This window comes from Oryctolagus cuniculus, chromosome 3 (assembly GCF_051225735.1).
Source record: "Oryctolagus cuniculus isolate XC-2025 breed Fujian yellow rabbit chromosome 3, ASM5122573v1, whole genome shotgun sequence".
Lineage (NCBI taxonomy): Eukaryota > Metazoa > Chordata > Mammalia > Lagomorpha > Leporidae > Oryctolagus > Oryctolagus cuniculus.
This window is the reverse complement of record NC_142869.1, coordinates 67,246,598-67,390,776: the sequence shown is the minus strand read 5'-3', so window position 1 is coordinate 67,390,776 and position 144,179 is coordinate 67,246,598. Positions and strand designations below refer to the sequence as shown.

General features: G+C 47.5%; 1 long non-coding RNA gene across 1 annotated transcript; it reads right to left on the bottom strand.

The window, feature by feature from the left end:
• Positions 1–53,375: 53,375 nt before the first annotated feature.
• Positions 53,376–122,586, bottom strand: LOC149127370 (uncharacterized). The gene is made up of 6 exons (XR_016230792.1): positions 122,479–122,586; positions 95,586–95,661; positions 94,313–94,369; positions 84,240–84,784; positions 79,656–79,836; positions 53,376–54,197 (listed from the first exon to the last, which is right to left on the bottom strand). It is a non-coding gene; the product is annotated as an uncharacterized LOC149127370 (long non-coding RNA).
• Between the last annotated feature and the right edge of the window lie 21,593 nt (positions 122,587–144,179).

The window sequence follows — 144,179 nt, the reverse complement described above, 5'->3', positions numbered from 1 at the left end:
GCCAGGGCGATAGGAAGGCAGTGAAGGGTTTAGGCTGGGAGGTTGTTATCGCATTAACGGGGGGACAGCCATCCCGACAGCGGTGTGGGAGTGGACATGAGGGGGCTCAGACGGGAGGTAGAGGGTGCTGTTGACTTTTACAGATGACGACTGAATTGGAAACCATGTCCCATCCAGGGAAAGAGGCTTGGGGGGCTCTCGGATGCTCATTTAGAGAGGAGGCATGCCCCCAGCAGAGCCAGGGTTTCTCTCAAGCACGCTGGACCAGAGCCAGGTACCAGATTGTCCTGGGAAATCTGTCTCCAGCCTCACCTTGCCTGCAGAGGAGTCAAAGACAGGTCTTGACCCATTGGTTCCCCTGGTCACACACATAAATGTTTCACACCAGAACTTTACTTTCCCTTCTGCTCAAGATTATTCCTGACCTGAGAGAACTATTTTCCCTTAAATTTTCCATTTTAAAACTATAATATGTTTTAAAACTTCATTTATTTACTTATTTTAATTTTACTCAAAAGGTAGAGAGGCACAGAGAATGAGGGAGAAGTCTCCCACTCCCCAAATGGCCACAGCAGCCAGGGCTGGGCCAGGCTGAAGCCAGGAGCCAGGAACTCCACGCAGGTCTCTCCCATGGGTAGCAAGGACCCAAGTCCTTGAGCCACCACCTGCTGCTTCCCAGAGTGTATGTGAGCGGAGGCTGGATCAGAAGCAGAGCTGGGACTTGAACCAGGCACTCTGATACAGGATATGGGCACCCCAAGCAGGACCCTATCCACTGTACCAAAGGCTCTCCCCCGTCTATGAAGTTTTAGTGCGCTTCCACTAGCAACTCTGTGAAGGAGCTAGAGAAGTGTGTGCAAAGGGCCCAGCCATCAGATGCTGTGCTGCTGGTGTGGGGTGCATTAACGTCTCTGTGAGAAGGAACTGAGCCCCTCAGGGTCCACACGCAGCCTTGGTCTTGTGCACAGTCATAACTGGATGGCTTATTTCTCTTCACTCATTCAAAATCAGGCAGGACAGGACCTAAGCCGACTACTCAGAACCAGCAACGGTGATCCGGCAAGCTGGGCAGAAGGGAGGCGCGGCCCTGGACAGGCAGCTCTTTCTCGACTGTGGAGGATGCTGATCCAGCCATGTCAAGCTGCGTCCTGGCAGAGATCACAAACTCCTGGAGGCCACAGCGGGCTGGGGAGAGCTGTGCTCCTCCTGTAGGCGTGAGTTAAGTCCCTCAGAGTAGGAAGACAGCTAGATACAAGCAGAGCCCAGATGTTCCAGAAAGTTCCAAGGACTCTCCGTATCGAAAGCTACAGGCTTGGCATATGTCACAGAAAAAGCAGCCACATTGTCAGTCATAGCAACACGTTAATTAACCCTGGTCTTATTTTAATATCATTGCACTGCTTTGGGCATTACGAGCCACCTCCAAAATCGCCAGGACAGATGCAAAAGGACCTCCCCAAGAAAGAAAATAAGTGGCACCCAAGTCCAGGAAAACCCCGCCTTGTTCCTAGAACTCTCTCCCTAACTCCTGAATGTCCCTGCCCCCTCGGAGATTGGATCTCCTGGGGCTCCCCCAACCCCCACCAGCTGCTCCTTTCCTGAGAGTGTTCTTTCCCTTACAGTAAACTGTGTCTGCTCGCTGGGTTCAAACGACGCATCCTACAAGTCTTCCTGCAGCCGCATCTGGAACCTGGATGTGGTTCCAGCAGCAACACTTCCTGGGCCTTCTTTCCAAGCGGCCACGCGGCTCCTCCCGAGGACGGCGGGCTGGGGCTCCCCGTCTTCTTCCCTCGCAGAACCCACTCAGTGGTGTGAAAGGGACACGAGCAAGTGGTCATGGGGCTTCGAAGCTTTCGCTCGCCAGCTCTGCCCCTGCACCAGGCACGTCCTGGGGACTCCCGTGCTTGCACGAGGGCCTGATGAGCCGCCCTGACTGGGGCCCGTTCCTCATGACTTGGGAAGAATCGGCAGCTCTAGAAGGACCGGTTGGTGTTCAGCTTGCTCTGCCAGCACTTTCTGGAAGGACAGGGCTGTGTATCCAGGGGATCTTGAATGGCCCGGGTCCCATTTCCACAGAGCGCGCAACTCCTCTTTCTTCTCAAGCACACACCCTGCAAAGCTTGGGCAGAGCCCACTGGTGTGCAAGCCGCACCCCCCACTTTACAGGTGTCCTGATGGTTCTGGACCAACCAGCCCTTGTCACTACACCAGGGGAAGACAATGGTTCCTTGCCTGGCCTTGAGATTGGCCAGGTTGTCAATCCCTGTGCCTTTGCACTCTTTGTCCTGACAGCTGGAATGGGAGTCAGGTGCAACAAGCCAATTGCTCTCCCTGGGGGTCTCCCGGGACCCCTGGAACAGGAGCTCACACTTTTCACGGGCTTTGTGGCTGCCATTCTCAGGCTGCTCCAATGATTGGGACTCCTGGGGAGTCACCAGCCAATTAGATGGGTCCGAGATCCTCCAGCTCATCAAGTTTGTCCATTTCAAGGGAGAAAGAACTGGTGGCAAAATGACCACTGCACTCTGGGGAACTTAGTGCTTCAAGAGGTCTTGAGGGCCCAGTTCTCTAAGCCCTTTAGGTTACCTCAGATGTCACTGAGAAATCGCAGGTTCTGGCTCTTCTGCAAGGTCTGCTTTGGGGTGAGCCAGTCCTGGGGTCACGGCTAGGTGTGCAAGGAGCCTGATGACCATTGCCAAGTTTGCTTCCAAGGAGCCATCTGTTGAGAGGGACAAGAGCGATGCTGGGTGCTGATTTCTGCTTGCATAGGGACAGAACTTTTCTCTAGGATGGGCCCCATATGGGGTGAATTAGCACAGGCACAAGGTGCTCAGGAATTTGAATGGGCTTGAGGGACCCAAATGTGTGATGGTTTGGTGCAGACCTTCAAACAGCAGGACAGTCAAATCTTCAGGTGTGACCGTCAAATGGCCCAACCTCTGCAGACACACAGAGGCTTGGGGTCCAGCCCTTTGTTTTGGGTGCACAGAAGCTGATGTGGAAGACTAGCGAACCAGCCCATAGCCAGAGGGGTTGCTGGGGGAGGGGTTGCTGGGGGAGGGGCTGCTGCTGAAATGTCTCCTTTTTAAGCAGGTGGGTGACACCTCCTCCTTCCTACAGCTACATCTCATGGTCTTGAAGGCTTTCCAGGTGACAGCTCATGCAGCTGCGAATCTGAGCTCTCACTCTCACAAGTCATCTGTAGTCTGCAGCTCAGCCCAGAGAGTTCTGCCAATGGCGAACCCCGAGTGCACTGCACATCACCACGGGTCTCTGTTCCTGGAGCTGCCACTGGGGGCCTGTGAGATGCTCAGTCAGCTCTCTGCTCCTTGAGATCTTTCTTCTTTACGTCCCAGGGCACAGATCTGCTCCCCAGCGCATTCCCAGCCTGGGTCCCACCCTCTGGGGAGGAGCTCAGTCACCATCAGGAATATTGGCTATGCTTCCATCCCTTAGGCTCTGAGACCCGGGGACCTGGCCCTGTGCTTCGTAGGGCTGCCCGCCCCTTCCCACTCACAGGTTTCTGTATGCTGCTTCTGCATATTCCAGAAGTTCCAGGCTAAATCTCAAAGACCAATCTAAACAGGTAGGGAACTAGCCTGGGCCAGATACCCAGCCACTGGAACGGCGGGAGAGGAAGGACGTTTTACCAACATTTCGGTATTGTAACAACCAGTACAGGCACGCTGGTGCACTAACCTGCTGAATGGGAGGCTTAAATAAATGGGTCACGTCCGGCTGCTCTGGGCAAGTTTATCCCCGTTTTCTCTCCATTCCTATTATGAGATAGCAGGTGCTCAGGACCAGACTACTGCGAGCTGTACCCACCAGAAAGCTTACTAAAAGAACTAAATACATACAACAGCCGTAGAACTTTCTGAGAGGCTTAATCTGAGTAAAAACAGTTCTTAGAAACCATAGCAACAAGTGTGTGGCCAGGCAGTTAAGGTGTCAGTTAAGAGAGCAGCAGCGCACATCAGAGGACCCAGGTTTGATTCCTGGCTCTGGTTCCTGATTCCAGCTTCCTGCTAATGCAGATCCAGGGAGGCAGTGGTGATGGCTCAAGTCATTGGGCCCCTGCCACCCGCGTGGGAGAACTGGATGGGGTTCCTGGTTCCCGACTTCAACCCACCGAGGTCCCGGCCTTGCAGCATTTTGGCCGTGAACCAGCAGATGGCAGTTCTCTCTCTCTCTCTCTCTCTCTCTCTCTCTCTCTCTCTCTCTCTGAATATGTGTGTGTGTGTGTGTGTGTGTCTGCATATATGTATGTATGTATATCTGCCCCTCAAATAAATAAATTTTTAAATATCATAATGTAGTCACCGGATTCCTGAGTCCCCGGCGAGCACTGAGTAAATGTACATTTTTCATCCTAATTGTTTTCAGACCACTGACTAGAATTACAGCGTGAAAAGGCAGCTGTCATGTTCAGTATACATTTTTAATAGACATCCTTAAACATTTGGACAAAATATTATTTTTAAATGGCAATTCTTTAACTGGTAAATGTAATTATCTAACTTTAAAGGAAAAAAAAATCTGACAATCAAAATATTCTGTCATTGCTTTACCGAAGCACCTAAAATATCTTTTCAGCAAATGAAATGATTACTTTATGCTTTTAAAAATGCATTAGGGTAATTGCTCTGCGACAAATCACCTTCTCTGCTCTGAGCGTGACTGCCACCTCCCTCACGTGTCCATCAATTGTGCACATTGTCATGATATCCTGACGATCACCAGGGGTGAGTCCCCCTAACAGCATGTTTGTGAGAGTATTCAGTTGAGCAATCTGCAAAATAATTACATTTCAATGGAGATATTATACTGTGAAAAAAATCTATTATATGTCAAGTGCTAAATGAAGCAGTTATAGAACCGAGACACATTTATTGGTGCTTTTAATCAAAGCAAATAACTTTTGCTGGCTGATCGTTCCATTGTTTTCTTGCGATTTTAATTTGCTTCTTTAATAACAAAAATATACTTTTCAATTAGCAGCCATCACTTTGCTTCGGAATGAACGAAACACCAGACTTTTTTTTTTTTTTAATTCTTGGCTTACCATGGCCAGATGATAGACATCTGTTTTCCCAAAGTTCTAGCATAAAGAAATGAACAGACGCTGGTCTCCTTGCAAAGCCTGTCCAGAAAGAGACATTTTCCTGAAATCCAGAGAGACAATAAGGGACTTTTAAGCTCACGTCTTGGTGGCAAAAGAATTGAGGAACTTTGAGGAACTTTGAATTCCTATCCAGACCTCAGGGTAGGACTTCCCTTTCCAATCGTTGCCTGTTTTCCAGGCAGGAAACCTAGGCAATCACTGCATCGTGACGGGAGGAGCTCTACAAGGGCTCTCCATCACACCCTACTCTCAGGCTGCAGCGAGCGGGGCGGGCCCAGGAGGTGCTCTGTCTCCACTTCCCTGCAAACCTGGCACCACGGGTCAGAGCTCTGGCCGTGCCAAGCAAAGGCCACGGACTCTATTTCCCAGCTGTCATTCAGCCTCAGGCATCTGAAAGGAGCTAATGATCACAGCCCAAGCGCCACCACTCAGTAGAGATCTACAAAAGGAGAAGTTTTTCCAGAACAAAGAAAGCCGAAGGGATGCGAGGCTGTGAAGGAGAAAGAAGGCTGGGCATGCAGTGAGTTGTGTGTATGTGTTTGTGTGTGTGTGTGTGTGTGTGTGAGAGAGAGAGAGAGAGAGAGAGAGAGAGAGTAGGTACACTCTCCTTGAGCATGTGTGTGCATTAAGTCTGGGGAGAGGGGGACCCAAGGTGTAACTAGGGATCTGGTCTCACCATTCCAAGTGAGAATGGGGGGGGGGGGGAGTGAAGCCACGGTCTTTTGCTGGAGGAATCACTAAAGTAGATCAAGAATTTTCTTCTGGGGTGGGCATTTGGTGCCATGGTTAAGATGCTGCTTGGGATGCCCACATCCCATATCCTGGTGCCTCGCCAGATTCCAGCTCTCTGCTAATGTGCACTGTGGAAGGTGGCAGGTGATGGTTCAAGTGATTGGATCCCTGCTGCTCACGTGGGAGATCTGGATTGAGTTCCCAGCTCCAGGGCGTGTGGGGAGTGAATTGGCAGATGGGAACTCTCTTTCTCTCTTTCTCTCTCTTTCTCCTCTCCTCTCCTCTCCTCTCCTCTCCTCTCCTCTCCTCTCCTCTCCTCTCCTCTCTTCTCACTTCTCTCTCTCTCTCCCCCCCTTCCTCTCTCACCCCTCTCTTTTTAAGTAAAAAATTTAAATAAATAAATAACTTCTAAAAACATTATATGATATAATTGTATATTCCAGCCTGGGCAGCAAACAATCTTTTTACAACCATAACAGTGTGGACAGCAACTATTGAACTAAAATCCTGATGTAAGTACACGCTACGATTTGAGTGCGTCCCCTCCAAAACACATAGTGAAACATCGTTCACACTGGGGTGGCATTAAGGGCTGGGGCTTTTGGGAAGCGACTGGGTCTGGAGGGTAGGGGATTAGCATGCTATAAAGGAGAGGACAAGAAGCAGCACGGGCCCTTGTTCTGCCCATCCGCCCTATGAGGACACACCATATGTCCCGTTCTGCCTTTCTGTCCCTTCTCCCGGGTAAGAAAACCCAGATGGTGCTACCTGTGAGAAAAGGAGCCTCCCCAGACACCACCCTGCCTCTGTGTGTGTGTGTGTGTGTGTGTGCCTTAGAAACGGGAGGGGGAACAGGAGAAGAAACAGGTAGGAGAGTTGGAAGCGGCTGCCCCTGGGCGCAGGGAGGCAGAGGACGGCTGCTGCTCACCACAGGCCCTTTCTCCTGGTTGCTGGGTATTTATTTATTTACTCATTTATTTATGAGACAGAGACAGACAGGCAGGGATGGACAGAGAGAGACAGAGCTCCCCTCGCTGGTTCACTCCCCAGATGCCCATAACAGCCAGATCTGGGCCGAGGCTGTAGCAAGGAGCTAGGACCTCGATCCAGGTCTCCCACAAGGGCGGCATGGATTCGTTCACGTGAGCCCTCACCACTGCTTCCCAGGGTCTGCACCGGCAGGAAGCTGGATTCAGGAGCCAGCCCCAGCACTCCAAACTGGAACGTGGGTGTCGGAACCACTCTGGGTTAAACACCGGCTCAGTCCTACAAATAACAACGATGAATAATCTCAAAAATAAATAGCACTTAGACCCTACTGTAAGTCACATGTCATAGTGATGTGGATTGTGGGATAGAGAAAGTGCTAATACAGCTGGTGCCGCATGTTCTGAGGACTCTCCCACTCCCCAGCGATGTTAGGTATTTTTAGGAAGCCTTGATATCTTCGAAAGTGACCATCTCTGCTCTTGGTGTCAACAGCGACACCCAGAGACTTTCACTGAGTCTTTATCTTACTCCAGTGTCTTTCTCATTTCAGGAAAGTAACACCTGGGGCCAGCGTTGTGGCACAGGGGGTTAAGCCACAGCCTGCAACGCCGGCATCCCATATGATCACTGGCTTGGGTCCGACTGTTCCATTTCCAATCCAGCTCCCTGCTAAAGCATTTGGGAGAACAGAGGAAGATGGCCCAAGTGCTTGGGTCCCTGCACCCACATGGGAGACCTGAGTGGAGTTCCTGGCTCCTGGCTTCAGCCTGGCCCAGACCTGGCCATTGCAGGCATTTGGGGAGTGAACCAGCAGACAGAAGTGCTCTCTCTCTCTCTCTCTTTCTCTCTCTCTCTCACTCCCCTCTCTGTAACTCTGCCAACACACATTTACTGGGCTGTGCTCTGATGATCTTGAAAGTTATTCATCTTTGGACTCCAAGAACCATAACAGAACCACAAGATCTGAACCAGGAATGTCTATAAAATGATGAGGGAAAAATGAAGAATTTAGTGGGGCTGAATCAACTAAACTGGAGATCATGCAGGCCACCATCCTAGCACAAAGTTTCATGGAGAAATGAGTCTCAGGCCAGGGCTCAGTGACTGGATGGGTCTTAGGAAGTGGAGAGCCCAGCCCGCCATTTTCCCAGGATGCCTGAAGAGTCAGGGACAGGTCTGAGCTGACCCCTGGGCAAGGGAGCCGAGGGCAGACACAATGAGTTCTATGAAGACTTTGGCTTGACATGGCAAGAGATAGGGAGCTGTAGAGGGATCTCGATGGGAGGCGTGGTCTGTAAGTCTCAGAGTTTGGATCCAGTGGGGTGAGGTATGTGCCATTTGGAGGAGATCTCTGGAGAAGCAACACATCTGAGGACACTTAAAAGGAGAGGTAGCCCTGTATTCCGAGTGAGAGGGGAAATAACACACAGGGTCAAAAGCATGGGCCAGGGTCAAGTGCTTGGCACAGCAGATAAGACAAATCTCGCCCGTACCCCGTATCAGAGTTCCCGAGTTTGTGTCCGGGCTCTCGCTCCAGCTTCCAGCTCATGTGCACACTGAGCAGCAGCAGTGATGGCCAAGTCCTGGGTCCTCCCTACCAGGGGGGAAATTCAGACGGTTTTCCAGGTCTCTGGTTTCAGCCTGGCCCAGCCTCAGCTGTTCTGGGCATTTGAGGAGGGAACCAATGAAAGGAAGATAGGTCTATTTTTCTCTCTCTTTCCTCCATCTTTCTAAATAAATAAATTTAATAAAAAGAGCTTGGGCCAAGGGTTTCAGGAGACAGAAATTCCCTGCCCCCACCCCAACACTGGAATGATCTTGTGCACTGGTCAGTTCTTTCTCCTGAGAAATGGAACAATGTCACCTGCCTCCAGCTGGGGCTGTGAGGATTAAACGCATGGACCCACGGTCTGGCACTTACTACGGCTTCCACAGATGGATAACAGTGCAGCTGGCTATTTAAATTTTAGTGATCATTGCCAATAAGACTTGCTGCTCGGTCTACATTTGTAGAAGAGGAAGTGAACATAACAGGTGGAGCTGGGAAAAGCTCCCCAGGGAAGTGAGCCGCGGGTCCCAGTAACCGAGGCCCAAGGAAGCTGAGTCTGTGCTGACAGCAAAGCACCCGGAGATTAGAACAACACAGCTTGGATCTAGGCACACAGAGTTCAGAAATAAACTCGCTCTTCAGGAAACACAGGAGTAGGGGAATCACTCAGTTGTGCTTGTAGCCTGTTTTGCTGTCAAACACTACAGAAAAGAACCCTGTGGAAAGTCTAAGTTGTGTTCAGGGATGAAATTTGAAAAAAAAAAGTTAGCTTGAAGAGCCCTCTAGTTACAGAAGAAAATACAGAAAAAGACAAATTTCTGAAACTCAATCATTCAGCCCTGAAACTGACAGTGGAATGATTTCTGTTTTTCTGGATGTGTTTTCCCATCACCAGCCTCCTCTCCGTTTCTGACGGTTCTCAGCTGGCTGTGTTCGCGGACAGCAGCAGCGACACAGGTGAAAACAGACCACAGATAACACTCAGTGATTTGCTGCCCCCCGAGTGTCCTTCACCCCCGGGCCCCTCCCCTCCTCAAGGCCCTCCAGTGGGCCACCGCAGACCCCCAAGGCTCGTGGCGTCAGCAGGAGACTGGGGGTCACACAGATAATCTACTCAAGGGTAATGGAGTTGACTACAATTTAGCATTGATTAATTATGGTGTCCAATCTTAATTCAGTGCTATTCACTAACTAATTAGATAAGGTTTTTCCATGTTCTATTTTTGGCACAGAAAATTCGAAGCACAGGTACTTTGAAATTAGCAGTGCTGTTGAAATTTAACAACTCTTTATCCCCAACCCCACAATGAGAACTGTGTGAGGGTCAGGAGACCGAGGGTCTGCCTAGCTCTACCCATGGCAGGGATTTGGAGACGCCTGGTGATCAACTTGACCTCTCTGTGTTGTTTCCTTGTGGACCAAGTGGAGACTGAGAAGGTGGACGTCGCTGGTCACTTCAAGGGCTACTCACCATTCTGGTCCAGGGCACGGTTAGGACACACGTCTGCCCCTAGCCACATACTCCTAAGTTTCTGGCAGTGAGCGCAGTCACGGGTGATTTTGCAGCCTGGGGACATTTGGCAATGTCAGAAGCTTTTGTTGTCCTGATGGGGGTGAGGGGGGCAGTGGTCTGTGATACTGGCATCCAATAGGTAGAGGCCAGGAATGCTGCTAAACCTCAGGAGAGTCCCCCACAGAAGTATGTAATGGTGGCTGAGCTGGGGCCGGTGTTGTAATGCAGAGGGTTAAACTGCCACCCATAACACCGGCATCCCAGGGGAGCACCGGTTCAAGTCCCAGCTGCTCCAATTCCAATCCAGCTCCCTGTTAATGCTCCTAGGAAAGCAGTGGAAGATGGCCTGAGTACTTGGGCCCCTGCACCTATGTAGGAGATCCAGCTTTCGCTTGGCTCAGCCCTGGCCATTTTGCTATTGTGGCCAAGTGAACCAGCAGTTAGAAGATTCTCTCTCTCTCTCTCTGCCTCTCAAAATAAAATAAATAAGTATAAAAGAAATAAGTAATTTGTAAAAATGAAAGACTGCATGCTTGGGCTTAAGTCGATGGCAGGAATTCCTACTTCTTAAGTGACTAGAACATTCCTGGAATCTATCAAAGTTTGCGTCCAGGGGACGGCACTGTGGCGCAGTGGATTAACGCCCTGGCCTGAAGTACAGGCATCCCATATGGGTGCTGGTTCTAGTCCTGGCTGCTCCTCTTCAGATCCGGCTCTCTGCTATGGCCTGGGATGGCAGTAGAAGATGGCCCAAGTCCTTGGGCCCCTGCACCCACATGGAAGACCCAGAAGAGGCTCCTGGCTTTGGATCAGTGCAGCTCCGGCTTTTGCGGCCATCTGGGGAGTAAACTAGTGGATGGAAGACCTCTCTCTCTGTCTCTACCTCTCTCTGTAACTCTTTCAAATAAATAAAATAAATCTTTTTTTAAAAAGTTTGCTTCCAACGTAAACTCCCCCATTGAATAAATTTTCAAGAGCAGGAGAAAAATAAGTTTCACTTCAATTACATCTTACTGAACACACTTGTTCAACATACCAGTTATATACACAAACATTTTCATTCTTCTAGAAATATAATCTCCATTCCCTATGAGCTCTTTGCCTGAGAGAGCAGAGGAACACCTTGCTAAAAATTCTCTGTTTCAATGAGTTTCTAAAAATATCAAACATTCAGGGTTCACTTGTAATCAACTTCACTGAACTTTGTACTCTGAAAGGAATAGCCACCTGTCATTAGATACAAAGCTGTCCACAGTCATAAACTCAGCCAGGAGTCGTCCCGGCATCTATGGACCTGACCTCAAAGATCTCAAATTGCCCAAATGTGAGGCCAATAACATGGTTATGGTTTTTTGAGAAGATGCCAATTTCAGCAATTGACATTCATTAAACATTTCAACTATTTTGTTAGCCAAAGGATCCTGATCCTTTTTAAAACAATGGAACCCCAAATCTCCTATTTCTATGAACTCAAAGTAGTTTCTCCAAGTAGTCCCCAAAGACACAATAAAAGGATGTGACGCTGGAATAAATGTCATACACAGGTGGAAAAGTGAGTTTGTGTTTATTTCATTGCCATCCATGCATAAGCCTTCACCTAGAAATTTCTCTGGAGTTAAGTTTGCATCCCCCTCCTTTTTTTTTCTACTTCCCCTCGGGCGAGTATAGTAGAAGAGACCACCAGTGACTTTAGAGTATTTCCTGGGACCCTAAGACCCTCTGCCCAAGGTATGGCCCGCGAACCAGCAGCTCAGTGAGATCTGAGGGCTCATTGGAAAGGCTCTGCCCTGACCCAGTGAATCCAAACTGGCTGCTTTCACACTATTCCCAGAAGGTTCTCAAAGGATCTGCCCTGATACTGGATGACAAAGTAACCTCAGACAACTAAGTGAAAATAATCCAGTCAAGATCAATTCAGTTAGCCTCAATAAAGCAGTAATAAAATCCTTGGCAATGAAAATCACTTTTAAAACAAAGAGAGTGCCCAAAAGCTTGCAAAGTGCCACCTATAACTAGAAGTGGTTTATTCACTGGAAATACAGCTAGGAGTCCATGTGGAACTCCCAAAATTGTACTGGCCAACCATTGTACATGACTCACTTTTTCCAAACTCTTATATATCTTTTTAAATGCTCATTTATTTATTTGAGAGAGAGAAAGAGAGAGTTGCCATTCCCCAATGCCTGTTCATTCCACAGTGCCTGCAACAGCTGTGGGGCTGAGGCCTGGAGCCAGGAGCACAGCCCAGGTCTTCCATGCGGGTTGCAGGAATCTGACTACTTGAGCCGTCATCACTGTCTGGAACCAGGAATCTACTCCAGGCACTGTTATGTGGGATTAAGCCAGATGCCAGCTCCTGTATTTTTTCTGTTGGGTTGGAGGGATTTTGATTTTTTTTTCTTGTTTTGACATTAGCTATAAGTTCCTAAACCCATGGACAAGGTCAGGAAGCTAGAAATGTGTTGTCCCAAAGAATATTTTTCTTTTCATGCCGTTCTGATGGTTCTCAGTGTTTGCTCCACATTTTAGGACTATCCGGCAAACTCAAAAACTCTCGCCACCGCCCCCCACCCCCGTGCTGTGCTCCCCATCAATTAAATCAGAATCTTGAAGGTTGGGACCCAGGCATCATGAGAAATTTTTAAAAGTCTTCAGGTACTTATAACATGCAGCCTAGTTTGAGGACCAACAACATATAGGAATCAAAGTGAAGGAGCTGGGGGTCGGCGTCATGGCTCACTAGGTTAGTCCTCTGCCTGCAGGGCCAGCATCCTATATTGGCGCCAGATTCTAGTCCCGGTTGCTCCTCTTCCAGTCCAGCTCTCTGCTGTGGCCAGGGAGGGCAGTGGAGGATGGCCCAAGTGCTTGGGCCCCTGTACCCGCATGGGAGACCAGGAAGAGATTCCTGGTTCCTGGCTTCAGATCGGTGTAGCTCTGGCCATTGCGGCCATTTGGAGAGTGAACCAACAGAAGGAAGACCTCTCTGTCTCTCTCTCTCAGTCTGTAAACTCTACCTCTCAAATTAAAAAAAAAAAAAAGTGAAGGAGCTGTATGACAGCTATGGGGTGTATTTATCAAAAGAAATAACTAATACTCATCACTAGTGGATGAGGGTTTGGGGGTAGGGTGGAATAGGAGTCATTGTCTGGGCTAACCTTCTCCCCTCCTGCAGGTTCTACTCAGATTCTCACCATGTCCAGTCCTGACAGCAGTGGCCTGCTCACTTGCTCCTGCCTCTTGGCCGCTCCTTGCTCACCATTTGCCCTCTCTAGACTGCTCTCCTAACCCAGAAATAAAAGAAAAACAGACCATGCCCCTCCCCTACCTGAAACCCATCAAAGGCTCACCATCGTCTGCTTCACATGTTCAAGTCCCAAGCCTTGGCAACCTTGGCCGTCCATGGTTTATCTCACTTCCAGTTTCACCTCCTTCTCTCCTTGCCTCCGGGCCAGTGCCTTCCTCCCTCCCATGCCTTCCGGACTTTGCCCAGCCTTCTCCTCTTTTCTTGCACTGGCTACCTCCTTCCCTCTCCAGACCTCAGCTCAGGGATCACTCCTCCAGGAGGTCTTCACTTTCTCCCAGGTGAGAGACATGTAGCAAAAAGGAGTGGGCTTCCAAGAATCAACCATGTTGCTTCTATTACAAAGCAGATGCACACTGCTGGTGACAGTGGGCTCTAAAGCATGAGTTCTTGAGTAGAACATGGAGCAAAACCAGTTAAGGGGGAGAATTTTCTCTAGAAACAGTACAATTGTATGGCTTTGTAATACAATGGTTAAGTTTGGTGGCACTACTAGGAAAGCTGCTGCCTGCAATGCCAGCAACCCATATGATCTTTGACTTAAATCCCAGCTCCTCAATTTCCAGTCCACTCCCTGCTAATGCACCTGGGAAAGCAGCAGATGAAGGCCCAAGTGCTGGGGCTGTTGCTACCAATGTGGAAGACCCGGATGGAGCCCAGGCAGCTGGCCTAGCCCTGACTGTTGCAGCCATTTGGGAAGTGAACCAGTGGATAGAGGATCTCTCTCTCTCTCTCTCTCTCTCTCTATCACTAACTAACTAACTCAGTCTGCCTTTCAAAAATATATAAATATTTTTTAAAAAATCTTCCTCTTTAACTAAAGAATGAATCCCTACATTTTGAATGATAATTAGACTATCCACAGCTCCATATGTAACTACTACCTGATTATTTTCACAACCCTCAGACTTGGAGGAATTTTCAGGATCATGTTGGGCTGCCATTGGTGCTAATAGCCTAGGAGTCTCTGAGCGAGGTGATTCTCATGAGAACTTATGAAATAGAGAGCTGACACTGTGACAGAGGTTAAGCTGCTGTCTATAGTGCCAGCACCTATATGTGCACAAGTTCAAGTTCTGGCTGCCTGCTAATCCAGCTCCCTGCTAATGTGCCTAGGAAAAGCAGGGGAAGATGGCCCAAGTCCCTGGGGCCCTGCACCTATGGGGGAGAGCTGGAAGAAGTTCTGTTGTGGCCATTTGGGGAGTGAACCAGCATATAGAAAATATTGCCCTCTCTCTCCTCCTCCTTCTCTCTCTCTCTGCCTTTCAAATAAATGTATCTTAAAAAGAGAGAGTTGTCATAACAACCATATGCCACCTGAGATAATAGCAGTAAAATCATTGGCTGGATTATGAATGGTACCAGGGGCTCTTTCTAGTACTGTTTCTTTGCCTTCTTAGTGACAATATTTTTAGCCCCTCTTCCAGTTGGTTCAGTTGAAGGAAAGACAATAACTAATGTATATTTGCACATATTTATATGCCAAGCAATGTTCTCAGAGAATTTTTAATATATTTTCTTTTGTCATATTTATAATTATTCTCTGTGTCATGCAAATGAAGAACTGAACTTCAGTTCTGTTTATTCAGTTTGCAAGACCCCCAAGATACTAATGAGTTCCACAAAGCTACATCTTTATCTATAAAATAATAGTGATAATAATGTAGTAAAACAGAAAGAAAAAATAGGACTTTGTTAAATTCCATATTAGCTTTTCATCACTATAACAAAACACCAGAGGTAGCCTAACCTTATAAAAGGAAGACATTTATTTGCACTCACAGTTCTGGAGGTTCACAGTCTAAGATCAGGCAGGCCTCATTGGTTCAGCATCCGGTAACGGCCTTGCTGGCAGAGCCCCAAGATGGCATCATATGGCAAGAGACAGGGAGCATGTGTGACTCTCTATGTGAACTATCATAAAGCCACAGGATTTAATCATGAAGGAGCCACATATTGGCTCCAGAAGGTGTGCTTAGAATTCAGATCACAGCATTTCAATAAAATTCTTCCTTCAAGACCCTGTCAAGCACTGGTTTTAATATGCAGGTTTTTTGAAAGAAGACATATTTTCCTCTTAAATATACATTGAAACATGGAGGAAAACCTTATTTGAATCCAGTTTTAAAAGAAGAATTACCTGCAAAAATAAATGTGTATCTCAACTTGTAGTTTCAGTGCAGGCTGACTTGTCAATGCTGGCATGGCCTATTTGTGATGATGACTCTATTATGTGCATGGAACCCACTCAAGTCTCCTGGGCTTGGTTTTGTATCCTATTCATCATATTAAGAGTTTTGCACCTGAAAACTCCAGATACACTGAGGTTGTCTGATCTTATAGGATTAAAATGCGAAGCATACTCCAGAGCCAACCAGCAATAAACTTACGAAAAAACAACAATCTCTCAGCAATAGAAATCATGCCCAAGGTTTAAGAGGAAATCAGTTAAAGAGCTACTGGGACCTAATCTGAGGTCCTTATTTGTTCACTAAAGTTCACAATTGTTTGTTCACATCTTGGCTTTAAGGAAAAGAAATGAATATAATATAAAGTAAAAGAAAACGTTCTTGAATAACCCATGGTACCCAAGGAGACCTCAACACTCCATGTTGCATAAAAGAGGTTTTTTTCCAAGGTCAATGTGAGCTGTACTATATAGATTGTGTTTATATATAAGATACAATCACTTTTTTAACTGTCTGAAAATACTGGTAATCTGAAAACTATGACTTGCTTAAAATCATACACTCTGTGATGTCTTTTCAATAGTCCCTGTGATCTTCTAATATGGGGAAGTGGTTTTTACCAAGCTAACCACCAGCCTTGAAATACCTAATGATGCCCTGAGACTGGAGGGAATCATTCCAAATTGCTCTAAATTGAACTTCCCATGGTAAGAACAAAGGGTGACACTTAACTCAAGGCCAACAGCCATGAACCTTGGGGGGCCCAATTTTCCACTCAGGATTCCAGTCTTGGGAACTTCAGGATTTCAAAGTATAGCAACTCAATCTAGCATTCAGAGTGAACTTTCCCGTTCACCGAGAGAAAGTGCCTGTGTGGTGGTGCGGTGATTTCTCTTCTTTGCTAGAAGCTGGAGACTTCCAGGGTAGAGATGGAGCTGGCTGAGGAAATAGTCACATCACCGCCCCCTAGGTCGGCGTTTCCCCAGACGCACCCCGGAATTCAAAGTGTCCCCTTAAAGAGAAGTGACCTCACTCTCAGAATACATGTCAGCACTCTGCACCAGGCCCAGTACAGCCAATCAGGAACAACAGAGCAAATCAATTCCCAACTGGGAAGAATCATACTTTATTAGGATATTTTTTGGTTGGAAGAAGTAGAACTCCAGTTGAGCCAGTTTAACCAAAGAAAAAACGCATGATAGGAGTGTTGGGGTATTTCATGGAATTCAAAAGTAATGACACAGTCAAGCTTCAGAGAAGGGCAAGAAGCAGGAGATTTTAGAACTCTGTATAAAACCCTACAGTCTTCTTTCCATCTCAGCATCTGTTTCGTCCTTCCCCTTTTCCCGGTCTTCATGGTGGAATATGGCTGTCACCACTGCTTCCCTCACTGACATGTTCCTTATGCAAGACAGTGAGCAGACTGACCCAGGTGCCATTGCTCCTCATTCCACTTCCCCAGTGAAAGATTCCGATTGGCTTAGCCTGGATGAAGTGCCCAGGGATCAACCAATCAACCGGGATTAGGACATGGCTCCTCCCACAGAAATAACGAGATGGAGAAATGAAGAAGGGGTCGGGTAGATGGATTTAGCATATAAAGAACCAAGAGACTCAGCAAAATTTGAATTTCACATGAGCAATAATTTTTTAGTGTTAGTAAGTCCAATTCAGGTCACTAATACAGCTTGAGAAATTAGTAGATATTTTAAAGGAAAAAATGCCCATGATCAAAAAGGTTTGGCAAGCACAGGGCAAGATCTACCCATTCAATGAATATTAAAATTAACCCCTACTTTGAGTCAGGCATGAAGTTCAGCAATGATTTCTTAGAACTTTAAAAACACTGACAGGCACTGTGGCTCTCCAAGAGGAGCATTAGGGTAGACAGCATTTCCCACACTTATCTGACTGTGGCAAATTATCAAGTGCCTAATATTGCTCAGAATTCAATCTGAGAAATGGTAACATAAGGATATATACATATGCATACATGTAGATAATAGAGAGAATAGATAGATAGATAGATAGATAGATAGATAGATAGATAGGAAGGGAGAGTCAGAGGGAGGAAGAGGAAGGAAGGGAGAGGAGAGGAAAGAGAGGACAGGAGAGGCAGGATTGTTCCAGTAATTGACCAGCTCCCAATAGTTCTGGAGACAGCCCAACAGAAATGCATGTTCAAGGAGTTCTTAATGTGTAAATTTTTAAAAAGATTCATTTTATTTATTTGAAAGACATAGTAACAGCAATTGATCAAGGGAGAGACACAGAGGGAGAATGGAGCATGAGCTATGGAGCGGGAAGAGAGCTTGAGATGTGGTCTTATTACACACTGTTCCAGACCGCACCCTGCAACACAGTGCCCTTGAGGGGAACTGGTGGTCACTTCCCCAGAAACACAGAAACATCTCTGCTCAGGGAAGTCCCCTTTGCTCTGGCTCCAGACCAGCGGGGCATGCATTCATGCCCTGTGTTGGGGAAGTTGCATGAGGTCTGGGTCTTTGTTTACAGTCCCTCAAGAAAGGACATCAAGCACCGAGCGGGCTCCCTCTGCAGGACTCAGTAAAGCTGTGGCCGGTCCGCTGGGGCTGGGCTGTGTGCTTTCTCCCCAGGGCTCTCGGGTTGCTGCTCTCTTTGCCGCGGTCTTCCTTCCCACATACTGACGGCACAGGAGGTGAACAACCCACGGCATCAGCAACCCAGGAACCCCGAAGTCCGACGCCACGCGAATGCAGGCTCTCAAGGCCATCTGGTTCACACCGAGGTCTGATTCAGGATGGCCTGGTTGTAGGGTAGGCACTGGGAAGGCCCAGTAATGCTTTTGCAGAAAGGGGTCACTTCCTCTATCAGCCATGCTCAAGGTTTCTAACCCAGGCGCCATCTGGCTGATGTAAGCAGGGTCACAATGTTTTGGAAGATGTCTTGGTAGTGCACAGATTCTTCAAGAAAGCTGGAGAACCAAGTTCATGAAACAGGCAGGAACAGGGAAGCCAAGTTCCCTGGGACGCGGCTACAATAAAATCCTCCACTGTCGGGGACACTGATCCGCGAGGTGCGGGCGTCCCTGTGGCCCTGGCTGCGGAGTCACAGCCACGCCCGGGGCATCTGATAGGCTGAGCCGGGACACGCCCACAGCCTGCCTTCAAAGCAGACTGGGAAAAGGCGTCTGGGCCTCTCCTACCTCCCAGCTGGTTTCTACCGGAGGTGTCCACGGGGAGATACCCAGGGCACAGGTGATCCCCATGATCCCGGAGGGCTCACTCATGCGCCCGCCCGGACTACCACAGATGTCACCCTGGAGACTCCATCGAGCTACAGCTACTGGATGCAGGCAAAGCTCTCTCAGAAAGAGAGGCCAGAAGGCAGCGGAAGTGTTACACTACACGCAGGGCTGCGCATCTGTCCCAATGACTTGGGTGCTCCTCTCCTACAGACCTTTGATGCTTGGGCTCTGCGTTTATGACACTCTCACTCTTAATTATATATATATATATATAATGATATATAAAAATTATATATATATATATAATGATATATAAAAATTATATATATATATAATGATATATAAAAGACTCATTGATAAGAAAATGATGGATGACAAGACCAAAGGGCTATAAGGACCACCTGCTTTTTTCCAAAATCAAGGAAGGACAAAAGACATTTCTGACCCTAGAAAATCACCCAAGAGCAAGATCCATTGGAATTCGCCTCTCCTAACATGGGCAGGGGTCCCTGCTGCTCCCTAGGCTGGCCAAAGAGAGCAGTGGTGGCACAGACTCTGAGCCAGTCACAGCCTGCACTTGGTGAGGAGCACTGACCTTCACGGCTGGCGGGAATGAAACCGAGTTGTCTGCACTCTTCAATTGTAATATCGTACAGCGCGCGGATGGAACAGGTTCAACTTCAGAGTTAAACCTACAGGTTTGGAATACTGAAGCAGACCCGCACTGCCTGTTGCCAAATACCTTCTTCATTCCTACCAGTGATCAATGCCTTCCGGTTCTGCGTGCATAGCTCTACTTGACCCCTGCCCGACGTGTGAAATTTCCCGTGCAGTGTGTTGCCCGAGTGCAGCTCAAGGCTGTAAGGGGATAATCTCACTTCCCTTAATTGAGGGCACTTGTTTTCCCCGTGCCAATGTGGAGAGCAGTTGCAAATCTTGCTGAATCCACAGTTCCTCCTACAGCATGTGCTGGGAGGTACAGCCATTGACTTTTTCAACCTCTGCTTTCCAGGAGTAAGTCAGGTGCCCAATAATATAAGACAGCGTCCAAATGGGCCTCGGCCTACACTAATGTTCAACAAAGTCTCTGATCATATGAATTTTTCTATATGAACTGATTATCCACCACTGGATAAGCAAACAGTAGATAAAGGAAAATTTTTTCTTTATAGAAGTGTTCTAGCTTTAAAGAAATAACTTAAATGCTAAGTGATAGCATCAGAAAATTATCACTTTGCAACTTTGACTCAATAAATGAATTGAAGCAATGATCATGGGTGACTGTTGTCACACATCTGTTTATCTTCGTGGAAGAAACTACCACCCTCTACTAAGTAGTCTTGATAATAATAATAATAATAATTAAACATGAATCTGATCAAGTTTGCTCCAGTTATCAATTTAGAGGAAATACACAGTTCAGAGGAACATGCTAAATGACACCTTAAACATGCAGTCAGTAAATCTAGACTTTGGGAAACCCTGCAGGATACACAATTGTGTTTCTTCAATAGTAATTATAAACAAGTTGCAGCAGCAAAGAAATGGAGGGGGAGCTACAGATCAGACTTTCTTTTGTCCATTCACCATGAAAATAGGAAAAGATGAACCAAGAGCTAGCCCAGTGGATTGCCCAGGTGCCAGACATATCCAACTCCACCCCATGTGTAGCCATAGCTGTGTGATCCTCTGTTAATGATCTAGGCCAACTGCCCCTGGCAGGTATTGACTCCATTTCTTCTTCTTCATTTTTTAATGCTCAAAGGCCATGTCTTTTTTCTTTTCTTTTTTTTTTTTACAGGCAGAGTTAGACAGTGAGAGAGAGAGAGAGAGAGAGAGAGAGAAAGGTTTTCCTTCCATTGGTTCACTCCCCTAATGGCCGCCATGGCCAGCACGGTGCCAATCCGAAGCCAGGAGCCAGGTGCTTCCTCCTGGTCTCCCATGCGGGTGCAGGGCCCAAACACTTGGGCCACCCTCCACTGCCTTCCCGGGCCACAGCAGAGAGCTAGACTGGAAGAGGAGCAGCCGGGACTAGAACCCAGCACACATATGGGATGCTGGTGCCACAGGCAGAGGATCAACCAAGTGAGCCACAGCACCAGCCCCATGCCTTTTTTTTTTTTTTTTAAGATTTTGGGTTTTTTTGTTATTTGAAAAGCAGAGTTATAGAGAGGCAGAGGCAGAGAGAGAGGGAGGGAGAGAGAGGTCTTCCATCCACTGATTCACTCCCCAAATCGCCGCAATGGTTAGAGCTGGGCCGAACCAAAGCCAGAAGTCAGTAGTTTCTTCTGGGTCTCCCATGTGGGTGCAGGGGCCCAAGGACTTGGGCCACTGGGCCATCTTCCACTGCTTTCCCAGGCCATAGCAGAGAGCTGGATCGGAAGTGGAGCAGCTAGGACTCAAACCGGTGCCCACATGGGATGCCAGCACTGCAGGCAGCAGCTTTACCCTCTATGCCACAGCACCAGCCCCTCCATTTCTTCTTGTCACAAGGAATTAGATATGCTCAGGTAACAGTGTATTTACTCACATAATTCAATGGCTCTTTCAGCACCCAATGGAGAAAGTGTTCCCCCTTTGGGATCCTGAAAAAGCAAACCAGCAGAGTCTAGAGTTGCAAGTACTGGAAACACAGTTTCTCTTGATGAGTACCTGGGAGTGGAAGTGAGCCCACTCCTATTTCCTCCCCTCAGTTTCCAAATCTACATCTTCCTGCTCTTGGGACAAGTCACCATATCAAATATACTGCAAAGTATCAAATGGAGCTGGCACTTCAGCTATGCCTTTGAAAACTCTATTGGACCAGCAGTTTCTGAGCCATATAGTACTTCATAGAATCAGTAGAACTCACAGTCACAGCGCCATTCCCACCTCTCCTTTTAATAGAATGGGACTCAGTAAGCCCTCCGATGGTGCTGCTGGTTGAGGCCCTACAGACAGGAAAGACACTCCACCTGAGTCAGCTGTCTATCCCCACCACAACCAATTACAGTGCTGTCACGATGGAAGGAATCTAAGGTAACCAGCTTTCCACCAAGGGACTGGTTGGACTCTCCCAGAGGCGGTGCCATGTCGGGAAGCAGCATGGTTGTCCATTGCTGGTAGCTTGAGTATGTATGTTGCAGAAGCCAGATCAGTGCTGGTGAGCAGAAACATAGGCTGTCAGGCCTTTGTAGAGCCTGCACCGCTGCCTCCGTAGTCACTGCATTCATATGCTCACCAAGCCAGGCACTGGCATGGCTGATGACAGATGCTGGCTGACATCAACAGGGTGAGTCATTCCATCTGCTCGCTTGCTTGCTTGGCGCCACTCCTGTGAGATATTTTCTGGTAGGTTTAAACTTAGAATTCAATAATGATCCCATTTTGACTATTCCCACACATTCAGTCACTTGCCACACTAGTCTCCTTTATCCCTGATTTTTACCCTCTGGCCCATGGTCAGCCAATCCATCCATTCAACACTGGCCAGAATCTATAGGCATTCTTTGAGTCACTTCTCTTTCCCAACAGTAAACAACTTGGTACATCTCTTAGGTCTTTGCCCACAGAAAGAATTTAAGAGTTTCTTCATTTATTTGAGAGGCAGAGTTATAGACAGAGAGAAAGGTCTTCCAATGGCTGGTTCACTCCCCAAACGGCCGCAATGGCCGGAGCTGTGCCAATACGAAGCCAGGAGCCAGGAGCTTCTTCCTCTCTCATACACAGGTGCAGGGGCCCAAAGACTTGGGCCGACTTCTGCTTTCCCAGGCCATAGCACAGAGCTGGATCAGAAGAGGAGCAGCTGGGACACAAACCAGCACCCACATGGGATGCCGGCAGTGTAGGCAGAGGCTTAGCCTACTACGCCACAGTGCCAGCTCTCCAGAGGGGATTTTTTTTTAAAGATTTATTTTATCTTTATTTGAAAGTCAGAGTTACAGAGAGAGAAGGAGAGACACAGAGAGAGAGAGAGAGATCTTCCATCTACTGGGTCACTCTCCAGATGGCTACAATGGTCAGGGCTGGGCCAGGCCAAAGCCAGGAACCAGGAGCTTCTTCCAGGTCTCCCACATGGGTGTAGGGTCCGAAGGACTTGGGCCATCTTCTATTGCTTTTCCATTGAGATGATTTCACCATTTCAGTGTCTTCCAAGGCCACTCCTGACTAGGGTTACAACACAGCTGCCTTCCGTTTTTGGCTGGTGCTTATCACATACAGATCCAGCTGTGAATCCAACTCGAGCTTTATCTGCTTCCGTAAGCTGATCTATAGGAATCCTCATATTGCCACGGGTGTGAGCAAGGGGGAGGCATTGGTACCATGGTGGCTGTCAACACAGAACCGCCTGTTGATGCAGTTTACTTGAGCCCCAGGTTCAGCTTGTGTTTGAGTCCAAATATTCCACTTCCCTTTTATTTTTAAAAATGGTGGGACTGACACTGTGGTGCAGTGCAGTAAAGCCCTGGCCTGAAGCAGCAGCATCCCATATGGGCACCGGTTCTGGTCCTGGTTGCTCCACTTCCAATCCAGCTCTCTGCTATAGCCTGGGAAAGCAGAAGATGGCCCAAGTCCTTGGGCCCCTGCACATGTGTGGGAGACCCGGAAGAAGTTCCTGGCTCCTGGCTTTGGATCAGCGCAGCTCCGGCCATTGTGGAAATCTGGATAGTGAACCAGTGGATGGAAGACCTCTCTCTCTCTGTCTCTACCTCTCTCTGTAGCTATTTTTCAAATAAATAAAATAAATCTTAAAAAAAATAATAAAAATGGCTATTAGAGCGGCCCAGACTTATGCCTTAGTAAATTGGATGGAAACTGGTACATGAGACAGGTCATGATCACTGGGCATGCACACTCTGTCTCCATAAGGGCCCAACAGAACAGCAGAGTTCTTTTGAATAGGCTATAGTTCTCTGATGGAGCTAGGATTCTAGGGGTTAGCGTGGCATTTACTTCATCAGGGCTTTGCCAGAAAAGTCCACATAGCATCTTTTCTTCCCACCGTCACTGCTGGATCATGTGTGTCAAGCACTGGAGCTGCCTACACAACAGCATGAATCAGCAACTGAATGCTGGTCTGCTGTGCGGCCCACTTGGTAGTCCATAGTATCACCAGGCATGTGGGTTAGGAGTTGGGTATGTTACTTCTAGGACCTGAAGGGTCTTCCAGGTGTTTCACTTCTTTTCTTGCAGACAGTAATTTGCTCTTTAATTGTGGTGGTGTATTAGTTCACTTTCTGCTGCTATAACAAAGCATCTGAGGCCACTACATATAAAGAAAAGAGGTTATGTAGCACACAATTTAGCAGATATAAAAGCATGGTGCTTGCATCTACTCAGCTCTGGTCAGGGCACCCCGGCTGCATTACAACATGGCAGATGGTGACACAGTGAGGGTACATGTGAGAGGGAAGGGTCACCAGCAAGACAAAACACCAGAGACCTGAAGGGAACAGTCTTGCTCTCTTCCTAAGAACTCACTGTCACAGAAACTAACTTAAGACACAAAGCCAGCATTAATTTTCTCGGAGGGCACAGAATCCCCAGTGAGCTAGTCAGTTTCCAGTAGTCCCCACCTCTTAAAAGTTCCTCCACCTCCTAATACAGCCGCAGTGGGAACTAGGATTCCAGTGGGGCACACTCCCAGACCATATCCAAAGCAAAGCAGATGGGGTGCCCCGCCAGGCTCCTGACACTGGGCTCCCAAAAGTTCTGCTCATAGGACAATCCCCTGAATCACTACAAGGCTGAGTTCCCACCCCCTGGAGTGTGTCTGAATTCCCAAGGCCTGCGGTTATCATTATTAGATCCAACTAGCATGATAGAATCAATCAATGGCCCAATGGCGTTTCTGGGGTCTAGATCATAACAGAGGGTGGGAGAGTGAACACAGACCTGGAGCAAAGCTGTAAATGTATCCTGTTTCTCTTCCCTGTGAATGCAAACCATTTCTGATCATCTTTTTTGATAGAAATTGAAAAGTCTGCATTTTCCAAGTCACTGGCCACATGCCATCTAGCAGAGGCCACGTTAATCTACTGCAGCGAAGATGGCACACGTGATACAGTGGCTCCAACTGGGACACTTCCTGGTTGTGTTTGCATCAGTTTACTGCCATTTTTCATTATTCTGATTTTTATAAAGGCTAGACTAGAGAATTAAACACATGGCAGGGGCCACCACACATATATGCTTTTGATCTTTAAGGGTGGCACTAATTTTCAACATGCCTCTAAGAAGGCATTATTTGTGTTTTTAAAAATTAATTTATTTTATTTTATTTGAAAGAAAGAGAGAAAGGCAGAAATATCCTATTCACTGGTTCATGCTCCAAATTCCTGCTGCAGCCAGAGCTGGTTAGGCCAAAGTCATGAGCTAGGAGCTCAGTGTGGGTCTCCCATATGAGTGGCACAGACCCGGATACTTGACCCATCACCTGCAACCTCCCAAAATGCATGTTATCAGGAAGCAGGAATTGGAAGCAGAGTTGGGACTTGAACCCAAGCACTCCAATATGGAATACAGGCATCCCCATGCAGCATCTTGACCATTAAGCCAAATCCCTACCCCTATTGTGTGGGGTTTTTTTTGTTTGTTTTGTTTTGTTTTGTTTTGTTTTTTTGACAGGCAGAGTGGACAGTGAGAGACAGAGACAGAGAGAAAGGTCTTCCTTTGCCGTTGGTTCACCCTCCAATGGCCGCTGCGGCCTGTGTGCTGCAGCCAGCGCACTGTGCTGATCCGAAGGCAGGAGCCAGGTGCTTCTCCTGGCCTCCCATGGGGTGCAGGACCCAAGCACTTGGGCCATCCTCCACTGCACTCCCTGGTCACAGCAGAGAGCTGGCCTGGAAGAGGGGCAACCAGGACAGAATCCGGCGCCCCAACCGGGACTAGAACCCGGTGTGCCAGCGCTGCAAGGCGGAGGATTAGCCTAGTGAGCCGCGGCGCTGGCCTTGTGTGGTTTTTTGTTTGTTTGTTTGTTTTTTAACAGGCAGAGTGGACAGTGAGAGACAGAGACAGAGAGAAAGGTCTTCCTTTGCCGTTGGTTCACCCTCCAATGGCCGCCGCGGCCGGCGCACTGTGGCCGGCGCACCGCGCTGATCCGATGGCAGGAGCCAGGTGCTTCTCCTGGTCTCCCATGGGGTGCAGGGCCCAAGCACCTGGGCCATCCTCCACTGCACTCCTGGGCCACAGCAGAGAGCTGTCCTGGAAGAGGGGCAACTGGGACAGAATCTGGCACCCCGACCGGGACTAGAACCTGGTGTGCCGGCGCCGCTAGGCGGAGGATTAGCCTAGTGAGCCGCGGCGCCGGCCTTTGTGTGGGGTTTTTTAAGATTTATTTATTTATAATGCAGAATTACAGAGAGAGAGAGAGAGAGAGAGAGAGAGAGAGAGAGAGGGAGAGAGGATGAATGAGATATTCTGTCCACTGGTTCAGTCCTCAAACAGCCAGGGCTGGGTCAGGCCAAAGCTAGGTGCCAGGAGCTTCATCCAGGTCTCCTGCATGAGTGCAGAGGACCCAAGGACACGGATCATCTTCTACTGCTTTCCCAGGCACATCAAAAGGGAGATGGATTAGAAGTGGAGCATCCAGGACACACATCCAGGACATAGCAGGCTGGCCTTGGGCAGGACTCTTTGGAGCTTGGTTACACTTTGGGCCTGGACCACATCTTCCATCCTGCAGTTCTATGAGTCGAGACTTCTCAGCGGGTATAAACTAGGCGGTCTGTTCCTGCATCGTCACTCACTGAGATGCAACCCTAGGAGGAGTGAGGACCTGGCCCCTATTATAGCTCATGAAATTTAGGCCAGCGCCATGGCTCACTTGGTTAATCCTCTGCCTGCGGCGCCAGCATCTCATATGGGCGCCAGGTTCTAGTCCCGGCTGCTCCTCTTCCAGTCCAGCTCTCTGCTGTGGCCCAGGAAAGCTGTGGAGGATGGCCCAAGTGCTTGGGCTCTTGCACCCACATGGGAGACCAGGAGGAAACACCTGGCTCCTGGCTTCAGATCGGCGCTGTGCCGGCCATAGCGGCTATTTGGGGAATGATCCAACGGAAGGAAGACCTTTCTCTGTCTCTCTCTTGCTGTCTATAACTCTACCTGTCAAATAAATTTAAAAAAAAAAAAAAGTAATTTAGTATATTGGGGCCGGCGCTGTGGCACAGTGGATTCACGCCCTGGCCTAAGGCTCTGGCATCCCATATGGATGCCAGTTCGAGACCTGGCTGCTCCACTTTCAATCCAGCTCTCTGCTATGGCCTGGGAAAGCAGTAGAGGGTGGCCCAAGTCCTTGGGCCCCTGCACCCACATGGGAGACCCGGCAGAAGCTCCTGGCTCCTGGCTTTGGATCAGCACAGCTCTGGCCGTTGTGGCCAATTGGGGAACTAACAATCGGATGGAAGACCTCTCTCTCTCTCTCTCTGCCTCTCCTCTCTCTGTGTAACTCTGACTTTCAAATAAATAAGTAAATATTAAAAAAAAGACACTTAGTATATTCTAGTTTCTAGTGTGTGATTGTTTGTGTCCCCTTCCCCAACCCCAATTCATACACTGAAACCCTAACCCCAGTGTGAAGGTCCTGGAAGGTAGGGGCCTCTGGGAGGTGCTTAGGCCATAAGGCTGCCACCTTGAAAAATAAGATTAAGTGCCCTTATAAGAGAGATGCCCCCTTCCCATGTGAAGACACAGCTGGAAGATGGCTGGCTGGCTGTGACTGTCCCAGACACCACACCTATCAGTGCCTTCATCAGAGACTTCCCTGCCTGGAAAATAAAGAGAAATAAGTGTCTGCTTTAAGGCCCTCGGTACTGGTATTTTTGGTCCGGCAGCTCTAAGGGGACAAGAGCATCAACACTGCCAGCGAAGGCAATTTTCCCACCACCCCCACCCCAGCAGCCAAAGGCACTCACTGACAGGGGGCCTGGGCGGGGAGCAGGGAGCATCCACTCCGCAACACACCCCTGTCCTCGACCCTGTTTGCTCGCCCCCAGTCGTACGTATGCAGTGAAGAGATACTCGTAGGCTTATTATGTTTTTCCCAACAGTTAATTATAATCTGAAACACACAGAAAAGTTGGAAGAATTTTGCAGCGCCTACCCACAGAGCCACCACCTGGAGTCCAAGACTGCTGGGGTGCTTGTTTTATCTCTATGTCCACCCATCACTCAAATCCATCTCATTTTAAAATGAATTTTAAAGTAAGCTACACTTCGGTACTCTTCACTCTTACACACTTCAGTATGTGTATCATTAACTAGAGTTAACATTTTTATTTTTTAAGATAAAACTTAAATCCAGTACAACTCATAAATCTTAACTTTACACTTATTTTTTCCCAAATGACATGCATCTGTGGAACCCAACCTATATCAAGAGTTAGAGGGCCAGCACAGCGGCTCACTAGGCTAATCCTCCGCCTGCGGCGCCGGCACCCCAGATTCTAGTTCCTGTCAGGGTGCCGGATTCTGTCCCGGTTACCCCTCTTCCAGTCCAGCTCTCTGCTGTGGCCCAGGAGTGCAGTGGAGGATGGCCCAAGTCCTTGGGCCCTGCACCCGCATGGGAGACCAGGAGGAAGCACCTGGCTCCTGGCTTCAGATCAGCGCAGCGCACGCTGGTCACAGCGCGCCGTCCCCAGTGGCCATTTGGGGGTGAACCAATGGAAAAGGAAAACCTTTCTCTCTGTCTCTCTCTCTCTCTCACTGTCTAATTCTGCCTGTCAAAAAAAGAGAGAGAGAGAGAGAGAGAGCTAGAACCTCACCATCACCAAGAAAGCCTCCTTATGCCCCTTCCCAGTTTGCTCCTACCCCACCCATCCACCCAGGAACAACCCTTGTTTTTATTTTTTATTACCATAGATTGGTTTTGCCTGTTGTAGGCTGCAATCAAATAAAATTATACAATGTATAGTCTTTCAGGCAAAGTTTCTTGCACTCAAAATAACGTTTTGCAGATTTATGAAATTTGTGGCATGCATCAGTTTGTGTTGCAGTCACTGTCACTGAGCTGTATTGGGTAGAGTTTTTTGAAGCCACCATTTTGATATCTTCCAGTTCTCTCCACGAGGTATCAACCTTTCTTGATTGCACTAGTTCTTAAATGATTATATTGCAAATAACATTTTTCCCAAGAATAATGGAAAATTTTGTTTATAAAATTATATAGAGAGAATTGTATATGTTTATAACATCCTATACATAATTTCAGGTATTTATTTGCATGATGTTTACTGGGAAATCAAAACTATAAACTCTTCTGTTTATAATAGACACTTAATGATAGCATTTAAATAAATGCTTAATGGTAAATGCAGACAAAGCCAAATAGTGATTTCTTCTTCATTGGAAAGCTAGGTGCTGGTCACTGATACTCAAGGTCTCTGATCCCTTTCCCACTCACTTTTTTTTTTAATTTATATAAAGAGAACAGATTTCATGTATTTCATATACATAATTTCAATCACATGATGATACTTCCCATCCCCTTCTTCCTCTTTCCTTTCTTTTAATTTTAATTTTGCAATAGCACACTTTCAGTTTACTCTATAATTACAGGATTAATCCTCCACTAAATAAAGAATTCAACAAACAGAAAGCAGAAAGATCACTGTCCCTCAGGAGTATAGACAAGGGCTATAAACAATAATCAAATCTCAAGGTGTCAATTTCACTCATATACATTACCTTGTTTTCATACTCTATGTATTAGCTACCATAAATCAGAGAAAATATACAATATTTGTCTTTATGTATCTGGTTTATTTAACCAAGCATAATTATCTCCAGTTACATCCAGCTTATTGTGAAAGACAAGATTTCATTCTTTGCTATGGCTGAGTAATATTCAGTAATATATATATACCACAGTTTCTTTATCCAGCCATAATTTGATGGACATCTGGGTTGATTCCATATCTTAGCTATTATGAGTTGAGCTGCTATAAACATGGGACCACAGATAACTCTTTCATATGCTTATTTCATTTCATTTGGGTAAATTCCCAGGAGTGGTGTGGCTGGGCCATATGGTAAATCTATTTGCAAATTTCGGAGGTATCTCCATACCATCTTCCATAATGGTTGTACAAGTTTATATTCGTGCCAACAGTATATTAGGGTACTACCTTTTCCCCTACATCCTCACCAACATTGTTTTTTGGATGACAGCCATTCTAACTGGGGTGAGGTGAACCCTTATTGTGGTTTTGATTTGCATTTCCCTGATGGCTAGTGATCCTCAGGATCTTTTCATGTGTCTGTTGGCCACCTGTACTTCTCCTTTGATAAAGGCCTGTTCATGTTACTTGCCCATTTCTTAATGAGATTATTTTGTTGTTGTTGAGTTTCTTGAGCTCCTTTTATACTTTGGGTATTAATCCTTTGTCAGATGTATCAAATTTGCAAATATTTTCTCCCATTCTGTAGGCTGCTTCTTCATTTTGTTGAGTGTTTCCTTTGGTGTACTTAAGTTTCTTAGCTTGATGAATCCCATTTGTCTTTGCTTTTATTGCCTGTGCTTCTGGGGTTTTATCTAAGAAGTCTTTGCCTAGGCCAATGTCTTGTGGTGTTTACCCTATGTTTTCCTCCTGTAATTTGATGGTATCAGGTCTTGGATTTAGATCCTTGATCCATTGTGAGTTAACTTTTGTATGAGGTATAAGGTAGGGGTCATGTTTCATATTTTTGCATGCAGAGTTCCAATTTTCAGCAACACCATTTGTTGAAGAGACTGTCTTTTCTCAGAGAGTGATTTCAGCTTGTGTGCCAAAGACTAGTTGGTTATAGATGCTTGACTTAATTTCTGGTTCTAATCTGTTCCATCGGTCCACATGTCTATTTTTGTGGGTGGCTCATCATTTATATCTGCAGTACTTTTCTTTAGTCATGTATACTCATTTACAAATACGTCTAAGAAGTCTCATCACACAAAAAAAATCACTGTTTCCAGCATTTACTTTTCATTACTATAAAATTAAACAAAATGTTTTAAAGGGAAGTAGCCAGGTGCACAATGAATGCACATAGACATTTGCTGCAATGGAAGAGCCATGATGCTGAGCACACTGAGTGTTCAGCCAGTAGGGGAGGACAGCTTAGTAATCTGGTGCTTGGGTTTGCTCTCTTGGAATCGCTTCTCATTCCAGGACCCCAAAGCTCTTCCATTTGAAAATCGTCCCGAAAGAGCTGCTCCAGCAGCAGTGACCATATCATCCTGGCTTGACAGCTCCAGGGCACTAATGGGGTGCTTTCACCATAACACAACCAACTCCAACAGATGAGAAAGCTTGCGCTCTGACACGGACTTTTGGGATGCTTGCAGGGACTGGCAAGGCGGCCACCCATCTGCCAGAAGCCTGGCCTCATGGGCTGATGGCAAAATGCTGCCCTTGAGAATGTACCCTCCACTTACCTGGAAAAATGCAGCCTCCTCTGAGTGGATGAGGAGCAAGGCCACTGGCAGGTGCAGCTCTTCTGAACACACCTGCAGTGTAGGTGTGTCCCAAAGAAACAAGGAGGTTGAAGATGGGTCTGCATCCCAGCCATTGCTGAGAATCAATTGGTTAAGTCCAAGTCCTTAGGACTGGCCTGCGCTGGCCGTCTTGCTTGCTCATCTAATTTCTCATGCCTCTCAAGGACACTGGTGAGCATGCCAAGCTCTTATGTAACCAAAGTTCCTTCTTACAAAATTCTAACTTTGTCATCTTCCCAGAGCATCTGGTTGCTTCTTACTCCCTCTAGCAAGAGGGAAAAGGCTGTCCCAGCTATTTCCCCATCTTTTCCACACCTTGTCCCAATTACTCCCCTTAAGGACTTCATAAATAATTGTCAATTCCCTTCTGTCTAAAATGAGAGTATTGGATTACAATGATCCCTAAAGTTCCTTTCTGTTCTAATGTTCTGTAATGCTATAATTTTTTGTCAATCTTTTGCTTTGGTAATCTCATTATCCAAAGCTATTACTTTCTTATTTCATGGAATCTTTTATGTTTAAGGTTATAGCATACTCCTATAATTCAAGCATAATATTTATATGAGGAGTCATTTGCAGGGACAATATGAAATGGATAAATATGTGATTAGAAGATTGTAGGGTAATGGAGTATAGTCTGATGATATTTTAATGCATTTTATAGCATTGCTACACAATACAATGTATATTTTATGAGTTCTTGACAGCATTTTAAAAACTATCTGACATTGCTTTTCAGATTGTTTAAGACATTCATTAACTCTCTCCTGCCTCCAAACGTTCCTTACTGCAAGGAACACCTGCCCGTAAATCAGACTAGTTTTAATCCTATTTTTATCCAAATGATCTGTTTCTCCAGTGTGTTAATAGGTGCTCTGTACCAAAAGATTTTATAATCAAATAAATGTTGGGAAATGCTGGGTCAAATCCAGTTGAATGGACTTTAACTACAGGGCTTCTCAGAGCCTTCAATGTGCTAACAGGTATTTTGAAGGGAAATTTTTTTTTCACCCAAGTACCTATCTAACATCTTGTGAAGCAAGTAGTCAATGAAATATAGCTGGGAAAGGTAGTCCTAGACTACTAACACTCTGAGTCCTAGTCAAGAATTTTATTAAAACTAATAGAGGAGGCCAGCGCCGTGGCTCACTTGATTAAGCCTATGCCTGCAGCGCCAGCATCCCATATGGGTTCCAGGTTCTAGTCCCGGCTGCTCCTCTTCCAGTCCAGCTCTCTGCTGTGGCCCAGGAAGGCAGTGAAGGATGGCCCAAGTGCTTGGGCCCCTGCACCCGCATGGGAGACCAGGAGGAAGCACCTGGCTCCTGGCTTCAGATCGCCACAGCACTGGCTGTAGTGACCATTAGGGGAGTGAACCAACAGAAGGAAGACCTTTCTCTCTGTCTCTCTCTCTCACTGTCTATAACTCTACCTGTTAAATAAACAACAACAACAATAAAAAAAACTAATAGAGGAAATTAAAAAGATATCTTTTCTCAAAAGAGTTATTGACTTATTTGAGAGGAAGCGTGAAAGAGAGAGGGGAAGAGACAGAGAGAGAAAGAGAGAGCTTCCGTCCGTTGATTCACTCCCCAGTGGATGAAATGCTACAGCTGAGCCAGGCTGAAGTCAGTAGCCTAGAGCTCCATCCAGGTCTCCCACTTGGGATGCAGTGGCCCAAGCAGTTGAGCCATCATCTGTTTCCTTTCTAGGCAAATTAGCAGTAAGCTGGAGCACAAACAGAACAGCCAGGATTTGATCCGGTTCTCTGATAGGGGTTGCCGTTGAACACAACTGGTGACAACCTGCTGTGCCACAATGCCTGCACCACAAGGAGATCTTTTGAGACTGATCTGTCTGCCGTCTTTTGCCTGATGTCTGAGTGGTTTGATTGTCATCCTGACCGTGTCTCTGGGTCTCTTTTCTTTAAACTATTATTAAGTCTGTCTGTGGAGAGAGGTAAGCATGTGAGGAAGATGGGGAGGAGGCAACTATGAGATAATACCTTCACACAGCTCCTTTGATGTTTAAACCAATGCTGAAAAGTAGGTTAGGATCAGAAGTAAATATTTCTTATTTAAGGAACGAGTTAGGTGGTAGAAGGCTTCCCTGATGGGTGGAAATGCTCATAAAGCGACTTTAAAGGCTACTAAGTGGATGCAGAACTGATAACTCTTGGTCTAGGACAGATCTGGGTGTTCTCCGCGTTTTTACGACAGACCACATTCCATCACGCCTTCCGTTCCTGCGCAGCTCCTTCCAGCATTTCCGCGTTGCGCACTGACAGTCTACCAGCCTGAGCAGAGCCCCCACCTGGCTCCGCACCCCTCACCCTTGTGCACCTCCACAGGCAGCTGAGTTTACTTGGCTAGAAGGTGGGATGGACATCCAGGCTACCAACATACACATGATTATTCTCGGAAATTAGTGTTCATTTTTTTCATTTATTCAGCAAACAAGAATAAAGAGGTGATTTGGAAACCTCCCTGCCCTCAGGAAGCTTCAAGTCTATCCAGAGGAGCTCAGCTTAGGGGGAGAGGGTACATGGAAAGAGAACAGTCAGTTTTACTGGGTGAGTGTCGCTAAGAGGGCTTCCTGGAGGAAGTGGTACCTGGGTTGAATCTTGCAGAATTTGCTTGGTAGAAAAGATGGGGTACAGCCTGAGAAATCTTCCAGAAATAGATGGCAGCCTGGCACTAATTAGGAGCAGCAAGTGGTTCCTGCGGCCAGAACGCGGAGCAGGGCAAAGCTGGTGATGCTCTTACTTGCCACGCGTGGCTCTTCTGAACCCGATCGGGGATTCTTTAAAGAAAAGGATTACATCAGGCCGGCGCCGCGGCTCACTAGGCTAATCCTCCACCTTGCAGTGCAGGCACACCAGGTTCTAGTCTCCGTCGGGGCGCCGGATTCTGCCCCGGTTGCCCCTCTTCCAGGACAGCTCTCTGCTGTGACCAGGGAGTGCAGTGGAGGATGGCCCAAGTACTTGGGCCCTGCACCCCATGGGAGACCAGGAGAAGCACCTGGCTCCTGCCATCGGATCAGCGCAGTGCGCCGGCCGCAGCACGCTGGCCGCGGCGGCCATTGGAGGGTGAACCAACGGCAAAGGAAGACCTTTCTCTCTGTCTCTCTCTCACTGTCTACTCTGCCTGTCAAAAAAAAAAAAAAAAAAAAAGAAAGAAAGAAAGAAAAAAGAAAAGGATTACATCTCACACATGGTCTTCTGAGGGTCGCAGGCCCCAGTGTGAGCCTAGATTTAATACGCAGGGGTGACTGTGACCCAAAGACTGGCTAGAGTGTCTCCCAGCCGCTGACACCCCACAGGAAGCTGCTGCGGGATCAGCATTTCTGCTTCGCCCAAAGCCCTCCAGGCTGCTGGAGGGCGTCACACAGCCCTTTATGGCACCCAGATCTGCCATCCCAGCCGGGGCTTCTACACGGGCACTCGGGAAGCTCTTTCCAGCAACACCAAAGATCACGGATGTCATAGTGTAGTCTCATCCCCAAGGCAAGTGTGGAGAGACGGGCCTTCCAGAGGTGTGGCTACCATGGGAGTAGGTTCATCACTGCAAGAGTGGGTTTGCTGTCAAAGCGACTTTGGCAGGGACCTGTGTTGTAGCACAGCTCGTTAAACCACCTACATCACCGACATCTCATATGAGTGCTGGTTCAAGTCCCAGCTGTTCCACTTCCTATCTAGCTCCCTGCTAACGCACCTGGGAAAGCAGCAGTGTATGGGTCCCTGTACCTACATGGGAGACCTGGATGGAGTTGCAGGCTCTGGGCTTCAGCCTGATGCAGTCTCCAGCAAATGGAAGATTCTCTCTCTCTCTCTCTCTCTCTCTCTCAAATTAGAAAAAGAAGTGACTTTGGGGGCCAGTGTTGTGGTGTGACAAGTAAAGCCTCTGACTGTGACGCTAGTGTCCCATAGAGGTGCCAGTGCATATCCAGGCTGCTCCACTTTTTTTTTTTTTTTTTTTTTTTTTTGACAAGCAGAGTTAGACAGTGAGAGAGAGAGACAGAGAGAAAGGTCTTCCTTCCGTTGGTTCACCCCCCAATGGTCACCACGGCCGGCGCACTGCATCGATCCGAAGCCAGGAGCCAGGTGCTTCTCCCATCCTCCACTGCACTCCCAGGCCACAGCAGAGAGCTGGCCTGGAAGAGGGGCAACCGGGACAGAACCCGGCGCCCCAACTGGGACCAGAACGCGGGTTACTGGCGCCACAGGAGGAGGATTAGCCAAGTGAGCCAGGGTGCCGGCCTGGCTGCTGCACTTCTGATCCAGCTCCCTACTAATGGCCTGGGAAATAGTAGTTTGGGCCCCTGCATCCACGTGGGAGACTCGGATGAAGCTCCTGGCTCCTGGCTTTGGCCCAGCCCAGCCCTGGCTATTGGTGTCACTTGGGGAATAAACCAGCAGATAAAAGATCTCAGTGTGTCTCTCCCTCTCTACAGAACTCTAACTTTCAGATAAATAATTTTTAAAAAATTTTTCAGTGACTTCGGCTCTCTCGATTTTTCCTTCCACCAAGGGATGACACAATAAGGACCTTGCCAACTCCTCCTGCATAATACTGGATTTCCCAGCTCCAGAACTGGGGAAAATGAATGTCTTTCTTTGTAAGTTACCCCGCTGGTGGTATTCTGTTGCAGAAACACAAAACTAAGACACTTATAGTCTGAAAAAGCATTTTCTGTACCTTTGTACAAACAACACTCACCATGGTCTCTGGTCAGTGTGTGTGTGTGTGTGTATGTGTGTGTGTACATGCATGCATGCATGCTTCCTCCACTGTCCCTTAGCAGGAAAAAAAAAACAAAACACCAGAATAATTCATTCCATCCCCCAGCGCTCTTCCGCCCTCTGACTCTCACTCTCTGGGCCACGTTGGCCTTTCTCTCCTGTTTCGTCTTTCCCTGATGGACCAGCAATGTTTCTGCCATTTCGTTAAATCCATAAAGCAGTCAGCCTGCATCCCCAAACCAGCTCTCGAGCGGGGCGGACACGGCTCATCAGCACACAGTGGACTTCCGAAGAGAAAGCCCACGCCCGCCGTGGTGGGTATTTCCCCCTTGTCGAGCTCGGGAGCATCAGTTAACTGTCAAGGCCCTGAACACAGCCCTTGGACTACCCATATCGGGGTGCCATTTGCTGACATCTGGGCAAGCTTTTCTACACATGGCTCACTCCTCTTGTCCTTGATTTCCATGGCATTCTTACACCTTGCACCCGCTTCCTGGGTCCCGTCTCCTCTGGGGGACAAAGAGTGTGACAGGAGTGTGTCCTCAGCTGACTCCAAACCCTGGGTCACCTCTCTCCCTCTCGTCCCCTCTCTCTCCCTCTGTCTCTCCCCTTCTCACCCTCTCCTATAAGTAACTTACTCAGACTTGAAAAGCACCACTGCTTTAACAGTTTCTCCTTTTTCAAAAAAAAAAATTTATTTATTTGAGAGGTAGAGTTACAGACAGTGAGAAGGAGAGACAGAAAGAAAAGTCTTCCATCCGCTGGTTCACTCTCCAAATGGTTGCAACGGCCAGAGCTGGGCCAGGGTCTCCCATGCGGGTGCAGGGGCCCAAGCACTTGGGCCATCTTTTACTGCTTTCCCAGGCCACAGCAGAGAGATGGATCAGAAGAGGAGCAGCCGGTACTAAAACTGGTGCCCATATGGGATGGCAGCACTGCAGGCAGAAGTTTAGCCTACTACTCCAAAGCTCCGACCCAACACTTTCTCCTACATTCATCTCACACAATGATATGGTTTTAAAGAAGGCCATCAACCGAATAATCCTCTAAAAATGAGAACATGATGGGTGTGCATTTGGTGTAGTGGCTGAGACGCTGCTTCGCTGCTCCTGTCCCACACCGGAGCAGCTGGGTTCAATTCCCAGCTCCAGCTCCCAATGCCAGCTTGCTATAGACTTTGGGAGGCAGTGGTGACGCGCAACTGCCTGGGCTCTGAGTTTCTGTTTCCCGGCCTTCTGGGTATGAACCTGTGGGTGGGGGCACTCCTGTGCTCTTTGTCTCCTGCTCTCTCCCTCAGCCTCACAAATGAATTATTTAAGACACTTTCAGAATTAGATCTTCATGGGAGCTTCCTATGGTTCTTTGGTTTAATTCTTTCTTTCTTTTGTATCTTCATTTTTCAAAAAAGTCTGTATTATACAAAAGGACTTCCATTTCCAAAGGAAAACCACATGAGCCCCTCTCCCAGAGGAGAAATTGAGGCTGGCAGACCCATCCCGAGTTAGAAGGACGAGGGCCTGGGGCCGGCGCTGTGGTGCAGTGGGTTAAAGCCTCACCTGCCATGCTGGCATCCCATATGGACACCAGTTCGAGTCCCGGCTGCTCCACTTCTGTTCCAGCTCCCTGCTAATGTGCCTGGGAAAGCAGCGGAAGATGGCCCAAGGGCTTGGGCCCCTGCTACCCATGTGGGAGACCTAGAAGAGGCTCCTGGCTCCTGGCTTCAGAATGGCTCAGCTGCAGCCATTGGTGCTATCTGGGGAATTAATCAACACATGGAAGCACTCTCTCTCTCTCTTTTTCTGTGTGTGCGTGTGCGTGCGTGCGCATGTGTGTGTGTGTGTCCTCTCTCTCTGTAACTCTGCCTTTCAAGTAAATTAATAATAATAATAGCAATAATAAAGGAAGGACAAGGGCTGACTCTGAAGAGAGCCACTAGCTTGTGGCTCACAGCCCAGCGGGATAAGGGTGAGAAAAGGAGCTCAGGCATGAACTGTGGGGAGAGGCTTCCACTTAAACTCCAGTGGGGTTCCAGGAGTGGCACTGGCCCCAGGCATTCCAACTGGGCTCTCAGAGCCCACCCTGGGCGTGGCGGGCTGTAGGCTGCCCTCCTGCCTGCACCCGCACCTTCCCTTTCCAGGCAGAATGTCAGGGGCAATTCCACTGGTCAGAGAGGCTGAAGTGTGTCCTCCCAGCACAGCCCCACACACCTGGTGAACAGAAGCACCAAGCCATCAGACAGCAGCTGGGGACGCGGGGCAAATAGCAGAGAGAATTCCCTGCTTTGGCCTTGAGCCTTCACAGATACGGATACGGGGGTCATGGGCAATGTCTTTTTCTTAGGTGTTTCACATTGTTTTCATAGTTAAGTCAAGCCGAAGTGAAATAAGAGATCTTTAATCTGATATTTTCCCCATCCTTGGAATCAGCTCAGTCCAGTATTCTTTATCATGCAAAGGTCTTACCCCTTTGCATTGTTGCTCTTAACATAAACTTGGAGGAGAGGAAAGATGAGGATCTAGAAGGATTTTGGTTTTAAATGCCAAAGCCTTTTTCTTTAAAGCCCAAACTCTAATTAACATTTAAAGGAGACTCCAGAACAATCCATCCAAAACCAAAGCCCGGGAGACCAATGCAGCAAGGGAGGTAGGAACAGGCAGAGGCAACCCAGGAACAATCCACGCGGTAATAAACAGCTCTTGCTCCTCGACCTGACACTCCTCGGTCCGACACTCCCGGCTGTGAGGTGGCCATTTTGTGAGACAGAAGCACGGTCTAGGCTCCCATCAAACAGTGCTTCCCTGCTTTCCCTGAATCCAGAAAGCCAGGAGGAGAGCTCAGAAATCCTGCCGAGGACTTCTGCAAATCTGACCTTGACACTGGCCCCTGAGATCTCAGATCCAACAACGCCCAATGTGTCTGCTCTGATGGACTGCAGCCCTCAGCTTCTGGAGCATCAGCAGAGAAAAGATTTTCTAATAGCAGGAGCAACTGCAACCTAGATTTCCAATCCACTCACAGGGCGGGAGCGTCATCACATGGAACACAAAGCCTTGGATTCCAGCCCCTGAGCCCGGATGCTTCCGAGGGCCCTGTGTGCGTCTAACCTAGAGATGACTGATTTCTAAATTGGATTCTGCCTCCTGCCTGTAGAGCTGAATGGCACACATATTTATCCAAGCCGAGGCCCTCGGAGGTGAGGAGGTGTTCCACCGAGACTCTCATAACTTTTCCCCAACTGCCATTCATTAGACGCGTTCCATCTCATGAACCATGAATCATTTCATTTTTAAGGACTCTTTTATTTCCTTTAAATTTATCTAAAACTTTATGAGATTCCCCCGCCACAGACCTGACAGACAGCCTGCATACATTTTCAAGCTTCCCAGTGGAGAAGCATAAAACATTTAAAATCTATATTTGATCTGACAACAGCAGCACCGTGTTTGAATTAGAAACAGATTAGACATAATTGAAGATAAAGAGGACGCAAGCACCACTCCCATTTTGGCGAAGTGGGCTTTAAATTATCAGATTCATCCAGAATACATTACTGGGAAACATTGAATTGTTATCTTTAGACAGCCTGTTCGAAGAGTTTACAATTTCTCAGTTCAGTGAAGCTTGCCACCAGCTTGTTATCAGAACAAAAACCGAAAAATCATTCGGTTCACAGCACAGGAGCGATCTCACCTCGAAAAGTACACATTTCCTCGTGACAACAGACACTTCGCGGGCAGCCCAGGCCCGCGTCACGCACCTGTCCGCGTCCTCCCAAGGACCCTGCCACAGCCATTGTTTACCGCGGGGGCTCCTTGCCAAGCCCCGCCTCCCTCCTGTAATTACTCTCCCGAACTGGTGTGTCAGTCACACGCATGTGAGCATGCGCGCGCGTACACACACACACACACACACACACCCTCTTGGCTTTGCCCGAGTCCACCTTTCTCATCAGTAGTGGAGCTGAACTCATTATGCAAGGCAAATGTACAAAATTTAATTAATAAAGTTAAAGAAATTAAGTTTGGGTACAGCAACATGGTGTGTTTGGGTGGAGAGGAGGGGCTGTGTGTTTATTTCTAAAACCAGACTTTGGAACAAAAATCAGATTTTAACACCACCGGAAAAAGTAATTCCATTAAGGAGTGAGCTACTAGGCATGAAACTGCCAAGGTTACTTTCTCCTCATTAAATTGATTTTTATTCATTGTCAATCTGAGATATATAAATACTCTGCCAGAACATTAAATCTCATGTTGTCTCCAGACAAAAATAATGAAAATATAAAAAAGGGAGACATTGAATTATTTTGGCAAAATTGGGGGTCCTGCTGGATTGTGGAACCCTCAGAATCCTTTCGGTCAGCTGTATTTTGTACTTTAGTTTTCAACCCAGACATTCTCAGTGCAAGACAGCAGTCATCTTTAGAAGCAACTAGAAGCTTTAATTCTTCCAAGGTTTAAAGAGGAGCTCAGACAGCTGGGAAGTCTGCTTTTCAGCCTGCGTTAGGCCCCGCACACAGTAGGCATCTGCAGTCAAATGCTCTACCACTGAGCTCTGCCCCCATAGTAGGCATCTCAGAAGCCACGGTGCCCTCCAGGGACGCCCTGCGTGTTCATCCGGCAGCTGCTGACTGCTCTTCAGGGTCCCTTAGCTCTTTCTCTACAGCTCATCCTTCTGTTTGCTGTGTAACTCTGCTCTCTGGGAGCATTTTTGTAATTGAAAAAACCCTGAAGTGCTTTGTGATTTCCATCTAATTCAAATTAAATAAGCATGGTTTAAGTCAAGGAAGATCTTCAAGACACAAGAATCAGCCCGTGTGTGTGTGTGTGTGTGTGTGCAGGAGACAAAGGTGTATACATGGGGTGTGTGGGTGTGCACATGCCTCTGTGTGTGTGTACATGGGGTGTCCATGTGTACACATGGCGTGTGAGGGTGTGTACATGTTTGTGTGTGTGTATTATGAGGAAGCACTTAGACTGAAAATCAGAAAGTATTTTTTAACCATGGAATTCCTAGAAGGCAGCCTTCTTGGCTAAGAAAGAACACAGCTTTTGGAGGTAGACTGATGTATATTTAAATACTAATGCTTGGTCTTTAACCAAGTGACCATAGACAGATTACTGGACCTGGTTTCCTCCTTACCTGAGTTAAATACCTCCCTCTGGGGCTGTCCTGTGGTTAAACTGAGGTTATATCCACTAAAAACTTTGGCACTATGCAAATTCTAAAACACTATAGAACCTTCTATTCTGCACATAGAATGTTAAAAACTCAAGGTGTGTTTCTCAGAGGCCTTTGAATAATAAAGGTATCAAATGGATAAAAAAACAAAAATAAAACATGAACATTTAAAAATGTTTATGTAGTACAAATGTTATAAGTATGTCAAAACATACCTATCATTTTTGTCTTTTTATTTTTCGATATTTCAAATAATATAAAAATTATATGTACAGTATAAAGTCAAACTCAGACATCAAATTCCCATCACAGGATCTTTGATGGCTCTGCCACCCTTGGGACTACATTTAAGTCAGGGTCATTTGTCTAAGACGTGTTTTACTTATCCCATTTGCCTGACTGATTATAAAAGTGGCGGATGTGGGGAATGGTGGGAGAAGAGTGCTCTAGGCAAACTCAAAGTCTTCCAAGATCTCCTGCTCTCCTTTTTCAGCAAATCTTCATTGCTACCCCACTGCCTCTAAGCAAAGATGCTTCTCCAAGCTGCAGAAGCCACACAAAATTATTTTCCTGGAAGAACCAAAATATCTTTGGTTCTCCCAGAAAACACACTCCTTTGTTGATTCTGGGAGTCTGTCCTTGGGCACAGAAGGTGGGGGAATGGGCTTGCAAAGTCTGGGGCTTGGTTCTTTAGACTTCCAGACATGCTGCATCCACGCCCACATCCCAATGAGCAAAAGGGGTTCCACCTCACAGCCTCCCATCGCCACCCGCACTAAGCACTCTTGACCTTCGTCCAGTATTTCCCCTGCCCTCCAAATCTGCATGCCCCAGGGAAACACAGCTTACCAGGAAGCGTAGCCAAGGCATGGCGACTGAAGCATTGAGCTCTCTTTCCACTGGGATGCTTGATGCTTTCACCTTCTCTGTACACAATAGCCCCCCTTCTTCAATATATTAAAGAGTAAAAGTCATGTCCAACTTTGGAGCAAGTTTGCAACAAAAAGAGGAAGATTACTCTGAAGGCAATATCAGATGGCATCAGCAAAAATCTCTTCCAAAGATGGCCCAAGTCCTTGGGCCCCTGCACCCATGTGGAAGACCGGGAACAGACTCCAGGCTCCTGGCTTCAGATCAGTCCAGCTCTGACTGTTGCAGCCATTTGAAGAGTGAACCAGCAATTGGAAGACCTCGCGCTTTCCCTCTCTCTCCACACCCCAAGCCCTGCCTCTCTGTAACTCTGCCTTTCTAATAAATAAATAAATGTTTAAAAAATATCTCTTCCGGGGCTGGCACAGTGGCATAGTGGATAAAGCTGCTGCCTGCAGTGCTGGCATCCCATATGGGCACAGGTTCTAGTCCCAGCTGCTCCACTTCTGATCCAGCTCTCTGCTACTGAGAAAGTAGTAGAAGATGGCCCAAGTCTTTGAGACCCTGCATCCACATGGGAGATCCGGAAGAAGCTCCTGGCTCCTGGCTTCAGATAGGCGCAGCTCCGGCCATTGCAGCCAACTGGGGAGTGAACCAGCAGATGGAAGACTTTTTTTCTCTGTCTCTGCCTCTCCTCTCTCTGTGTAACTCTGACTTTCAAATAAATAAATAAATCTTTAAAAAAAAAATCCTTTCCAACTGCCATGTACCCAGTCTCGATTGGCGTCAAAATAGCCTGATTACGAGGTGAGCTTGGGTCGTAGGCACTGATTAGGTGGCCAGAACTGGTACCTTAAACTTCTTTAGGTAGTAGTAACTTGCTGTCTACTACCAGTCACTTTTTGCGTCCCAGAGAAGGGAATGGAATTTATTTTAAGAAAGCCTCCCCCTTAGTCTAGAAACACCACTGTAGCCTTTTTAGTAATGTAAATGTAATGCCAAAGAATACCCTTTGTTCTCCAGAAATGCTTAAACAGCAGAGGCTCAATGAGCTATGATCATGCCAATTGGATTATTTTTTTTTAAAGATTTATTATTTATTTATTTGAGAGGTAGTTACAGACAGAGAGGAGAGACAGTCCTGGAGTTGGGCTGATCCAAAGCCAGGAGGCAAAAGCTTCATCTGGGTCTTCCACGTGGGTAGAGGGGCCCAAGGACTTGGGCCATCTTGTGCTGCTTTCCCAGGCTACAGCAGAGAGCTGGGTCAGAAGAGGAACAGCCAGATCATGAACCGGTGCCCAAGTGGGATATTGGCACTGCAGGCAGAGGCTTAACCTCCTGCACCACAGCGCGGGCCCCAGCCAATTGGGTTTCTCAGAGGCACCATTGTGGGGAATGAGAGCACCAGCACCTGGAAACTGGGAGATGCGTGTCTGTTTTCTCCTCGGTAGCTGGGACTACCAGCTGAGCTATCGGGAATGTGAAGTGTGAAGACGCTGGATTAGCCGTGGTGCCAGCCCAACCTGGACTGAATGGCAAGTGTGTTACCAGTCGCGGAGGGGAAGGGAGGGCGGTTGCCTGAACAAATCTGTGGGTTCTTTTCCTCAGCTTAGTATAAATATAAAAAGCTGGGAAGCAATTTGCAAAGAGGCAGAAACTTTTATTAGACAGCAAAGAAACTTTATTTGATTGGCAAGCAACAGAGAAAGCATCTGGTCCGGGAGGAGAGCAAGCGGAGTGCCCGAGCCTGACACTGGCTTTGAGGAAGTGTCCCGGGTTTTTAAGGCATTAGTATCTGGTCACTGGGTTATCCTATTGGGAGTGTCCATTGGACCAGGATTTCACATATGTCTGTTGATTGGCTTGGGGCTCATGGAGATAGCGGGCAGGGGTGGGGTGGGGTCTCCTGGAGACTGTCTGTCTCCTTAGGGGCTCAGACCCCCTCCTCTGCTAGCTCTGGGGAAAGATTGCCCCCACCCTGGAGGTGTGATGTAAAGCCACAAGGTCACACAAGATAGCCTGGATCTCCTGGAACCAGTCTGACTCTCCCCAGGGGCTTAGCCCCTCCCCTGCCAGCTCTGGGTGAAAGACTGCCCCCACCCTGGAGGTGGGATTTAAGGCTGCAAGGTCACGCCTGCAGCACAAGAAGCTGTTAGTCGGGGGGATGCCAGTGGGTCTGGAGACAGGCTTTCCAGCCACAGCTGACAACCTGCTCGGGAAGGACATTCTACCTATGTGTGAGGGGCCCGCAGACTCCCAGTCCCACTGGCCAGCCTCAGAGTGTCCCCAGCAGGTTGCTATCCAAAGCTGGACAAGCCAGATTCAGGGAGAGCATGATTAACCCTCACTTACGTCACTGAGTGTTCCCTCAGAAGAGGCTCACCCAGCTCCCGTCACCAGAAGCCGGGGGAGTAGGCATCTCCTGGAGGCGGCATGGCGGGTTCTGCCTCGGCCTTCAAGTTCACTGCACACTTGTTCTGAGTGCCTGGGGGTTCCTATATGGGGAGGGCTCCTGTTGCCCCTCCACTGGGACCTGGTAAAGATTTGGAAGACTTTGGCCTGTGAGCATTCGAAGCAGCCCCCTCCTGACATCAGCTGTGACCCACCGTGTTGTCTTCTATCCCCAAGCCCTCTGGGAAAACAGCAAGCCGCAGCCGCCAGGGTGCTCCGTGCAGAATTAGGGAGGGCGGAGGTCCCTCCCCAAGGCTGGACTCGGTGTGTGCTGCAGACGAGCAGACAAAAGGCAGGTGAGCCCACCAAAGTGGCTACTGCCAGGGGCCATTGGATTGAGCGTCAGGGTAACACAAAAAGCAGAAAGCTGAACTTGGGGACTTGTCCTCAGGGACACTGTGTGTGGGTACCGGGGCCCGGCACACAGTGACAACGGAAGGGACACTTTGAGAAGGGCTCACTTCTGGAAAGGAGGCCAGCAGCAGCCCATGTTGTAGAAGTCTGGTTATAAAATGAACCTCTATAATCCAAAAGCTGAAATTTATATTTATTAAATAAAGGCTTTCTAAAAAGAATGATGGATTATGTCATGTCATCACCACAAGAGTTTTAGCCCTAGACATGGATATGAGACAGCTTGGGTTCTTTTTTAAAATGTGCAGATATTGGGGCCAGTGCTGCGGCACAGTGGGTTAACGCCCTGGCCTGAAGCACAGGCATCCCATATGGGCGCCCGTTCGAGACCCAGCTGCTCCTCTTCCAATCCAGCTCTCTGTTATGGCCTGGAAAAGCAGTAGAAGATGGCCCAAGTCCTTGGGACCCTGCACCCATGTGGGAGACCCGGAAGAAGCTCCTGGCTCCTGGCTTCAGATTGGTACAGCTCTGGCCATTGCAGCCATCTGAGGAGCGAACCAGCAGATGGAAGACCTCTCTCTCTCTCTGCCTCTCTGTAACTCTGCCTTTCAAATAAATTTTTTAAAAAATAAATCTTTAAAAAAATGTAGATTTTTTTAATATATTTGAAAGGCAGAGTTACAGAGAGAGAGGAGGAAAGACAGAGAGAGAGAGAGAGAGAGAGAGAGAGATCTTCTATCTGCTGGTTCACTCCCAAAATGGCCATAACCACCAGGGCTGGGCCAGGCTGAAGCCAGGAGCCAGATACTTCATCCAGATCTCCCACGTGGGTGCAGGGACCCAAACACTTGGGCCATCCCCTGCTGCCTTCACAGGCCATAGCAGAGAACTAGATCACAAGTGGAGCAGCTAGAACACAAACCAGCACCCATATTGGATGCTGGCCTCACAGGCAGTGGCTTAACCAGCTGTGCCACGACGCTGGACCCTAGAAATTTTAGTGTATATATACACCCAGGAAACTGTGACACCTCCAGAGTTCCCCCCTGCCTCTTTGTTAGACTCTTAGCCAAGGAGCATCATCACGCTCTTCACTCTACTCCCTGCCTCAGAAAGTCGAATTGCCCAGAAATCTGTCTCTGAGCCTTATTTGACATCTTTCAATTGCATCTTCAAAGAAAACATTTCCATAGTAAACTCTATTTGTCCCAGGAAGTATTAGCCTCCTTGAAAGCTGGAAATTGAAAGGTGAGCAGTCACACCTCGAAAGGGCCCACGTTTTCATCTCTTGCTGTCTGCAAATTTCCCAGAAGCTAAACTTGGAAAGAACCACAGATTCCTGACAAGAGTATTGTAGCTTCTCCCCTCCCTCAGACATGAAGCCTCTACCTCCGTGTTTGGTTTTGGGAACCACCTTTTTTTTTTTTTTAAGACTTATTTTTATTTATTTGAAAGAAGGAGCTACAAAGAGAGGTAGAGCCAGAAAGAGAGATCTTCCATCCACTGGTTTACTCTCCAAATTACCAACAGCCAGAGCTGAGCTGAGCCAATAAGAAGCCAGGAGCTTCCTCGGGGTCTCCCACATGGGTGCAGGGGCCCAAGGACTTGGACCATCTTCTACCACTTTCCCAGGCCATAGCAGAGAGCTGGATTAGAAATGGAGCAGCTGGGAGCCGGCACCGTGGCTCAATAGGCTAATCCTCCACCTTGCGGCGCCGGCACACCGGGTTCTAGTCCCGGTCGGGGCGCCGGATTCTGTCCCGGTTGCCCCTCTTCCAGGCCAGCTCTCTGCTATGGCCCGGGAGTGCAGTGGAGGATGGCCCAGGTGCTTGGGCCCTGCACCCCATGGGAGACCAGGAAAAGCACCTGGATCCTGGCTCCTGCCATCGGATCAGCGCGGTGCGCCAGCTGCAGCGGCGGCCATTGGAGGGTGAACCAACGGCAAAGGAAGACCTTTCTCTCTATCTCTCTCTCACTATCCACTCTGCCTATAAAAAAAAAAAAAAAGAAATGGAGCAGCTGGGACTTAAACAGGCACCCATATGGGATGCCAGCACCGCAGGCCAGGGCTTTAATACGCTGGGCCACAGTGTGGGCCCCAGGGCCCACCATTTATAACTGGCCTCTAATGAAATGTTACTTAAGAATTGCTTGATAAAATATGGGTTCTTCAAATTATTTATTTACTTGAAAGGCAGAGAGAGAAAGACAAATAGCTATGAGCTCCATCCAGTTCACTTACAGCCGGGAACTGGGAATCAGGAATTTAGTGCAGGTCTCCCACATGGGTAGCAGGGACTCAAGCACCCGAGCCATCACCTGCTGCCTCCCAGGGCGTGCATGAGCAGGAAGCTGGAAAGAGGAGCTGGAGCTGAGTATCGAACCCAGGTCCTTCTATGTGAGACTGGGGCATCTTAACCACTAGGCTGCATGCGTTCTCTCCTTGATAGAATCTTAACGTTCCAGATAAAATAGTGTCAAGAGCGCCATTAATACGAAGATTCTTGCCTTCTATGGTCTCTCTGCACCAGCTGGATTCCTGGATCCCTGATTCTGCTGCTTACCAACTCTGACGTGACCTGGGTAAGACACTGAACTTGTCAAAACTCAGTCCCTCATCTACACAATGGGGTGGATGGTAACAGCAGGGTTTCCATGAGGATGAGCCCATGGGTGCTGGATCCCTGTGAGCTGCCAATATCGTGGGAGGACTGCTTTTTCTAATGCTGTGAGCTATAAGTGAGCATTTATCCCAAGGAAATCATCCCCAAAGAGAGAGAATAAAACACCCCACACCCAGGGAGGCCTCTGCACCCGACCTGGTGCACAGGGATTTCTGACAGGTGACCCGCAGGCCCCGCTTTTAGCAACACTGACCTTGTCCGCTCACGTGGTGCTACCCATCACTCCCAGCTGACAGATCTACATGCCCATCCTTGGATTCACTCATCGAAACAGACGGAAACTCTGACACTGGATTAACATGTAAACTGCCTTTTTCCCATGCATTTGATAGGGAGTTTCATGATAACATTACATGTCATAATGCAATGCCATAATTGCACAGAATGCAATGCCATGTTCCATTGAGTTATGCCTAATTATATTAAAGCAGTATTTAGGGCAATTATATCGCTTGTTGAATTGTAATTTCATTAAGGATAGAATCCTGGGATGGATTAAATTCAGAAACACTGAAGTTGTACAGTGGTCCCCCGTGTAAAGTATTAGAGACAGAGGGTTCATGTGAACTGCTGAGTCCCGTTTAGGGAGAAAACAGAACAGGGAAGTGCAGGCAGCTTGCCTCGCACACCCTCTTCCGTTTGGTTTCAGCCCCCGCCCAACTCCATTACCTACCTACTTCTCGTCAGCCAGGCGTCAGGCACTCGTTCTGCCCTGCCTGAGCCTGAATCGCCCACCTACTAGACCTGCTCAGCTTCCCTCAGCCGGGAAGCCATCGGCTGACACAATGCACCATCTCGGGCTGTCCGGGCCGCAAGCTGCTGGTGGTGGTGTCTAATTGATTCACAGTGAGAGTTGACATTTGTGGGTTCCGGCGCAGCCCGTCGTGCCGACGTGGGTGAGCCTGGAGACACTATTTCGTCAAGCGGGACGAGGCAGGCTCAGAAAGGGAAATACCGCCCGTTCCCACGGACACGCGTCCTGCAGAAGCAGAGAGCACAGTGCGCACGCGGGGACGCCGCTGCTCAGGGCCCCCGCGCGGACTCAGAGGCAGCTCCACACTGTGGGAGCCCCACACCCCCGGCAGGTGGGGGCCCCCTGCGACAGAGCCAGAGCTGCCGTGGAAGACAATTTCAGGTCAGTGGCTATCACAAAAGGCCACCTCCAGGGCTGCTTGCAAGCAGCAGACGCTCATCTCCCCCAGCTCTGCAGGCAGAGAAGCCTCCAGGCAAGGCACAGGCGGCTGGGGAGTCTGGTGAGTGGGCGGTGCCCTCCTGGTGCGTGGGTGCTGCCTTCTCCCCCAGGCCTCGGGTCATGGCAGGGGTGAGGAGTCTAGAAGGCTCTGTAAGGGACAAATCTCATTTGTGAGAGCTGCAGGAACCGCACCTAATCTCCTCCCAGAGTAGATGAATGCGGGGGAAACACAGACATTCAGGCCATAGCATCCCTAAGTTGCTATAGCGGTGTCTTCTCCCACCCTAGTCAGGCTTTCGTGGTGGAACTTTGCATGCTGGGTGTTCTTTGCTGCCACTTTTCTGTTGGACCTTAAAAATATATTTATGTATTGATTTAAGCGGCAGAGAAAGACAGAGATCTCTCGTCCATGGATTCACTCCCCAAATGCTCACAACAGCCAGGTATGGACAAGGCCAAAGCCCAGAGCTGGGAACTCCATCCAGGGCCCTCAGGTGGGTGGGAGAACCCAAGTACTGAGCCGTCACCTGCTTCCTCCTTGGGTGCACATTAGCAGGAAGCTGGAATTGGGAGTGGAGCTGGGACTGGAACCCAGGTACTCTGACATGGGCTGTGGGCCTCCAAAGTAGCAGCTTACCCCGCACCAAACCTCCACCGTTGGCCTTTTTAATCCCTTCCTTTTCCATATTTGGCTTTGCTAAAATTGCTGCTACTCAAGGGCCTGTGGTTTATGGTCTCCTTTTCTCCCAACCCCAAGTGTTCATTATAGCCCCAGTCCTGGGAGATCCCAGTTCATTTGCATGCTTTACCTCCTATAAAGCAATAATTGAGAATTATCAACTTTGGATTCTAATTCCACAGCTTCTGCTCCCAGGAATCTGAAGCAGGCAAGCTTAGCAAAGCAAAACAAAGTGAGGGAGGAAGAAAGAAACAAAAGCCAGGTTATGATTTCTGGATTCAAGAACTGAGTTTGAGTTCCTGAATAATCCACTATATTCTGGCAATTTGGCCTACTCTTCTTTATCTGCTATCTCCCTCCACCTTCCTTTGGGTACTTTTCTCCAGAATAAATATTTAATTCAATCTAACATACACAAACTGTTACCGGAGACAAAGTGAGAAAAACACAATGGTCATTGGGGGTGGGGTGGGGGGCTGGCGGGCAGCGCCCTGAGAATGTTTTGCTGTTACTTGTCTCAGAAGATAGTTCCGTGAATGCCCCGGGCCCTCCCTACAAATCTTAGCCAGTCTCCTTCTGCTTTGCCTGTCTCTCTGTGCTTCCTTCAAATGCTCTACACCTTGAAATATTCAAGGAATGGGTGCTCTTAGCTGCCATTTTTCTTGAGTGCCGATCCTAAAACATATTTTTAATTTACATATTCTGGGGCTGGCGCTATGGCACAGCAGGTTAATACCCTGGCCTGAGGTGCCAGCATCCCATGTGGGTGCTGGTTCGAGACCTGGCTGCTCCTCTTCTGATCCAGTTCTCTGCTATGGCCTGGGAAAGCAGTAGAAGATGGCCCAAGTGCTTGGGCCCCTGCACATGTGTGGGAGACCCAGAAGAAGCTCTTGGCTCCTGGCTTCAGATCGGCACAGCTCCGGCCATTGCAGCCAATTGGGGAGTGAACCAGCGGATGGAAGACCTCTCTCTCTCTCTGCCTGTCCTCTCTCTGTGTAACTCTGACTTTCAAGTAAATAAATAAATAAATTTGGGCCAGCGCTGTGGCTCAATAGGCTAATCCTCCGCCTTGCGGCACCGGCACACAGGGTTCTAGTCCCGGTCGGGGCGCCGGATTCTGTCCTGGTTGCCCCTCTTCCAGGCCAGCCCTCTGCTGTGGCCCGGGAAGGCAGTGGAGGATGGCCCAGGTGCTTGGGCCCTGCACCCCATGGGAGACCAGGAAAAGCACCTGGCTCCTGGCTCCTGCCATCGGATCAGCGTGGTGCGCCGGCCGCAGCGCGCTGGCCGCAGCGGCCATTGGAGGGTGAACCAACGGCAAAAGGAAGACCTTTCTCTCTCTCTATCTCTCTCTCACTGTCCACTCTGCCTGTCAAAATAAATAAATAAATAAATTTAAAAAAAAATTACATATTCTAGTTGATCTTAAGCAGAAGGAGAGGTTTTGCTGTTGTTTGTGACACCCCTATAGTGAGGAATTCACTCATGTATACTTGGCTTGCAAAGAACCAGGACAGGTCAAACGCAGCACGGTGAGACAGATCCCTGAGTGTGGGGCACTGTGTCCCCAGAGACCTTCCACGAGACAGGTGTTCAGCATCCTCAGACCTGTGCACGGCGGCGTGGGGACTGCAGGAGACACTTTCCCACGGGAAACTGCAGTCGGGCGCCGAGGGTTTCCTCCATCAGGCCAAGGGCCCCTTGCGGCACTGGTTCTTCCTCCCTGCGGGCTCCGGGAGCTTTGCTCCTCTGAGGGTGCCCCTTGCACGAGCGGCCCTGAGCGAGCTTTCTCCTTCTGCAGGAAGGGGAGCTGAGATGTCTGCAGTTCTGTGACTTACTTAAGCTGACCCCCTTCCGAAGGAGATAAGCAGAGAAAGGGACTGCGATGTGAGACCGAAGGGAAGCGTTATTATCAGAAATGAGTGCCTGCCAAGTGTGGCCATCAAGTTATTTTCATTACATGTTATTAAAATAAAAGTTTTTAAAATGAAAATTTCCAATAGTCTATGACTTTATCACATTGGTTTTGATAATTTAGCGAGTTAATATAACAATCCTATCATATAGGGAAACTAGTATAATACAAAAGCAAAAATGATAAGACAATTCTTTTCTAGCAAATATCCCCACGTTAATTTATAAAGGACAAAAATAGAATTTTTAATATTTCATTTGAGTCACTATGTAAACTTTATTTGTCCATCTTATTGAACATCTCTGTGCATTTTGTTTCCTATCTTCAATATTTAAAAAAATTGTAATTCAATAAGCACTTACTGATTACATCAAGACAGACTGCATAATTATTGCATTTAAACCCAAATACCCCAGTGAGGAAATAGATTCCGATTAAGTCACTGATGTAAGCGCTCAAAAATGGCTAAAAGGTCATGCATTTGGCACAGAGGTTAAAATGCCACTTAGGGGGCCGGCGCCGTGGCTCACTTGGTTAACCTTCCGCCTGTGGCGCTAGCATCCCATATGGGTGCCAGGTTCTAGTTCCGGCTGCTCCTCTTCCAGGCCAGCTCTCTGCTGTGGCCCGGGAGTGCGGTGGATGATGGCCCAGGTGCTTGGGCCCTGCACCCGCATGGGAAACCAGGAGAAGCACCTGGCTCCTGGCTTCGGATGGGCGCAGCGCGCCGGCCGTAGCAGCCATTTGGGGGGTGAACCAACGGAAGGAAGACCTTTCTCTCTGTCTCTCTCATTTTCTAACTCTGCCTGTCAAATAAAATAATAAATAAATAAAATGTCGCTTAGGACACCTGCGTCTCATACCAGAGTGTCTGCACCCGAAACCCAGGTCTCCTTCCAATCCCGTGCCGACCCAATGCAGACCCTGGGAGACTGCAGATGACAGCTCAGTACCTGGGTTCCCACTGCCCATGTGGAAGACCCGGACTGAGTGCCCAGCTTCTGGTCCTGACTGTTGCAGGCGTTTGGAGAGTGAGACAGTGGATGGAAGATCTCTGCCTGTATATCTGTTCTTTCTTTCAAATACAATGAAAATAGGTGAATAAAAATGTTAAGTGCACAAGCAAAAATTACAACTTCTATTTCCTCCTTCCAAGTTCACAGCTCTTTCTGCTGCATCACTGTTATCAATCTTTTTAAACACCTTGGAAATGGAACACACTTAGGAGACCATAAATCTCCTTTAATCTGTGACCTAGGCCCAACCAGGAAGTGTGATAGCAGCCATCTCTTAGAGACAATACCTCTTTCTTAAATCCATATATATCATTCATATCTATGTGTTAGTTGAGCAGAAGAAATAGCAGAGATTTGGGGACCATTCTCTAGTGCCGTCCCCCTGCCTACAGCGCCCCAATCAGTACTGAAGGAGCTGACTCCCCCCTTTGCTCCCTATGCGCCTCCTTTTCCGATTTTATCAACAAATTGCCCTAACTCAGTTACACTAACATGTAATGTAAGAAAATACCAGCAGTTAATTAGAGATGAGCCTGTGAAAACTTGGGGGAAGCTACATGTTTCAATTATATTAATGAAAACGCAAATGCAATCAAATCAAATGGATAAGCATTGTGTGAAGTTCTTACAAGAAAAGAATTGCATTTCACATGCATGAAAGCAACTCTCTTGTAACTTACAGAATGCAAGACTAAAAATAAGCACAAGGGAGAACCATTAAAATACTTATTATTTGAGTTAAATTAGAATTCTATGAGGATGGTTTCATCAAATGATTTGTGTTATTTTAATTTCCTTTCACAATCAGATTCAAATTGCTCTACCTACAGGTTACATGGCTAAGCAGAAGCTCCTTAAACATCAAACCCTGTTTTTCATAACATTCATCACTGATTTTTTTAAAAGATTTATTTATTTTATTTGAAAGGCAGGCACGGGGGGGGGCGGGGTCTTACATCAGCTGGTTCACTCCTCAAATGGCCACAATGGCCAGAGCTGGGCCAGGCCAAAGCCAGGAGCCAGGAATTTCATCCGGGTTTCCCACATGGGTTCAGGGGCCCAAGCACTTGGGCCATCCTCTGCTGCTTTCCCGTGAACATTAGCAGGGAGCTGGATCTGAAGTGCAGCAGCCAAGACTTGAACCAGTACCCATATAGGATGCCAGCACTGCAGGCGGCAGCTTAAGCCACAAGGCACAGCGCCGGTCTCTATCATTGATTTTATCTGTGTGTTTTTTTTTTTTTTTTTTAAGTTTTTTTATTTGAGAGGTAGAATTACAAAGAGAGAGAGGGAGAGAGAGAAAGGTCTCCCATCTACTATTTCACTCCCCAAATGGCCACAACAACCGGAGCTGAGCCAATTTGAAGCCAAGAGCCTGGAGCTTCTTCCAGGTCTCCCACGTGGGTGCAGAGGCCCAAGGACTTGGGTCATCTTTTACTGCTTTCCCAGGCCATAGCATAGAACTTGATCAGAAGTGGAGTAGCCAGGACTCAAACCCGTGCTCACGTGGGTTGCTGGCACTGCAGGTGGAAGCCCAGCCCACTGTGCCACAGTGCCGGCCCCTATCATTGATTTTTAGAAGACTTATTAGGAACTTGAAGCTAGTGAGTAAATAGTTTCTGGTTTTTAAGGGTATCAACTCCTTCACATAATATTTCATAGATGTTGATCTGAAAGGAACAAAGAAAAGAAAAGATCTCTTACAGGCAAGAGCTTTGTTCCTCAAAATATTTCATGATTTAACAGCTGTCCTTGGAATTGAAAAAGATGATGCTCAACTCAGCTAAAATTCAATACCTGTTCTCTAAAGTGTGCTAACTGCAGTGTGGAGTTCTACGCTCGTAGTCTGCATGCAGTTCCAGTGCTTCAGCGCCAAGAAATCACCCATGGAGAAGGAACTGCTTCATGAATTCAATTTTATCGTCCATCCTTAAGTAGCTGTATTTCTTCGAGTCGCTTTGATCCTTGCCAGCATTAATGGTGAGTGATCGCACCCTGCTCAGGGGTTCCTGGTGCGTGTGCCCCAGCACATCCATCTGAGCCATGTTCTTGCCTAATGGGAAAGTAAAATTGAAAGAAATAAGTGCGGTCAAGGATTTCATTTGAAACCAGACTGGTGGCTCCCAAAGTCCTACCTGTACCCCACGAAGTAAGTGCAAGAGTTAACGTCATACGGGAGTTCTCAAAATGTTGTGTTAGCTGTAAAAAGGATCACAGTAAGTACCCTAGGCTGTCTTGTGGAAATACAATAAGATGAGTTCCCAAAACCCATGTTGCCTTTCTTAAGATCAGAAAAATAGGCCATTAAGTCTCAGGAAGAGAGAAAAGTGGCTTTTTTCACCATGAGCATTCGTGACCCACCAGGAGGAGACACCCACAGAGATGGATAGACGTAGTGAAGGGTTCGCTCCGACAGCGTCAGGAGTGCAAGGTAAGCAAGTGAAGCCCACGCCACGGCTGCCAACGACCACCCTGACATCTGCGCTATCGCAGCACAGAAGCCCCTCTCGGCCTGCAGGCAGCCAGGACAGGTCTCGTGAGGAAGAGGAAGCCCAGTGAGAGGTGACTGCCCGCTGGGGCCCGGGGGCCTCTGCGTCCTGCGGCTGTGGCAGAACCCCCAGGACCGGGTAACTTACAAAGAACAGAGGCCACTTTCTTACAGTTCTGCAGGTATGGCCCAAGCACCTGACGACAGCCTTCTGGCCGCATCCTAACAAGAAGGAGAACATCACACCGGAGAGGAAGCCTGCGTGCAAGACACAGAACTTCAGACTCAGCCTTGCATCGAGTCCTCACCACCCCACTCCTGGGAACCTGCACATAACAGGGCTGAGAGAGAGACTGAGGAAGAGCAGGGGTCACAGATGAAGACAGAGGCTCGGGGCGCAGGAATTCTGCATCAGGAATATAGAATATCAGGTGGCATTTCTTCTTCCAGAACACGCAGGAAGACCATCAGCCACCCTTCTGCCCTGCTGCCTGCACTTTGACAACAGTTTGACTAAGTTGATGGCTTTCTGGTATTAACTGGGAACATCTCCAAGATTCGAGTTGATTACTCCCTTCAGTCCGCAAGACAGGAAAACAAAGCCAGACAGGAGTGAGTTACTGCTTAAATATAAGCTTCTTGGCAAGTCTTGGATGGAAGAGGGAAAAGGCAATTGCCAGAACACGCCTCAGGGAGAGCTGTCTTTGTTGAAAGAAAACTGGTACCTGACAGGTGTCTTTTCCAAGACTTCCAACTACTCGCTTTACACAAGAGGCATAGTGAAGTCATGATGAGCTGTTCTGTCTTGCCAGTGCCATGGTCACTGACGGCCCAGCTCCCACAAGTTTGCACAGTCATTGCATTGCCCATCAGGATGAGGAGGACCCCAGACAAAGGAGGGGTTTAGAATTGGTCTTGAAGTTTCCATCAGATGCTTTTTCTAACTGGTACTGATAGGAACCCTTGAGCAGCCTGGACAGCTGATGTAAAATCAAGTAGTGGCAGTAACAACTCCCATTGCTCAAAATGAGGCTCGAGTACCTTTGGCTTGTCCTGGGACTCACTTGAATGTGATCACTTGGTTAAAAAAAAAAAAAAGCACAGAAGAAGGTTTCTTTTTCGCCTCAGCTAATTGGTCACTTCATTTGTAAGGGAGCGCTGGTCCTCACTCTGCCAGTAGAAGGCTCTGCCTAGGCCAACAGGATAACCTTAGCTCTTCCCAGTGCAGTTAGATGCCACTAGTGTTAAGGCAAGTTCTTTGAACATGAGTTCCACACCCTTTCCTTGCCATGCCACGTAAGTCTTTTAAACACTAAACGGATCCAATCTTGAACAAGAAATGAAAATAGAAGGAAAGGAATCCAGCTGGTGTATTTAACAAAAACCAGTAGTAACCATCCCAGAAATATCTCAAATAATATCTCTACTGCTGTCGCTTGAACCTTCATGGAAAATTTCTGTGCTACCTTCACTGAAGAAAAACCAACATTTAATGGTTAGCGAGGAGGAAAAGTTTGAAAAAGTCGCTGCCTAAGTGTTCAGGGAAGATGAGGTATGATGGGCAGATATGGGAATGACCAATGCAAATTTAGCAAGCCAGATAATAACTGGGCAAGTCTGACTTCCCCATAATGCTGCTGTTGCTCAAGTATGAGGTGAGCCTGGATTGGCTGACCTGGGAATGACCTCCCTGGGCTGTGTAAACAGGGTCAAACAAGTGATGTCACTGGCCCCAAGTGAATGATTAGAAGTGGTTATCTAGCCTACACTTACGTTTAAACAACTCCTTTGGAAAATCTCCAACTTTGCCTTTCTCTCTCACAGAGCAGGAAGTTCCTCAAGCTAAGTTCCGTCTGTAGCGTAAGGGCAAGAATTGAAGGGAACGCCGCCTGCTCCAGTTAGAAATAAGTTCTCGGCTGACGGGGGACTCAGACCATGCATTCTTTACCGTCAGGGCAAGCAGACCACCTAACATGATCCATCGCAAGAGAAATCGGGTGTTGCTCAACCCAAGTGCTTCTAGCCAAAGGAGCTCCACACTGCTCCATACTGCCCTTGGGTTTCTGGGCCTGTTCATCCACTCTCAACCAAGTCCGGGTTTATGGGAGATTTTCCCACGACACATCAAAACCTGCCAACCAGACCACGTTGTGTGAGATTGTGTGAGAGTCAAGTGCACAGAGTTGGTAGTAAATTACTCAGAATGGAGCCGAACCCTGCTGCTGTCTTGTTATTGCAACTCGGGGAAGGGTCCTGTCCTTTGTGTCTTGCTTCGGTGTGTGCAAAATGAAGATCCTAAGGTTGGGAGGATTATGAGAAAATAAGAAGCCAATGCTTACCATAGTGTCCATGCACGGTAAGGGCTCAAGAACTACTCCTGCCGGCGTGATTACTTCACTCCCAGTGAGTGTTCCTTACTTTGGTTGTCAAAATGGGTGAGAATGGGAGGCCCTGATCACCAGATGCCCTTTCACAACCTAATCCCACTCCACGACTTCATTCTGGCCCGGATACAAAACCAGAAGTGTTTTGTGTGGACAATAAACACGAAAGATTCTTTTCTCAGTCACAATTTTTATCTATTGAAGTAGAAAATAAATCCTCACAAAAATACATTTTTAAAGCAGATTAATATCTAGTCACAACAACAATACATGAGCTCCTCAGGAAAGAGAAGAACAAAACCAAGGCCAAAAAAAAGTGAGGATGCGGGCTGGGGTAGGAGAGAGGATGCGCTCTGAGGTCCTGCTCATTACAATGATATGCACGTGGTCCACCAAAGTGATGTGTACAACGTCCAGTGAGGTAGACTGTTAAATCCTGCTGGCAGGCAGGCAGGCAAAACAGGTCTTAATTTATCAGCATTCTTTGATCAGAACTTGACCTGGACATAGGTTCAAAGTGGTTGTTCAAGCTGGTTCAGCTCCCTAAGCATTTTGTTCTCACTTACATCTGTCAGAGGAGATGGTGCATATTTAGGCCGTGAAGATTTCTCTTTCCGGATGTAAGCAGGTCAAAACTTCACAAATGTTCAACATCTCTAGGTTGCTCTGTCTAGGGAACAGCCGAGAGCTGCACCCGCTCCTCGCCTGATTTTAACCCTTCACACCAGGAAGGCGCTGTCTCGTTATAAATCAGGAGAGACTTCCACCCACCACCCCCACACTGTCTGAGAAATATCTTTCATTCTTTTTTTTTTTTTGGACAGGCAGAGTGCACAGTGAGAGAGAGAGAAAAAGGTCTTCTTTTTTCCATTGGTTCATTGGCTGCCACGGCTGGCGTGCTGCGCTGATCCAATGGCAGGAGCCAGGTGCTTCTCCTGGTCTCCCATCGGGTGCAGGGCCCAAGCACCTGGGCCATCCTCCACTGCACTCCCTGGCCACAGCAGAGAGCTGGCCTGGAAGAGGGGCAACTGGGACAGAATCCGGTGCCCCGACTGGGACTAGAACCCGGTATGCCGGCGCCGCAAGGCAGAGGATTAGCCTAGTGAACCGTGGCGCCGGCCTTGTCTGAGAAATATCTATCGTCCCCTTCAGCTTTTGAGCTGCTCTGGGAAGTGTGAAGGAGGGGAGCCCAGGGAGGCGAAATTCAGCTGCCAATCTCTGTAGCAGAAAAGATTTATCCTTGGAAAATGCAGACTATCACTGTTTCTTTAAGATTTATTTTTTATTTATATTTTAAAGACAGAGTTACAAAGAGAGGGAGAGACAGAGAGAGAGGTCTTCCATCCTCTGGTTCACTCCCCAGATGGCTGCAACGGCCAGAGCTGCGCCAATCCAAAGCCAGGAGCTTCTTCCAGGTCTCCCACACATGTGCAGGGGCCCAAGGACTTGGGCCATCTTCTACTGCTTTCCCAGGCCACAGCAGAGAGCTGGATTGGAAGAGGAGCAGCCGGGACTAGAACCAGCACCCATATGGGATGCCGGCGCTTCAAGCCAGGGCTTCAATCCACTGAGCCACAGCGCCAGTCCCAGACTATCACTGTTGAGACCACCTCTTCATAGCTTTCCACTCTGCAGCAATGGTTGTCAGGGAGACGGAAGCAGGTGTTTGTCATGCAGAGGCCATCTTGTGGGTCTGCTGGCCCGGGGCACGGGCAAACTTGCTCTAAGTTATTGGTTTCCACGTCCCGTTTGCCCAAGCTCCCTCATCACCAGTGTGCAATCGGACACACAAAAGACCAGGTCTTGCCCATGGATGACAGACTGACAAAGTAGGCCAGAGGAGCCTCACAAACTCTCAAAGAAATGCAGACTTCTAGCCATGGAAGAGGGACTGTTGGCATGAAATCCTGTAAATTGTTCTACAGTCTTAAGCCTGCTTGATTACCTATAGCACTCATTATCTGTATCACTCAGTTTGGCACTTGATTGTACACTGTCCCATATTGTTCCTAAGTGTTCCTCCACCCGGATAAGAGGTGGAGTTTCTTGAAGATGTCAGTTTCCATAATTGTAGTTGTCCCCTTTGAGCTGCTGTCTAGTAATTTTCCTCCTATCATGATATGGGTTTCCAATCCATCTAGATGAGGGGAAATAAAAGTTATCAGCCATTGGTTGAACTCTGTATTTAACACACAATTATCTTAGGTGTTTAAATTTTAACTGAAAAGTGATCCCTGTTAGGAATTTGGAAAACATTATGCTGAGTGAAAAAAGCCAATCCCAAAGGGACAAATACCATATGTTCTCCCTGATAGGTGACAACTAACTGAGCACCAAAAAGGAAACCTGTTAAAGTGAAATGAACACTATGAGAAACGGTGACTTGATCAGCCCTTGCTCTGACTGTTGATGAACAACTTAATATGTTATCCCTCTTAGTATTTTTTTTGTTTGTTCTACTTAATACTTTTGGTTGAATACTGTAATCAATACACAATTATTCTTAAGTGCTGAAACTTAACTGAAAAGTGATTGCTGTTAAATATAAGAGTGGGAAAAAGAGAGGGAAGAGATGTGCAATTCGGGACATGCTCAAGCTGACTTACCTCAAACGGTAGAGTTAGAAACATACCAGGGGATTCCAATTCAATCCCAACAAGGTGGCATGTACCCAATGCCATCTCACTAGTCCCAGTGATCAATTTCTGTTCACAATTGATCATAATGATAGGACTAAGAACCAAAGGGATCACATAAACAAGAATAGTGTCTGCAAATACTAGCTGATAGAATCAAAAAGGGAGAGAACGATCCAACATGGGAAGTGAGATACACAGCAGACCCATAGAATGGCAGATGTCCTAAACAGCACTCTGGCCTCAGAATCAGCCCTTAAGGCATGTGGATCCGGCTGAAAAGCCCATGAGACTATTTCAGGCATGGAAAGCCAAGACACTCTGGGGGAAAAAAAAAAAAAAAAAAAACTAAATGAAAGATCTCCACGAGTGAGATCCCAGTGGAAAGAACGGGTCATCTAAGAAGGAGGTACCTTTCTCTGAAGGGAGGAGAGAACTTCCACTTTGACCATGGCCTTGTCTAAATATGATCAGAGTTGATGAACTCAGGGGGCTTCCATAGCCTTGGCAGCTCATGACAAGAGCCTAGGGTGATTACTGATGCCATAAACAAGAGTGTCAATTTGTTAAGTCAACAACAGGAGTCACTGTGCACTTACTCCTCATGTAGGATCTTTGTCCTTAGTGTGCTGTACATTGAGATTTAATGCTATAACTAGTACTCAAACAGTATTTTTCACTTTATGTTTCTGTGTGGGAGCAAACTGTTGAAATCTTTACTTATTGTATGCTAAACTCATCTTCTGTATATAAAGAGAATCAAAAATGAATCTTGATGTGAATGGAAGGGGAGAGGGAGTGGGAAAGGGGAGGGTTGCAGGTGGGAGGGACGTTATGGGGGGGAAGCCATTGTAATCCATAAGCTGTACTTTGGAAATTTATATTCATTAAATAAAAGTTAAAAATAAAAAAAATAAAGTTATCAGCCACCCTCCCCCCAAAAACACGCTTAATATCAATATCAGAAGTACCTACACACAAGATGCACACGTTAACAATGTGATGTGTGGAAGAAAATGTCACAAGTAAGGAATTTGATAAGCATTTGTTTTGTCGGCCACCGAAACACCCTCATCAGTTACAAACACATACATGAAGTCCTTTCACTTGATCTTTTCCATGGGAGGAAGAAGTTTGTAAACCAACAACGATGACGACCTACTAAGACAGATGCAGCTCACCTCGGGATAACTTAGAGGGAGACTCGTAGAACCCACACCCATGGCCCCTGGAACTGGTGGCTTGAAATGCAACCCGCAGAAGCAGCAGGGCCTTCCGGTTCTGGAAGGAATCTATCATTGCCCCTCATTACAACAAATAGCTCTTTTCATGTATTTTGAAAAACCAGAGAGGTTTTTGTGGCTTTTACCTTATTTATTTTTTAAAAGATTTATTTACTTATCTGAAAGGCACAGTGACAGAGAGAGAGAGAGGGAGACAGAGACAGGTCTTCCATCTGCTGGTTCACTCCCCAGATGGCCACAGGACCAGGTCTGAGCCAGGCAGAAGCCTGGAGCCAGGAACTCCATCAGGGTCCCTCACGTGGGCACAGGGGCCATCTTCCACTGCAGGGAGCTGGATGGGAAGTGGAGCAGCCGGGACTCCCACCGGCACTCTGAAATGCGAAGGGAGGTTACAGGTGGTGGCTTAACCCGCTGTACCACATCGGCCCCTGTTTCTCTGTTGACCTGGGCACCTGGTAAAGGGTAGAATCCATGGCCTTGGGAATTCCTTTGTCAACAAGGGGGAGAAGGGAGCTTTCCTGGGCACGGCCTGTGTGCCCCAACCCACGGCAATGTGGGCCGGCCACGGGGATCCCTGGGCCTCTCTGGCTCACTTTGGGTTCTCACTGACAATCTTTTGTGAAGTTCAATGGACTCTTTGTAAAAGGACAAATTATTTCTTCACAAAGCTTGTGTATAACAACTAGAAAAACAAGTACAATGGCGCCTGGACACCTGGCCCTCCTCACTGTTCTCCGCGTCACACGCACGCCTAGCGGAGGAGCAAAGCCTTCAGACACGCCAGGCACAGCACAGAGTTTATTCTAGGGCCTGGGGCTCTGGGTGCGTTCCCAGGCCATGCGCAGGCCTGCGGCCCCATTTTCCCTCCGTATATGCAACGACAAGGCAAGGCCGCCTCTCTGGAAGAGAATGAAGTCTGTCAAGATGGCAACCGCAGAACCTAAGCCAGGCCGGACCTTGCATTAGCAGGAAGCTGGAATCCGGAGGTGCAGGTGGCATTGAACCAAGTACTCTGATGTGGAATGCAGGCATCTATAACCATAAGGCCGAATGCCCACCCCAAATTTCTGTTCTGTATATATTACCCAGTCTATAGTATTTTGTTATAGAAACACAAATGGGTAAAGACAGCTAGGGATTTTTTTGTTGCTATTAGTTTTTTTTTTTTTTTAAATATTAGGTAAGTGTGACGTAGCAAGTTAAGCCACCATCTGGGCCACCAACACCCTATATTGGCATGCCACTTCAAGTCCCAGCTGCTCTGCTTCCAATGCAGCTCCCTGCTAATGCATCCTGGGAAGGCAATGGATGGTGGCCCAAGTTGGATCCCTGTCATCCATATGGAGACACAGATGGAGTTCCAGGCTCCAGGCCTCAGCCTGGCCCAGCCCTGGCTGTCAAGAAAATGTGAGGAGTGCATCAGTGGATGGAAGATCTTTCTCTCTCTCTCTCTCTCTGATTCTCCCTCTCTATCACTCTGTTCTTCAAATAAGCAAATCAATCTTTTTAAAAACCCCGCAATTCAAAACATGGACTAGAAAACATGAAATGTTATGAATGGCATTAGAATAGCAATAATTTCCAGTACATATTTAAATATGCATTTATATGAATATAGTATATAAAATATACATATATATCACTTTTGATTTTATATAAATATATTATTAAATATACTTCTGGATATACATATGTTATACATTGGATATAATTATATATTTATACATATAGGTCATCTTGATCCTGGCACTACAATTTTGCATGTAGAAGTAACCAGGAAAGCAGTCTTTTTTTTTTTTTTAAGATTGATTTATTTATTTGAAAGCCAGAGTTACACAGAGAGGGGAGAGGCAAAGAGAGAGAAAAAAGTCTTCCATTCCCTGGTTCACTCTCCAGTTGGCTACAATGGCTGGAGCTGCGCCTATCCAAAGCCAGGAGCCAGGAGCTTCTTCCGGGTCTCCCACACATGTGCAGGGGCCCAAGGACTCGGGCCATCCTCTACTGCTTTCCCAGGCCGTAGCAGAGAGCTGGATCGGAAGAGGAGCAGCTGGGACTTGAATAGGCGCCCATATGGGATGCCGGCACTGCAGGCTGCGGCTTAACCTGCTATGCCAAGCATTGACCCCAAGAACAGTTTTGAGACACCTGCTGATGAGGGCAACTTGGAAGAAACAAGGGAATTAAAAAGAGAAAACCACTCTGCATAAGAGACAAACCGGGGCTGTCAGGAAGAAGGTGCAGGGCTGGGCAGTACGGGCAAGCAGCCAAAGGTTCCTTAGAAATAGGAATCTCCAGGAATCAAAGGTTTAAAGATTTGTTGCATTTCTTTCATGTAAATTTTCTCCAAATTCCTAAATCTGTAAAAATACCCACTCTATACTCAATACTTGTGGGAGTGGGGTTTTTTTTGTTTTTGTTTGTTTTTTTCAGTTTTTTTTTTGTTTGTTTGTTTTTTTTGTTTTTTTTTTTTTTTTTTTTTACAGGCAGAGTTAGACAGAGAGACAGAGAGAAAGGTCCTCCTTCCATTGGTTAACCCCCCCAAAATGGCCACTACGGCTGGTGCGCTGCAGCCAGTGTGCTGCACCCATCCGAAGCCAGGAGCCAGGTGCTTCTCCTGGTCTCCCATGGGGTGCAGGGCCCAAGCACTTGGGCCATCCTCCACTGCACTTCCAGGCCACAGCAGAGAGCTGGACTGGAAGAGGGGCAACCGGGACAGAACTGGCGCCCCAACCGGGACTAGAACCTGGGGTGCCAGCACCGCAGGCGGAGGATTAGCCTAGTGAGCTGCGGTGCTGGCCGTGGGAGTGAGTTTTAGTAGAAATCTAAGAGGCTACAGGGTCACTTCAGGGTGCACCAGGGGCCTGCAGGGACACAGGCATCCGGGAACAAGTTCACCCAGATGCTGCAGATGCAGGGGCCTGGGAGGCAGGGGAGGAGGGAAGGGAACCACACCCCAGGAGGCCTGGGAGGGGTCAGGCAGAGGTGGGTCCTCCCCCAGGATGGCGTCCAATCCAATCTCCTTTTCACTGCTGGGGACGGGAAACGCCCACCGACAACTGGATTACAACGGGATTGGGTACTTTGCGGAAAGACTGCCATCCATGGTCCTTTTGATTGCTATTTAGGGGAGCTTTTTACAGGCCAGACATGGAGCTAAGGAGGATGATTTGAACAGAGTAACTCCCGGCTGCTCAGAGCCCAAGCTTTCCACACACAAACAGAGCTGGGCTGAGAGGAGCCGAGCATTGGTTTGCAAACCCACTTCAGCAAGCCTCTGATCAGACAAAACCCCACACACCGCACACGGAGCTGCTCTGGCCGGAGCCCTGGGTCCGCACACGTGAAGCATCCCCGACCAAATCGCGGGGTGTGCTCTTCCAAAACCCAGAACACCCGGGCGACGGGGACAAAGCAGGAGGCACATTCTCTATACCGCTTCGATTTGCACTCATAACAGACAGGATGAATCTTCCAAAGTGCTGCTTTGCCCAATCTGGAGAGCAAACAGCAGGTGAGGGGTGTGTGAGTGGAGAACCCGCACGGGGACATTTCTGGGTGATGGTCGGAGTCTGCACCTTGACAAGGCTTTGGGTTACGTTTGTCAAAGTGCTGCAGATATCTGCTTCAGATTTGGGTATTCTGTTGATGGAAAATTCTATCCGATGATGGGGAAACTGGAAGCAAATATTGAACTCCAGCTTACGATGTGCATGTTGATGTGTTTAAGGAAGAGTGTATAATGTCTGCAAGTCATTTGGAAACACTTAAAAACACACACACGGGATGGCACGATGGATAGATAGAGGGAAAGACAGATGGACACACTTGAGGCTGCATAAGTCAAGGCAAATGGTAACAGTAGGGGTGGGCCTTGTGGTTCAATAAGCTAAGCCAACATTGCGACACCCACATCCCCCACAGGAGCGCCAGCCAGTTCCAGTCCTGGCCCTTCCGCTTCTGACCCAGCTTCCTGCTAATGACCCTGGGAACACATAGATGATGACCCAAGAACTTCGGTTCCTGCCACTGACATGGGATATGCGGATGGAGTTCCTGGCTCCTGGCTTCAGCCTGGCCTAGCCCTGGCTGTTGCAGGCATTTAGGAGTGAGTCAGTGGATGAAAAATCTCTCTGTGTCTCTGCCTCTCTGTCTCTCTCTCTCTCATCCTTCTCTCTCTTTGCCACTCTGCCTTTCAAATAAATATTTCTAGAAATGTTAAGAGAAGGATCTAGGTACTTAGGCAGGGAGCTTTCAACTTTGCTGTGTGCTTCCAATTTTTCATAATAAAATGTTGGGGGAAAAGGACCTTTCTCCTTTAGAGATGCATATTGAAATACTTACGGATAAAATTATACAAGCTCTGGGCTTGGATTCAAAACAATATGGGAAGAGTAAGTGTGAGAGAGAATAGAGGAAATAAGATTGGCCAAGAGCTCATAATTGTTGAAACCGGTAACGGGTGCACAGAGTTCATTTTACTCTTCTTGCTACTTTTGTGTGTATCTTTGAAATTTGTGTAACAAAGTTTTAGAAATGAAAAATAATACCGCATTTGATCTGCTTGTGAAAAGCTTCCTCCTAATTTCTGTTTTGCAACTATGACTAAATATCATGTGCAAAGGATTTTTTTAAAGCAATAAACAATGCGGCTTTTCCCTTGTGTGTTTTATACCAACAGATTCCCATTTAAAAGATCTAAGTAGCAATTGTGCTCTCATCAAATGTATTTAACTCAATGGAGGCGGCCCAGTTCCCAGTCCTCACGGTGAAGCACCCAGGAGGAATTCCAAGTTATTAAAGGTACCTCCCTCTGGCTCCTGACACGGGTGCCCAGTAGCAAGTTAACAAGGCAGCTACTGTTGTAGGTGGGGCTTGTCTGCCCAGGCTGTGGCACAGAGGCCCCCATGCCACCCACCTTCAGTGAAGAACCAAGGCCCCAGATGCTGGGGTCTTGCCTGGGGCAGGAACCCAGGGGGATCTCAGGTGTTCAAGGCCCAGAGTCATGGCCCACATCTTTGCTTGCTAGCTTTCTTGCAAACACTAGAACACTCTCAAGCCAAAAAGAAAAAAAGAGACCGCACTTTTGAAATTCATGAAAATGGAATTTATCCTATATGTTCTTCATGCAATAAAGCTTAATTCAAAGAAACGCCCCCGCATTCTGGTGTTTAGCCAAACCACCTCAGGCTTTACAATGGGGCCAGGAATACAACAAGGCCGGCTCCGGTCCAAGAGCCCGTGTCCTTCCGGCCTGCCATCAAAAAGAAAGCTCCCCTCCCGACTCCTTCCTCTCGCCCCCCGCCCAGCCAGGACTTTCTTGTGGTATTTCAAAACATTTCCTCGTGAACCTGGATAAAACCCCAACAATCAAGGCAACAGAAAACTGGAATGCATCCTCTGAACAATTTGAAACCTAAAAATAAATTTGCAAACATGTGATTGGTTTAAGTTTTGGATGCCAGCCCAAACGACTTTGTTTTGCACCTGACCTGGTTTGCCCATACCTGGGTAGAAATAGCGTTGCCCATTGTTCTGAGTGTTTGAAGCACTCCCTCTGGGTGATGGACCGCCAAGAACAAAGGAAGTGTGTAGAAGGGGTGACCAGTCGGAAGGACTGGCCACATGGGCAAGCTGGACACCAGTGTCCCTAAAGTCGGATCAGCGCCCGGAAGACAGAGCCAGAGGGCATGTAAAGAGCTGGAAGGCCACGTGGGAGCTGGCTGAAGGGCTGCTGGAGGCCAAGCCGGAAGGGAGACCATGACGCTTGCGCTCAGCTGGGACGGCGTCCAGCTGAGACAGAGGGCTCCAGAACCAGCTGCCTTGGATCTGGAACTCAGCTCCTCCTCTTCACAGCTGGATGACCTTGACCAAGTAACCTGACTTCTCTGGGCCTCAGTCTCCCCTCCTGTAAAGTGGGGATAATCACAATTCACATTGATCAAGCCAGGCTCTGCTCTGGGAGCTCTTTCAGCCTCATGACAAGCACACGTGAAGGTAAGTGTACTGCTGTCCCCACTCTAAGGAGCTAAGAAAATTTCTCTGAAGGTAAGTGTACTGCTGTCCCCACTCTAAGGAGCTAAGAAAATTTCTCTGAAGGTAAGTGTACTGCTGTCCCCACTCTAAGGAGCTAAGAAAATTTCTCTGAAGGTAAGTGTACTGCTGTCCCCACTCTAAGGAGCTAAGAAAATTTCTCTGAGTCACTGCATATGGCTTGCCCTCCTCTCCCAAAACTCGTGTTGGACTTGCTTCCTTGTTTTTTTCTTTAAAGATTTATTTATGTATTTGAAAGTCAGAGTTACCCCGAGAGAGAAAGAGAGGTCTTCCATCTGCTAATTCACTCTCCAATTGGCTGCAAGGGCCAGAGCTGTACTGATCCGAAGCCAGGAGCCAGGGGGTCTTCTGGGTCTCCCACATGGGTGCAGGGGCCCAAGCACTTGGGCCATTGTCTGCTGCTTTCCCAGGCCATACCAGAGAGCAGGATCAAAAGTGGAGCATCCGGGACTCAAACTGGCACCCATATAGGATGCCGGCACTGCAGGCAGTGGCTTTACCCACCATGCCTGAGCACCGGCCCCTGGACTTGCCTCTTTGTTATCGAGGATGGAGATTTGCCTGGACTACTATATTGAGAGCTGGGGCATCCAGGAGGTGGTAAGGATTAGATATAGGCATTAGGCTGGAGATCCCAAGATTAAATACCGGTAGGTTTAAAAGAAGAGGTGCTCTGAGCAGGACTTTGAAGTGCAAGATGCCGGGCTTCTGGAGCTTCCACAGTAGGTGCTGGTCTTCCGGCCTGTCTCATACACACATGTGCTAAATTTCTGACTTCCTACCTAACAGTGCCAGAGGACAGACACACACACACACACACACACACACACACATACTCACATGCACTCACATGCACTCACACACATTCACTCCCTGTCTCCAGCTATGTGTGCATGCCCTGTGCTACTGCAGGCCTCTGTCAGCAAGAAGGCCATCAACAGACTGGGGCCCTTGACCTTGGAGCTCTAGAATTGCGAGTCAAAACAGATCTCTTTTCTGTAGAACTTATCCAATCCGTGGTACTGTTACTCAAAACAGAAAGTGGACTGATACAGTCACAGAGCTACTAAGCACAGGGAGAGAGCCCAGCCCAAGGCCAGGCAATCCAACTCCAGAACCTGCACACCTAACTCTCAGCTCTCATACCCCCCTTGTGGGGTTGTTGTGCAGTCATGAGTCCTCAGAAGACTCCCTGGGCCCCCAAATGGAGTACAGGAGTAGCTGAAGGAGCAGGAGTTGGTCACCTAAGATTGGAACAGCAACCTGCCTGTGACCGAGTTAGACACCAAACAAACAAGAGAAGAGAGTACCTGGGGCCTAGGGCAGGGAGCTCAGGGGCTTGAGCACAGAACCACCCAGAGACACCAGGGGCTGAAGGGCCCACAGGAAGTGACTTAGGAGGACTCACAGCCCTTCTGCAGGGAACCCTATTATTGTCAGGAAAAACGAGTGGCTGTCACAGAAGAAACAGCAACCTCAGTGTACCTGGACCCTAAGAAGCTTGACTCGGCGCCGGGATATTGCGAAATGGATGTTTATTGGTCTTTGTCCCAGCTCCCAGCTTACATCTCCTACAAGTCTTGGAATTTCCTGGGTGATAAGGGTGTCTTTATGCTGGCAGATGACTGGTGGTTTGGGGCCCCTGGATGGCCTCCGGGTGGGGCTGGTTGCCAGGGGAACCAATCCTGTAATTAGAGGGTTGGAACATTCAGTCTCACTGCAGCCCCTTTAGGGAGGGGACAGGAGCTGCCAGTTGAGTTAATCCTTAGTGGCCAATGATGTCATCAATCATGCCTACAAAATGAAGTAATGAAGCCTCCCTTAAAAAAAAAAAAAAAAAAAAAAAAAAAAAAAAAAAAAGGACAGGGTTCAGGGAGCTTCCTGATTACTGAACACATGGAGGCTCTGGAAGGTGGTGCCCAGTGAGGCTCAGAGGTCCTCTTCCCACGCCTTGCCCTGTGCATCTCCTCCATCTGCCTGTACATCTGTGTTCTCTGTAAAAACCTTTATAACAAATGCATAAACCTAGGTAAAGCGTTTCCCTAAGCTCTGTGATCTCCTCTTGAAAACTGACTGAACCCGAAGAGAGGGGAGAGGGAGCTCTGGTTTGTAAGGGTGACGCCTGGCCATGGTGATCCATGCATCTGTAGTCAGGGCAGCCTGTGAGCACCCGACGGTTGCCAAGTAGGTCGTGTTGGAGGCTGACTGAATTAGAGGGCACCCAGGTGGAGCCGCAGGAAAGCTGCTTGTGGGTGGGTGGGGGAACCCTACATTTCTGGTGCCAGAGCTATTGTATTGACTGACTATGTAAGAAAGAAGAGGGGGCTGGTATCATGGTGCATTGGGTTAAGCCATCGCCTGTGACACCATGGGAGTACCAGTTTGAGTCCCAGCAGCTCTGCTTCTGATGCAGCTCCCTGCTAATGCACCTGGGAGAGCAGCAGAAGTTGGCCCAAGTATGCTGGCCCCTGCCACCCACGTGAGACTTGGATGGAGTTCCAGGTTCCTGGCTTCAGCCTGGCCCAGTCCCAACTCTGCGGTCATTTGGAAAGTAAACCAGTGGATGGAAGATCTCTCTCTGTCTCTCTCTCTCTCTCTCTCTCTCTCTTTAAAATAAATAAGTAAATCTAAAAAGAAATAGAGAGAGAGAAATGCTTTGGCTTGTTTGGGGTTTGTTTTTCCTTGCATCTCTCAGAAGCACCCAATCCAGAGATGCCCTGGACAGAGCCATGGACAGGGACAAAGCCCAGGGAAACTGTCACAAAGCCTCCTAGAAGAAGGGGTGAGGGAAAGGGGAGCTAGAGGAGGCCCCAGCCCCTTGTGTCTCAGAGTAAATCCTGGGACAACATCCGACTGCTAGCTGGTGAGTCTGCGTTCCTGTCTGAGCAATGGTTACTTACATTGTTTCTACTTACATTGTTTCTCTAGAAAGACTAACAATCTGGGGCCAGGGCCATGGCATAGTAGGTAAAACTGCATCCTATATGTGCACCGGTTTGAGTCCCAGCTGCTCCACTTCTGATCCAGCTCTCTGCTATGGCCTGAGAAAGCAGTAGAAGATGGCCCAAGTCCTTGGGCCCCTGCACCCACACGGGAGACCTGGCTCTTGGCTTTAGATCAGCCAGGCTCCAGCCCTGTGGCCATCTGAGGAGTGAACCAGCAGATGGAAGATCTCTCTCTCTCTCTCTCTCTCTCTCTCTCTCTCTGCCTCTCTTTCTCTTTCTGAGCAACTCTGACTTTCAAATAAGTAAATAAATCTTTAAAAAAAGAAAGATTAACAACCAAAAGCTCTTAGAAATGAAAGACATCATGAATTTATTTGATAGAAAGCAAGGAAGGAGCCAATGCTGTGGCATAGTGGGCTAAGTGTCTGCTTACAGCACCAGCATCCCATATGGGTGCCCTTTCGAGTCCCTGCTGCTCCACTTCTGATCCAGCTCCCTGCTGATGGCCTAGGAAAGCAGTGGAGGATGGCCCAAGCACATGGGCCCCTGCGCCTGTGTGGGAGACCCAAAAGAAGCTCTTGGCTTCTGGCTTCAGATCGGCTCGGCTTCTGCTGTTATAGGCCATTTGGGGAGTGAACCATTGGAGGGAAGACCTTTCTCTCTCTGTCTCTCCCTCTCTCTGTCTATAACTCGGACTCTCAAATAAACAAATACTTATTTTAAAAAACTCAATAAATCTATAGCAAGCTAATATTTAAAAAAAGGAAAATAGGGCTGAAGTGAAAAGATACAACCTGCTTTGAAAAGGCTCCGGAAGAGGGAAGGTTTGGCAATGAGAGACAAGCAGACCAAACTCCCAGGGCAGAGAGGACAAAGGAAGCAACATGTGGGCAGCTGGTGAGGCAGAAGGACTCGGGGTAGCTGCAGAGAGGACTGTGGTTTCTGATTATTTATTTACTTATTTATTATTATTATTATTAGTTGAAAGGCAGAGTCCCAGAGAGACAAAGGGAGACACTGAGAAAGCTTCCATCCTCTGGTTCACTCCTCAAATGCCCGCAACAGCTGGGCTTGGACCAGAGCAAAACCAGGAGCCAGGAGCTCCCAGGTAGGTGGTAGAGACTCCAGTATTTGAGCTGCCCAGGTGCATTAGCAGGAAGCTGGATTGGAAGCAGATTAGCTGGGACTCAAGCCAGGCACTGCAATAGGGCATACAGGCATCCCAAGCAGTGGCTTAACCCACTACACCACAAAGCCTGCCCCCTCTCTGACTCATTCTGAGATGCCTCAATGACACACTCCTAGGCCTGGAGGGGTCTAGAAGCTTCTCATAATGAGCACGATGAAGTGACCTGCTGACTGGTGCACAGGGGCCTGGGTGTGGTTCAAGCTGACTGTTGACTCAGGCCATCTTCTAGATCACACAGTCCTAGATTCTGCTAAGTCTCTGTCCTTTCCCTGTCTCTATCCCTCTAAGGAAGACACAAAGGAAAAGGAAAGGACTTCTGCATCCCTCCAGCACACAGAGCCCACTTCGGCTGATTCTCCTGCAGGCCCCTCGCGAGCGTGGATTTGATCAGCCCACACCCTCACAGAGACTCAGATCCGAAGCCCTTGTCAGTTGCACCTGCTCGCCCCTCAGGGATGCACACCCAGGGCACCTGTGGGCTAAAGAAGAGGTGAGGAGAAAGTCCCCAGCGGGTAGGCAGGACACACTGGCTCAGGACCTCTGGGGTGATGGCAGGAGACCGCCAGCCAAGCCTCCAGAACTCAAAAGGAGTTCTTTCATGATCTGCAGAGCAGGGCAACAAGATGAACCTGTCTTTTGTTACTTTTGACCACCTCGCATGGCTGGGCTGCAGTACCAGTTATTAAAAGATTCTGTTTCCACCAGATGAGAATTCCACACAAAAGAAAGGTGAGAAATCAGAAAAATTTGTCCTGCTGCACATGAACCATGCTTCAGAGTCAGCCTTTGTGCCTTCTGTTTATTAAGCAAAGGTCAAAAGCAATGTTCTACAGAGAATGGCAATTACAGTCATACTTCACTTAATGACAGGGACACAATCTGACAAGCACGCTGTTAGTCTGTTGCATCATTGTGCGAGCACCATAAAGTGTCCACAAACCTAGACATCACAGCCTGCTACACACCTAGGCTGAATGGGATATATATAGGGGATAGCCTTTTGCTCCCAGGGTCATGCTGAGCAAAACAACACAAGATCAAATTACATACACAAGAAAATGATACAATCAAGAGACATGAGAAACATGAAATGGGTGAGGCTACTTCCAGGCTAACATAGCCACTGTTTTACAAAAAACTTTGCAAATTTGTATTCTATTTTATATGAAAGAAGCAGAGAGACACAGAAAAAGATAGAGTTTCCATCTGCTGGTTCACTCCCCAGTAGCCTACAGCAGCTACAGGTAAGCCAGGGCCAGAGCCAGGATCCAGGAACACAATCCAGATCTCCCTCATTGGTAGGAGGAAACCAGCTCCAAGGGCACCACCCTCCCAGAATCTGTACAAATAGGAAGCTGCAGTCAGGAGTTGGATCCAGGACTCAAGTCCAGGCATCTCAGTGTGGGATGCAGGCCTCCTAAGCACTGGACTAAACTACACTCCCCACACGTGCTTGACCTCTGTACAACTGGTGGTACAGTAGGTTTGCTTACGTGACTAATGCCTTGCTCTGTGATGGCTCGGACTCACCCAGCAACAGGAATTTCTAAGCTTATTTCAATCTTATGGGACCACCGTCATCATGCAGGGCATGACTACACAACAAAGTTATAGAAATATATCCCAGAGTCCAGAATAAGTGTCAAGAAAGGGGGCCAAGTAAGGGAAAATATAAAATGTGTTCCACATCTGAAGTGATGGATTTTGTTTAACAAACAACAGTCATTTAAAACTGACTCACAGATGATTGTCTGTGATTTCACAGTTCCAAAATTCTTATAGTGCTAAAGAAGTACTGAAAAATTGCCCATTTCTCTGCTAACAATGGCTTGCTCGAGACCAGTTTCCGCATCAAATATTGATAGAATCAGAAGTGGACATGCCTGTGAGAGCTGGGTAAGCCTTCCCAGAGCTGAGCAGCGATGGATCCATACGAACCCTGAGACTTGTGAGCAGGCAGAGCAAACAAGAAACCAACAAATACTGAGGGTGACTCCTGCTGACTCCAGACAAAGCGAGGAACAGCACCTGACGGTAATGGCCTTCTTGAGAAAAAGTTCTGTGTTAACTGTGTCCAGAAAATTTTCTTAAAGATAACATATATTTTCATATAAGTGTCCAAATTAATAATGTAATTCAAATAGATCAATATAAAAAATGTTACACAGTCTATAGGATTTAATTTTTGAGGCTAGCTATATTTCTCCTCCAACCATGAAGCAAACCCAACATTACCCTGTCCGAAGAACAATGTGTATTTTCCATGTAAAAGCATAAAATCTTAGTCTAACCTAAAAGCAAACTGAACTCTATTGTAACAGAAGGCAATTTAGCATCAAGTTCCAGGTTCCTGAAGTCAGAAAACCTTGCCCTTAGACCTTAGATCTCCTTCTAGATGTGAGACCTTGGACATACGTGAGACTAAGAGAGACACTCGGGGTAACAGTTGAAGAGTCTCAGGGAGATATTCCGATGAGTACGTGCATGTTTCTCATTGCGAGAGAAAAGAAATAGATACAAACCCGGGAGGACAAGGCGGGCACCGGGAGACAGTACTGGCTGAGATAAGCCGACAGGTGTCAGGGAGCCAGAACGTGGGCGGAGAAGTGGTGACTGACTCGTAAAGTCCACTCAGAGGCTGACTGAGGAACAAGCTGAGATGCTCCCACAGAGCCCCAGGGGCTCCCCAGATCCGGGGGCCAAGGAAGGAGAGTCCAGGAAGACATGGGGGAGGTGCACAGTGGAGGGGCGGGGGATGAGCAGAAGGCTAAGGCGCCATGGATGGACTTCCGGTTTCCCTCCTGGTCCCAAGCGGCGCCCAGTTGCCACTGTCGCATTTGCAGAGGCCGTGGAAGGCGGGCTCTCTGGAGGAATTAGGACGAAAAGGCATGAAGGAGCAGGTGCAGGACGAGCCTGGGGTTCCATGGCAGTCTCTGGCTGCTGTGTGGGAAGACCCTTACCCAGCTCCCAGATGCTGATGCCAGCACGTAATTTTGTGTCCTTCCTCCAACCCAGCCCCCCCCCCGCCCCGCCCTCAACAGAAGACTGAAGGACTCCTGATTAGAGAAACTGAGTAACTCTCATAAAGATTCCTACACTTTGGCATCCCCAACAAAATGGCCAGCGAGCCCTCCAGTCACTCCACGGTGCAGTCACCCAGCAAATCCTACCGGCTTCTGAGTGCCTCCCCTTTGAATGTGGACGCAGAGCCGAGGATCACCAGCCAGCTCCAGGAGCGTGCAAACGGGGGCGTGGATGACAGAAAACAAAACACATGAGGAAGAGGAATTCCAGGGACAGAAACAGAGACAAAGGAGCCTTTTTTTTTAAACTTCAGATAGAAGAGATTGTAGCCAGGAAACAAGAGCAGGATTTTTTTTAATGGAATAAATCATTGGCAACTCTAAGAAATGTTCTAGAACTGGTAGCTGCTGTTACCATCACTTTTATTACCAGGTGTTGTTTCAATGGCCGCCGCACCTGCAGACACCTTTTCTCACGTTCACTGAACAAAGACTCCGCGCTATGTTCTACTCCCTCGGGGTCCCGTAGCTGTTTCTCCAGCAGCAAGCTGGCTTCCGGTCTGTCCACGTGCTGCCCTTCTGCCTGGACCTCGGCACACCGGGCCCGGCTTCTCACCGCATCTCCAGGGAGAGATGGGCTCTAACCACCTGGCTGAGACACGGCCACCCACTCCCACCGCGCCGCATCCCTTTGCCCTGCCTCCTTGCCCCACGTGCCTGGATGAATCACGTGATTTCTCTGTAGCTGTGTCTCCTAGAGGAGTGATGCCCAGCACAACAGCTCAAGCCGGGTGAGTTCCCACACTTACCAACTGAGTGCAGACAGGGAGATCTTAACGGTGTTAAGAAAAGTAATGACTGCAAGTACTCCACAGGGCATTGGAGCCATCCTTCTCTCTCCTTCAGGGGTTAAAATAGCCAGGGACAGCGAGTTTTTCAATCTAGGTCGCTGCTTACAATATGTTGTTTATCATTCATCTAAGCTGAGTTATGATAGAATAAAATACAAGCACTGGTACTATTTTCCAGTAAGACAGCTGGAAATACTAGGGACAAACACATTTATAAAATGTGAAAATGGTTTTTCTAGACTTAATGAAAACTGCAAATAGGAGAAACCCATGGACTACATATGTAAGTCCTTAATGGAGCAAGAACTCAAAGTGGGCATTTTTCCTGTTTAGTTTTTCATCTATTTAGCAGCCTAGGGGAGTGAAAACTCTTCGGCTTTTTCTTTTATGCTAGCCACAGGCACAAACAAACAAAAACCAACCCGATTCAGGTTTTCAAAAATCATACTTTCGGGGCCAGGCATAGCGAGCGGGTTAAGTCAGCTCTTGGAATGTGGCCTCCCACATCTGAGTGCCAGTTCCAGGCCGGCCTGCTCCATTTCCAATCCAGCTTCCTGCTAACTCACTAGAAAGCCAGCGGAGGACGGCTCAAGTGCTTGGGCCCCTGCCACCCACATGGAGACCCAGATGGAGTTCCTGGCTCCTGATTTCAGCCTGGCCCAGCCCTGGTTGTGCAGGCATTTGTGAAGTGAACCAGTTAACAGAAGATCTCTCTCTCTCTCTTTCTGACTTTCAAATTAAAGATAAGGCAGAACCCCAGGCTCTGCATGGCTCTGTGTCCTCCTTCAGACCTCAGCTTCAAGGTCCCTCCTTAGAAAGGCCTTCCCTAACCAGCCCATCTGAATGAGGCCCCTCCCCCACTCTCCATCCCAACATTTTGCTCCTTCACGGGGCTCATCCCAGCTGTAAGCATCCACCAGCCCACCATCTCCTGTGCCGTCCATGCTGCAATGTAAGTGCTATGGCCCCAGGACCTAGCACCATGCAGGCACTTAATAACACTCCAGGACCGTGTGTTCAAATGAATGGAGAGAGTAAAATGCAGGATTTGCATTGGCGAAATGCACAGGGCATTCCATGAAGGGGCCTGTGGTTGTGAAAACGGGCCTTTGAGTGTGCAGGGGCAGAGGAGTCTGTCCTGACTGCTGCGACCCTCTCACTGGCCCCTCTCCCAGCCCAGCCCTATTCCAGCCAGTCCAGCTTGGAGCACCCACCCTGCTCCCCTGCAACAGTCTCAGATAGAGAAGCACAAGGTTTAGTGTGCTGGTGCACACTGGCTTCCCAGACCTTTCTGAAGGTCGAAAGGGCAGCCCAGATGGCTGAGGGTTAAGAACAGGCCTGGAGTTGCTATAAAGAGCATCACAGCGGGTAACATTCCCACCCACATCAGGCAGTATAAAGTCATGCTCAGAATATCCTGCTGTTAGGGGTGAGCATTTAGCCTACTGGGTTTTTTGGTTTTGTTTTTTTAATATTTATTTATTTATTTATTTAAGAGTCAGAATTATAGAGATCTTCCATCTGCTGGTTCACTCCCCAAATGGCTGCAACGGCCAGGACTGGGCCAGGCCAAAGCCCCAGGAGCCAGGAGCTTCTTCTGGGTCTCCCATGTGGGTGTAGCATTCCAAGTACTTGGGCCATCCTCCACTGCTTTCCCAGGTCACAGCAGAGAGCCTGATCAGAAGTGGAGCAGCTGAGACTTGCACTAGTTACCCATATGTGATGCTGGCATCAAAGACAGCGGCTTAACCCACTACACCATAGCATCAGCCACTAGCCTAGTGGTTAAAATAGCACCAGGCACTAGCCTAGTGGTTAAAATACTTGCCTCCCGTATTGTGTCTGGATTCAGTACCCAACTCTGGCTCCTGACTCCAGCTTCTTGCCAATGCAGACCCTGGAAGGCAGTGGGTGATGGCTCAAGTAATTGGGTCCCTGCCACCTACATGGGAGATCTGGATTGAGTTCCCAGTACCAAGTTTCAGACCCCAAACTGGCCCTGGCCATTGCAGTCATTTAGGGAGTGAACCAGTGGGTAGAAGGAAAGCTTCCTATGTGTCTCTCTCACCCACACAAAATAGATTTCCTTTAAGATTTATTTTATTTTATCTGAAAGATAGAGTAACAGAAAGTAAGAGAGAGAGAGAGAGAGAGAGAGAGAGAGAGAGAGATCCTCCATCTGCTGGATCACTCTCCAAATGGCCACAAGAGTCTGGAATTCCCTCGGGGCCTCCCACATGGATGGCAGGATCCCAAGCACTTGGCCCATCTTCTGCTGCTTTCCCAAGAGCATTAGCAGGGAGCTGGATCCGAAATGGAGTAGCTAGGACTCCAGCTGGCACTCATATGGGATGATGGCATCAAAAGCGGAAACTTAACCCATTGGGCCACAATGGCGGCCCCTCAAATAGATTTTCTTAAAAATTTTTTTAACCCCGCTAAGATGGCATATCCAGTTTTGTTAATATGAGAGTACTTCCAAATGTTTGTGGAATTAAAAGATAAGTTTTTTTTAGTGGCAAAGTTTTTGAAATCCTTGTGTAAGTGTTCTGGTAACATGCATCTTCATGAGTGTTTTGAAGATCCCCTCGTGGCATCATCGTTAACCACAGTCCGGAGTTAACTCTTAGGTCCTTAGTTTCTAACCTGAGGTCCCTGTTTTGCTCCAGGGTCCCATCCAGGACACTGCAGGACAGTTCACCTTGGCGTCCTCGCAGGCGTCTCTGGACACTGCCAGGTTCTCAGGCACTCTGGTCAGGGACTTTGCAGGGGCTGCTTCCCCGGGGTCAGGGTGGGGAGGAGGGAGGTCACAGAGGCCGAGGGCCGATGTCACTACATCCTATCAGGGTATTGACCTTGCGCACCTGGCTGAGGCACCGCTAGCTTGTCAGATTTCACCATTGTCAAGGTCCTCCTTCACACCTTTCCGACTGGAAAGAAGTCGGGGGATGCAGCCGCGCGTTGGACGTGGGGCGTGGCACTCCGCCTCCGGGGGGCGGAGTCTCTGCATAAGTTACTGGAATTCTTGGGCACTGGGCGTTTGCCTCTTCTCCAGTCACCTACTTACATGAATGTGGAATATTGAGCATTTATTTTACACTTGGGTTATAGCTTAATAATTCTTTGCTCCAATTGTTCCAGCTTTGGCCACTGGGAGCTCTTTCAGGCTGCCTCGGTTTCCCTTGGAAGCCCTCCCAGTCGGTGCGGGGATTTGCTGTGTTCTATCCTAAACACTTGATCACTTTCTGCACGGCGAGCTGTATCTTGTTTCTCAAATCATTCCCTTCATGGTCTCGGACTGAAGGCAGCCTCAGAAGTAGCTAATTAAGACGGCTGTCCTTTGGTCCGTGGAAAGGGGTGTTTCTAGTTTGGTTCCCTGGTGCTCACTGTGATGGGGCTTTTGCTTTGCTGGCAAACAGAGGTCCTTTGTCATATGTCGGGAGGCACAGAAGTGCTAGGCTGCAGGAATACAGTCAACAACAGATAGACAAAGGTTGGGATTAGCTGTGGCCTCCGCACGAGCTCAGTGAGTGACCTTACGTGCAGTCCACGTCTCTGAGTCCCAGTTCCCTTGCTGGTTTTTGCAAAATTGAAAAGCAATGCTGGGGGCCGGTGCTGTGGCGCAGTGGGTTAAGCCTCTGCCTGGGGCACCACCTCCCACATGGGTGCTGGTTCACGTCCTGGCGGCTCCACTTCTGATCCAGCTCTCTGCTATGGAGTGGGAAAGCAGTGGAAGATGGCCTAAGCACTTGGGCCCCTGCCCCTACATGGGAGACCCAGATGAGTCTCCTGGCTCCTGGCTTCAGATTGACCCAGCTCCAGCCATTGGGGCCATTTGGGGAATGAACCAGTGGATGGAAGACCTATCTCTGTCTCTCCTTTTCTCTGTAACTCTGCCTCTCAAATAAATAAATCTTTAAAAAAGAAAAAAGTAATGCCGGTGAACACGTAGTTCAGTGCCAGGCCCAAAGTTATTGCTGACCAAGTTAGCCTGGTAGGAGAGAGAGTGGGTTCCTCTGCAAGGATCTCTGAGCTGGAAGAACAAGCGGCTTGCTGCAGCCTCTCTAAGCACCAGAGCTCCATCAATTCAAAACTGAACGGATGACTCGTGAATTCTAATCCATTCTCCTCGTCTCGGCTTTCTTCTTCATGCTGAGAGGCCAAATTACAGTATTTTATTATTTTGCCTCTTTACTGTGTATTTTATTTATCTCTGTTGTGCTGCCTAGTTTTTGGCATTTTTTTTCTAAAGCCTACTTCCTCCTACTTGCTATTTGTATTCTCGGTAAAAAACCACCGATCGCTATAATGTACCTCTCCCAGCCTTCAAGAAAGATTTCTGTGTTGTATTCTTGCCACACTGCTAGCTTCATTAATCTGGCGCTGAGGGCTGGAATTTCACTTACTGTTTGGATTTTGATGTTTTCTTCGCATGTTTATCATTTTCCAGAGTCATAAATTCTGCTCCTAACAAGGGGACTGTTCAGTGCCCCCCCCCTCGCCCCAAGTAGGCCTTGACAGGATGGAGTGAGTGGGGTGGGTCAGACTGCTAACCCTACCTGGAAGGGCAGTGCTGCCGTCACTGTGCTCCGTGTGCAGAGCCCCTGCACACAGAGTGAGTTTTTGACTAGCTGAGATACTAAAGGTCAAGGCCCCACAGCGCCAGAAACATAGTGGATGCTCAATAAATATTGACTGACCTGATGAATGTTTTCCCCAAAGCAGGCACTCCGGCTTTCCTTTCTTTTGCTGGTAGGTGAAGAAAAAGTGTTCTTTTCAAGAACCCAAGGATGGTTCCTGTTTACATGGCCCGCCTTCTGGGCTGTCTTCCGAGTGGTCATTCGAGTTAGAGATTGGGAGGCAGTGCTTCCTGTAGGGCCCCTGGAAAGGAAAGGAGAGGAGCTAAAATGAACTGAATGGGAGTGTCCTCTCCACTCCTTTTTTTAAGATTTAATTTTTTTATTTGAAAGGCATAGTTAGAGACAGAGAGAGACAGAGAATCTTCCATCTGCTGGTTCACTCCCCAAATGGCCGCAACCACCAGAGCTGGCCCAGACTGAAGCCAGGAGCCAGGAGCCAAGAGCTTCCTCCAGGTCTCCCATGTGAGTGCAGGGGCCTGATCACTTGAGCCATTTTCTGCTCCTTTCCCAGGTGCGTGAGCAGGGAGCTGGATTGGAAGTGGAGCAGCAGTGAATCAAACAGGGGCCCATATGGGATGCTGGCGCTGCAGGCGGTGGCTTAGCCCCCTACACCACAGCACCAGCCCCTCTCACCTCCTTTGTTAAAGTTTCCCAACCATTCATACTCCTATATCCTTCCAAGCTGCCAGATCTCTGCCCAACCTGAATTTGTACCTCTTCCATGAAGCCATCCCAGACCTACCAACTTACCTCCCTGTGAACTCATGCACATGACCTAACACACTGTTTGAAGACGCCCCTCGTACAGCAGTCATGTCTCTTGAAGTCTAATCCTTATGAAAACTTTGCCTTTCATGTGATCGTATCTAATCTTCCCAATCTCACTGTCAGGTTCTCGAGTGCAGAAATTGTGTCCCCTAAGAGCCCCCTGTTGTTCTCTCTGTCCTAACACCACCTCTGGCACATGGCAGGTTCTACATCAATCTCATCCACTAACCCTAACCCACTAGCCCTGATCACTCCAACATTTCAGTTAAAAAGAAGGATGAAGTAGGGTGGGAAGAGAAGATCAGAGGAAGGAGAGAGATGAAATGGGACCAGGAAGAAAATACGAGATAGGAAGAATTGAGTCAAGACAAACCCCAGCACTGTGTTAGGTTAAATTTCACTGAAATATTGAATGAATTAAAGACCCAGCGCTGTTAAGTGAAGGAGAGCAAAGCACTGTGACCCCGTGTCGCATTGCCCCTTAACTGCCTTCCCCAGACACATCTCACTGCTGAATAGCAGGGTCCCCTGACACAGTTCCCAAGGCCCTTCCACAAAATCTCCTAGCACAAGCGTTCTGTTGAATTAAATATTCTTTGAAATAAGTAGATACTCAACCACCTGGAAATCACAGAAATCATAGGGTTTTCAAGCTGGAAGGAAGATAAGAGAGCAGTTAAGGTTATTGTTCCAAACTCAAGGTCTGCTATCCCCTTTCAAAACACAGATGACCTTCCGGAAATGGAATGAAAAATCTAGTGTCAGCCTGAGTAAACCTTTCTAAGAGGATTCATCAACTTTGTCAGATTCTTAAAGGGGCCAGGCGGCCAGGAATGAATGATGGCAACTCTGGGGTGAGCCCTTGATGTTCCAGACCAAAAGACTCCGGCCCACAAAGGGTAGCTGGTGTACCCAAGAAACACAGCCAGCTGCTAAGAGAGCCAGAGTTCTGCCCCAATTCTCCTGACTTCTCACAGCCACTTTTTCTCCAGCACTTGTGCCACCCCCTTCCTCCTTTTGGGTTAGATTTTCTTGGTGACACTATTTGCTCTAACGGGATCTGACCCGTGCTGCTGTGGGTGCTTTGCTCTGTTACATCTGAAGCATCTTCTATTTGCCTGCCTCCCTTCACCCTAATGACGCCCACAGAGATGTCATTTTCTCACTTCTCTCTTTCTATTATCACCTCACCTGGCCTTTGCCCATTCTCTTTTCTGCTACACATGACATGTCTCTGGCTGCCCTTTTGTCCTCCCATCTTGATGTTATGAGAAGTATTTATTTCCATGTTTTCTGTATTTGCCTGGATATATTCTCACCGAGCTGATGGTAAAACTCTTCTGTCTCAGCAGGAAGCGGCTGCTCTCAGCAATTACACCTGCTGTCTTCCTTTTCATTTCCCTCAGCCCCTGATGAAATTGTGGTGCCAGAAACCCTATGAATTCGTTCTCGGAGTCTTACATAACTCAGTGTATTCAGCCATTTCTTTTTCATCCGCATTTTTTTTTTTGTTTGGTTGGGCGTTTGACTCATTTTCTCTCCAAATTATTTGGTGGCTCTTCTATCTGCAGCTTCTCACACTTGTAGATGATCTCCTGCATCCCAATGGGTGGCTCAAGATCCCTTTAGACGGGCTTGGTACTTGTAGCATTGGTGCAGAATAAGTCTGTGAACCTGCCAGTTACATTGTATACCGTTTTACTGATTTTTTTTTTGTTTGGGGAGATGTTTTGTTTTTCATTTTTGGGAAGCAGGAGGTAAAGGAATCCATTATCTGTTACTCTAATAAAATATCTGAGGCTGAGTACTTTATGAAGGAAAGTAGTTTAGCTCACAGTGCTAGCAATTCTAGAAGAACTCACTCAGGGCCCTCAAGAACTGCCTTGATCCCTTCTGAGGGCAGCACCCTTGGTGACTTCACCCCTGCAGAGCCCCACCACCTCTCAGCATCCCACCCAAAGGAGTAGGCTCTCAACTCATGGGCCTTTGGGGAACACACACAACCCAGATCCAAACCACAGCAGAAGGGATGTTAACGGGGCGTCCCAGCTTAGAGCTAAAGTCTGGGATGTGCCCTTTTGCTCTAGGTTATATCCTTTCTACCTTTAAAGCATTTGTCCCTTAGGCAAAACTCGTGTGTGTGTGTGTGTGTGTGTGTGTGTGTATTCTGGGACTGATTCTAGCACATATGTCATTAGGGCCGAAACACAAGTTTCAACATCTTCTCTACTAATAAATCAACATAAGCATGAATTCTAAATTCTACTCCCTCCATTCCACCCAACCCCTGTCCTACCCTTGCAGTTAGGATTCCAGTCCCAGTGAGGAGCACTAGCAAAATCAACCAGCCCCTTATCTCCCACACTAGCATTCGGGGGAGGCCGACAGAGTCCTGGAAAAGTGTTGGAGCTTCGAGAGCCCAGGCTGTGGACTCTGGGTCCCGTCCAGATGTGAGATGTTGGGTCTATTTCTCTTTTTGTCTTAGCTGCCTCACCTGTAATGGGTTCTAGTTCATAGAATTGCTGTGAGATACTTGCTGCTAACCCTTGCAGAGACTCGGAGAGATGTTCAGGTTGAGTCCATGCGCTCATCTCCTAGAACATACCCAGGAGGACAGGAGTGTGAGAGGAGACAGTAATGGACGAGATAAGCCATCAAGTTCAGGGAGCTGGTAAGTGGGTGGAGAAATGGTGAGTGACTCCACAGAGCCTATTCAGAGGCTAAGACTTAGGGGCTGAGGAACGACAGCCCAAGAAGGTATGGGTGGGGAAGGTATGGGGAGTCGGGAAGTACAAGAGGAGACAGCAGATCAGGTGCCTGGTCCTTTCTCTGGGCCATGGGACTGCCTGACAGTGGATGTGCCTTTAAAATAAAAAAGGAAGACGAGTAGTCGTACTTGAGCCGCTGGATCTTGGAATGGGGAAGGAGAAATTCCCCCTAAGCCTCACTGGGTAGGTAAGGGAGTGGGGAGGGATAACTGAACTCGAGCATCTGCTCGGATTCTGGCTGGCTCAGGAGCAAGGGCAGACACATTCCACAAGCAGCTCCAGGTGACCCCCCTCAGAGGGAATCAATGAGGCAGGGCCTGACATCCACAGCACTGTTGCCATGGCAACCACTTGCATCACCCTCCTTCTCTGCATGCCTTGGTACCCTGGTGAACCTTGAACCCTGCTGGGGGTGCCATCAAAGTTGATCAATCCGTAAACTCTATTTTTTGCTGTCATTGAGAACACACACTGGCAACATTTGCCAGGTGAAATATTGCGCTGAATGGGTCACAGTGTGCAGCCTGAGACCTGGTGCAAATTCCTGCCAGCAGAAGGAAGCAGCCAGAGTGCAATGTCAAGGTGTCCTGGAAGACACAGTCCTCATTCCATGCGACACACTGGACCTTTGCCCTTACGCACACATGAGACAGCTCTATGCAAACTTATGTGAAAATGATTGTCCAAGCACTTTTTCAATTGTCTTTTCTTTTTTTCCCCTTAAAAAGGCGTTTTGCCTTCAAGTGTGCTGCCGAAAAGTTCAAATATTCCAAAGAATTTTTTTTTAGAGGCAGAAATTGTGCTCTTTCCTCACCCACCATAAGGCTGACACTTCTTTGACAAAAGAGAGGTTAAAAGAGACAAGCTTAACAAGTTTATTTAATCACGGTTTTCCGTGACACAGGAGCCTTCAGAAATGAAGACCCAAAGACCCCGTCTATGTCAATGCTCAGGTTGAATGACCAATGGACAGCCATGGAGTCTCGTGACTGGGCCAAGGGGGGCAGGAGGAAACCCAGCCAGTCATGTCCTGTAACCACAACAAATGCACCCTCCCTTCCGGCTTTCCCTGTTTTACCTAACAAAAGCTCCCAGTCTTGTGGCTTACCTGTTTGCCTAAGAATTTCAGGAACCCCAGGACTCCCCTTTCTCCTTTAGAAGTCTCCTGCTGGCTTGCAAATGGAGGGGAGCTTGTTTGGGACCAGAGGGTCCACCTTCCTCCTAGTGGCCACTCTCATGAATCAGCTTTCATCTCCGTGTGTTGACTGGCCAGCACCAAGCAGTCCGGGCCTGATTTTGTTCCAGTAACACCTCCAGATCCTTCTTGGTCTCTCTCTGTAGCTTTCGGCCCTCCCAGGATGAGCCAGGTCCTTCTGTAAGGAGGATCCTCAAGGGAGAAGGGACAGAGTGGTCTTCCTAGGTTCTCTGCTTACTCTGTGGGAGAGGGGTTCTGATTTCTATGACCCAGTGTGAGGAAGAGGAATTCCGGTCAGGAGAAGAGGAGGGAGGCAGACAGGAGAGCAGGAGGAGTGACCTTGCTTCTGAGGCGCTCTGATCTTCTGTTCAAAGCACTCAGCGCACGCTTCAAAGGACCCCGGGCGCCTTGCTTTGGGGTATCATGTTCTGAGTCCCAACACTGAATCCAGAAAGAATCTGTGGGACAGATGATGCAATTTTAGAGAGCTAGAACTTTAAAAATTAAGCTAATATATATGTGTTCTCTTCGCCCTGGGAGGAATATCAGCCATCCTTGTAGAACTCTGCGAGGTGGTGCAATGAACCAAACACCAGCTTCAGAACTTGAAGGCTCTACCCCACATCCCCCGTTTGGCTGACGTACGTGTGTCCGTGGGTAAGTCACTGAGCCGCTACCTGTCAGCTGCCTCTTTCGCATAAACGAAAAGTTAAACCTGACCAGTCAGAGCCACGGTTCTCAGTAAGGACCAATGCAGGAAAAATACGCTTGTCAGTAGGCCAGATGTGTTCCTTCGTTCGCTCAAAACCCAAATTGTGGTATTGATCCCCATGGCAGGGAGTAAAATTTCTTGGAGCAGTTACCATGTTATTTTTTAGTGAATTTACTGTAACAAATATGAACAGAAGAATATGAATGATAATGTAAGATGGCTTTTTCTAAAATGGTGCCATCTGGAAGCAATAAACACACAATATCATAATCTGTTGATCCCTGGCCTGTTCAGATTGCACACAAGCATCACAAAATGCAGTCACCATTCTTACTTAATTTGAAGAATCATTATCACCCCTATTTTACACAGGAAAAACCAAGGCTGTGAGGAACTTTCTAAGGACAAGGAATTGGGAGCAGAGTGGAAGCTAGAAGTAGATCTTCATGGACAAAGCACAGTGCATGATTTTTATGATATTATATAACAAAATGTGTCAACATTTGAATGACATAGCTCAGTGAACCAATATTTTCCATATGATCAATGAATGGCAGAATCATCCATGGGTGAGATGCATTCAAAGCACACAATAGATCAGTGAGTTTCAGATGAAAAGTTGATAACATGATTTCAGATTTCCTCCCATAAATGAGGCTTTAAGAAACTGCCCCCAAGGGCTGGCACTGTGGCATACTGGGTAAAGCCGCCACCTGCAGTGCCAGCATTCCATATAGGTGCCAGTTTGAGTCCTGGCTGCTCCACCTCCTATCCAGCTCTCTGCTATGGCCTGGGAAAGCAGAAGAAGATGGCCCAAGTCCTTGGGCCCCTGCGCCCATGTGGGAGACCTGGAAGAAGCTCCTGGCTCCTGGCTTCAGATCAGCCAGCTCAGCTCTGGCCATTTCGGCCAAATGGGGAATGAACCAGTAAATGGAAGACCTCTCTCTCGTGCTCTCTCTCTCTCTCTCTGCCTCTCTTTCTCTCTGTAACTCTGACTTTCAAATAAATAAATAAATAAATCTTTTTAAAAGAGAGAGAGAGAGAGAGAGAAACTACCCCTTGCCAACTGTTGGTGTAGCATCAAAGATCAATACCCATGATGAGGGGCCAGTGCTGTCGTAAGTGGGTAAAGCTGCCACCTGCAGTGCCGGGATCCCATATGGGCACCAGTTCGAGTCTTGGCTGCTCACTTTTCCAATCCAGCTCTCTGCTATGGCCTGGGAAAGCAGTAGAAGATGGCCCAAGTCCTTGGGCCCTGCACCAGCATGGAAGAAGCTCCTGGCTCCTGGCTTGGATCAGCCCAGCCATTGTGGCCATTTGGGGAATGAACCAGCATATGGAAAAAAACCTGTCTCTCTCTGTCTCTGTCTGTCTGTCTCTCTCTCTGCCTCTGCCTCTCTATAACTCACCCTTTCAAATAAATAAGTAAATCTTAAAAAAAAAAAAAAACTATGATGATATAAAAAGTCTATTGCACGCCCTTCCAGCTAAGGATCTATGGAAAGCTGGATTATTTCATAAACTTCACCCAAAACATTTCCCAACAGATTAGATGCAGAAACAGATATGAGAAAGCAGTTATCATCCAATAAATCAAACATTAAACAGAAATTTAAAACAATACCACCCTTCTCACCAATTCTTTCATTTCAGAAAATGAAATGTTTAAGTTAATAGGTAATAGGTTTATTACTTTTTTTTTAAATGAATAAGTATTTTAATCTTTTCTCACTTTTAATTTCTAACATGGTACATGTGAATGTATTCAAGGGTACTTCTAAAAGTTAGTGGAAAATGGAATAAATTTACTTCGTGCAAAAACATTTTGAAATCCATGTATAGTTTTTTCATGATACACATTTTTTATGAACTTTGTGAAGACTCCTCATATGTAACCCATATAAACAAAGTTTCTTTGGAGTTCTCAATAATTGTTAAAAGTATAAAGGGATTCGGGCCGGCGCCACGGCTCACTAGGCTAATCCTCCGCCTAGCGGCGCCGGCACACCCGGTTCTAGTCCCGGTCGGGGCGCCGGATTCTGTCCCGGTTGCCCCTCTTCCAGGCCAGCCCTCTGCTGTGGCCAGGGAGTGCAGTGGAGGATGGCCCAGGTGCTTGGGCCCTGCACCCCATGGGAGACCAGGAAAAGCACCTGGCTCCTGGCTCCTGCCATCGGATCAGCGCGGTGCGCCGGCCGCAGCGCGCCGGCCGCGGCGGCCATTGGAGGGTGAACCAACGGCAAAGGAAGACCTTTCTCTCTGTCTCTCTCTCTCACTGTCCACTCTGCCTGTGGAAAAAAAAAAAAAAGTATAAAGGGATTCAAGACCAGAAAGTATCAGAACTAAACAAACAGCTGGCTTTTATTATTGTTGACAAAATACTTTAAGATGAAAATCACCATGAGGTCTAGAGAAGTCCACTAAATCATGATAAATGATTCACTTGACCAGAAAAGTAAGACAGTTATAAGACTGCATGCACTTAAAAATGGCCTCAAAATATATCATGCAAAAAAAAAATAAAGCATAGAAATTGGCAAATCCACCAACACAATAGTGGAAGACTGCATTTGTCTTTTTTTTTTTTTTTTTTTTTTTTTTTTGACAGGCAGAGTTAGACAGTGAGAGAGAGAGAGAGACAGAGAACGGTCTTCCTTCCACTGGTTCACCCCCCAAATGGCCGCTACAGCCGGCGCACTGCGCTGATCCGGAGCCAGGAGCCAGGTGCTTCCTCCTGGTCTCCCATGCGGGTGCAGGGCCCAAGCACTTGGGCCATCCTCCACCGCACTCCCGGGCCATAGCAGAGAGCTGGACTAGAAGAGGAGAAACCAGGTTGGGGCGCCAGTTCCCCAAACGGGACTAGAACCCGGGGTGCCGGCGCCGCATGCGGAGAATTAGCCTAGTGAGCCTTGGTGCCGGCCATTCATCAGTCTTTATTATTGTTAGATCAAGAAGGCTACAATGAGTCCAGAGAGTCTATGAGTCAGATTCTGGCAGGAAAGAGATGCTGCACTCAGATGAGTGCATGGAGAGAATTTAGTGGAGAAACATGCACAGGAACAGGTGAGGTTCAGGAGGCATGGAGAAGCTCCTCCAGGGCCAGCAACAGGGCAATTACCTCCCTAGGCCTCCAGGGCCCAGGCAAGGGTGTGGCCACCAACACCAGCCAGCGATATAGCTGAAGGGGGATGCAAAGGACTTTGGTGACCTTGGACACAGGATTATAGTATTTGCCAAAATAGCACATCAGGACGAAACCGGATGAATTCCCACTCTGACCTTTCTCTCTACTGCTTTCCAACCTCCTACCTGTATCTCCCACTGACTGAGCCAGTGGAAGCCAGGGGCTTCCTTGATACAGTTCATATGGGTCAGCTTCTCCAGGCACAAAGCTTGGTGAAAAAACCTGGAGTGTAGTTCCAGCAGGCAAACAGAGAAGATCTAGCACTGATATTGATGGCTTGGACAACACAATCGATGGGGTTAACTTACTGGACAAGAATGGAACCCTGGATCTGACCACGTCTTCCCAAGCACACATGGAACATTCATGGACTCTGTCCACAATTCAAGGCCAATGAGCAATTCTTAGTACATTTTTCAAGGTCCCTTTCAAGGGTGGGCATTTAGCCTAGTGGTTCAGACACTGCTTGGAAAATCCACATTGCATATCAGAGTTCCTGGGCTCAAGTCTCAGCTCTGCTCCTGATTCCAGTTTCCTGCTAATGCACACCCTGGGAGGTAGCAGGTGATGGCCCAAGTACTTGGGTCCCCATCAACCATGTGGAAGATTTGGATTGAATTCCCAGCTCCCAGCATTAGCCTGGCCCAGCACAGATCCTTACAGGCACTTAGGAAGTGAACCAGTGGATAGGAACCCCACCTCTTTCAATCTCCCTCTCAAAAATTAATGAATTGATTAAAAACTTTAAATAAATCAATAAAATTAAAAATTCATATCAAGCAGAACCTGTTCTCTGATCACAAAATAAATTCCATGGTGTGGGGCTAGATACCAATAATGAAAAGAAGAGGGGGGTAGCGCCGTGGTTCACTTGGTTAATCCTCGGCCTTCGGTGCCAGCATCCCATATGGGCGCCAGGTTCTAGTCCCGGCTACTCCTCTTCCAGTCCAGCTCTCTGCTGTGGCCCGGGCAGGCAGTGGAGGATGGCCCAAGTGCTTGGGCCCCTGCACCCGCATGGGAGACCAAGAGGAAGCACCTGGCTCCTGGCTTCGGATCGGCGCAGCGCCGGCCATGACAGCCATCTGTGGGGTGAACCAACAGAAGGAAGACCTTTCTTTCTGTTTCTCACTGTCTAACTTTATCTGTCAAGTAAATAAAAAAAAAAAAAGAAAGAAAAGAAAAGATGGGGATGAGGAGAACCCCACATATTTGGAAATCTTAAGAATAAAATTAATTTAATAAACAATTCATTTCTTAGTTGCTTAAAGAAAAAATATGCAAATCTCATAGAAATTAACTAGACTACTACACATCAAGCTTTGTGTTTGTAGCATAAATAGTACCTACAGGGAAATGTCTATCAACTATCTATATTAGAAAATCATAAAACTAAGGTTAATGAGCTACACATCCAATTTAGGATATGGGGGGGGGACAAAGAAAATGAGAAAATATCAAGACAGAAATGAGGGGCCAGCGCTGTGGTGCAGCGGGTTAAAGCCCTGGCCTGAAGCACCAGCATCCCATATGGGCACCGGTTCTAGTCCCAGCTGCTCCTCTTCTGATCCAGCTCTCTGCTATGGCCTGGGAAAGCAGAAGAAGATGGCCCAAGTCCTTGGGCCCCTGCACCCACTTGGGAGACCCAGAAGAAGCTGCTGGCTCCTGGCTCCTGGCTTTGGATCGGCGCAGCTCCTGCCGTTGTGGCCATCTGGGGAGTGAACCAGCGGATGGAAGACCTCTCTCTGTCTCTTACCTCTCTCTGTAACTCTGACTTTCCAGTACATAAAATAAATCTTTTAAAAAAGACAGAAATTAATGAAATAGAAAACAATGGTAAGACAGACAATCAACAAAGCCCAATGTTTTTTCCATAATAGGACTAAAATAAACTCTCTGTGAGATGGACTTGGGAAAAGGGGGAGAAGGTAATAACATACACACATTAAAAAGTTTCAACCTGACTTCCTTTTTCCTAGCCTCAGCCCCCACATTTCCAACCCACAGCCACCCTTTCTTTGGCTCTGTGTGAGCTGAAAGGGCGAGTTTGAAGTGACAGCCTAGATGAGTGAAGGACACACCTCCCCAGGTGACCTCGAGGGGTCTGCTGAAATGCTACACATTCTATAGCAGCTCCTGACTGGCAGGAACCCCCGAGGCCCTGGGCGCCAGCCAGGTGAGGGTCCAGGCATTGCCATTTAAGCAAGGAGGAGAGCCGAGGGGATGCAGAGCATTGGAGGTGGAAGAGGAGCGAAAGCTGAGCTCCCAAGAAAAGCCACTGTCAACTCGGGAAGTCAAACAAGCGAAAGACAAATGGAAGACCTGCACCACCATTTTATTTTAGCCAGCTCCGCACCTGCTATTCATGAGGTGTGTGAACACCAGCATTCAGGTGGGATTGGGGTACTGAAGGGCTCTCCACAGCTACAGAAAATCTTTTTGTTGTGCTGTTTGGGGAATTCTCTTTTGGTTTTTGTGTTTTTTCATTTTTCTTCTGCTGCTTTACAATGCTTTTTCTACAGGGACCACAAATCCGTTCACGGTGCTCAGTCATCTTTGTGAAAGGAAGGCTATCTCAAGATGTGTGGACCAGGAAGGAAACGCTCACCCAGATCATCCAAACCCCAGGGTGTTATTATATTCAGGGAAGACTGGGAAAGGTAAAAGGAACTGCATTTCCAGCTTCGTGGTTACTGAGGAGAACTGCGTTTCAAAGCCATGGCTGTGGAAATGAAGTTGCCATAGGACAGACATGCTGTAACGCAGGCTAAATACTCGCCAACCACGCCATCCACTGTAAATTAACACTATCCGCACCCCAACTCTGGAACCTATCGGTTGCATCTCAAGCCATTGCTGGACACAAATATTTGAAAGAGAATATAGCATTCGGTTTTCTCCTATCCAGAGCTGGTTGAAGTCCTTTTGGCTCCTGAAATGACCAATCATTAATCTGCTAAAATGTTCCATGTGGTTGGAGAGAAATCCTTGCATTCCGATTTATTGGAAACTTAATTCAGAATTCAATTGAAAACATCAATATTCTTCATTCAGAGAAGCATCTCCCAAATAACTCTGTCATTTCCAATTTTTAATTAAAAGAACAGTGTGAGAATTGCATGTTCTGTTGCTTTACACATTTATTAAAAACCAGAAACAGACAAAAATTGATTGATATTATCCTTGCAGCAATGACTTTAAAATTCTCAGCCTGAACCATTTTTACAATCTCTATAAATAAGTGAAATAAGCACCTCTACTTATTTAACTAATGATAGGGTCCTCATTGTTCCCCAATCAACATACTAAAACTCTAACTTGAAAAAGGATTTTCTTCTCTTCTAACATCTGAGTATGACAATATCTCTGTGGACCACTATTAGTTTTTTTATGTGTTATCTTAAATTTGGATTCTTCTTTTTATTTATTTATTTATTTTTTTGACAGGCAGAGTAGATAGAGAGAGAGACAGAGAGAAAGGTCTTCCTTTTGCCGTTGGTTCACCCTCCAATGGCCGCCACGGCCGATGCACTGCAGCCGGCGCACCACGCTGATCCGATGGCAGGAGCCAGGTGCTTCTCCTGGTCTCCCATGGGGTGCAGGGCCCAAGAACTTGGGCCATCCTCCACTGCCTTCCGGGGCCACAGCAGAGAGCTGTCCTGGAAGAGGGGCAACCGGGACAGAATCCGGCGCCCCAACAGGGACTAGAACCCAGTGTGCTGGCGCCGCTAGGTGGAGGATTAGCCTATTGAGCCGCAGTGCCAGCCTGGATTCTTCTTATAGATAGATAAAGTCACATTTCTACACTTTTTAATTCTATGACATAGAAATCAGAGAGAATATTGGTAGATATCTCTGATTGCCCAATACACGCAGGCCCAATGAGTTGACCGACTGCTCCAAGTTGGTTTCCTGTTGACATCTGTATTCCTACAATCTATCAGACCTAAGACAGATGAGATAATAAACCTCAAGTCTAAAAGTCATTACACAAGATTAATGCTTTTCGAATTATGGAATGAGCAAAATACAAATTGTTTTTATATTTCAACCTATTTTTCCTCCTTTGAAATCTGAACATTATTTTCATTAAAAATTGTAATTCCATGATAAGACATACTGCCCATAGTTTAGAAACACATGTGCTGGTCCCCTCCGTCCCCACCTTGCAGGCTACAAGGGGCTCGTTTTATTTAAATAAAAGCATAGCTCCTATGGAAGAGCAATACTGAATTTTCACCCAAAATTGCATGAGTCTAGCATGTAAATGATGTGCAAATGAAGTGCTCCCTGAGCAAGCATTAAATAGGCATTACGAGGGAAGACTGGGACAGTCCATCATTTCAATGGTCCCAGCCCAAAAGCGCTTGAGTCACTTTGACACAACAGAGTGTGACAGCTTCATAGATGTTGTTTCAGGCTGCTGGGCACAAGCCCAGTGGAAAAGAGCAAATGAAAATAGGCCTACAAGGCGCTGATGGCCATAGCCCAGGCTCTTTGCCCTGGTTGGCACAATAGATCCCTCCATATTGGGCTCACCAACTTGACCCACAGGAGGGAAAATTTTATGTGGTGTTGCTTTAAGTAAATGATGAGCAGCTGATGTGGAAATAAGCTAATCCTGTTAACTGTGCATTTGAATCCAAACCCTGCTTAGGAAGTGCTCTCCAAATGAGAAGGAGCTGTCCCTGGATCTGCACGGTGGGAAAAGGCCCTTGGGAGTTGTCATTCCAAGTTTTTGCCTTACACACTGAAGGGACGTAGTACCAATAATTCATGTTTCCCTATGGGGATGGGAATAAAAGCATTCTACGTTTTACCAGCCCAAAACTAATAAATGTATATATATGTATACCTTTCCCCCCAAAAGCAGCCCCTTTATACTAGATCAGTTTCAGTAATAATTTGTCCATTCATGGAGAAAAGTAGTTCCAATGCTGTTATGTCAGGGATGGGATTATCACACATCCAGAATGTAGTACCCAAACCTTGAACTTGGTGAGTATCAGAGTTACATTTCCAAATGCCCACAATAGCTAGAGCCTGGCCAGGCCAAAGCCAGGAGCCTCAAACTCCCTCCAGGTCCCCGACATGAGTGGCAGGGCCCCAAATACTTGAGACATTATCCGCTGCCCCCCAGAGTGCCCATCAGCAAGAAACCGGAATTGGGAGCGGAACTGGGACTTAAACCCAGTCGCTGTGATCTGGCACGTGGCCATCCTAAGGGCACCAAGCAGCAGCTTAACTGCTGCTCTGGATGCTTGCTCTTACTGAGTACATTGGAAACCTTATCCTGAAAACGGGCCCATGCGCCTCTCCACACTGCCAGAGGGTCCCACTGCCAAAAACAGGCGAGGAACTCCCGCAGTGGAGCTGAGTGGATGATTCAAGAGCTCTGTACAAGGTCAGTGGGGCGAGACCTGGAGACGGATGGGTGTGCCCAGATGCAGGGGGCGGGAGGGGGCTGGCAGGCTTCTAGGAGCCAGGCTTGTACAAGTGGGTGGGCCACAGTGCCTTTCCTCCAGAGAGAGAACACAGGAGACCACAGCACGTCGATGGCTGAAGGTCAACGGCTTTAGTTGGTGTGGCTGGTGACATCTACTTGGGTCACTTTTTTTTTTCCTAACTTTCTCATTCTCAGTCAAGCTGCAGATAATTGAGAAATATTGATAAGCTGGTTGTCACCAGGAATAGACACACACACATATATAAATAGAAATCATTATCAAGAAAATTACAGGTTTCTATTCACAACAGGATATCCAGTTACAACGTGTTTGTAATATTTACAAATGAAATGATCCCCTAAAAACTGCTGCCATTCCCTCCCTATCATAAGATTGCTTTCCACGGGATTGAATTTCTTTCCCTGGAGGACTCCAGGTTTCAGTTAAGCAATGGAAGTTATCACCCCAAGTCTTCCTTCCCTGAGTCCCAATTTCCATTGTCTTTATTTAAAACCAAAATATTCTACAGCAGCTCCTTCAAAAAGTCAGAAACAGCATCAGCCCAGATATCCTCGTTGTTCCTGTTTCTACACGAGAGCAGCGTACCGGCTTTGCCAAGACAATTAAACCTAAATCGGGGGTCACTCACCAGCCAGTTCACCTTCGTGACTTCATCCTGACTTCTTCCAGATGTCCCATCATGCATCTGTTGAGCGCAGCAGAAGGTGGAGTTTCAATTCAGTGGTAGGTCTCCTTCTGTCTGTCTTCAAATTTGCCTACACCTTCTTTCTAATCCTGACTGTGTTCACAGTAAAGTTCTGACTGTCAGAGTACAAGGAACAAACCCCTGGCTTGCTCTGTGCTCTGTAATAGAGAAGTTTCTGTTTTCTGCTGTCTTCCTTTGGCCTCTGAAAAGAACACTTCAGACAGGAAGAAACCCAAAGGCTACGGGACAGAACTGGAGAAAAGCGGCTTCCCTTGCCCCATCGGTCTCAGGTGTGCATGCACATTGTGCTAGCATTACAACCCTTATGATGAATTTTTTCCCCTCATCATTTTTTTTCAGTCCCTCACAAAACCATAACTCCCTCCTGCAGGGAAAAAAAAAAAAACACACACACACACTAAACTAAAGCCATAGAGATTCCACTTTCGAAACTTCTCCCCAGTCAGGAAGTCTGATTTCCATTAGGCTGAGTGAAACCCTTTCAGTGGCCCTGCTTCAGATTTCCAGCATTTCATACACAATGTAAGCATTTTATTTGATTAATGTAGCTATTCAGTGTTCTACTGTCACTTTGGTCATGTGCTCAAGACAAAAAAGTTTTTTTCACAGGAACTACTGGTACAAATAGGCTGCTTCTCCGAAGAGCCAGTTCTGCTCTGTACTGCACAGCATTTCTACAAGCACTTTTTTTTTTTTTTAATATTTTTGACAGGCAGAGTGGACAGTGAGAGAGAGAGACAGAGGACAGAGAGACAGGTCTTCCTTTTGCTGTTGGTTCACCCTCCAATGGCCGCCGCAGCTGGTGCATCGCTTCTCCTGGTTTCCCATGCGGGTGCAGGGCCCAGGACTTGGGTCATCCTCCTCTGCACTCCCGGGCCACAGCAGAGAGCTGGCCTGGAAGAGGGGCAACCGGGGCAGAATCCGGCGCCCCAACCGGGACTAGAACCCAGTGTGCCGGCGCCACAGGTGGAGGATTAGCCTAGTGAGCCACGGCGCTGGCCATTTCTACAAGCACTTTTGTATCAAATGGGATGGTTTTTAAAGAGATTTTCCAGATGAAAGCCTGCCTGGAAGGTGGGACTGGCCGGCAGTTGGATGAGGTTAGCCAGGGTGCTGGACACATTTCTAGTTCATAAGTAATAGAGGAGACATGTTGAAGCAGGAGAAAAATTAGGAAATAATAAAACATGCTTACCAATGTTTTCCCCACACAGACAATGTGATCTACACCACAGAATACAGACGACATAGGCAGGAACTTGGAAAGGTTCCTGAAAAAATAAAATGAAAAGGTGAGTGTCTTTCAGGGTGAAGCATTTGAAATCGATGCATCGTTTTTCACCACACGCATGTCCATGAACTTTCTGAAGACCTCTCAAACTGGATCTTCAGCCGTACCACCCTGAGCACACCCCATCACCTTGGTGCTCAGAAGCCTAGCAAGGCCAGGCCTGGTACTTCTCACCTTAGAGGGGTTCCATCCTGAGAAACCTATCGTACATTGAAAATTTCGTATGTTGAAAATGTATCTATACTGCCCTAACCTCCCCACCATTGTCACTTAGCAACACAGCGCACTGGTGAGTATGGGCTTCCTCCCTTCCAGGTCACAGGATGACCAAGAGCCACTGCCACCTTGCACTGCAAGACAAGGTCCAACCATGTGTTGCTAGCCCGGGAAAGGGTCCACATTCAAAACCCCAGGTATGGTTTCTACTAAACACACATCACTTGCACCCCATCAGAAAGTCGAAAAACTGTTAAGTCAACCCATCATGGACTGTCTCCACTTGGATGGGAGAAGGCACGTGTGCTTAACTCGTGCAGCTAACCGAAGCAAGAGAAGATCTGCACGGGGTAGAACTTCCTCAATAGGTAGGTGCAGAACTTCAGAACCTAAGCCAGCGTGGAAGAAAACAATGTATCGTTGGTTAAAACCAGACTACAGGTCATCATTTAAAAAAAATCATCTATTATTTTTCACTTTATGTTTCTGTGTGGGAGCAAACTGTTGAAATCCTTACTTAATGTATACTAAGCTGATCTTCTGTATATTAAGATAATCGAAAATGAATCTTGATGTGAATGGAAGGGGAGAGGGAGTGGGAAAGGGGAGGGTTGTGGGTGGGAGGGACGGTATGGGGGGGAACCATTGTAATCCATAAATCGTACTTTGCAAATTTATATTCATTAAATAAAAGTTAAAAAAATGTAAAAAAGAAAAAAAAATAATAGAAGTTTTCTACTGACTTAGAAATGAGAAAATATTACCTTGTATTCATACTTTGTCTAGGTCAATGGTCCTTAACATTTCAAAAAAAAAGAGGGGGAGAAAAGTAAATAAAATATATTAATGGTTGCAAAGAAAAAACAAATAAATAAAATAAAAAAAAACCAGACTACAGGAAGAGAGGAGCCTGGTGAAGGCCTGGAAGAGCTGGAAGAGGCCCCCAGCACTGTCCGAGCTCTGTTGCCTTCTTTCCCCAGCTTCTCTCCCCCGCTGGGCTTCATTGCACAGTCCTCTCACCGTCCACAGCTACAGCAAGAGCCACTTCCTGCTCATGCACAAGTATTAGCATCTTCTCAGAACCAAATCAAGAAAGCAAAGAAGCTCCTCGTCCTCCTACCAGTTTCAGTTTGTGAAAAAATGCCACGGGAAGATTTTGCTTGTCTCATAGAGGACACATGGCCATTCCCAGACCAGCCGTCTGCCAGGGAGCGTGGGCCTATGACTGGGCCAGCTCACGCCAACTTCCCATCTGGTGATAAGCACCTTGCCAGGGAGTGCAGGCCAAATTTTAAAAGGGCAACTCCCTTTTTCATCATACATTAGACCAGCAGCTTCTAAAACCACAGTCTCAGAAGGAAGACAGCTTAGCAAACAAAGTAATAAACGCTCACCCCATTGATGTGACAATCATGAGTACGATGCTTACAAGCTAGGATTGTGCTTTGGTTGGAACATAAAATGCCAAAGAACAACTTAAATTACTTTTTAAAAGATATTTATTTATTCATTCATTTATCTATTTAATTATTTGAAAGGGAGAGAGAGAGAGAGAGAGAGAGAGAGAGAGAGAGAGAGAGAGAGATCTTCCATCTATTGGTTTACTCCCAAAATGGTTGCAACAGCCAGGTCTGAGCCAGGTCAAAACTAAGATCCAGAAACTCCATCTGGCTCCCCACATGGGCAGCTGGGGCCCAAGCACTTGGGCCACCTTCTGCTGCCTTCCCAGGTGCATTAGCAGGGAGCTGGATCTGAAGCAGAGCAGCCAGGACTCAAACAGCATTCTAATATGGGATGCCAGCATTGCAAGCCGCTGCTTAATCCACTGTGCCACAGTGCTGGCCCCACAACTTAAATGACTTTATATCAAAAGCCTTAGTTCCCCAAAATGAAATTCCAATTGTATGAGTCATTAACAGGGACTGGACATGAAAAGGATAATTGTATAGGGATATTAGGTGAACATTCATCTTACCATTTCTAGCATTCAAGTAGGCCTTTCTGGAAGTGAAACAAAGCATTAAGGTTATTTCCCCCTCATCACTGGTAATGGGCCACACTAATCATTTTAGATTCAGCATCTTCCCACCACAAAACAAATGCTCTGGAATTGCTGTGCTTCGGTAGTAGGAGCAGTGCCCAGGAAGCTGCGTTGAAGGGCCACAGGCGTGTTCTTAGTGGACACAGCCAGCTCCTTCTCCACACACATAACGGCAGCTCTGGGAGCCAGTAGAAGCGGTTGTCACTGTTCCACGTGGGAGCCACAGGACACTGCGGGGCTGGGAGCCAGCTCAGGGCCAACCCCAACAGTACCACTCCCTAAGACAGGTGACTTCACCATGCTGGGCCTTCATTCCCTTGCCCAAAAAAATGCCAGGAATGGAGCAGATGAACTTCAAGGTTTAGAAATCTGGGAAGTTACGACAGAAAATGAGAGCCTGACCGGGGCAAAAAAGAGCCATTGTTTTATTACTTAAAGGCGGTTGTCTCTCATGTGTTAAACATTTGCACGGCCTCTGACCGCCTTCAGGATTACAGGGGGAGTATGCTGCAGCTTTGTCTTCAAGAAGCGCACAGACTCCAGGTGCAGAGGCGAGACAAGCACGTCACCAGAGCTTTACAAAGCAACACTGGGGCGGGCATCTGGCCTAGTGGTTGAGATACTGGCAGAGATGCTGGTGCCGCACATCGGATGCCGCTGCAGGCTCTGAGTCCTAACTCCAGCTTCCTGCTAATGCACACCCAGGGAGGCAGCAGGTGATGGCTCAAGTACTAGTGTCCCTGCCACCCTTGTGGGAGACCCAGAGAGAGGTCCTTGCTCCTGACTTGGGCTCTGCCCAGACTGGTCATTGTAGGTGTCTGAGGAGTGAATGAGTAGATGGGAGCTCTCGATGTGTGTGCATGTGTGTGTGTGTGTCAGATAAAATACATAAGTAAACAAATTAATTAAGTGTGATGCAATGCTGAACAGTTCTCAGGGAGTACCAAACACGCAGCCCAGGACGGGAGGTGACCAAGTCTCCCTGGGGGATGACCTACCAGGGGAAGCGCTGCTCTAGACAAGCGTGGAAGAGTGAGCCCAGCAGGTCGTCGTGCAAGTGGCCAAGTGCAAGGCAAGCACACCTGGACTGGGGGGGGGGGGGGGCACGTGCCAAAGGAACCCAGAATGTTCTGAGGAGGGGCGTCTGGGAGAGTGGGGCAGGTTTGGGCGGCCCGGAGACACAGGGCTAGAGGAGTTTGTCCTGGTGCTGGGGGCAGTGCTGCGGGAGGGCTGCCCACAGAGGCCGGGCACACTCAGACCCGTGGAGGGGGCAGCGAGGGAAGGCTGCCTGAGGGCGGGGGCTCTGCGCCACTGGAAGCAGAGGCGGGTTTTTAGGGCCCTGAACTGAATTGCACTCAACATGCTGGAGAGGAAAGCCTTTTCCTCTCTACCTTTGTGCTAAGTGCCTGGGGGCCTGCGCATTAAACGGACAAAAGAGGAATAGGAGAAAAGGCACACAATCTTGGCTAACCTTTATGTGCATGGGAATTCACAGAAAAGAAGTGAAACTCAGGGGTGATAGTATCGCCTGTGAACACAGGAAAGGGGACTGGGGCCTCAAGGACAATAAATCACAAGGAAGCGGATAGGAAATATATAGGGGGGGCAAAGGTTGTTTTAATAAGATCTGTCTGGGGCCGTCGCTGTGGCGCAGTGAGTTAACACCCTGGCCTGAAGCCCCGGCATCCCATATGGGCACTGGTTTGAGACCCAGCTGCTCTTCTTCTGATCCAGCTCTCTGCTGTGGCCTGGGAAAGTGGTAGAAGATGGACCAAGTCCTTGGGCCCCTGCACCCGCGTGGGAGACCTGGAAGAAGCTCCTGGCTCCTGGCTTCGATTGGCACAGCTCCAGCCATTGCAGCCTACTGGAGAGTGAACCAGTGGATGGAAGACCTCTCTCTCTCTCTCTCTCTCTCTCTCTCTCTCTCTCTCTGCCTCTCTTCTCTCTGTAACTCTGACTTTCAAATAAACAAATAAATCTTAAAAAATAAATAAGATCTGTCTAAGCAAAGTTATCCCAGGGTGGGCTCCCCATCCCCGGTGATATCTTCCCGCCCCAGAAAAGGCAGGCGGGGGCACGATGCAGCATTCACACAAGATTTCTGACCTGCTTCTAGGAATGTAAGAGGCGATCAGAGGGGCCGGCGTTGTGATGCAGCGGGTAAAGCCTCCACCTGCTGTGCCGGCATCCTGCATGGGTGCCCGTTCCTGTTGTGGCTGCTCCACTTCTGATCCAGCTCCCCGTTAATGCGCCAGAAGACGGCAGAAGCAGCAGAAGACGGCCCAAGTGCTTGGGTCCCTGATACCCATGTGGGAGACCTAGAAAAAGCTCCTGGTTCCTGGCTCCAGCCTGGCCCAGACTTGGCTGTTGTGGCCATCTGGTAAGTTTGAACCAGTAGATGGAAGATCTTTCTCTGTGTGCAACTCTTTCAAATCAATCAATCAAAAAAAAGAAAAAAAAAAAAAAAGAGAGAGGAGAGCAGAGAACTCGAATCTGTTGATTCTCAATGACCTTCAGTTCAAAATAACCCATACGCCCAAGCGGCATGTTTGGGGCTGGTAGATTCTGATCGTCTTCAGTTTCACCTCCTCAAGCTTTACTTTCCTCACCACTAAAATGAGAAAAAGCTTCGCAGCTTTGCAGTGAAAGTGAAACACAACAATCCGCTTAACGCACGTAAAACGGCAGTGAGTGCTGGACAAACGCGGAGCAGCATCCTCCTTGCCAGCACGTCCCACTGTCTCACTGCCCCTGAGGCCAGGGGGCACGCGGAGCTGACCACCCATCCCACACTGGCACAGGGTCCTGCGGGCAGGGGCTCAGGGGCTGAGGGCGCTCGGAGAGATCAGCAGAAGAAAGAGCCCCCAAACAAGAGACTCATTGTCCTCCGTGTGCCCGTGCTCAAAGCTAGAAAAGCCAAACTGACTGATGGGGCAGGGACCGGCACAGAAACAGGAGACAGAGCGGGAAGATCACAGGCACTGAGTAGGAGGCCGAGAGCAAGTCTTGAGAGAGGACAGAAGTGCAGACCAAGTGCGGCTGTGGACAAGGCTGAGGAACCCAGCATCTAAGCAGACATCGTTGACCACCACCCACCCATCAGTGACCTTGGGGACACCTCCCCACAAGACTGAAGAACCAGGCTGGTGCTGTGGCGCAGCAGGTTAAGCCACCGCCTGCAGTGCCAGCATCCTATATGGGTGCCGGGAAAGAGTGGAAGTGAGGTAAGTTAGGAGGAGGAGGGGGAAGCTGGTTTCTATGGAAGAGTTGGAAATACAGAGATTATAGGGAAGTGGAGGGACCAGTGCCCTGAGAGGCTCAGAGAAGGTTGGGGTTAGCTCCTGCCCTGAATTAAGATTAGGCCTTCCCAGACAGGTGCTGTTTATAAAGCAAGGAGCCCCCAGCGCCTTTAACCAGCCCCTGCCCCAGGTGATCCAGGGATCCGGTACAATATTCCTGGGTCCGCATTCTACCGCTTGCTTGTGGTGAAGGCATGCTCTAGAATGTTGCTATTTATCATGAAGCCCCAATTCAGCAGCAGCAGCAGCAGAAGGCAGAATCCTAACCCCACTCAGGTTTACTACAATCTCAATAGGGAAACGTATTCAGGCCTGGGTCAACAGCTCCAGCCACGTATAGACCAAATGCCGGAGCAAAGACAGAATGGGTCCTTCCCTTAATGTTCTCTGCAGGGACAGGAAGCCAAACTGAGAGTGTAGCCGTGTGCACGAGAATGTTTCTCTCTGACCTTCCTGTGGTCTTGGGGTGGCGTCACCCAGTCTTCACTGAGCACCTACTATGTGCCAGGTGGTCTTCTAGCTGCTGGAGACACCACAACAAACAAAACGGGCAAAACCCCTGCCTCCACGCAGCTTGTGTTCTAATGGAGAAAGACAATAAATAAACACACGCACTGTGCTAGAGGGGCAACAAGTGGGGAGGAACAGACAGTCCCTTCGTGTCAGGCGGACTTCACACATTCACGTGGTGGAGCCTAGGTATGCCTCCCCAAGAGGGTAATGTTAAGTCAAGCCCTAGAGGAAGTGGAGGAGCAAGCCGGGGCAAGAGTCAACGGCCAGTGCAAGGGTCCTGGGGCAGAGGATGCTCTGCCTGCCTGAGGAAGAGAGAGCCCTGATGGCTGGAGAGGAGCCCTGACAGCAGGTGCAAGGCCAGAGTCTGTTGGACCTCATGGACCATCCTAAGAACTTTTGCTTTGACCGTGGGTGAGACGGTGAACACCCAGGAGTGACACAGTCTGACTTTGGTTGGGATAGGCTCACTCTGACTGCAATGTCAGGGCCAGGCAGAGCAGCAAGAGCAGTTAGGGTACTCTGGAAAGTGTCCAGCCAAGAGATAGATGGTGCAGGGTCTTGGAGCTGGGGTAAGGACGGCTGCATTCTGCATAGTGCATAGGGAGAGCCAGGAGGATTTCCTGGCCCGTTGTGAATGAGATGGCCCCAGCGTCGTTAACCTGCGTATCTGGAAGGCTGGAGCTGCTGTCATGTGGCACAGGAAAGACCAAGGCCAGGTGGCCTAACAGCCTCCATCTGCAAAGCCCCCAGGGACAAGACGTGTTGGGATTTGTTTTACACGTTCTGGGAGCGAGTGGCTTTCTCATTTTGGTTAGGCGTTCCTTCCCCTACTTAAAAGGTTAAACTCAACTATCGGATGTCCAAGTGCATGCCAAGTGCAACAGTGAGCTGGCATCAAGTCCGCCTGAGCCAGTACATGGCCCCACGACGCAGACAAACAGCTGAGAACCCACTGAATGCCATGGGGACTGAGGGCGGGGTCTCACCATGCAGTTGGCTTAGCAGCCCCCGGTTTCTGCACTGTCTCTTTTCCAGTCACTTTCCATTAAGAGCCAGAAGTGGAAATCTGAACTTCCCTCCCAAGGCTGCTTCTATTCCATATCGTTGGCTTGCCTGCTGTTGTCGGGGTTCTTGCTCCATCCATCTAAGCCTGCCCCCACCCCTGGTGTTTTTTGAGGTTACTCCTTGGCGCCGGCATTGTGGCATAGTGTGTTAAGCCACCACATGTGTCACTAGCATCCCAAATGGGTGCTGGTTCATGTCCCAGCTGCTCTACTTCTGAATCAGCTCCCTGCTAATACACCTGGGAAAGCAGTTAAAGATAGTCCAAGTGCTTTGGACCCTGTACCCATGTGAGAACCTGGAAGAAGCTTCTGGCTCCTGGCTTTTGCCTGGCCCAGCCCTGGCCATTGCAGCCATCTGGGGAGTGAACCAGCAGATGGACGACCTCTCTCTCTTGCTCACTCGCTCGATCTCTGACGTGAATAAATAAATAAATCTTTTTATTTATTTAATTATTTTGACAGGCAGAGTGGACAGTGAGAGAGAGAGACAGAGAGAAAGGTCTTCCTTTTGCCATTGGTTCACCCTCCAATGGCCGCCACAGCCGGTGCGCTGGCTGCGCTGATCCAAAAGCAGGAGCCAGGTGCTCCTCCTGGTCTCCCATGGGGTGCAGGGCCCAAGCACTTGGGCCATCCTCCACTGCACTCCCTGGCCACAGCAGAGAGCTGGCCTGGAAGAGGGGCAACCGGGACAGAATCCAGCGCCCCGACCGGGACTAGAACCCGGTGTGCCGGCGCCGCAGGGGGAGGATTAGCCTACTGAGCCGTGGCGCCAGCCAATAAATAAGTCTTAAAGTGAGAGATATTCTCCTTGTAAAAGGCCACGGGTGGGGAATTTGGGTGGGGACAGAGGGAGATATTTGTCTTCTTTTCAGTCAAAAGCAGCTGATAATGACACATCAGTCGTGGAAAATGATCGGAGCCGAATCATCTCTGGCTTCTGCTGGTGATTTCCTCCATTGTCTGCCATGGAGCAGAGCAGCAGCAGCACTAATCACATCTCCTTTGCCTTTCCTAGAAAGCACACAGCATCTAAGACATGTGCAGGATTCCACCAGGATGGGGCTGGCACTGTGGCGTAGGGAGGTAAAGCTGCTGCCTGCAGTGCCGGCATCCCATATGGGAGCTGGTTCCAGTCCTGGCTGTGCCACTTCCAATCCAGCTCCCTGCTAATGTGCCTGGGAAAGCAGTGGAGAATGGCCCAAGTGCTTGGGCCCCTGTACCCATGTTGGGAGACCCAGAGGAAGCTCCTGGCTCCTGGCTTCAAATCAGCCTAGCTCCAGCCATTGCAGCTATTTGTGGAGTGAACCAGGGGGTGGAAGATCTCTCTGTAACCCTGCCTTTCAAATAAATAACTAAATAAATCTTTAAAAGAGGAAAAAAGATTCCATCAGAACAGTTCCTTTGCCATTCATTCTTACCAACTGATCGTGTAGATCCAGAAAGAAACCTCACTGACTGTCTTCCTACCAGCAGGGCAGTCAAGGTCCAGGCGGGTCAAGGGCGGCGCCCAAGATGGCCCTCCCTACCGAGATCTCTGTAGTCCCACCGGCCAAGGGCGGAGCCTGTCTGTTGGATCTGTGCTTCTCATATCCAAAACAGACTGGGAGCTCCTTCCAGTGAAGGAGCCCTGCCTCGTCCGTTCAATTCCTCAAATCCTCAGAAATGAGGGGACTCAGACATGCAGTTAAATATTCACGGTAACCATTGGCTCATTCTTCCATGCAATCCGGATGCAACCACTTTCTGTTCTCTCTCTCTCTCTCTCTCTCTCTCTCTCATTACCAAGCGCCCAAGGAATGACTTGCTTGGCCCGATGAGAGTCAAGTGCCTTCTCCTACTCCTGATATCCAGGGCCTCTCAGGAGACAGAAGTCACGGAGGACCTCACAATCACCTTGGGTCACGTTTGCCACCACCTGGGGCCCTAGGCGAGTGCCTTAACTTCTCTGAGCCTTGTTTTCTTCACTGTAAAAGGAAGAAGTGAGTGGGAGGAGTAAAAATCTCTCCCTCTCTGAGTGCTGTTGATCATGTTACAGAGCTAACGCATGTCAAAGGCTGCTGCAATGTCTGGTAAAGATGAAGCCCCCATAAATGTTCATTTTTCTTCCAAGGTGAGTCTTAAAGTCACAGAAGAAGTCAGCCCGTTCAAATGGAGTGGGAAATGACTTGAAGCCCAGGGACCCGAGTGGGCAATGCTAGACAATTCCAAGTAAGAAGCACTACAGGAGTTGTTAAAGGGAGAGTAATTGTGTCCTAAGTCACCACCCCGCCCCCCGCCCCGGTAAATCACCCGCAGGATCTGTGTGTCAGAAACAGAGGGGGTCAACATTCGCTTTGGGAACCTGCAATGTCAGGGAGACCAATGAATCCGGGGCTTGCGAGACGTTCCTCACTAGCGAGGGGAAGATCATTTCAGTCGCGTAATCTTTTAGGGCCAGCATAAAAAGAGTTGTAAAAGACTTGGATTTTGATGAACTCGGAGGAACAAAAGCTGCATTTGCTCCTATTCCCTTTACCATTTCTTGGCACCAGGCCAAGGAAGATACCCAGCTGCACAGTCAAATAACTTGAATTTACTACGAGTTCTACAAAAATATTCCCTATGTTGTCTTCCCTCATATATCTCATCCTTAAATTTTATAAGCAGAAAAATAGACTTTATAATAGACATTTCTGAGGTAAGATCACTATGCCAATGAACCCCTAAAATCAATAGATGGTAAAGTTTCCAGTTTTCCCCAATCTTTAAGGGTTTACTGGATCTCAGAGTTGGTGTTTTTGCATTTGATCAATGTGGCTCATAGCAACATCTGTTCTTGATAACAACATATGAGGGGCTGGCGCTGTGGCTTAATGGGTAAAGCCACTGCCTGAGGTGCTGGCATTCCATATGGGTGCTGGTTCATGTCCCAGCTGCTCCACTTCCAATCCAGCTCTCTGCTATGGCCTGGGAAAGCAGTGGAAGATGGCCCAAGTCCTTGGGCCCCTGCACCCTGAAGCTCCTGGCTCCTGGCTCCTAATTAGTGCAGCTCCAGCCATTGTAGTCAATTGGGGAGTGAACTAGAGGACGGAAGACCTCCCTCTCTCTCTCTCTCTCTCTCTCTCTCTCCCCCCCCTCCCTCCCTCTCTCTCTCTGCCTTTCATTCTCTTTCTGTGTAACTCTTTCAAGTAAAAATAAATAAATCTTTAAAAAAAATCATACGAGCTGTAATACATCAGTGGTGTTCAGACTCAAACCCTACCCTGTCTTCTTGTCCCTCAGCCCTTTCTTTGGTCTCTAAATGGCTGTGATGTCTAATAACTCACTAGAATTCATCTGTCCCAGGTTTCCATTTCCCAGGGACCATTCACGGCAGTGGCTCCTCTGCCTCCCCTGCGCTGAGGGGACTTTTACAGAGCTGAACTCACCATTCATCAGGCTCATTCCACCTCCCAGAGTTTTGACTCCCAGACACCGGCTCCAAGACCCATCACCTCCATGAAGGCTTCTCTTACTATTCCAGCACACACTCGCATTCTCCTCTCACCCCTCTTAAGACACCAGCACTCTGCTGTTCAGCGAAGGCTGCCCATTATTGCCATTGAATTATCCCCTGCTGGGGGCTGGCATTGTAGCACAACAGGTTAAGCCACTGCTGGCAATGCTGGCTCCCATGCGAGCACCAATTTGAATACTGGCTGCTCCATTTCTGATCCAACTCCCTACTAATGCACCTGGGAAAGCAACAGAAAGTAGCCCAAGTGCTTGGGTTCCTGCCACCCGTGTGGAAGATGTGGATGGAGTTCCAGGTTCCTGGCTTCAGTCTGGTCCAGCCCCAGCCATTGTAGTCATTTGGGGAGCGAACCAGCAGATGGCAGGTCTCTCTCTCTAGTTCTGTCCCCCTCTCTCTGTAATCTGCCGTTAAATAAATAAATAAGTAAATCAGGGAGGATCCAAGATAGCTGAACAGAGAAAAGACTTGCTGATTCTGACCACAGGAAGGTAACAGAAGCAAAGGGGAGGAACTGCATTCCCAGGGGCCACTTGGGAAGAAGTTTGCAATGGAAAATCTACAAAAGAAGAGAGATGCCATGGAGCAGTGGGGACATTACAACCACACAGCACTGAGCAGGAAACCACTGGTGACTCCCACAGCCAGTGGCTGGAAGGGACCTCACCATCTTGGAGCAAGGCACCCGGCAACCAGCAGGGAGGACACATCATCCCAATAAGGCCAGTAGAGGCTACTGCGACCCACGTGTAACTGCAGGATTTTATCCAAGAGATAAACCTGCACCCCACTGACTTTCAGTCTGACCTGGAGGGTTGGGGGTAGGGGGCAGGGCACCCACTTAGTCCTGTCAAGTCTCCCTCCCTTCACTCTATCATGGAACCTGGACTTGATTTGCCAAAGTGTAGCACCCATCAACCCCTATCGGTTAGGCAGCTGACTCTGGGAACACTATGGCTCTTTCGATGGATGGGGGAGGTTTGTGGGGCTGAGAGTAGGTCCCCTGCTCCCTGTGACTGTGGGAGACCTGAGTCCTGTGATGGTGGGAATTCTGTGACTGTGCAATAGAATTGAGTGATTGGATGTGGCTGGGTCACTGGGCAGTCATTGTGTCTGGCTTCAGAGGTTCAGTGTTCTGCGCTCACACCAAGGAGCGCATGGATCCTTGGTATGGTTCAGGTGCCAGCATGGGTAAGGTGCTGAGGCACTGTGGGCTCCCCCTGGGTGGTTAGTTCACCTTGGCAGAGATGGGCTGATACTGTGATCATGCAGATAACATGATCATACCGTCCCCTCTGCTGACAATAGAGGAGATGTACCATGCCCAACCCGGATGCCACCCTGGACTCTTGATCCCTTTCGAGCACTGGTGGGAGCTCCCTGGCTCCTGGCTTCGGATAGGCCCAGCTCTGGCCATTGTGGCCATCTGGGGAGTGAACCAGTAGATGGAAGACCTCTCTCTCTGCTTCTGCCTCTCTGAAACTCTGATTTTCAAATAAACAAATAAATCTTAAAAAAAATAGAATAAAATTAGAAAAGAAATAAATAATTCCAATCATTCTCTATTTTTTCTAAATATTTATTTATTTATTTGAAAGTCAGAGTTACACAGAGAGAGAAGAGGCAGAGAGAGAGGTCTTTCATCCGCTGGTTCACTCCCCAATTGGCCACAATGGCTGGAGCTGCGCCAATCCAAATCCAGGAGCCAGGAGCTTCCTCCAGGTCTCCCATACGGGGGCAGGGGCCCAAGGACTTAGGCTATCTTCTTCTGCTTTTCCAGGCCATAGCAGAGAGCTGGATAGGAGGTGGAGCAGCAGGACTCAAACCGGCACCCATATGGGATGTCAGCACTGCAGATGGCGACTACCCAGTACACCACAGTGCTGGCCCCTGGGGCAGTTTCTTAAAGTAGAGCAGCCAGGTCTCAAACTGTTGCCTTATGGGATGCCGGCACTTCAGGCCAGGGTGTTAACCCACTGCACCTTAGTGCCAGCCCCAGGGCGTGTTTCTCTTTCGCTGACCACCCAGCACCAGTGTCCTGTAACTAGCTGAGAGAGGGTGGGCACAATTTTGGACATACATAACAGCTGTGCAAGCTTGTATCCTTGTACCCAGCAACTAGCTGAGTCTGACTGGGAGAACTGACAGAGAGCTGGGTGCTCATGACTGTGGGAGCCTGTGTGCTGGGACTGCGAAAACACTGTGGCTGTGTGGGAGGACGCAGGGTGTGGCTGGATCTTTGGCAGTCACTGTGGGCAGCTCCACATGTTCGGGGCTCCCTGATAAGGGGCATTGCCATGGGATCCGCGCTCACACCAAGGACTGCACAGGTCCTTTGTGTCTTTCTTGTGGCAGCACAAATGAATATTGTACCCACTGGAGCTAGCACCCAGGCACTGGTCTCCTTGAAGGACAGGAGGTGAGCGTGAGACTATGCCAACAGAGCTGAACAAACCTTCCCTCTGATTAACAAAGAAAAAGAGGAAATTTACTATGCCCTACTTAGGTATCATCTTGGACATTCCCCTCACCTTGGAGCACTGAACAGAGCTCCTTGGTCACACTGAGCACATGCCTCTTGGTATTCACTGAAAGAGCAGACACTCCACTAATCCACAGAGGAACAGCCCAAAGACAAAAGCCATCACAAGGAAAAAATAAAAAACCAACAAGTATCTTCACAAGTGCCTAATAAGAAATGCACTTGCTCCTCATGTAGGATCTCTGTCCTTAATGTGCTGTGCATTGAGATTTAATGCTATAACGAGTACTCAAATAATATATTTCACTTTGTGTTTCTATGGGGGTGCAAACTGTTGAAATCTTTACTTAATGCATACTAAACTGATCCTCTGTAAAAAAAAAAAAAAAAAAAAAAAAAAAAAGAAAAGAAACTATCAACTCCCAACTTGACTCTCACTGGGATTAAACATGACAATAGGTCTGATCTGATTTCATCATCATTAAAAAAAATCATCTATTATTTTTCACTTTATGTTTCTGTGTGGGAGCAAACTGTTGAAATCCTTACTTAATGTATACTAAGCTGATCTTCTGTATATTAAGATAATCGAAAATGAATCTTGATGTGAATGGAAGGGGAGAGGGAGTGGGAAAGGGGAGGGTTGTGGGTGGGAGGGACGGTATGGGGGGGAAGCCATAGTAATCCATTATTCGTACTTTGGAAACATATATTCATTAAATAAAAGTTAAAAAAAAAAAAAAGAAAAAGAAATGCAGCAATTCAAGAAACAAAAATAAGGAAGACAACAAGATGCCCCCAAAAGAACATCACAAAACTTCAATACTAGAATGTGAAGATGAAGAGATTGAAGAAATGTCAGAAACAGTATTCAAAAAATTGATCATATGATTACTTAGAAGTAATCAGAAGCAAATCCATGAACTAAAGAAATCCGTATATGACATGAATGAAAATTTTTCCCTTGAAATTGAAATTTTAAAGAGATATAAAAATGAAATATTGGGAATGAATAGTTCAATAGAACAAATAAAAAATGCAGTGGAAAGCATTAACAACAGACTCAGGCAGAAGAAAGAATATCTGAGTTAGAAGATAAATCTCGTTGGCGCCTCGGCTCACTAGGCTAATCCTCCACCTTGCGGCGCCAGCACACCGGGTTCTAGTCCCGGTCGGGGTGCCGGATTCTTTCCCGGTTGCCCCTCTTCCAGGCCAGCTCTCTGCTGTGGCCCAGGAGTGCAGTGGAGAATGGCCCAAGTGCTTGGGCCCTGCACCCAGTGGGAGACCAGGAGAAGCACCTGGCTCCTGCCATTGGATCAGCGCGGTGCGCCGGCCACAGCGCGCTGGCCATGGTGGCCATTGGAGGGTGAACCAACGGCAAAGGAAGACCTTTCTCTCTGTCTCTCTCTCTCACTGTCCACTCTACCTGTAAAAAAAAAAAAAAAACACAATGAGGTTTCACCTTGCCCCATTGGAATGGTTTTCATACAGAAATTAACAAACAACAAATGCTGGCAAGGATGTGGGGAAAGAGGTACTCTAATCCACTGTTGGTGGGAATGTAAACTGGTACAGCCACTGTGGAAGACAGTATGGAGATACCTGAGAAATCTGAATGTAGACCCAGCATCCCACTCCTGGGAATTTAAGAGTTATCTGTACCCCATGCTTATTGCAGCTCAATTCACAATAGCTAAGATACGGAATCAACCTAAATATCCATCAACTGAAGACTGGATAAAGAAATTATGAGATATGTACACCATGGAATACTACACAGCAGTAAAAAAATAAAATCCTGTCATTTGCAACAAAATGGATGAAACTAGAAAACATCATACTTAGTGAAATAAGCTAATCCCAAAAGAACAAATACCGTATGTTCTTCCTGATCTGTGATAACAAATAGAGCACCTCAAAGGTAATCTATAAAGTGAATTTCACACTTTGAGATGCAATCACGTTGAATAGCCCTTGTCTCCATTGTTGAGGAACAGTTTTTTCCATACTATTTGTTGAACACTTTACTTACTACAGAGTTAATCTTATGTGTATAAAGTTAATTGAAAATAGATCTTAGTAAAAGATAAGAATGGGAATAGGAGAAGGAGGAAGAAGAGGGATGGGATTGTGGGGGTACTGTGGTTATGGTGGGAAGAATCGTATGTTCTTAAAGTTGTACTTATGAAATGCATGAAGTTTGTATTCCTTAAATAAAAGGTTTCTTGGGGGAAAAAAAAGAAATAGAAGCAGACACCAAAAAAATGGAAGAATCTTCCATGTTCAAGGATTGGAAGAGTTAATATCATCAAAACATCCACACTACCCAAAGCAATTTACAGATTCAGTGCCATCCTAATCAAAATACCAAGGACATGGTTAGCATCGTAGTATAGTAGCTTAAATCACTGCCTACGATGTCGGCATCCCATAAGGGTGCAAATCTGAGTCCCAGCTGCTCCACTTCCAATCCAGCTCCCTGCTAATGCGCCTGGAAAAGCAGTGGAAGATGGCCCAAGGGCTTGGGCCCTTTCACCCATGTGGGAGACCCAGATGAAGCTCCTGGCTCCTGGTTTCCACCTGGCCCAGTCCTTGCCATTGTGGCCATTGGGAAGTGAACCAGTAGATGGAAGATCTCTCTCTCTCCCTCTCTCTCTCTCTCTCTGCCTGTCTCTCCTCTCCCCTCCCTCCCTCCTGCCTGCCCTCCCTCTCGGTTAACTCTGCCTTTGAGATAAATAAAACAAATCTTAAAGAAAAATACCAAGGACACTCTTCTCAGATCTAGAAAAAATGATGCTAAAACTCATTTGGAAACTCAAGAGACCCCAAATGGCTAAAATAATCCCAAACAACAAAAACAAAGCCAGAGGCATCACAATACCAGATTTCACAACAGGGAGGTTGTAATCAAAAGAGCTTGACACTGGCACAAATGTAGACATGTAGTCCAATGGAACAGAACAGAAAATTAATTAATGAATAGAAATTAATCCATGGAGTCTCCACGTGGAGACTAACTTCCACATGACCGTCATGGCCTTGCCTCCTTCTTGGTCCCGATGAGGTACAGATGCATCATGGGATAGTGGGCATAGTGGATTGACAGGTAAGGGGTTGAAGTTACAGGGCAGGGCTGGCAGAAATTGTGATTCCGGCTTGCCATTTCCTACCTAATCTTCCTGCCTAGTTCCCCAACATCACTTTTCGTTTTTAGCCACATTTAAGCAACAGAGACCATCACCTACTAGGAGATTCAGTACTAACATCCGGGACTGAATTTGGGACAAAAAGAGGAAGAAAGTCTCGTGATACAAGAAACACTTTCAGCCTCCCACTACAAATGGATTTACTTCAGCCCTTTTTGTTGTTGTTTTATAGCAGGTGTCCTGGGGCAGGGTGGGGAGGAGGTGGGGAAATGTTGCTCCAAGGCAGGGGTTCTCCAAGTGAAGTCCCTGGAGCCAGAGCATCCACGTCACCTGGGAACTTAGCATGCAAATCCTCGGGTCCCCCCCACACACCCCCTGATCAGACACTCTGGGGCGGGGCCCAGCAGAAGCACCTGCAGATGGTTCTCACGCACATTAGAGTTCGATCGACAGTGAACAAACTTTCCTTCTGACAACTAACACTCGTCAATCCACAGAGCACCCACTCCAAACAAACCAGCAAGAATCTCTCTGACCTGCGGTGCCTCCCAGAGTGCGAGGCCGCTGTGGCAGAAGCACCCAGACTCGGCTGCATGTTAAGAGCGGCTGGAGGGCGTGCTGCAGCTCCCAGAGCCCAGGTTGTGCCCTGTATGGGTCAGGTCAGAACCTCTGAGGGTGAGCGCCCAGCATCAGGGCTGTTAAACGCACTCAGGTGCAGACGTGTTTGGAGACCACGGTCACAGCACCTGCCACAGTCCCTGAGCTCAGACCTTCAGCAGAGGCCACAGTGACGAAGTCAAACAAGTCAAGGGCTAGGCGAGCACGGAGAAGTTCCAGGAGGAAGCTTGCTTTATTTATCTGGGAGTCTCCCCTTCCTGGGATAAAAAGATTAGACATGTTTCCCAGAATTCACTCGAGAACTTGTAACACGCCCTTCTCCTCTTGACTACTCCCCAAGATTCAGGAAGTGGATAGGGGCAGCACTGGCACAAGCATTAAGATGCCCGCTTCCCACATCAGCACTCCTGGGTCCATGTCCTGGCTGTACTCCTGACTCTAGCTCCTGCTAGTGCACCCTGGGAAGTAGAAGGCTCGAGTGTTCAAGAGGTTGGGTCCCTGCCACCCAAATGGGAGACCTGGATTGGGTCGCTAGTTCCTAGCTTCCATTTCTGCCCGTTATTGAGGGCATTGAGGAATGAACCAATGGAAGCAAGATTTCTCTCTCTCTCTCTCTCTCTCTCTCTCTCTCTCTCTCTCTCTCATCTCCTAGATAGATAGAGAGACAGTAATAGTTGATAAATAGATGGATAGTAATAGATGATATATGGAGAGACAGAGAGAGAGAGTGAGTTTGAAATTTTTTAAGTGGATAGGTTCAGGGCAGAAAGGACAAAAGTTGTGTCCTGCTTCTCTTGACCCTTTCTGGACACACTGGGCACCACGCATTCTGTAGTTAACATCTGCCACCCTACCAGGGCTCGGGGAGCTGTGACTGCGTACAGGACCGGGTTCCTAGGCACAGAATGATGGTGAAGGGGCATCGGGGAGCAGAAGGAAGAGGACGAGGAGCACTAACTTTCAGGAGAGGCTTCCATTTGCCAACCTCAGGGCCTCAGTCATTGTCTTGTCTTTTTTCTTTTCACTTTATTTGAAAGAGAAAGAGAGAATGAGAGAGAGAAAGAGATCTCCCATCTGCTTGTTCATTCCCAAATGCCCACAACAATCAGGGCTGAGCCAGAAACAAACCAAAGCCAGGAGCCCAGAACTCCATCCAGGCCTCTCGCAGATAGCAGAGACTCAAGTACTTGGGCCATCATCTGCTGCCTCCCAGGGTGCATATTAGCAGGAAGCTGGATTGGAAGTGGAGTGGGGACTCCAGCCCAGGTGCTCCAATATGGAATGCAGGCATCCCGGGTGGCAACTTAACCGCTGTGCCAAATGCCTGCCCCCTAGTCATTTTCTTATTTAACCTCATTTTGCAGTGGGTGGTCTGAGGCCAGGGAAGGTTTACAATGTGCCCCAGGTCACTCCTGTGAGTGGCAGGAGCACTCATCAGATAAGATGTGAAGGCTCCCGAGGGGTCAAGGGCACGGGAGCCAAGAAGGAGACTCTAAGAGGGAGGCTGGAAGATGCATGAGGCCGGCTGGACCTCACCATCTCCCTTAGTCCAGTGCTATGTTCTGAATGGTGAGGAAGGAATGGAGGGGTTCCTGTGGAGTCCAGAGCAGCTGGGGTGACAGAGAGTGTGTGGGGAAGGGCTTGCGGTCAGTGGCCATGAACTAATGAGCACAATGGATCTCCACATTCAGACCACCAGGGCAGCTGCATCAGATGTACCCACAAAAAGTGAGCCCTGGCTTAACCCCAAATACCCACAATAGCCAGGGCTGGAGCAGGCTGAAGCCAGGAGTCAGGAACTCCATCTGGATCCTCCAGATGGGCAGCAGGGGACCAAGCACTCAAAACACCATCCACCACCTCCCAGGATGCATTAGCAGGAAGCTGGATCGGATGCAGAACAGCCAGGACTCGATCCCAGGCACTCTAACATGAGACACAGGCATCTCAAGAGGCAGCTCTGCTGAGCCATAATGCCCACCTCTTAAAACTGCTCATTAATCTCATCATTGCCACAGGAAAAATTTTTTAGACAATCCTTTAATAGCTGTGTATTTATTTATTCATTTATAAACTAAATAATTTCTTCTATTTTTTTTAATTTGAGACATAGAAACAAAGAGAGTGCTCCCATTGCTGGCTCACCCTACAAATGCCCACATCAGTTGGGTCTAGGTGAGGTCAAAGCTGGGAGCCATGGAATTCAATCTAGGTCTCCCCCATGGGTAGCAGGAACACAACTTGAGCCATTGCCACTGCCTCCCATGGCCTACATCAGCAGGAAGCTGGGACCAGGAACCAGACCCAGCAACAAAACCCAGGCACTCTGATGTGGGATTCAAGCATCTTAACTGGTGTCGTAACTGCTAGGTGAAATGCCCACCCCCTATTGCCTGATTTCTCAAAGCATAAAATATACAGAGGCCAAGGCTCACTGTTAATGAACAAACATATAAATTCTTAATCCAAAGGGTCATCAAATAATTTCAAAATTATTTTCTCTTCTTGCCTCAAACCCCACTGGATGTTCCCATCATTATATTTCCTTTTAATGGGGCTGACAAAGAGCTCATCTGAGTAGTGGGAGAAATACTAGCCTTGTCATTTTCTTACTTGCTTGAAGATAATACTAAGATGACAAATAGAACCAGCAGTTTTCTTGGCAGGAATATTTTTTAGCCTTATCCTTCCTTGCTATGGTTTGATCATGATCCTGAACTCATGCAGACATCAAAACACCAAAGTCCTGATTGATTGGTACCACAAGGTGGAAGCTTAATCCAATTAATTTCTTTTTTAAAAAGATTTACTTATTTATTTGAAAGGCAAAGTTACAGAGAGATAGAGGCAGAGAGAGAGAGGTCTTCCATCCACTGGTTAACTCCCCAGTTGGCCGCAATGGCCGGAGCTGAGCCGATCCGAAGCCAGGAGCCAGGAGTTTCTTCCAGGTCTCCCACATGGGTTCAGGGGCCCAAGGACTTGGGACGTCTTCTACTGCTTTCCCAGGCCATACCAGAGAGCTGGGTTGGAATTGGAGCAGCCGGAACAGGAACAGGTGCCCATATGAGATGCCAGCACTGCAGGCAGCAGCTTTACCTGCTATGCCACAGTGCCAGCCCCCAACTAATTTCTTTAGGAAGTGGGCCTCCTTAAGTCATGGGGGGACCTGCCCCTGGAAGGTCATTTTCATGACAGTGTTGGTTATAGCTAAGTTGGGCTTAGCCACATTCTCTCTGCCTCCTGGCTCGCCACACAATCCTTGCTCCACCCATGTTCCCTCTTGTCATGTGACCCTCTGTGCCACTTGAGGGAGGACTCTGCCAGCAAAAACACCACCACTGGATACTGAACCAATGGGGCAGCCTCATCCTTGAACCTCCAAAACCATGAGCGAAAAGAAACCTCTTTGCTTCTGAAGTAACTTGCTTCAGGTACTTCATTATAGCAATGAAAACTGACTACATTGTTTTTGTGACAGCATACCTAAATTTTGGGGAACATAAATCAGAAACCCACATAACCAGACACACATGCACTGCACGACGCCTTTGCCTGCTGAAAGCAACCACACCAGCCTAGGGGCTCCACCTGCCTCTCTGCTGTATGGAACAGCTGTGCCACATTCCTCAGCACACTGTGGCTTCTGTCAGTGTCGTGGCCAGCAGACCACAGCATGGTGACAAGTCACTTGTTAAATGTGATTAAGTCTTAATGCCTCTCATTTTAGGAGGAAAAATGGCTCTAACTAAACATAACATGGGGCCGGTTTGGTGGCTTAGTGGGTAAAGCCACCACCTGCAGGTCCAGCCTTCCATATGGGTGCCGGTTCGAGCCCTGGCTGCTCCACTTCGATCCAGCTCTCTGCTATGGCCTGAGAAAGCAGTAGAAGATGGCCCAGGTCCTTAGGCCCCTGCACCCGTGTGGGAGACCCAGAGGAAGCTCCTGGCTCCTAGCTTCTATCGGCGCAGCTCCAGCAGTTGCAGCCCTCTGGGGAATGAACCAGTGGATAGAAGACCTCTCTCTCTCTCTTTCTCTCTCTCTCTCTCTGCCTCTCCTCTCTCTGTGTAACATCGACTTTCAAGTAAATAAATAATAAAATAAATATAACAACATTCTAATAATAAGCATATATTTTCCTTCCAAACTAAAATGACTTCACGTGTGCACATGACTTTGGAACTGACCTATTTCTGGCCATTTTTACCTCTTCCTGGTCCCGATCCATGTGTTTTCCTTGTCCTCACTCGTTACTTTTGTTTATGTGAACCATTATTTTTTTTCCTGAATTCTCACGGAATCAGCCATGCAATGAGAGTGTGTATTCCTACATGTTGTGAACAGAATGGATACAAGAAACCGAGCATGACCTTCTTCCCTCAATGTCCATCTTGTTATTTTAGCTAATCATATATTTGGGAACCTGTTAAGTTTCAGATCTTCTTCAGGCACCTATGTCTCCAAACATTTCAAGGTCATGTTCAAAGACATAAACGTGAGCTAGCACTGGTTCTCAACTGAAACTGAAATATTTAGCCTTTAATAAGATGTTAAACATCTACCAAATTATTAGATGAGGATTGGGGACAGAAATTAGGATTAGATTTAGGTGACAGAACCCATCAGAAAATGACATTAAAACACTAGGCTTTATTCTTCCATGTAAAAATAAACTTAGGGGTGGGTATTTAGCCTAGAGGTTAAAATTCCAAAGAAGGGTACCTGGGTTTGGTTCTGGGCTCCAGTTCCTGCTGTTGCAGACCCTGGGAGGCAGCAGTGATGGCTCAAGTAATTGAGTTCCTGCCACCCATGTGAGAGGCATTTGAGAACTGAATCCGTGGATCTTTCTCTCTCTCTCTCTCTCAAATAAATAAAAATAAGCCTAGAGGAACTTTCTCCAAGGTTAACTTGAAAGCTCCAAGAAATTTTCTGGGACCCAGGCCCCTTCCAGTCCCTCCTAGGCGGTGACCTTCAGCCTTGAGATCTAAGAGAGCTGGAGCTCAGCCACCATGTGCCTTTGCCAGGATGACAGCAAGAGGAGGCGCTAGGGCTCGCACGCTGTCTGTCCCCACTGAAGTCTGTATGTTAGCTTGGTCCCCAGGAAGGTGGTGTTGGGAGACGGTGATGGACCTTTAAGAGGTGGGGCCTGGGAGGAGGCCCTCAGGTCAGTTGAGGGTACTGCCTCCAAAGGGATTAAGGTATTTCTCAGGGGGCCCTGGTTAGTTCTCACAGCAGCATGACCATAAGAGCCAGGGCCCAGCCCCACCCAGCCACCCTCTGCCTCCTGTTGCGTGATTCGCTCACTCCCTCCCACACCCACTCCCTCCATTGTGATCTGCCCTGATGTGATGCAGCTAAGACGACTCCCTCACCAGTGCGGAGCCGGAGCCAACACCAGGCCCTTGGACCTCCAAAACCGTGAGCTAAATCCTTCTTTTTCTTCCTAAGCAGCCTGCCTAAGGCATTTCATTATAGCAAGAAAAAGCTGACTGCTACAGGGAGGAAGGCAAGGACCAGTGCCCCTGCAAGACACGATGCAGAACTGTCCCACCCCTCTCCCGGCCAGAATTGGGAAAGGCAGGCACTGAAAATCAGGGGAAAGAGTGACAGGGAGAACTCCAAGCAGTTGCTGCTACATCTGCTTTAAAACTTGAGGTTTTTTGCTAGCAAAGCCCAGGATGCAATATTACAATCGTGTTCAGATTTGGATTCCAGACCACCAAGTTACAACTGATTCCAATTTTTTTGTTGTTGTCCATTCCAGACCCATTATGTGTTACCACTCAGTGTATTTAAAATCAGAATGATCTCAGGAATACCCTATACATTACAGATGCCAAAAATATAAAAAAAAAGTCTCTGTGAATGCGCAGCTAATATTAGACATGTGTGCGGGCATACTGAAAGAACTGTTTCTGTCTAATGGAAACCTGCATGTGCCTTACACGATAAGTATGCTCGTCAATAAGTCCCTTAGGTTTGGCAAACCTGATCCTCCTTCAAATGCATGAGGGAAGTCAGCTATTTAATGAGACCCGCAGTGAATCTGGAGGGAGGCTTCCGTCTCATGTTGTGGATAATCACACTGGCACATCCGCATCAGAATTTGAAGCACTCCCTGATCAGAGTTCCCCACCCCCCGACCAGTGCGATGTCACCAGCCATTTCAGCAGACTGCAGGAGAGCTTCTAAAACAAAGCCCCAAAGGCGACCCACCTGAAGGGTCATCATTTCCCCGATGCCATCTCCTCTCAGCCAGGGCTGGCTGCTCGCTCCCCAGCAGCGATCCCACCGGGAGGGGTGGTCTGCGGGGGTTTGCGACTTTCCAGATGGAACTAACTGGACAGCGGGAGGCGTGGGCAGATGCTGAGGGAGGACCTTCCTTCCGCTGCTGAACATGAGTCAGGGAGGAATTCGCTGTGCAGACACGCACTTGTCACCTTGCGGATGCCAAAGGTTCAAGGTTTAACGATACCACAACGGGCGGCGCAGAAGGAGATAGAGCCACGATGCAATCTGGAGCTCACACCGCCTCAACGACTTCCTGCCGCGCCTCTCAAGAGCGCCCGCCCAGGGAAGGCAGAAACAGGCAGGTCCTCCTTCCCAAACCTGCGACGCTTGTCACTCGGGCTTCCCGGAAAAGGGCAGGATGCCAGAGAGTTCCATGGAGCTGGGGAGGAAAAGGCGCTGGGAACAGAGGTGAAGTTATCTGTGTACCTTATGAGTAACGGCACTGCCATGACCAAGGGCGTGGCTTCCAGAAAGCTGCCACCTTTGTCACACTCTCACCATTACCTGCAACCCAGAAGAGGAGACCTCTTCCTCAGTCTGCTACTTTTTCCTCCTGCCCTGAATTTTAAGGGAAAGAGGAAAAGTACAAATTCAGGAGGCTGCACATCCCTTGAGACAGTTAAGCCGGACCAAGCACTACCCATGTATCACAGGCAACAATTTCACCCTGGCAGGGAAATGGACTAAGTGACTTAATGGATATTTTCCATCTCTAATTTCCATGATTAAAAGAAAGAGGTTGAGAGGGGTACATGTGGAGCCTATTGTGAGTTTGCCAATGAATCCTAATTTAGATCAAAGAGAGTGTATGTGACACTGAACCATAAACACCCTAGTGTGCGTTACTTCAAGGAAGTTGTTAGTGTGTCCCCGATGGCTATTATGTGATATGGTTGCGCTCTATAGCCTGCACCCTTTAATTACTAATATAGAAGAAAATCCCATATAAGAGGGAGGAATGTAAATGAGACCTCTGCTCTTTTGAACCTTTTATGCATTTGCCAAATTAAAATTTGCTGTGGACTTTGGTTTTCCCTGATCGCTGTTGGTAGTGATCATTTGGCTCATGGGATTAAATCCGACTTTGCAAAAACTGTTTCTGATCGGTGCGTGGATCTCAGATCCTGATGTTCTCTGTGCACCGAGACATGGATCATCAGAACCAGATTGGGTACAACTTCTTTGAAGTTTTCAAAGGTATGGAAGAAATCCTCTTTCGTTCTCATCTTTCCTTCTGCCAATCACTGTTGGGGGGGCTACAACTGAGGGAGAGGTCCGTGAGGCCAGAGGCACAAGATGACACGGCACTCATGCCCTACCTGCAATGCGCGCTTGGCAGCTCTGTGCAGTCAGGAGCGTGTGTTAGGTGCTCGGGCCGGGAGAGGAAGCAGGACCGCACTCGCTGAAGCGGGGATTGCACAGGAGGGTTTGAAAGCAGAATTTCAAGGTGAGGACAACCGCAAAGGCCCACTTGAACAGCACGATTTGAAGGACGCTTACTTCCTCCTCGGATTCTTTTGCCCTCCGCCAACAGGCGGCTGGCGGGGAGGGCCTGGGGGGCAGGAATTGACAACAGCTTTGCACTTAAGAGCTGAGGGTAGGACCAGGCCCCGTACCCAACAGAAATGGATGGAAGGCAGAATGACTACTAAGGACATAACTATTCAGGGAGATTTGCCACACCCAGGACTGCATCTTTTCCAACAAAGCAAACTCCTTCTCTGCCATCTGTCTCCTGCTACAAAGAAATAATAATAATAAAACCATTGCTTAATGAGTAAACTAAGCAGAGGATAATTCCTTGGGAGATCATGTTGGTGCTGTTCTCCAAAGGATGCCATCCTCCCACTGAGGCACAGAATATAGGGGATACCGCGTGACCGTGCACCAACGGGGCTGCCATATGTCAGTATTTAAAGCCCCATCAAAGAAACGTCCAGCTTTTCAGCTGTAACCCAAATATAAATTTTCCTTACCCTGTCAATTAGCAGATTACAAAACTTCTCTAGCAGGAAGCCCATCCTGCCACCAAAGCCATAGTGTTTGGAAAGGGTCCAGGTGAGACAGATGGTGTGGAAAAGGGGTGCAACGAGACGTTCCCTATCGGCAAAGTCAACTGTTCTTCCATGCAGGGGCCAAGTCACAAGGTGAAGTGCATCTCCCACACAGCTGGAGAAACATACAGATGTCCAGACAGCACCAAGGGCAGCATGACAAGCACAACAACGGGCTGGCTTAATGGAAGCAGTCAGAGGAGGAAAACGGGCAAACCATGAAATAGCTGGAAACCTTGTTCTTTGGCACCTAAAAAGGGCCCCCACCCTAAGCCCATGAGCATAAGAAGCAGAATCGTGTCCCCTCCAAGTATGACATCACTGTTTAAATTGGGACGATAGAGCATCCCTGCTCTCTTTGGAATGCTGACTGTATCACACACAGGCAGATGACGTAAGCGTGCGGGCAGACAAGGGCCATTTCCTGGGTGATTATTGAGCTTCACCTGTACTTACCCTGGTCCATCTGTTAAACACATTTGCTTACCAACCACTACCTGGCCGCACAGAAAAGCTGGATTCAGGAGTTGATGGTGGTTATTGTAAAAATAATAGCCTAGTGAATTTTGAAAATAGGTTTTCAAATGGATACATTAACTGATGGCCTCAAATTTTCTTACAATTGAAATTCTCTATCCTTACAGTCAAAAAAGCCAAACTCACTTCATGAACTTAAACATTTTAGGTCAACAGAAATGTCTTTCTATCTCTTGGAATTATTAATGACCTGCCACTTGTAAGCACCAACAATGCACCAGGCATTTTGCATATTGTAACTCATTCAATCCTTTAAGCAACCCCATGAGATGGAATTAATTACCTCACTTTAAAGGTGACAAATTAAAGACTTAAGACAGAGACATGGCTATACTCTGTCAGTACCTCACGGCACTGCTATTCCAATCCCAGGGGCCTGGCTTAAAAGCCTGTTTTCTCTCCAGGCCATCACAATGTCTCCAAGGAACAAGGAAGCTACTTGTTGCAAGTTCTTGCTTAAACTTTGTCTGCAAACAGGAAAGTGCCCCCCTAGTGATGTGCAGGTCTGTTAGCCTAATGCAAGAGAAAGGATTGTTTTTATGTCATAATTTTAAGTGCCAGGTGTTGGCTTAGTGAAACATGATTTTGCACCATGAAGAATTTGTGCTCAAGTATGAGTTGGAATCTGGATGAGTAATTCTTCCTGAAGGTGTTCCTGCAAGACCAGGAACCTGGTTCCACCGGGACATGTCTCCTGCCCAGTGGGAAATGCAAACCCAAAAGGCATTCATGGCACTGTTGATTCTCATGAGGTCCTTCCCTATCAAATCCTGATTCTCTCCCTCTGCTTTGTCCTGATTACTCACAGGGGTTTGGGGAGTAGTGAGTGGGGTGGGTGGGGGTCTCTATTGGAATAGCACAGAGGACACGCTGAAGCCATTTATCCTGACAACACTGGGTTAAATTTTTTTTCTGTTGCTTTAGCAAAAGTAGACTCTGCCTTCATACAGAGGCATGTTTTCGTCAACATGCTCTTGATCGAACAAAACAGGAGAAAACTCCATGTCATGCTCTGCCTACAATAACCTCTGATTTCAAAGAATACAGACCTGGCCTTGCGTTTGCTGCGTGGAGACTTCAGAACCAAGGCAAGCTTGGCTGCCGAGCCTGCAGTGGACTTTGTAACCAGCACCAGTCTTTTCACTTGAGAACAACCTACAAGAAAGATGACCCCGTGGTTAAAACAACAATGCACTAGGTCATCAGTTTAAACTTTTCAACTTGGGCCTCTGCCCTATATCCACACCCTATGATGAGGGAGGAAAAAAAAAAAAAGCATAAAAGCCTCATAGAAGTAACAATTGCCAATTTTAATGTTGGCAACTTAAAACTGACAATTATGCTGTTAATTGATAGTTATTTCAATGAGTTGTCATCCATGTAGATTGTTCAGATTAGCAATGTTGTTTTGCCTTGTGATTAAACCACTGGGTAGCTGCATAAAAACTGTTGTATTCTATTATAGATCCATGCTAACATCGCAGAAGAGAAAGAGCCCAGCCCCTTTAAAGATACAGATGAATTTTTTCAAGCCGGGAGTTACCCACTCTTGTTAGAATACAATTTTTTAGCAGAATGCTTTATTAATGGATTTCAATGTTTAATTAAAGACATCAATTAGAGGAGAGGTAAAGTCTTAATTAGACAGAAGGCAGGCGCTCAAGGAGGGAGTTCCAGTCGGTGGCCAGGTCAGCAAGCACACCAAGGGAAACATCACTTCAGTCCCAAAGGAGACTAACAGAGAGCCTGGGCTTACCCTTGGGACTCTTGGATGCCTCAACCACTCAGCTGGGTCCTTGTGGCACTGGCAACCACAGCACGTCAGACCCCAAAAGGAATTTGGACCAAATGAATTCACAGCCCAAGACATAATCCAAAGCTTCTGCGACTTTGAAATATTGCAAAAACAGATTGAATCTCCAAGTTTTTCTACTGGATAAAGGCTTTAAGCTACCGTCATCAGTAATGGAGAAAGGTGACCTTGGACATTTGCTGACATCAACTCAGGAAGGTCCAACTGGCCTCATCCCATGGGACAGCCCTGGCCACCAGGTGGCAGTTGCCCAATCCTTGGGCACAGTGACCTGCTTGAGCTACACAGAGTCAAGAGGGCATGTCATTGAGTTTCAGCATGAAGCATTGACGTTACCAAACATCTTTTTATTTCCTCTTAAATTAGGTTAAATGACAAGTCTGACAATAATTCTCATCAAATTGGAGCACTGTCCCTTTTCATATCAACTGTACCTAAATTTTTTAATTCACTTTTTTGGTAGCTGCATTTATGCAGTACAAGGGTGCTTCAAAAATTGATGGAAAAAGTGAATTTAAAGATGAGTTTATTTCGTTACAAAGCTACTAGAAATCTATGCAGTTTTTCAATCATATTTTTCCATGAACTTTTTGAAAACACCCTTGTACCCTCACTTCTCCTCTCCTGCCTCTGACACCCCATAATATTGTTACATCTCAATTAGCAAGGCCACACCACTGTTCCATTCAATGGTGCAGGGGACATCTGTGGTTTTTTTTTAAAGATTTAAAATTTTTAAAATTTAATATTTGAAAGGCAGAGTTACAGAGAGATAGGAGAGAGATCTTCTCTCCACGATTCACTCCCCAAATGGGCGCAATGGCCAGAGCTGAGCCAGACCAAAGCCAAGAGCCAGAAGCTTCTTCCAGGTCTCCCACTGAATGCAGGGGCCCAAGTACTTGAGCCATCCTCTGCTGCTTTCCCAGATGCATTAGTAAGGAGCTGGGTTGGAAGTAGAGCAGCCAGGATTCGAACTGTTATCCATACGGGATGCTGGTGTGGCAGACAGCGGCTTTACCAGCTCCTCCACAGCTGTTTCACCTGCACAGAATTGTTCACTTTTCAGCTGACAGGGCTCTAATTTTGCAACAGTCTCCAACTTGCAGGCTCAGGGGTGGGCATGTGTCTTGGGCCCAACCACTGATTAGTCCACGCCCCCAGCCACAGTCAATGCATGAGAGACGAGCACAGAGCCATGTCAGTCCAAGAGCCCACTTTAGGACTTCATCTGGGACTCATGGGAAATAGAAATCAAACTCTCTTCCTTCCAGGGTTTTAGATGGGCAGAATATAAGCTGGGAGGTGCCAGGTGCTCTGGCCTCTGTGGTTAATTCGGGAGTGAACCAGCGGATGGAAGAGCCCCCTCACCCCCCGCCTCTTCTCTGTCTGTGTAACTCTGACTCAAATAAATAAATAAATCTTTTTAAAAAAATAAAAACATCTACAGAGATTGAAAGGAGAAACGCTGTTAAGTATCGATGTGTGTGTATGCATGGGGTAGTAGGCATGGCTGCTGAGAATCAATGCGTGCCGAGAAGGCTGGGCTGCGATGACATCCAGCTGCAAGAAGCACGCCTAATACGTGCCCAATTTGGGGTTCTAAATGCCATTCTCCAATTGAAAAAAAAAAGGGGGGGCTCCTCGGAGAAGGGAATGACTCCTGAGCCAGGGTGTTATCTCCCGGTGCCAGGAAGGATGGAAGGGCTGCCAGGGCTGGAGACGAATCTGTACATGAAGGGAACCCCCATAGCCGAAACTGAAACCACTTGGGCAACAAAATATGGGGTTATAATCCATAGAATACAATCAATGATGATATCAGTAACTTGTATTTATGTAATAGGTCATTGAATAGATAAATCGATGGAAAAATGGATAGCTCTTGTTACAGAAAACTTTAAACTAAAAAGCTATAGCTGAAACAAGAAAATATAAAATTACTATTAGAGCAGCAGGTTAAAGCCTGGGCCTGCAGCACCAGCATTCCATATGGGTGCTGAGTCCATATGGGTTCAAATACCGGAAGCTCCACTTCCAATCCAGCTCCCTGCTAATGCGCCTGGGAAAGCAGTGAAGGACAGCACAAGTCCTTGGGCCCCTGCATCTAAGTGGGAGGCCTGGAAGAAGCTCCTGGCTCCTGGCTTCAGATTGGCTCAGCCATGGCCGTTGTGGCCTTTTGGGGAGTGAACCACAGGATGGAAGATTTCTCTCCCACTCTCTACTCTCTCTGTAACTCTTTCAAATAAGTAAAATAAATCTTTTTTAAAAATCACACAGTAATGATTCTTGCCAGTAACAGCCACTTGTAAAACCAGTGGGCAAGCCGGCACCGCGGCTCACTAGGCTAATCCTCCACCTTGCGGCGCTGGCACACTGGGTTCTAGTCCCGGTCGGGGCACCGGATTCTGTCCCAGTTGCCCCTCTTCCAGGCCAGCTCTCTGCTGTGGCCCGGGAGTGCAGTGGAGGATGACCCAAGTCCTTGGGCCCTGCACCCCATGGGAGATCAGGAGAAGTACCTGGCTCCTGCCATTGGATCAGCACGGTGCGCCGCCCACAGCGCGCCGGCCGCGGCAGCCATTGGAGGGTGAACCAACAGCAACGGAAGACCTTTCTCTCTGTCTCTCTCACTGTCCACTCTGCCTGTCAAAAAAAAAAAAAAAAAAAAAAAAAACAGTGGGCAAAGTTTGAGGATAAATTAAGATATTTGCATGATCTCAAAGTATTTCCCCCAAGACAGCTACCAATTACAAAGGGGATCATTTTCCCCCCTGGAGAAATCCTGCAGCTAGCACTCACGATTCCTGTGAGCAGCAGCGTGATCCACTGGCACTGTGCATCCCTGACTTGCTAGGGAAGAACATATAATTATGCAAACGCGTACCTCACTCTAACCTTGAGCAAACACTAGACAAGCCCAGATGGATGGATATTCTACAAAATAACTGTCCAGCTCTCTCTCAAAGTGTCAAAGGCATGAACTACAAAGATGGAGGCAATGTCACAGAATGGAGGAGACAGAGGAGACCCTCGGCGGACACTGGAACAGACTGTGCTGGGATAACTGGTAGGGAAATTCACATCAAGTCATTGGCTTCATTGCATAGTACCAGTCTTCATTCCTTACCTTTGGCCTCTGTGTGACTGTCATGCAAGATGCTAATATTAAGGAAAGCTGGGTAAAGGGTACACAGGAATTTTCTGAAATGTTTTCTAACTTCTCTATTAGTTTAAAATTACTTCAAAATGCTTTACTTTTTTAATGTAGAATGTGAGAGTGCGTGGGTCACGGAAGACGACGGGGCAGTGGAAGAGCAGGAAAAGGAGACCAAGGCCTGATGACATCATATCATCTCCCGGAACAAGGTGATGATGGAAGCTAATTTACTCCAGGCATTTTTGTTTTTTTCCTGTACAAGTAAATTTACATACCTGACAATGTGCTAAATTTATTTTTGTAAAGATTTATTTATTTATTTATTTGAAAGGCAGAGTGACAGGGAGAGAGGGAGAGGGAGAGGGACAGAGAGACTGAAAGAGAGATCTTCTATCCACTGGTTCAGGCTCCAAATGCCTGCAACAGCTGGGGATGAGCCAGGCCAAAGCTAGGAGCCAGGAACTCCATCCAGGCCCCCTATGTGGCTGGCAGCGGCCCAGGTACTTGGATCATCTGTTGCCTCCTAGGCATATTAGCAGGGAGCTGGGTCAGAAGCAAAGGTGGGACATGATCCTAGGCACTCTGATACAGGATGTGGGTGTCCCAAGCATCAGCTTAATTCAATGGGCCGTGACACCCACCCAATGTACTAAATTTAAATAAGTACAGTAATTCACAGGCCATTGCAAGGAAAGCATAGTTAAGGGTCAAATTCTTCAAAATGTTAGAAAACTGTCAGTCTGTATTTAAAACAAAAAAAAAACTCTTAAGATATTTGCAAATATGCCTCTCCAACTTGTCTAATATTTTTGAATGCCACTTTGCTTATCTACTGAATTTACCTTTTCCTTAAGGAGATTACCTACCTAAACACTGTGCCTGAAAAGTACAAGAAAACTGAGCCCTAAAATATCTTTCCATTGGCCATGCCATTCAACATGAAATTTTGAGTCCATATTTTGAGTTCAGGCCTTGAAAGTCTCTATTAAAATGGAAATGCTGAGGTCAGCGCTGTGGCGCAGTAGGTTAATCCTCCACCTGCGGCACCATCTCTTATAGGCACCAGTTCTAGTCCCAGCTGCTCCTCTTCCGATCCAGCTCTCTGCTATGGCCTGGGAAAGCAGCAGAAGATGGCCCAAATGCTTGGGCCCTGCACCTGTATAGGAGACCTGGAAGAAGCTCTTGGCTCCTGGCTTCAGATCGGCCCAGCTCCAGCCATTGTGGCCAATTGGGTAGTGAACAAACAGATGGAAGACATTCTTCTCTGTCTCTCCCTCTCACTGTCTGTAACTCTACCTCTCAAATAAATAAAATCTTTTAAAATTAAAAAAATAAATAAAATAAAATGTAAATGCTATGGCCCAATTTGTAAATATTCATTCAGAGTCTATTGATATATTACCAATAATTATCAACTTAGCATCAATTTATTAACCAGATGAATTTCTGCCTTGTGGTAGGGTCATGGAGGAATAGGACCTAGGATAAGACATCTTTAATGAAAGATTAGGAGCAAGGAAGGGTTTGAAGTCTAAGAGGAGAGACTGGACAGTGTGCTGATTTGGGGGGTGGTGGTGTCTCATTCCAAAGTACCAGGCAGAGAGACAGTGAAGCAGAGAGAAAAGGAGTGGGGAAAGAAGAATGGCCCAGCGCCCAGAGCAGACCTGCCAAAGATTCCTGTGCACAGCTGCCATTTCCAGTGACAATATCAGCCTTGTTGAAGAAGCACACCAGACCTGGGCCACCAGGTAGTTATGCAGGTTTGCTGATGGACTCGGGTGCAGGAAGACCCTAGAGTCCAGCCCAAGCTCCCTTTGCCAAACCCCGAGTCCTGGACAGGGTCGCACTGGCCCAGGCAATGTCCTTCTCTAACAGATGCAAGAGCTCTGCAGGGGCAGCCCCACGCCTAAACAACTTTGAAGCCTTTTTCACCTATGGAGGCACACGGTGTGCTGACACTTTTTGCTTGCACAACCCTCTTCCACTTGGAAGGAACGTGACCGGCACCTCATTGCTTTCCACCTCAAGTGCATTCCGTCACCCTCCTGACACTGTGGTGTGCTTTGGAGGTGGCAGCAGGCAGAGGATGGGAGGCTGGAGCTCGGGAGCGAGCTTCATGGTGGTCATCGCATTCTCTCCACTGGCAGAGCTGCTGGAGCAAACAACGCTGCTGAAAACCAGGAGCGAGCCGATTGGAGGGAAGAACAATGGAGGAGAGAATCCTATTAGAAGCCCACTCCATGAAAAATCAAAACCAAAACATCCTTGTCCTTCCCTTTTCTGCTAAGTTATTTACTGCAAAATGAAAGAGAGGGAGAAGGAGAGAGACTAGAGTCAGAGTTAGGAAAACCATCTTGCCCTTACTGCTTTCAGGACAGCATTCATTTGAAAATTTCTAACATATTTTGAGCAAGACAAGGTAGTAAGTTAGTACATTTTTTTTTCTCTTCCGGCAGTGCAGACATATTAGTTCCTACCTACTATTTCACTAAAACAGATCCTCAGAGAAAATCCCATCACACCCAGGAGAAAATTAACCTCAAAGATAATGAGCAAATGCTCATTTTGGTTTCGCCCAAAGTCTCTTCTGCAGCTTCTTCTCTGGCTAGCAGCTAAAGCGGAGGCTCATTCTGGGCCAGGGGTCACCTGGTATCTCCCAGGATTGTCACCACCTCCACAGAACACCACACACCCCTAGTATTCCCAGATAAGGGGTCAAAGTCTACATACCAAGTAAGCTCTGACAATGCATGCATATCTCCAACCAGTGACAGAATGCAGGTGCTAAACACACAGAAGTCAGACATTTAGGGGGCTTTTAAGTGAGGTACCACCTGCCCCTCAACTCTTTCTCCTAACATCTGCCGTTGCCCAGACCCCTTGCCCCGAGTTAAAGTGCCCTGTCTGCATGGCCCACTGACAGCACGTTATTTTGGGAGGACCGCGCGTTAGCACCCCTTTCCCCAGTCATGCCCTGGACAGGCACCGCCACCCAGATGGGCCCTCTGCCAGGCCCTGAGGAAGCAGGGCTGCGCAAAACAGACACGAGGCATTTCCTGGCTAATTTGGCATTCTTCTCTGTGCAGCTCTTCTTCATCTCCATCTTCTGTCACTCCTCCAGGAAGCCGGCCACTGGCCCCAACTCTGGTTTAAAAGACCCCCTTTCAGTTCCCCTGTGGCATTCTGCACACACCCCTGACACCAAGCTCTAAAAGGGAACTGCTTGTTCCCAGGCTTCCGGAGAGGTGAAGTTCAGCTTACACATCCCCACACTTCCTATCGTTTTTGTTTCGGCTGTAAAGGACTACATAAAACAACTCTGCAAACATCATCGTTAAGCACTACTCAACGCAGGGGAGAATTGACATGCATTGCACCAAATCTGTAAAGAACTTGGCTATCTCACTGCTAATGGTAAATGCGGCTGTGGCTCCTGAATCTGGTCTGAATCCCTAAAATCCATAGAAACCGTTAGAACTTGCTCATGAAACATCGCCTACAAGCCTTTGCGTAAGGAGCTTCAGAAGGTTATGAAACAGCAGATAATGGAGAACGCTGATTAACTCTGGCAAGGCCTGGATGGGCCCTGCTCTTATTATCTCAATTAGGTGTATCCCGGTCATGCCCCTGTCAACTGTCCACCCTGCAGAGCAAGGACTTAGCGCTCTTCCTCTCACCAACCCACATGGCCCAGATTTGATCTTCAAGCCTCACAGTGTAGCTTTCCCACGTCGTCCTGCGTGTGCCTGGGCCACTAGAGTGATTTCAGTCATCAGAGCCTATCAGTGAGAACTAAAGCTGTTAAAGGCCCAAGCTGCATGATCAAAATTTGAAATTGAAACCAGACCTAGAAATCACAGAGAAAGATATAAAACCAACGTGAAACGAGAGGAGAAAAATTATCAACAGGCTAAGAAAACCCTTTCAAGTCTAGTTTCTCTCATAAAATTTGGAATCTTGGGGAAAATGCCAGTATCTTAAATTCAGAAGCCCTTTTTTACTTTCTAGTCCTTGCTTTCTTTAAAAAAAAAAAAAAAAAGTCTCAGCCTGTGTTTTCAGGTTTCCCAGAACGACCAGCAGCCATTCTGTATTATCATGGTGTTTATGATTACCTGGAGCTTTGGACAAAAGTAGAGAGGCAGGGAGGGCATTTGGTGCAGCAGTTGGAATGCTGCTTGGGACACCTGCATCTCGTTTCAGAGCAACTGAGTTGCAGTCCCAGTTCCATTCCAATTCCAGTTTCCTGCTATTGCACACCCCAGGAGGCAGCAGGTGAAGGCTCAAGTACATGGGTCCCTGCCACTCACATGAGAGATTGGGTTCCAGGCTCCTGTCTTTGGCCTGGCCCATCCCTGGTGGTTACAGGCAACTGGGGGAGTAAACCAGTGGATAGGAGATATATATAAAAAATTACATATATTTGAGAGATATATATTTGAGATTATATATATATATCAAATAAAATGACAGTAAATAATGTTTTAAAAATACAGAAGCCATTTCCCAATATGTTGAAATATTTGCTAAGTAATGACAAATACCATATGCATGTCTCCAAGTGGAGCTAATTTTGACAAGATAAAATAAGATTACTGAGTATCTATGCTACATAATGACCCATCTAATTTCACACGATAATTCCAAGGAAGCGAGGGAAATCCACTCATCACTAACTTTCAGAAACATACTAAGAGGCATCGTGACGAGTACAAAGTTGGTAGGTTAAACTACTGTAACTGCCTTCTTTGGATTTTCCTTCCTAATCTTCTATTCACTATTTACTCTGTTGATGGTACCATTCAATGCCTAAGAACTGCTTTAATAATCTTGAAACAGGAAAAATAATTGGCATATATCTGCAACAAAAGGGGTATAGACATTGATGCTATAATTTCATATTCTAATAAAGAATATAATTCAATGTCCTAAAAGACAGCTTGCTTAAAAACATGTATAAGATGATTTCAGGACGTCTTCATGGACACAGCAATTTGGTAGTTGGAAAATAATTTAGGCAGCAAGCAATGTGGTCTGCTTCCCCAAACCACAGAGAAAACGTAATTAAAAGGGGCAATGGAAAATATTGTGGGTTTCACTGAAAAAAAAAACTGGGTAGGGACTTTTCCTGACTATAATCTTCTCTTGTTACAAATGTCAGCATCAAAAAGCATTGATGCAAAGAACCTGAAATGATGGCTGCACTGCTCAGACCATTCCTTTTAACCACCTGGTGTGCACATAAATAGTGCGAAGACAGAGACAAATCTCTAGATTTACAAGGCTGGTAAATTTAGATACTGGGTCTCCTTGGACGAAACCCTGTGCTATCTCCTTTTAAGTCTTTTAGCTGAATTAACATGCAAGAAACAGAAGGAAAATGAAGACACTTGGGGTTAACATAAAGAGAGAAGGAACAGTATTTAAACAAAATACACTCCTCGCCGTTCTTTCCTGCTACCATTGGGTTGCTGTAAACACACCAGGAGAGAGAAACGAAACAGTTCTGAGGGTATCACCATGCCCTCCATAACCATTTATTCTATGTGGAAGTTCTCCCTTCAAAAAGTTCAAATTGTACTTGAGACTGGCCAGTTAACACAAGAATATAATCCCAAGGTCTTGAGGTCAGCATAACTTGGGTATGCTTAATTATGTGACCACCAGGGAGAGACTCCAGACTAAAGATACCAGCTAGTTTCCTTTTCTTTTTTTCAGATCAGGCTCCACTAGGGGAGGTAGCTGAGGTGAAGAGGAAGCATACGTGGCCCGAGAGATCCTGCTTGCCCACACACTCGCCAGGAGCGGGAGTCGAGGGTGGGGAGGAGGGAGGGTTCCTGCAGCCTCCTACCTCACCTGAGACCTGGCTGGTGAGCTCATGCCGCAGGTGTGCACAGCAGTGCTTTGCTTTGAGCACAGGTGGACTTTTGCCATCAACTCCTGTTTCTCCCTGGGATGGGAATTGAGAATAGACGCACTCTCCATCCTGTCAGTGGGCACCCTGCTCCACAAGGCCAGCAGCTTTTCCCAGTGGACATTTCACTGGCTGGGCTGCCTGCCTCCTGGCACAGCCAAGGGGCAATAGAAGCAGTACAGGCTTCCAGAAGGACCAGACTGCAGGGCCCACTTCACCACCAGCCCAGCAGAAGTAGCACCTAGGTTCACAGCATATCAGGGGCCTGGGAAATTAGTTGAATTTCCTTTAAAATCAGGAGGAAAATGAGTTCAGCAATTACACTCCTAGCTATGGACCCAAAGGAATTGGAAACAGGCATTCAAACAAATCCTCGCACACACATGTTCACAGTAGCACTATGCACAAAAGCAAAAAGGCATAAACTCAACATGTCATCATCTTATGCACAAAATGTAGCATACCCATTGCTCAGCCATAAAAATGGAGATGGATTCTATCTACACACAGTATCATGGATGAATCTCCAAAACTTTATATTAACAAAAGCCAAGGGGAGGGTTGCGGGTGGGAGGGACGTTATGGGGGGGGGGGGGAAGCCATTGTAATCTATAAGCTGTACTTTGGAAATTTATATTCATTAAATAAAAGTTAAAAAAAGGGAAAAAAATAAAAACATGAAAAAAAAAAGCCAGACAAGGGCCCACGGTGCAGGTATCCAATATGACCGCTGGTTCAAGTCCTGGCTGCTCCTCTTGTGATCCAGTTCTCTGCTATGGCCTGGGAAAGCAGAAGATGGCCCAAGTGTTTGGGCTCCTGCACCTACATGGGAAACCCATAAGAAGCTCATGGCTCCTTGGCTTCAGATTGGCCCAGCTCTGGCCACTGAGGCCCATTTTGGGAGTGAACCAGTGGATGGAAGACCTCTCTCTGTCTTTCTCTCTCTCCATCTGTAACTCTGCTTTTCAAATAAACAAAGCTCTTAAAAAATTGTTTACTGATTTATTTGAAAAGAAGAGTGACAGAGAAACTTTCCATCTGCTGATTCACTCCCCAGAAGGCTACAACAGCCAGAGCTGAGCCAGGCTCAAGCCAGGAACCAGGAACTCTATCCAGGTCTCCCACGTGGGTGGCAGGGGCCCAAGCACTTGGGCCATCCTCTGCTGCTTTCCCAGGCACATTAGCAGGGAGCTGGATTGGAAGCAGAGCAACTGGGACACCAACCAGTATGGGATGCTGACAGTGCAAGCAGAGGCTTAGCCTGATGTGCCACAACACCAACTCCTAGATTTTCAAAGACAAAAAGAGAGGTGAATTTTCTACGAACCTTTTGAAGGTTCTCATATTACATGATTCTATCTACATGCAACGTATATAATAGGTGAATGTGGAGGACAGCAGATGAGTGTTCTCAGGGGCTGGGAGTGCCTGCTTAATGGGCATAGGGTTTTCCTTGGGGGTAATGCTTTGGAACAAGGTTCCAAACAAGGTTGTGGTCGTACAACCCTAGGAATTTGTTAACCGCCACTGGAGTGTTGTACCACTGACTGCTTTGAAACAGTCAAGGGTACAACATGGTAACTACAGTTAATAACAACGTATTCACACTTGAAAACTGCTGAGAAAATAATTTTAAATGTTCTCATCACAAAAAAATATGTAAGGAAATTCATGGTAACTGCCTTGATTTAGACATTCCACAAGACATATATATTTCTCAACATGTTGTACTTCATAAATGTATGCAATTCTTGTCAAAAATGTAACTTAATTTTTTATGTTAAGGGAACTTTATCTAAATTTTTAAAAATGAATCCAACCTAGATTATGATAGCACTTTCAAAGTTCATGGAAATTGCACATGATCTTTTTTTAATTTTTTAATTTTTTTATTTTTTGACAGGCAGAGTGGACAGTGAGAGAGAGAGAGACAAAGAGAAAGGTCTTCCTTTGCCATTGGTTCACTCTCCAATGGCCGCCGCGGCCGGCGCGCTGCGGCCGGCGCACCGCGCTGATCCGATGGCAGGAGCCAGGAGCCAGGTGCTTTTCCTGGTCTCCCATGGGGTGCAGGGCCCAAGCACCTGGGCCATCCTCCACTGCACTCCCTGGCCACAGCAGAGAGCTGGCCTGGAAGAGGGGCAACCGGGACAGAATCCGGCGCCCCGACCGGGACTAGAACCTGGTGTGCTGGCGCCGCTAGGCGGAGGATTAGCCTAGTGAGCCGCGGCGTCGGCCGCACATGATCTTTTAATTCTACTTTCTGTGAACTTTTTGTGAGAAGATACAATTTATGAAAGGATCCTTACAGCTAAGAGTGCCCAGAGCCCACCAGTCACAATGCAGCCCTGCTCAGCTGCACGGAGCACGGAGGGGAGCCATGGGGAAGAAGCTCCTAGGAGTACGGTGAAGTCAGGCCATGGCAAAAACCTGGGATGCTGTGTGAAGTGTGAGTTCTACGCAGACTGTTGATTTAAAAAAATTTTTTTTTAACTTCTTTTTATTTGTTTGAAAAGCAGAGACAAGGAAAGGGATCCATTCGCCAGTTTACTCCGCAAATGCCCACAACAGCTGGGGCTGGGCCAGGTCGAAGACAGAAGCCCAAAAATCAATGTAGGTCTCAGTGCCGACACTATGGCATAGCAGGTAAAGCAGCCACCTGCAGTCCATATGGGCACCGGTTAAGGTCCTGGCTGCTCCACTTCCGACCCAGCTCTATGCTATGATCTGGGATAGCAGTAGAGGATGGCCCAACTCCTTGGGCCCCTGCACCCTCGTGGGAAGACCCAGAGGAAGCTCCTGGCTTCTCGCTTTGGATCGGCACAGCTCTGGCCATTGCGGCCAACTGGGGGAGTGAACCAGCGGAAGGAAGACCTCTCTCTCTCTCTCTCTGCCTCTCCTATCTATGTAACTGTCTTTCAAATAAATAAACTAAATCTTTAAAAAACAATGTAGGTCTCCCATGTGGGTGACAAGGACCCAAATACACTGAGGTCTAATGACAAGCAGGGAGCTAGTCACCTTTTCAAGAGCATTTGCAGTGGAACCACGGGGCAAAAGCCAGATGGGCAAAAATCGACAGCAGTTGGAGAAGCGGAAGTGGAGTATGTGTGGGCACCTCCTTCAAGCAGCGGACCATGAAGGCAAGCAGTAGGTGACAGTGAAAAGCCAAACTCATGCTTCACTCACCCCAGTTGCCTGTCCATGGGGGCCACGGGGAAACTATGGCAGGAGAAACTTGGCCAAAAACAAAGAATTGGTGTTGCCAATTCTTAGAGATCAAGGAGATCGAGTCTGCAGCTTGCTCGCCCTCAGCTCTCAGTGTGGAACAAAGGAGTGATCGCCCTGGGTCGGAATCCAAAAGGCCAGCTTCCCACAATGCTGTCTACCCCAGCACCAAGAAAGAACCGCCTGTGAACCCGATTGTTACAGGGGCACACAGAGCACCAGCCGTACTGGCTAAGCCCCACGCCCAGTGCCACTCCAGCATATAACTACCGTGCCATCCTCCAAACCCCTGCTCCCTATGACACATCAGCTTAAATTCTGGGATGTGACAATTATCTCAACAACTGGCCGTTTATTCTTTGCCAGTTGAGAAGGGAAGTGGCCCAGCCAAGCCCAGGTAACACAGGGCCCTTAGGTTGGAGTGGTCTTTACCTCCACTGTTCCTTTGGCTGTTCATCAGCAGTCAAATGGCTTCCAGGCCAGAACACCATTTTTTTCCCCTCTTCAAGCATGGTTAGGAAGCAGGTTTTGTGCATATGTTGCTGTAGTTTCTAATTTCCATTGTAGGGTTGACTCACTGTCTCCAATACCGGAGAAGAACTGAGGAGTCTTTGGCCAAAAAGCCCAACCCCATAAACAACTTTCCTTCTTTGGTTTCCTCCTGCCCTGAACTTGGCCTGTCAAGTAAGCCTTATGCTTAACACTGGAGCCTGAGCAAGGAAGGCCCGATGTTCTTTCTTTGACTGTCATAAAAGGTTTATTAGGTGGTCCTCATGAACACAACCGCACCAAGCAGCCAGAGGGCCTGCACTCGGGCTCTCACGTGCTGGAGGGTGCAATGTTCCAGATGTCACATCTGTGGACATTTAGTGGGGTTATTCTGTAGCTCTTAGAGGATCATGTTTAAGGAGGAAAAAAGTTAGTCCTTCCCTAAGTTTCAAACAAAGGGAGGATGCTATTATAACACAAAAAGGGTAGGAAACTAGAGAAACCAGGTAGAATTTTCTCAAGTTTAGAAAGGTAATTGTCACAATGTCACCAGCCAAATCAGACCACAATAATCAAGCCAGAAATTATGACAACCGTTTCATCCCAACTTTCCACACACAGCACACCCCCCCAAAGTCTGTCAAACGAATATATGTCATCAATGTTAAGAATTCTGGGAAGCTAGCTGTGGCACCTGTGATAACCATACGGGATCTGCAGTCAGCAGCATTGGAGATACCACCCAGTTTACTGACTAAGCATCTTGCAGTGCCTCTTCACCTAAGCTGGAGCTGCGACCGGAGATCATGCCTGCTCCACTCACCTCATAACGGTTTAAAGATCAAATAAGGTTACACGTAGGGGAGAAAAATAAACAGCAGGACAGAGACCATACCACTTCTATTTAACATTAAGCTGCTGATCCAAAAATATCTTAAAAATAGAGGTAGAGGAGAAATGAGGAGACAAAACTTCTTACTCGAAGACACATATGACTGTCTCCATAAAAATCTTACAGAATCTACAGGTGAACTACTAGAACTTACAAATTAACTATGTAAGGTTGTTAGACAAAATCAATTTACAGGGGTTGGAGTTGTGGCATAGTGAGTAAAGCTGCCGCCTGCAACACCAGCATCCCATATGGGTGCCAGTTGGTGCCCCAGCAGCTCCACTTCCAATCTGGCTCCCTGCTAATGGCCTGGGAAAGGCAGTGAAGGTTGACCCAAGTGCTTGGGCCCTTGCCACCCACGTGGGAGACCCTGATGAAGGTGCTCCTGGCTGCAGTCTGGCTCTGCCCTGGCCATTGTGGCCACTTGGGGAGTAGACCAGCAGATGGAAGAACTCTCTACTGTAACTCTTCCTTTCAAATAAACAAATTTTTTAAAATTTTCAAAATAAGTTTATAAAAATCGGCAGCATTTATTTATACCATGATGAAATGAACAACATTTAACTTTAAAAAGCTTATTCTCTGTAACAATAACAAAAAAGTTAGTTACATTAAAGACCTGAATAAACAGAGAGGTACAGAATGTCCATAGTAGGAAAATGTTGTTCTTCCTCAAATTGATGTTTAAGTTCAATGTGATCCCAATAAAAATCTTAACATGATATGGTACTTGGTAATTTAATCCTAAATCACAGAAAGAGGCAGGGTCCAAATCCATTCTGAAGGGCAGGAAGGGGTGGGCAGATCCAGACTTTAAATCCATGCAGTGAGGGCATGGTCTCAGCACAGGGATAGACGGGGAGTCACAGAACAGATCCACACACAAATGGAAACTTGGAAATGACAGAGGGAACATCACAGTCAGGGAGGAAAGGATGGGCCATCCACCAAACGATGCTTGGACGACTCATTACCCATGTGGAAAACATTAGACTTCAATGCCATAAACAAAATTTTCAAAGTAGATTAAGAGGCTAAATTGAAAGGCAAAACCATAAAATTTTTTGAGGAAAATATTTTTATGACATCAGGTAGAGAATTTCTTCAGAAAGACCAGAAAACCACAACTCATAGACAATAAAACTGCAAAACAAGACACACAAAATAAGACCCCATAAACAAAGTTAAAAGGTAAGGCTCAGACTGGGAAAAGACTATTAGCTAACACATCTCTAAAACGTATATGCAGACTCTATAAAGAGTATTTAAAAAGCAGGGCAAAAATGCAAATCCCAAAAAGTCAAATGGGCAAGGGATATAAATAGCTAATTCGCTCAAAAGAAACATAGGGTCCAAATTTATGAAACTATGCTCAACTTCACCAAAATAGAGAAATCAGAATGAAAACCATGAGCTCTCACTTCATATCCACCAATCCATCATGTGCAAGAGCCTATAGTCCTCCACCCTAGGAAGCAATGAACAGCATGGGAAACAGCTTGCTGGGCTTAAGCCTTCTTTACAATATTCAACCCTGCTGTGTGAGGAGACCCCTACGGGGAGACACTCTGTAAGCGACATACCTGATCAGGGGTTGAGTGAGAATTAAAAGGTATAGAACCACTGAGAACAGTTTCTGCAGTTCGGGAATGTTTAGTTATGCCTACTAGCATCAATGTTTTTATACATACATTGAAATTTTTTATTCTTTTTTCTCAATTACACTTGTTTTTCCAGGATCATTTTGCCAAGTTTAAAAACAGAACTATTTTCATCAGAAAAAAAAAGGACTGGGGAGGATACAGGGAAACATGAACTCTTATGACCCGCTGGCAGGAGTGTAACTGGATATGTGCTCTCTGGAGATCAATTTGGCAGTATCTCACAAAACTGAAGGTAAGGATACCCCACTGGTCAGTGTCCAAGTCCTAGACACAAACCTCCACAAGGCACGAGGGAACATGTCAAGCATTTCACTACAGCACTGCTGATGACAGTCAAAATTTAAAGTGAAAATATCCATCGACAAGACAACGGGTAAACTGTGATATGTTCATTCAATGGATTACAGCTCTTAAAATGAACAGGGAAACATGTGGTTGTGTGGCTACATTTTAAAACCATGAGTGACAAAACAAGTCCCAGAAGGTCATGGACAGGATGACACCATTTATATAAAGCTTCAAAAACATCTACTGAAGCAAACAGAACCACTCATTGTAGCACGGCGACCAACATCCAGCTGAAAGCAACAGGTACCTCTAACAGGTACCAGGAGAGACAGGGAATGAGACAGGGTGACATGGGAGACCAACTGTACTTGTTTCTTTTCAAAAGATACAAGCAAATTTCAGTAAAACCAGTTAATAGTGTTATGGCTGGATGATGGTCACACTGCTTTCTATGTTTTTGTTAGAAATATTCTATAACGGGGCCAGCGCCGTGGCTCACTTGGCTAATCCTCTGCCTGTGGCACTGGCATCCCATATGGGCACCAGGTTCTAGTCCTGGTTGCTCCTCTTCTAGTCCAGCTCTCTGCTGTGGCCCAGGAAGGCAGTGGAGGATGGCCTAAGTGTTTGGGCCCTGCACCCGCGTGGGAGACCAGGAGGAAGCACCTGGCTCCTGGCTTTGGATTGGTGCAGCTCTGGCCATAGCGGCCATTTGGGGAGGTGAACCAACGGTAGGAAGACCTTTCTCTCTGCCTCTCTCTTATCTGTCAAATAAAATTTTATATATATATATATATATATATATTCCATAACAAGGAAAAAGGCACAATACAAACACCACCAGTTTTCCTAAACTCTCTGCTGCCAGACACTGGGTGGATCACAGCGAATGAACTCACTGACACCCAATGAGGACAACTACTTCCTCGTGTGGGAAGAATATTGATTTCTACAAGGCTTATATTTGCTAATACTTAGTATGTGCCAGGCACAGTAGGAAATGATTTACATGCATTTAATCTGCATAATCATCCCCATAAAGATAATGCTATGATCATTCCTGCTTTTATAGAGAACTGTAAGAACGTATAGTTTTACTGAGAACTTACAGAGGCTCAAAGTAGAAAGGCAAAGAGCCCAAGGCCACTTAGCCGGTAAGCAGCCAGGGCACCAGCCCAAGCGTGTTTAAGTCCAAAACCTATGCATTTAAACACTGTTACACTTGGAAGTTTCACCTTTACTAAATGAGTCACAGTGAAAATGTCACCGTATCAAGTTAAAATGGGAAAGATGCAATTAACTCTAAGTGTTTAAAACATCAGGCTGTGAGAAAGAGTAAGTAACTGGGTATACATAAAGCTATTCTGTAGTCAACACAGGCACAGTCCTCTGGTAGGAGGGTGTCCTGACAAAGGACTTCCAAGCCTTTGGCCTGAGGACTCTTAACAGTCCTTCTAGGCTCACGCTTTCTGATTCATCAAAGCTCCACAGGAACTGCACCCTCATAAATCTGACTCATCTGTCAAGCCTGAATGTTCACATTTTCTACAGGACAAGTCACTGTTCTAAACCATTGTGTCTGAGACAATGTCAGGTGTTTCTGTTGGTATTTAGTAGTAACAGCCTCCTGAAGTTAAAAAATGAAGTGCGGGAGCATCTAAGGTTTTAAGGATAGCTTATGGAAACCCCAGGAGCTAGAAATGCAGACAGGCATGAAACACTGGAACGAAAACCATAAAGTTCTCAGAAATCAAGGTAGCCAATTTTTTTCCCCTTCTGGGGTTGAATGGCTTCTTTGCTTCTCTGTCTCACATGCATGTTCCAAATGTGACATCTCAAGGTATTAGTTTTTCAAGTTCTCAGAAAAATATGACTCAACTTTGAGCAAATATCCACTCCTTTTCCAACAATCCAAACAGCCTCTCCCCAAAGGTGGCAGGAAACACTACTCAGAAAGCAACATAAATCATGCAGATATCCTGAAAAGTATCTACTCCAATCCTCCCTGTATTCTTCCTGTTGTCTAGATACTGAAGCCTTAGACATTAGTTTGAAGAAAAAAGCTGCATTTCTCTAACGGCCTTTTACACCCTTAAAATCACTAAAAGCTTAGTTTTATCTTTCAATCAAAATGAATCTAAAGGTTCTTCAGCTGGTTCTTAAGCAGTATTAAAGTAGAACTCTACAGGGTAATTTTTAAAAATTTATATGTAAGTCAGAATTAGAACGAGACACAGAGAGTATCTCCCATCTGCTGGCTAACTCCCCAAATAGCCCCAACCACTGGGGCTGTGCCAGGCCAAAGCCAGGAGCCAGAAGCTTCTTCCAGGTCTTCCACGTGAGTGCAGGGGTCCAAGCACTTGGGTCATCCTCTGCTGCTTTCCCAAGCACATTAGCAGGGAGCTGGATCAGAGTGGAGCAGCTGGACTCAAACCAGCACCCATGTGGGACGGCACAAGCTACTGTGCCACAGAGCCAGCCCCTTACAGCATAACTTGTTCAAGATGTATCTACATCTTTCATTCTTTTCTATCCATTCTGGTAAGGCAGTACCAGAACCACTAACAATTTAGACTCTAACATGTTCTTTTCACATTTTTGAATTAAAACCAAGATTTATTCTCATTTTCAAGAAAGAAAATCAATGTATGAATCACACACAACAAAAACTCCAAAACACTCATCCCTACACAACAGAAACATGAAATTCTGGAGTTAAGAAACACGGGGTAGGTTGTTTGGCCAACTGGTTAATACACCAACTAGGACACCCACCTCTATCAGACTGCCTAGGTACAAGTCCCAGCTCTACTCCTGATTCCAGCTTCCTGGTAATATACACTCTTGAGAAAAACAGCAGGTGATGGCTCAAGTACTTGGGTCCCTGCCACCCCCATGGAACCTGGATTGAGTTCTAGCTCCTGGCTTTCACCTGGCCCAGCTGGAGTTGCAGGCATTTGGAAAGTGAACTGCAAAATGAGAGTGCTCTCTCTGCCTCTCAAGTTTAAAAAACAAACAAACCAGAAACTAACAAGATAAGAAGGACGGAAGACAGTACTGAGACCTTGATACAAGCCAGGCACTATGCTAAATGCTTACATTTAATCCTCACAACAATTTTATGAGGAGAATCATTATTAGTTATTTTTTAATAGATGAAGAAAATTAGGTTTCAATACAATAAAATATTACCAACACATCTAGTAAAGCTTATTAGCAGGATTTAGGTACAAGGGAGAAAAGCTCGAGACAGGTCTCCTTTTTAGCACATTTCTAACACCAAAAAACTGTATTTTAAGGACATACAATTTAAAAAAGTAATAAATATGAGCTACCATGCACCTTTTAAAAAAACTGCTCTAAGAAATATATATTCCAATCATGAGGAAAATCTTTTAACATCAAATGAAAATGACATGAACTGATTCTCCATTGTTACACATTTTAAAAGTAAATAATTGGCCGGCGCCGCGGCTCACTAGGCTAATCCTCCGCCTAGCGGCGCCGGCACACCAGGTTCTAGTCCCGGTCGGGGTGCCGGATTCTGTCCCGGTTGCCCCTCTTCCAGGCCAGCTCTCTGCTGTGGCCCGGGAGTGCAGTGGAGGATGGCCCAAGTGCTTGGGCCCTGCACCCCATGGGAGACCAGGAAAAGCACCTGGCTCCTGGCTCCTGCCATCAGATCAGCGTGGTGTGCCAGCCGCAGCGTGCCGGCCGCGGCGGCCATTGGAGGGTGAACCAACGGCAAAGGAAGACCTTTCTCTCTGTCTCTCTCTCTCACTGTCCACTCTGCCTGTCAAAAAAAAAAAAAAAAAAAAAAAGTAAATAATTTAAATGGATTAAATTGCTTAAATGCAATTTTATACTATTACTTTGCTCACCATCAATGTCACCTACAAACAGAAATCTTTTCCCCAACCCTAACTCAGCCGCCCATATGCCCATCTTTCTCTTCACCAACATAACACCGTTCTAACCCTGCTGTCTCCATAGCTTTTCCCCATGCCCTCAATTAACCAGTCTTATCCACTCTTCAACTACTTACAAAGATCAGTAAGCAACTCATTGACAAAACCAAAAGCTTTTCCTCTCATTCGTTAATCCACTGCATTTGAACTTCAGCATCTTGACAGTTTCTACTGTTTCATGACAACCTCCTTGACTGCTCCTGCTCCTCCACCAGTTTCTTAACACTGTGGCTATTTCCCAAAGCTCAGTACTTGGGTCACATTTTCATAGCACCTGAAAATCCTGGACTTGAGTAAAGGTTAGGAATCACAGAATTTCAACCTCCTCATAAAACGTTTCTACTTCATCCCTCACAAATTCCCCTAATGTCACAGCATCATTGCTAATGCTGTTTCCTGTTCCCCAGACTCTCCCATCCAGAATTCTAGGTCTCCACTGCGCTTTGCATCTGCCACTATTATGTATTTATCACAGCATATTCTATTATATGTAAATCTATCTGAAGAAGGCAAGTTGCAAATCAAGGTATCATTGTGTCTCCAACACTAAATAAAAATTTCATTGAAATATCAAATTCTGTTCCCAAGATATAAGCTAATTAGTTTTGTGTGTCAGGTAAGACTTACTACTCATTCAATAGCAATACTATTGAAACAATTCTTTTACTTTAAAAACAATTTTTACTAACATCATATAATAAAACTACAAGTCATGTTGTCTACTAATGGGTAGATATGACTACCATCTCAACTTACATATGCTAAAATCAAACCTTCTTCCAGTACCCCAGATTACAAACATATTTAATAGGAGTTTTTAATTTACAAGTTTGAGAATCTAAGCAAGCAGTATTAGGATTTAAACTACAGTGAAGATCCTAAAAGGATGCTAACATAAAAGTGATGATCAGAGCCACCCAAGGAGATGTTTCAAGCAAGACCCAAGTTCAGTCTACTCCAGTAAGTTGATTTAGTAGGTCAAGCAGGCCGCCAGACATGTTTGCTATTAAACATGATCCCCAGCACTCTGACAAATATTGGTTAAGGGCCAGTGCTCTGGTGCAGCAGCTTAAAGCCCTGGCCTGAAGCACCAGCATCCCATATGGGCACCGGTTCTAGTCCCGGCTGCTCCTCTTCCCATCTAGCTCTCTGCTATGGCCTGGGATAGCAGTAGAAGATGGCCCCAGTCCTTGGGTCCCTGCACCCACATGGGAGACCCGGAAGAAGCACCTGGCTCCTGGCTTCAGGTCAGCGCAGCTCCGGCCATTGCAGCCATCTGGGGAGTGAACCAGCGGATGGAAGACCTCTCTCTCTGTCTCTACCTCTCTCTGTAATTCCTTCAAATAAAATAA